The sequence below is a fragment of the Pogoniulus pusillus genome, chromosome 43, assembly GCF_015220805.1.
Source record: "Pogoniulus pusillus isolate bPogPus1 chromosome 43, bPogPus1.pri, whole genome shotgun sequence".
NCBI classification, from domain to species: Eukaryota; Metazoa; Chordata; class Aves; order Piciformes; family Lybiidae; genus Pogoniulus; species Pogoniulus pusillus.
Window position 1 is genome coordinate 177,272 of NC_087306.1, and position 129,318 is coordinate 306,589.

Below are 129,318 nucleotides of genomic sequence, written 5' to 3' on the forward strand. Positions count from 1 at the left end.
CTCTGCACTGGTGTCACTGGGAGCCCTGCACTGGTGTCACTGGGAGCTGGAAGCTCTGCACTGGTGTCACTGGAGCCCTGCACTGGTGTCACTGGGAGCCTTGCACTGCTGCCACTGGGAGCCCTGCACTGGTGTCACTGGGAGCCTTGCACTGCTGCCACTGGGAGCTGGGAGCCCTGCACTGGTGTCACTGGGAGCCCTGCACTGCTGCCACTGGGAGCCCTGCACTGGTGTCACTGGGAGCCTTGCACTGCTGCCACTGGGAGCTGGAAGCTCTGCACTGGTGTCACTGGGAGCCCTGCACTGGTGTCACTGGGGGCCCTGCACTGGTGTCACTGGGAGCCCTGCACTGCTGCTGCTGGGAGCCCTGCACTGCTGCCACTGGGGGCCCTGCACTGGTGTCACTGGGAGCCCTGCACTGGTGTCACTGGGAGCCCTGCACTGGTGCCACTGGGAGCGCAGGAGGATGCTGGAGGTGGCCTGGAGGAGGGACCAGGGCTGCTGAATCCTTCCCAGCCCCTCCCCAGTCGGGAACTGGTTTACAGTCGCAGCCTAACTGGGCTGGCACACAACAGGGCTGAGCCCCTCTGCTGCTGCCGCCGAGGGGAAGGCAAATAAAGGTGCCGGGAGGTGGCAATCATCGAATCAATCACCCAGGTTGGAAGGTCGCTGCCAGGGGCTGGAGCAGCCTTGGACCGGGGGGCAGCAAATCCGAGCCTGTGCAACCCTCCCCCCGGCTCCAGCTTCCTCCTTTCGGCGCCGCAGCAAAGCTCAGCTCAGCTCTTCCTGCGCAAGTGGCTGCAAAGCAACCACCCCCCCCCGGGGCAGGGACGAGGCCAGGGGAGGGCAAAGTTGCTCTGCCCCTGGGGGGGCCTCGAAATGCTCTGAAACGCTCCGAGCTGCGCGGCCGGGGGCAGGGTGGAGCCTGCTGCTGCCTGCGCGGCTCTGGGGGGGGGCGAAGGAAGCTTCGCAGCTCCTCCAGCGCCAGCAGGGACAGCCCCGAGCAGAGCAGGCTGCTCACAGCCCCCCCCAGCCAACCTGCGCAGGGCTCTGCACCTGGGCCACAGCAGCCCCAGGCAGTGGCACAGGCTGGGCACAGAGTGGCTGAGAGGCACCTGGGGGTGCTGGGTGGCAGCTGCAGAGGAGGCAGCAGTGTGCCCAGGTGGGCAGCAGAGGCAGGGGCAGCCTGGGCTGGCTGAGGAGCAGTGTGGGCAGCAGGAGCAGGGAGGTTCTTGTGCCCCTGTGCTGGCACTGCTCAGGCCAGCCCTGGAGTGCTGTGCCCAGCTCTGGGCTCCTGCATTGCAGAGAGCTGCTGAGGGGCTGGCAGGTGCCCAGAGCAGGGCAGCAAGGCTGGGGAGGGGGCACAGCCCTGTGAGGAGAGGCTGAGGGAGCTGGGAAGGTGCAGCCTGGCACAGAGGAGGGTGCCAGGGCAGAGCTGATTGCTGCCTGCAGCTGCCTGCAGGGAGGTTGTGCCCAGCTGGGGTTGGGCTCTGCTGCCAGGCCCCCAGGGCCAGAAGCAGGGCACAGAGGCTGAAGCTGTGACAGGGCAGGCTGAGGCTGGGTGTGAGGAGGAAGCTGTTGGCAGAGAGAGTGATTGGCACTGGCATGGGCTGCCCAGGGAGGTGGTGCAGTGCCCATGGCTGAAGCCAAGGCTGGCTGGGGGCACTGAGTGCCATGGTCTGGTTGGTTGGGCAGGGCTGGTGGGGGAGAGGTTGGCATGGGTGAGCCTGGAGCTCTCTGCCAACCTGCCTGGCTCTGGGATTCTGTGATCCCCTCCTGCCCTCTGCCCACACTGCTCTGGCTGCTGCCAGCTCACAGCTGCAGGAGGCCACTGCTGGCTCCGGGGAGCTGCTCAGCACCCAGCGCCCCCCCAGGGCTCTCCCTCCAGGGCTGCTCTCAGCCCCCAGCCTCGGGGGGGAGATCTCCACCACATCCTCCTCCCGACGCTCTCCCCACGGAGGACCTGGGGCGCTGTGGCCGTGGGGGCTGCTCCTGCTGGCAGCTCAAGCTGGCAGCCCTGGGGGTGCTCTGCTGGCACCTCCCCGAGCCTGGTGACACAGCCCGGGGTGAGCGAAGCGCTCAGCACCCAGGGGCCGCAGGCGCTGCGCAGGCGTCGCCTCCTTCCTGCCGCCGCCGCCTCCAGCGCTGCCCCCGGGACCTCCTCTGCCTGCCCCGCGGCTCGATGGACGCCGCCCGCTGCCTGCTGCTCACCTTCCTCCTCCTCCCCGGCGCAGGTGAGCTCAAGGGCATCGTTTCGCCTCCCTGCTGGAAGCCACCAGGCGCCTTGGGGGGAGGTTTGCTTCAGGGACTGGCAGCAGAGCGGGCACAGGGGGTGAGGTTTGTGCCACCCCCACCAGCAGGGTCCGGTGCTGGCCTCTGCTGTGGTCCCTCTCTGCCAGCAGCGAAGGTGCCAGGCCTCAGCTTCACCCCAGCTGTGCCCAGCTGCTGCCAGATGTTCGCCAGCTTGCCCTGCTCCGTGCCCCTCGTGTGGCCCCTGGGAGCCTTCCCCACTCCTCTGCCCTCTTCCTCCTCCTCCTCCTCGGGAGCCTTCCAGGGGTGGTTTGGATCCAGAGGCACTTCCCTGCCCCTCCCCACAGCCTCCAGGAGGCTTCTGGCCTCGGGGTCCTCATCTCCTGCGCCTGCAGAGCTTCAGCTGCCCTCGGTGCCTCTATCTCCCCCAGCAGCTCCTTCCTGCCCTGTGTGCCCGGAGATGTCTCCTCCTGCGGTCCCCAGAGTGTCCCCACGGGGGTCAGAAGAGGGGGGGCAGAAATGCAGGGCCCAGGGGAGGGGGAGGAAGCCTCGGGGAGGGGGAGGAAGCCTCGGGGAGGGGGAGGAAGCCTCGGGGAGGAGTGAAGAAGCCCTGGGGAGAGGTGAGTGAGCCCCAGGAAGAGTTTTGCAAGCCCCAGGGAGAGGTGAGGGAGCCCCAGGGAGAGGTGAGTAAGCCCCAGGGAGAGATGAGTGAGCCCCAGGGAGGAATGAGTGAGCCCCAGGGAGAGGTGAGGGAGCCCCAGGGAGAAGTGAGTAGCTCCAGGGAGAGGTGAGTGAGCCCCAGGGAGAGATGAGTGAGCCCCAGGGAGGAATGAGTGAGCCCCAGGGAGAGGTGAGGGAGCCCCAGGGAGAGGTGAGTGAGCCCCAGGGAGAGGTGAGGGAGCCCCAAGGAGAGGACAGCCTCGGTCTGGCTGCTTGGCTGAGCCAGGGCAGGTTCCTCTCCCTCCCCCAGCCCCGGTGGGCAGCTCTGGCTCCTGCAGGGGAGAGGCAGAGCAGGAGGAACCTTCCTCTCGCTGCCGGGGAGAGGAGAGGCAGCTGCAGGGCTGGCAGAGGCCACTCCAGGCAGCCCTGGCCTGGTGGAGACCTCTCTGAGCCTTGGCAAGCTCCTCCTCGAGCTCTGGCAGCTCAAAGGCCAGGCCCTGGCACCCCTCAGCACCCAGGCAGCAGTGTGGGCACTCGCCCCCTAGCTGCAGGGCCACCTGAGGCTGCTCCTTTCCTGAGGGCTGGCCTGGAAGTGCCCCAGGGGAGGTCCAGCTTGGCCACCAGGAACTATTTCTGCCCTGCCAGAGTGGCCAGGGACTGGCACAGGCTGCCCCAGGAAGGTGGTGGAGTGCCCACCCCTGGCGGCGCTCAAGCGCTCTGTGCCCACGGTGCCCAGGGTGGGGTTGGGTTGCTGCTTGGCATGGGTGACCCTGGAGGTCTTCTCCAACCCAAAGACCTTCCCCACTCTGCTTCTGCCCTCAGCAGGCAGCGGGGCTGGGGCAGAGCTGGTCAGGGCCGTGGGCAGCTCTGCCACCTTCCAGCTGCAGGGCCTGGGCGAGGGCACAGCAGCAGCTTGGAGCTTCCACAACGAGATCATTGCCACAGTGAGGATTGGCAGCCCCCCCGAGGTCTCCTTCTATGATGAAGGCTTCAAACCACGCTTGGACTTCTCCCAGGATGGCAGCACCATGACCATTGCCAACCTGGGGCTGGGGGACACTGGCAACTACACTGCCAAGGCCTTGGGGCTCAAAGCCACCTTCAGCCTCCATGTCTACAGTAAGGGCCCCGTGGAGGCTCTCCTAGAGCCTCAGAGCCCCAGAAGGCATCAGGCTGGGGGTTGGCATCAGGCTGGGGGTTGGTTTGGTGGCCCTGGGGGTGTTGGGGCTGCTGCTTGGAGTGGGTGAGCTCAGAGGGCTTCTGCTACCCAACTCAGCCCATCCTGACCCAACCCAACCCAGCCCATCCCGACCCATTCCCATCCTAACCCATCCCAGCCCAACCCAGCCCATCCTGACCCAACCCAACCCAGCCCATCCCGACCCATTCCCATCCTAACCCAGCCCAGCTCAACTCAACCTATCCCAGCCCAACCCAGCCCATCCTGATCCAGCTCAACCCAGCCCATCCCAACTCATCCCATACTAACCCAACCCATTCCCATTCCAGCTCAACTCAACCCATCCCAACCCAGCCCATCCTGGCTCATTCCAACCCATCCTGACCCAACTCATCCCAGCCCAACCCATCCCATCCCATCCCATCCCATCCCATCCCATCCCATCCCATCCCAGTTCAACTTAACCTATACCAGCCCAGCCCAACCCATTCTAACCAAACCCATCCCAGCTCAACTCAAAGGGTTTGGGGTTCTCTGGCAGCCCCCAAGGGTTTGGGGTTCTCTGGCAGCTCCCAGGGTTTGGGGCTCTCCTGGCAGCCCCCTGGCAGTTGGGGCTCTCCTGGCAGCCCCCTGGCAGTTGGGGCTCTCCTGGCAGCCTCCCACCGCTTCCTGCAGGCGAGCTGGAGGTGCCAACGGTGACCTGCGTGGCACAGAACTGCTCTGCCAGCAGCTGCCTCTACCTCCTGCACTGCAGCACCTCCACCCCGGGCTCTGGCAGCGTCTGGTACAGCTGGAGCCTGGGGGGGGCGCTGTGGAGCGAAGGTGCCACAGTGCCAGTGCAGGAGCCCCCCCCGGAGCCTCTCCTCTGCACAGCACAGAACGCAGTCAGCAACCGCAGCCTGGCAGTGCCCTCGCCCACTGCCCTCTGTGCAGGTACCACCCTGGCAGGAGGCCTGCAAGCCGTGGCCAGGCTCTGGCACCTGTGCTCTGGCGCTGGCATGAGGCAGATGGTGGCCTCCAGGAGGTGCCCACTGGACCTTGTGCTCTCCCCAGGCAGCGTCCCCAGCGGGCGGAGCAGGCTGGTGGCAGCAGTGGCAGCCAGCGGTGCCCTCCTGCTCCTGGCACTGCTGCTCTTGGCAGTCTACTGCAGTGCTAAAGGTGAGCTGCAGACCCCCCCCAACCCCTGGTGACCATCCCTGAAGCCTTGGCCAGCAGGAGGTGGCACCACAGAGGAGAGGGCACAGCCAGCTCCGTGCCCAGGGCACTGAGGATGCTGCCCAGGGGTTTGCCACCCCTGATGGAAGCTTCCTCCTGCTGCCCTCCCAGGCTGGAAGTTCTTCCACCCCTCTGCAGCTCAGCTCAGGGACACAGGTAGGGCTCTGGGGCTCCCTCAGGCACTTCCAACCCTCCCTCCCCTCATTCCCAGTGGGAAAGGCCTGGTGGCATTCAGGAGGGAGCTGAGCCACCACCATGGCTTGGCACCAGAGCATGTGCCAGCTGCTGGCACCCCAACACCTCCCCACATCCCGACCCTGCGTGGCTGGGGGGGGAGCAGAAGAGGAGAAGAACCTCAGGGCAGGGGACAGAGGTTGCAGCTCTGCTCCTCTGCTGGGACTGCTCCTGCCAGGAGCTGCCCCAGAGAGGGGCCTGGGGGAGAGGGCAGAGCTGGGAGGGGACAACTGGGAGGGGGAGGGGAGGGCAGAAGAGGAGAAGGTGACAGGCACTGAGCACCCAGGAGGGAAGGTGACAGGCACTGAGCACCCAGGGAGGGGAGGTGACAGGCACTGAGCACCCAGGAGGGGAGGTGACAGGCACTGAGCACCCAGGAGGGAAGGTGACAGGCACTGAGCACCCAGGGAGGGGAGGTGACAGGCACTGAGCACCCAGGAGGGGAGGTGACAACCACTGAGCACCCAGGGAGGGAAGGTGACAGGCACTGAGCACCCAGGAGGGGAGGTGACAGGCACTGAGCACCCAGGAGGGGAGGTGACAACCACTGAGCACCCAGGGAGGGAAGGTGACAGGCACTGAGCACCCAGGGAGGGAGGTGACAGGCACTGAGCACCCAGGAGGGAAGGTGACAGGCACTGAGCACCCAGGAGGGGAGGTGACAGGCACTGAGCACCCAGGAGGGAAGGTGACAGGCACTGAGCACCCAGGAGGGGAGGTGACAACCACTGAGCACCCAGGAGGGAAGGTGACAGGCACTGAGCACCCAGGAGGGGAGGTGACAGGCACTGAGCACCCAGGGAGGGAAGGTGACAGGCACTGAGCACCCAGGGAGGGGAGGTGACAGCCACTGAGCACCCAGGAGGGAAGGTGACAGGCACTGAGCACCCAGGAGGGAAGGTGACAGGCACTGAGCACCCAGGGAGAGAAGGTGACAGGCACTGAGCACCCAGGGAGTGCCCTCCTGCCCTCTGCCCACACTGCTCTGGCTGCTGCCAGCTCAGAGCTGCCCCTGGGCTGCAGGAGGCCACTGCTGGCTCCGGGGAGCTGCTCAGCACCCAGCGCCCCCCCAGGCTCTTCCTCCAGGGCTGCTCTTGGCCCCCTCTGCCCCCAGCCTGGTGGATCCAGCAGGGCCCCTGGGCAGCCTCGGTGACCTTTGCTCTCCTGGCAGGTGCAGAGGTAGAGTATGCCACAGTCTATGCCCAGGTTGGACCTTTCCAGGTGAGCCCAAGCAGCCTCTGGCACTGCCAACTGAGCTGTGCAGCTGAGGGGGGACCCTGCCCTGCGTGGGGATGCCCTGGAGGGCAGGAGGAGGAAGGGCAGCAGCTGGGCAAGCCCTGCCTGTGCCTGCTGTGCTCCTCCTGGGGAGCTGAACGGGGACATGCCAGGGCTGGGGCTGGCCCAAGAGCCACCTGCCTGCAGCTCCTGGTGCCCCAGCAGGGTCTCTGTGCCCAGCCTGGCTGCAGCCAGGCTCTGAGGTGCCTCTGCCAGCTCTGAGCCTTCCCCAAGCCTCTCCCCCCAGCTCCTCCTGCAGAGCCTCTCTTGTCCCCAGCAGAAAGAGCCACAGAAGCCAAGCCCTGAGCTGGAGAGCTCCAGGAGCATCTACTCAACCGTCCAGGCTCTGGCCCAGGTGGGTGATACCCACGGGAGGGTCTCCAGTGCCAAGCAAGGAGCTGGGCAGGACCCCAGGGTGAGAGAGGGAAGCCCTGGAGCAGGGGGCATGGACAGAGAGGTCTCCCCTGGGCTCTGGGGGGGGGGTCCAGAGCCTTCAGCCCAGCTCGTGGTGCCCTCCTCTCTTGCCAGGGAAGGACTCGACCCCCACCAAAGCTTTTGTCCCTTTGCCCTTGCAGCCAGACGAGGGGAAGATGGGCACCAGCATGCCCAGGTGCCAGCAGCAGGAGGACAAATCTCTCTACGCCATGGTTGGCCAAGCAGAGCCCCTGGCACAGCCCCTGGCACAGCCCCAGCACAGCTCCACTGCCACCATGAGCCTGCTCTGAGGGCACACAAGGACCCTCCTTGCCCAGCTCCACTCCCTCCCACCACCCTCAGCGGGCACCAACCTTCACCAGGAGGCTCACCTGGCACATCTCTGCCCCCTCTGCCAGCTGGAGAGGGAGACTCACCTGGCACAGCTCTGCCCCCTCTGCCAGCTGGGGAGGGAGACTCACCTGGCACAGCTCTGCCCCCTCTGCCAGCTGGGGAGGGAGACTCACCTGGCACAGCTCTGCCCCACGTGGAGGACCTTGGTGCCAGCTGTGGCTGCAAGGCTGGGGGTGGCTGTGCCCGGGGCTGGCCCCAGGGCAGCTCAGGTGCCGGAGCCTGAGCAGCAGGGGGGCAGGGCCTGAGGAACACTCCTGAGCTCTCTGGACTGGACTCGGAGCTGTCGTTCTTGGGGGGTTCTGTCTCGGCACAGCCTTTGGCTGCTCGAGCAGCAGGGAGCCAAAGCCAGGCCCTGGGTGCTGCAGTGAGGGTGATGGAGCTTGGTTGGGTGGTGGAGCTCAGCTGGGTGAGGGAGCTCAGCTGGGTGAAGGAGCTCAGCTGGGTGAAGGAGCTCAGCTGGGTGATGGAGCTCAGCTGGGTGATGGAGCTCAGCTGGGTGAGGGAGCTCAGCTGGGTGAAGGAGCTCAGCTGGGTGAGGGAGCTCAGCTGGGTGAGGGAGCTCAGCTGGGTGAGGGAGCTCAGCTGGGTGATGGAGCTCAGCTGGATGAAGGAGCTCAGCTGGGTGATGGAGCTCAGCTGGGTGATGGAGCTCAGCTGGGTGAGGGAGGAGGAGGAGGAGGGGGAAGGGTTGGAGTGAAGGTGCAAGACTCTGATGCCCTCCTGGGAGGGGCTGGGGGCTGCTTCCCACCTCTGGGGCTGAAAGGAGGAAGAGGAGGAGGAGGAAGAAGAAGTCAGGGAAGGAGATTTGCCTCAGAGGGCACCGCTGGGCACCACCTCCTGCTGCAGGCACTGCTGGGCACCACCTCCTGCTGTGGGCACTGCCTGGGCACCACCTCCTGCTGTGGGCACTGCCTGGGCACCACTGCCTGCTGAGGGCACTGCTGGGCACCACCTCCTGCTGCAGGCACTGCCTGGGCACCACCTCCTGCTGTGAGCACTGCCTGGGCACCACCTCTTGCTGCACCCACGCTGGGGCAGCCCCAGCCCTTGGCATGGTGGAGCTGGTTGGCACGGGAGAGCTCTCTGGGCTCAGCCAGGCCAAGCTGCCACCCACCGAGCCCTGCCCCATGGTGCCATGTCCAGAGGGTTCTCGACCACCTCCAGGGCAGGAGACTGCAGCACCTCCCTGGGCAGCCTGTGCCAGTCCCTTCCCAAGCCCAGAAATGCCACCCAGGGGTGGTTGCTGCCCACTCACCACCCCCCGGGTGCCAGCTGGGGCTCCCCAGAGGCCGTTGGTGAGGCGGAAAGAGGAAGGAAACCACTGCAAGAGGTGGGTGTGGGGGGGGGGGGAGGCTCTGGGGGCAGAGGATGGAGCCAGGAGGAGCTGGCACAGGCTGGGTCTGCGTCGCTGTGCTCTGCTCTGGCGCTGGTGAGTGGCGCTGGGGACTGGGGGCTGCCTCCTACCTCTGGCGCTGGGAGGAGGAGGAGGAGGAGGAGAAAGTGTTGGGGGGAAGGTGCAGGACTCTGATGGCTTCGGGGGGGGCTTTGAGGAAGGGCAGGATTGGGGGGGGGGTGTCCTGGGGGGGTGGCTGGGAGCTGGAAGGAGGAGGAGGAGGGAGAAGAGGAGGAGAAAGAGGAGGAGGAAGAGGAGGAGGAAGAGGAGGAAGGGCTGGGGGGAAGGTGCAGGACTCTGATGGCTTCTGGGGGGGCTTTGAGGAAGGGTAGGATTGGGGGGGGGGGGGTCCTGGGGGGGTGGCTGGGAGCTGCCTCCTACCTCTGGGGCTGGGAGGAGGAGGAGGAGGAGGAGGAAGGGTTGGGGTGAAGGTGCAGGACTCTGATGCCTTCCTGCCTCGTGGCTTAGCTTGGGTCTGCCTGGGGGGCACTGAGCTCTCCCAGTGCCAGCTGTGCCCTCCCAGTGCCCCCCTCCAGCCCCACACCCTCGGCTGCCAACCAGCCTCGGGTGGCAGAGCAGCTGTGACCACCCAAGCCCCTGGGGACTCTGCTGTGCCACCCTTCCCTGCTGGCATCCCCAGCCAGCTGCCCAAGCTCTCTGCCAGCTCCGTGGAGCTCCTGCCAGCCTGTGCCCGGGCACCAGGGCCAGCAAGGCCCAGCTCAGCCTGCTCCGTGCCCAGCACAGCACCAGCAGCACCTCTTGGCTGGCAGGGGGGCGGTGGTGTCTTGGCATGATGCCACCCCACACCTGCAGCACTGAGGCTGGAGGGCACCTGGGCACTGGGTGCAGGCTGAGCAGGGCACTGGGGGTGGCTCCCAGCCGGGCAGGAGCTGCATGGGGATGAGGCAGGAGGAGGAAACTCCTTGCCAGGAGGGTGCTGAGGCACTGGCACAGGTGCCCAGAGGAGCTGTGGAGGCTCCAGGCCAGGTTGGCTGAGGCCTGCTGGAAGTGTCCCTGCCCATGGCATGGGGGTTGGCACTGGATGGTCCTGAAGGTCCTTTCCAGCCCAGCTCCATCTGTGGCTCCCTGGGAGGGGGCAGCCCCCAGGCTCTGCAACTCCTCGGTGCCAGCTCTGCCCCGGGCAGGGGTTCACAGCTCTCATCCCCCAGCTCTTGCCCTGCATGGGCAGGGCTCAGGCCACCAAAGCACCTCCCAGCACCAGGATGCCCTGGAGGAGCCCCCTGGAGCCCCCAGCACTGCCCCTGGGCACGAGGAGAAGCTGGCAACGTGGCCAACAGCCAGCCCCAGCCCCCCTGGCAGAGGGGACCTCAGCACCAGCCCTGTGCCAACGCCAGCAGATGGCACAGGGAGCACAAGTGGTGAGTCTCAGGGAGGTGCCACCAGCTTTGGAGGGTCTGAGCCCCCTCAGAGGCTCCCTCCAGGTGCCCACCAAGCCCTGCCCAGGCCACCTTGGAGGGCAGCAGCCCCACAGCTCCCCTCTGTGCCCCCCAGGGGTGCCCATCAGGTACTGGTCCCCTGGCATCTTCGTGCTGGTTGCTCTGCTCCTGCTCTTCTTCATGTACAGGAGGACCAAGTGCAGAGGTGAGACCCCCCCCAGGACCCCTCCCCCAGCTTGGCACAGCTGCAGGTGAGGCTGGCAGCAAGGGCTGGCAGCCACCCCCAGCCCACATCCTCCCAGGGCTGGCAGCAGGCACTGTGGGCTGGCACCACGAGGGGGCTGCAGGCTGGGGGAGAGCAAACTCAAGCCTTGGTGCCCACCAGGAGCTGCCCCTGGAGTGCCCTTGGCACAGGGCACCTCCCTGGCTCAGCTCTGCCCCAAGCTCCCTTCTCTGCCCAGCTTTGCCTCTCTCCATGCCAGTTCTGCCCTCTAAGCCCTCAGGAGGGTCCTGCTGGGCTGTTGGAGAAGCTCCTTCAGCCTCACTCTTCTCTCCTCCTCCTCCTCCTCCTCCTGCCCTGACCCTGCAGGTAGCCAGGACGGAGCCACTTTGCCCAGCGACTCTTCAGGTGAGCCATGGCCAGCCCCAAGCCCTGGGCACGCCAAATGCCAGGCAAGGAGCTCCCCAGGGCTGGGCACAACCAGCTGCAGGCTGGCACACAGCACAGCTGCACCAGCCCAGGCTGGCACCCATGGGTGCTGCTCACAGCAGCTTTCAGAGAGCCCCCAAATGCCAGCGTGGAGAGGAGAGAAAGAAGCTCTGGAGGGCATCTCCTGCACCCCCCAACCCCTGCCCCCCAGCAGGGCACCCCTAGCAGCCTGCCCAGGGGGCACAGTGCCCAGGGCAGGGCTGGGCAGCTCTGCACACAAGGAGGCTCCACAGCCTCTCTGGGCAGCCTGCTCCAGGCCTCAGCACCCTCACAGCAAACAACTTCCTCCTCCTGGCACCCACTTTGTGCCCCTTGGCACCACTCAGCAGATGCCAGCCCCAGCCCCTTACCCCCCCCCCCCCCCCCCCCCCCTTGAGCTGTTGCTGGGCACTGCCCAGATGCCCTCTGGGGCTGCTCTCCTGCAGGCTCTCAGCCCAGGCAGGGCTCAGCCTCTGCCCCTGCCAGAGCTGCTCCAGGCCCCTCAGCACCTCCCCAGCCCCCCCTGGGCTCTCTCCAGCACCTCCCAGCCCCTGGCACTGTGGGGGGGATCCCAGCCCTGGCCCCCCCTGGCACTCCAGAGGTGCCCTGCCCAGGGCACACAGGGTGGCAGCAGCACCTAACCCTTGCCCTGCTGCCCCACGCCCCCAGCAGCCCTGTGCCGGGGGGGTCAGGACCCTGCCCCGCCCTCGCTGTGCCTCAGCCCAGGCTTGGTCGCTTTGCAGATCTGGCAGCCCTGAGCCCCCCCCAGCCCCCGGCCCAGGAGAGCTCCATCAGCGCTGCCCCCCAGGTGAGCCCAGAGCTGCTCCGCAGCCCCCCCAGGGCTCTGTGCCAGCCCCAGCCTGAGCCTCAGCTCCCCCCGCAGCCAGGAGGAGGGAAGGAGGAGGAGGAGGAGAGAGAGGGAGAGAGGAGGAGGAGAGGGAGGAGGAGGATGGAGAAGAGAGAGGAGGAGGAGGAGGATGGAAGAGAGGAAGGAGGAGGAGAGGGAGGAGAGGAGGAGGATGGAAGAGAGGGAGGAGGAGGAGGAAGAAGGGGAGGAGGAGGAGGCTCAGCGCTGTGCTCTCCGCAGGGGGGGAGGAAGGGCTCGGAGGAGCTCCCAGCGCTGGAGCTCACCCAAGGTCCCTCCTGCCAGGCAGCTCCTCCCTGGCCGCAGGTACTTCACCCCCTCCCCCACCCCCGGCCCCGGGGGTGCTGCCAGCTGAGCCCCGACCCCTCCCAGCCCCCCCGGAGCGTTCGGAGCCTCTCAGCAGCCAAACTTTGCCTCTCCTCAGGCTTGAGCCCGACCCAGCCCCAGCGGTGCCAGCTGCGGAGGGCAGCCCCAGCGGTGCCAGCTGCGGAGGGCAGCCCTGGGGGGCAGGCTGGGAGCCCCTCGGGGGCCACAGCTTGGGGACCCCTGGGTGACGTCTTGGGGACTTCTGGGGGGCAGTTCGGGGACCGTTTGGGGACCCTTGGGGGAGGGACAGTTTGGGGACCCCTGGGGGGGGGGGGGAGGGACAGTTTGGGGACCCCTGGTTGGGGGAGGGACAGTTTGGGGACTCCCTGTAGGGGGGGAGGGACAGTTTGGGGGCCCCTGGGGGACAGTTTGGGGACCAAGCTAGGGTCGCACGGAGCGCGAGCGCCAGGCACCCCCCCTGGCACCCTTCCCCTGTGCCCTCTCCGTGCCCAAACGCTGCTGGCAGCCAGGAGCTGCCCGGGCCGAGGGTTGTGCCGTGCCCGCTGGGTGCCAGCTGTGTGCCCGCTGGGTGCCAGCTGTGTGCCCGCTGGGTGCCAGCTGTGTGCCCGCTGGGTGCCAGCTGCGGGGCTGGGGCTGAGCTGAGCCAATAAAGGAGGATTTCAGCCCAAACCTCTCTGCGCTTTCCCTACCCTAAACCCCTCCCAGACCCAAGCCCCTCCCAAACCCAAACCCCTCCCAAACCCCACCCAAACCCCTCCCAAACCCAAGCCCCTCCCAAGCCCCTCCCCCCCCCCCAAAAAACCACAACCAAAAAGGGAGAATTTGTTTTTCAATTCCCAATTTTTAGCCCTCCCAACCCCTCCCTTCCCCTCCCCCACCCTCTCCTTCCCCTCCCCCCTCCCCCAACCCCCAACCTTGAGCCAGCTCCCAGCAGCAATGGGAAAGGGAAGTTTGAGTCCTGCAGGTCGGAAGCTGAAGGCAGTGATGCGGGGGGGGGGAGGGTGCTCAGCCCCCATCCCCCCCCCCCCACCCTCTCCCCAAAGTGGTGATTCAGCTCCAAGCAGAGAGGTCTCACCCCAGGGCTGGAGCCCAGGACCCCCTCCCCAGCAGCCCACTCTTAGTGGTACACACTGGGGGCAAGGGGGAGAGGGGCACAAGGGTGCCAGGGTCAGTGCCCAGGACCCTCTCCCCACCCCCTCATTGTTACTGGTGCATACTGGGGGGGGAGGGGGGCAGAAGGTTGCCCCCCCCTGCACTCAGCTCCTCCTTAGTGCTTAGGATGGAAGAAGCCAAAGTCAAAGCCTGAGCACTGCTGAGCCCCCCCAGCTCCCCTGGGCTGCCCCTGGGATCCCAGCCTGGCTCAGCCACAATTCCCAACCTCAGGACCCTCAGGACCCCTCCTCCTGCCCCCCCACTCCGCGCCCCCTCCCCCAACTCAGCAGGAAGATCCTGAGGGGGGGGGAGGGCAACAAAGAGGACATTTGAGAGGCAATCCAGGAGGGGTTTGTGACCCCCCCAAAGCTTCTGCAGCTGCCAGGGGAGAGCAGCACAGAGCTGCAGCCAGCACTGGCCCCTGCCTGAGACCCTCACTGAGCCCAGCCCCCCCCCAAGGACCCCTCAGTGCATTCCTCACAGCTGGCATCAGGGTCAGGATGGGACCTGAGGGGGCTTGGAGCTGGACCCTGAGGGGGCTTTGGAGCTGGACCCTGAGGGGGCTTTGGAGCTGGACCCTGAGGGGGCTCTGAAACTGGGCTCTGAGAGGGACCCTTTGAAACTGGACCCTGAAGGAGCTCTCAGGCTGGACCCTGAGGGGAATCTCTGGAGCTGGACCCTGAGGAGGAGCTCTGGAGCTGGACCCTGAGTGGGACCTCTGGAGCTGGACCCTGAGGGAGCTCTGGAGCTGGACCCTGAGGGAGCTCTGGAGCTGCTCTGCCTGCAAGCTCCAACCAGTGTGGGGCAACCCCCCCCGGGATATGCTGCTGGGGGCCATGGGTCACAGCCTGGGAGCTGAGGAACCACTGTGGGGCAGGAACCCAACGGAACCCAACCCCTTCTGCTTCCCCTGCACCCCAGCCAGGAGCTGAGGAGGAGGGAAGCTGCCTGCAGCCAGCAGCCACCCCCCGTGCCCAAGGGTGGCACCGTGCCAGGGGTGCTGGGTGCTGGGGGGGAGGTCTTCATAGCAGCCATGGGTCACACAGGGGTTTGGAAACCACTCCCTACCCCCTCCCCCCCCCCCTATCAAATATCTCCAGGGTTAAAGCCCCCAGCCCCAGGCACTGGGCAGCAGTTTAAGGCCAAGGCCTGGCAGGGAGCAGCAGCTCAGGAGGTCGCTGGGACCTGGTGCTGGAAGATGCTGGTGAGGAACATCTGCAGTTAGCCCTTGAGTGGTGGCACCAAAAACGCTGTCCCCTCCCAGGCCCTGCTGCTGGCCCCTGCCAGCTGCCACCGTCTGGGTGGGGAGGGATGCTACAAGGACCTGGGTTTCAGGGTGAGGAGGAGGAGCAGGAGGAGGAAGGGGCTCAAGTCCACCCCCAAAAGGGGCACCAAGCCGAGGCAGAGGGCAGGCGACCACAGGTGGGTGCTGCAGCTGGGGGCAAGGCTGCAGCTTCCCAGTGCCCACCACAGCTCTGCCCTCCAGCTGTGGCCTCGGGCAGGCCGCGAGGGAAGGCTGCAGAGTGGGGGGTGGGGGTGTGTGAGTGAGTCCATCCCACCCCCACGGCCCTGGGCCCCTCTCTCTCTCTCTCTCTCTGGCTCACACTGAGGTCTCCGACTGCAGCCTCATGACGAATTTGTGCGACTTGGGGTCCACGAACTCCTCGGAGAGCTTGAAGAAAGGAATCTTCTTGGTGCTGACCACCAGGCTGAAGTCCTGCCTCTTGAGCACGAAGACCACCCCCTCCTTCAGCCCACTGGTGACAGGCTCCTCGCTCACCAGCGTCCACTGCTTGGCCAACCACCGCTCCTTGTGGTACTGGATGGTGGGGCCGGGCGTCAGGTACCGCTCCAGGAAGGCCTGGAGGAGGAGGAGGAGGAGGAGGAAAAAGGATAGGAGAAGCTCAGACAAGGTTCCCCAGCAGCTCCTTGAGCTGCTCAGCAGGGCCTGACAGGGAGCTGCTGCCCAGACCCCGGGGGTTGGTGCTTGGCTGGGGCTGCATCCCTCAACTCTTCCTCCCTGCCTCAGCTGCATCCCTCCAGTCCTCCTCCCTGCCTCAGCTGCATCCCTCCAGTCCTCCTCCCTGCCTTGTTGCATCCCTCCAGTCCCCCTCCCTGCCTCAGCTGCATCCCTCCAGTCCTCCTCCCTGCCTTGTTGCATCCCTCCAGTCCTCCTCCCTGCCTCAGCTGCATCCCTCCAGTCCTCCTCCCTGCCTCAGCTGCATCCCTCCAGTCCTCCTCCCTGCCTTGTTGCATCCCTCCAGTCCCCCTCCCTGCCTCAGCTGCATCCCTCCAGTCCTCCTCCCTGCCTTGTTGCATCCCTCCAGTCCTCCTCCCTGCCTCAGCTGCATCCCTCCAGTCCTCCTCCCTGCCTTGTTGCATCCCTCCAGTCCTCCTCCCTGCCTCAGCTGCATCCCTCAACTCTTCTTCCTTGCCTCAGCTGCATCCCTCCAGTCCTCCCTGACTCAGCTGTATCCCTCCAGTCCTCCTCCCTGCCTCAGCTGCATCCCTCCAGTCCTTCTCCCTGCCTCAGCTGCATCCCTCAAACCCTCATCCCTGCCTTGGTGGGGAAGAAATCTCCCCCCACGTTCTCAAAGGCGTGGTCCAAGCTCATGGAACCACTCCTGGAGGTGCTCAAGGGCAGGATGGATGAGGCCTTGAGCAGCCTGGGCTAGGGGGAGGTTGAAGGTCATCCAGGTCCAAGCCCTCTGTGGGCAGGGAGAGCTCTGCCCATGGCAGGGGGCCTGGAACTGGGTGACCTTCAAGTTGGGCCTGGATGATCTCTCCAAGGTCCCTTCCAGCCCACTCCATGAGTCCCCCTCTCAACCCACCCACCTTGGGTGTCATGTCGTGGGTGATGCAGAACTCCAGGTGCTGCAGGATGCTCTCCATGGTGTGGTAGGGCTGCTGCTTGGTGGTCCTCAGGTACTTCTGCATGGCCCTGGCCATGGAGGCAAAGATGGCCTGAGCTGCCTCCCGTGGGTCCATGATCTCCCGTGGGTTCTTCTGGTCATCCTCCTGCAGCCTCTTGATGTGGGTGAAGGCTTCTTCCACTGCCACCACCAGCCTGTGGGGGAGGGAAGCGGTGGGAAGGCCAAAGTGCAGGCAAGAAGAGGTCTGGGGGGAGGGGGAGAGGGAGGGGGGAGCCTCCCTCTGCGCTGGCATCACCCAGCTGGGGCAGCAACCTGGCAGCCTCCCTCTGCACTGGCATCACCCATCTGGGCCACCAACCTGGCAGCCTCCCTCTTCCCTTATCTCTGCCCATCTCAGGAGCAGAGCAGCAGAAGCCACTCCTGAAGCTTCCTTCCAACCCAAACCAGTTGGGTCAACGACTTGGCAGCCTCCCTCTGCATTGGCATCACCCAGCTGGGGCAGCAACCTGGCAGCCTCCCTCTCCACTGGCATCACCCAGCTGGGGCAGCAACCTGGCAGCCTCCCTCTCCACTGGCATCACCCAGCTGGGCCACCAACCTGGCAGCCTCCCTCTGCATTGGCATCACCCAGCTGGGGCAGCAACCTGGCAGCCTCCCTCTCCACTGGCATCACCCAGCTGGGGCAGCAACCTGGCAGCCTCCCTCTGCACTGGGATCACCCAGCTGGGGCAGCAACCTGGCAGCCTCCCTCTTCCCTCAGCTCTGCCCATCTCAGGAGCGGAGCAGCAGAAGCCACTCCTGAAGCTCCCTTCCAACCCCAACCACCACCCCCCACCCCTGGGCTGCTCTTGCGCAGGCCCTGGGCAGGCTGGGGCAGCCCGGGGGGGCAGCTGGGGGCAGCCCAGGGGGGCAGCTGGGGGCAGCTGGGGGCAGCTGGGGGCAGCTGGGGGGCCGCTGGGGGCAGCTGGGGGGCAGTACCTGGCGCGGCGCTTGCGCAGGCCCTGGGCAGGCTGGGGCAGCCCGGGGGGGCAGCTGGGGGGCAGCTGTGGGGCAGCTGGGGGCAGCTGGGGGCAGCTGGGCGCAGCTGGGGGGCAGCTGGGGGCAGCTGGGGGCAGCTGGGGGCAGCTGGGGGGCTGCTGGGGGCAGCTGGGGGGCAGTACCTGGCGCGGCGCTTGCGCAGGCCCTGGGCAGGCTGGGGCAGCCCGGGGGGGCAGCTGGGGGCAGCTGGGGGCAGCTGGGGGCAGCTGGGGGGCAGTACCTGGCGCGGCGCTTGCGCAGGCGCCGCTCGTGCTCAGCCTCCTCGTAGTAGAGCTCATTGTGGCTGTTGTCCCTGCGGCGCGCGGCCGCCGCCATCACCGCCCGCGACTGGCTGCTGGAGTTGTTGGTGGAGTTCTCTGCTGGGGCACAAAGGGCTCAGCTCAGGGCCCAGGGGGCTGGCAAAGGAGGCAGGGGCTGGGGTGGGGTGGAGGCACCTTCCGAGCTCAGACAGGCTGAGCTTAGGCTGTCATTGGGTTGTGGAGTGGGGTGGGGTGGGGTGGAGGCACCTCCAAAGAGAGGAAAGGTTGAGCTTAGACTCCCCCTGAGTTATGGAGTGGGGTGGGGTGGAGGCCTCTGCTGAGGTCAGACAGGTTGAGCTTAGACTGTCATTGAGTTACGGAGTGGGGTGGGGTGGGGTGGAGGCACCTTCTGAGGTCAGACAGGTTGAGCTTAGACTGTCATTGAGTTACGGAGTGGGGTGGGGTGGGGTGGAGGCACCTTCTGAGGTCAGACAGGCTGAGGTTAGGCTCTGGGGAGTCACTGAGCTGGAGGCACCTTGCGAGGACAGAAAGGTTGGGTTTAGACTCCCCCTGAGTTATGGAGTGGGTTGGGTTGGAGGCATCTGCTGAGGTCAGAAGGGTTGAGCTTAGACTCCCCCTGAGTTATGGAGTGGGTTGGGTTGGAGGCACCTCCAAAGTTAGGGAAGGTTGAGTTTAGACTCCCACTGAGTTATAGAGAGGGTTGGAGGCACCTTCTGAGGTCAGACAGGTTGAGGTCAGACTCCAATTGAGTTACAGAGTGGGTTAGGCTGGAGGCACCTTCTGAGGTTAGGAAAGGTTGAGCTTAGACTCCCACTGAGTTATGGAGTGGGTTGGAGGCACCTTCCAAGCTCAGACAGGTTGAGGTTAGGCTCTGAGGAGTCACTGAGTTGGAGGCACCTTGCAAGGACAGAAAGGTAGAGCTCAGAGTCCAGTTCAGTTATGGAGAGGGTTGGAGGCACCTCCAAAGTTAGGAAAGGTTGAGTTTAGACTCCCCCTGAGTTATAGAGTGGGTTGGAGACACCTTCCAAACACAGACAGGCTGAGGTTAGGCTTCAGTTGGGTTATGGAAAGGGTTGAGTTGGAGTCACCTTCCAAGCTTGGAAAGGTTGAGGTCAGACTCATTGAGTGTGGAATGAGTTGGGTCAGAGGCACTTCCAAAGTTCAGAAAGGTTGAGCTTAGGCTCCAAAGCCCTTAAGAGTTCTCCTGAAGCCCTCAGAGGTCCTCCTGCAGCCCTTAAAAGTCCTCCTGAAGCCCTCTGCAGCCCCAGAGGAGCAGCTCAGGCTGCCCAGGGCCCAGCTGTGGCAATGCCATTCCAGAGGAGAAAACAGAGGGATGAGGAGGAGGAGGAGGAGGAGGAGGAGGAGGAGGAGGAGGGGGCAGGCTGCTCACCCTCTCCAAGGGAATAGACTTTGAAGCCAGACATCTTCTTGGCCAGGACAGACTTGGGCAGGTTGAGCAGGGCAGGGTTGTAGACAGGGAAGTCCTGGTAGTAGTTCTCCAGGATCCAGACAGCAGCTCGCTGGATGCTGCAGGGAGACACAGCCCGGGGGGGGGGCACGGGGAGGGGGCACAGGGAGGATGTTAGCAGCAGGTCCAGGGCTGGGGACAGGCTGAGGGAGAAGAGGGAAGGGACACAGGGACAGCTGCGGGCAGAGCTCAGCCCATGCAGGGAGAGGGGCAGGAGTGTGGGCACACAGACAGAGTGCCCCCAAATGCCACCTGGGGGAGGTGGGAAGGGAGCTCTGGAGGGCATCTCCTGCACCCCCCAACCCCTGCCCCAGCAGGGCATCCACAGCAGCTTGCCCAGGGGGCACAGTGCCCAGGGCAGGGCCTGGCAGCTCTGCACACAAGGAGGCTCCACAGCCTCTCTGGGCAGCCTGCTCCAGGCCTCAGCACCCTCACACCAAACAACTTCCTCCTCCTGCTCAGCTGGCACCTCCTGGGCTCCACTTTGTGCCCCTTGTGCCTTGCAGACCCTTGGGGCCTTCTTGGCCATGGGGGCACCCTGCTGGCTGCTGGGCACCTTGCTGTGCCCCAGCACTGCCAGCTCCTTCTCTGTGCTGCTGCTCCCCAGCCAGGTCCCCCTCTCCCCTGTCCTGCTGCAGGAGGTTGTCCCTCCCCAGGGGCAGGACCCTCCACTTGCCCTGCTTGGACCTCCTGAGTTTCCCCTCCCCAGCTCCACCCTGCCCACCCAGAACCCCACCTCACCTTCACCACCTTCCTCTCCCCACCTCCCCAGCCTGGCATTGGCACCCCCAGCCCGGGTACCTCAGGTGCCCCATGTTGTAGCAGCGGCTGGCACCATTGTCTGAGCACACCTGGCCTTCACCAGCTCCCTCTCCCCACCTCCCCAGCCCTTTCCCCTTGCCCATCGTGGCTCTGGCGCCCCCAGCTGGTAGCTGAGGTGCCCTACGTTGTAGAAGCAGCTGGCACCATCAGCTGACCCTGCTTGACCTTCACCACCTCCCTTCTCCCCCTGTCCATCTCACCCAGAACTCCACCTGACCTTCACCACCTCCCTCCCCCCCCCCCCCCCCAGACCCCCATCCCAGCCCTGGCCCCCGCAGCGGGTACCTGAGGTGCCCCACGTTGTAGCAGCAGCTGGCACCATTGGCTGAGCACACCTGACCTTCACCAGCTCCCTCTCCCCACCCCCCCAGCCTGGCCCTGGCACCCCCAGCCCATCACTGGCACCCCCGGCTCCCCCAGCGCGGGTACCTGAGGTGCCCCACGTTGTAGCAGTGGCTGGCACCATTGGCTGACTCTGCCTGACCTTCACCAGCTCCCTCTCCCCATGCCCCCAGCCCAGCCCTGGCACCCCCAGCTGGTACCTGAGGTGCCCCACGTTGTAGCAGCGGCTGGCACCATCAGCTGACTCTGCCTGACCTTCACCAGCTCCCTCTCCCCACGCCCCCAGCCCAGCCCTGGCGCCCCCAGCTGGTACCTGAGGTGCCCCACGTTGTAGCAGTGGCTGGCACCATGGGCTGGGCACACCTGACCTTCACCAGCTCCCTCTCCCCACGCCCCCAGCCCTGGCGCCCCCAGCTGGTACCTGAGGTGCCCCACGTTGTAGCAGCAGCTGGCACCATGGGCTGGGCACACCTGACCTTCACCAGCTCCCTCTCCCCACGCCCCCAGCCCAGCCCTGGCGCCCCCAGCTGGTACCTGAGGTGCCCCACGTTGTAGCAGCGGCTGGCGCCGTCGGCCGAGCGCACTGCCTTGAGGGTGAACTGCGGCTGCAGCTGGCGCAGCTCCAGCAGCACCACCGCCAGGTAGTGCACGAACAGGAGGGCGTCCACCAGCGACACGGAGTACTGCACCACGCCCTGGTAGTGCCTGTCCCGCGGGTCCAGGATGCGGACGCCGTAGAAGAGCCAATAGGAGACCACCAGCAGGAAGACCAAAGCCATCAGCAGGGCGCGGAAGACGAAGACCCGCGGGAAGGAGGCCTTGGGGCGGCGGAAGAACAGGGCCCAGCTGCCCAGCAGCAGGATCAGCAGCTTGAAGGCCACCGAGATGAAGAGCCCCTCGCAGGGCGTCCCGCAGGGCTCCAGCTCCTCCCGCCACAGCAGCTGGGGCAGCAGCAGGAAGGCCAGGGGCGTGAGGAAGGCCAGCAGCGCCAGGGCCCCCGCCAGCGAGACGCCCAGGTGCCGCCAGCAGGCCAGCTGGGCGCTGTCCTCCATGTCCTTGGCGATGCGGCTGAGGTCATCGTGCGAGATGCTGTGCTCCGACGTCCCTGTCACCACCGTGGTGGTCTCGCCCCAGTTGTCGTCCTGGGCGGGGGGCAGAGGCAGAGAGGGGTGGTCAGAGGCGGAGAGGCAGAGAGCTGCAAGGGCATAGAGCTGCAGGGCCCAGAGCCACACAGGCGGCGTTGTCCTAGAGACATAGAGCCATAGGGTGCTAGGGGAATAGAGCCATAGGGTGCTAGAGGCACAGAGCCATAGGGTGCTAGAGCCATACAGGCATCATTGTCCTAGAGACATAGAGCCACAGGGTGCTAGAGCCATGCAGGAATCATTGTCCTAGAGACATAGAGCCATAGGGTGCTAGAGGCACAGAGCCATAGGGTGCTAGAGCCATACAGGAATCATTGTCCTAGAGACATAGAGCCATAGGGTGCTAGAGCCATGCAGGAATCATTGTCCTAGAGACATAGAGCCATAGGGTGCTAGAGCCATGCAGGAATCATTGTCCTAGAGACATAGAGCCATAGGGTGCTAGAGGCACAGAGCCATAGGGTGCTAGAGCCATGCAGGAATCATTGTCCTAGAGACATAGAGCCATAGGGTGCTAGGGGAATAGAGCCATAGGGTGCTAGAGGCACAGAGCCATAGGGTGCTAGAGCCATAGGCCCCCAGAGCCATACAGGCATCATTGTCCTAGAGACATAGAGCCATAGGGTGCTAGGGGGATAGAGCCATAGGGTGCTAGAGCCATGCAGGAATCATTGTCCTAGAGACACAGAGCCATAGGGTGCATAAGCCATACAGGCATCATTGTCCTAGAGGCACAGAGCCATAGGGTGCTAGAGACATAGGCCCCCAGAGCCATACAGGCATCATTGTCCTAGAGACACAGAGCCATAGGGTGCTAGAGACATAGGCCCCCAGAGCCACACAGGCATCATTGTCCTAGAGACATAGAGCCATAGGGTGCTAGAGGCATAGGGTCCCAGAGCCATACAGGCATAGTTGTCCTAGAGCCACAGGGTCCTAAGGTCATAGGGGCATAGGTCCTAGAGCCAGAGAGCTCTACAACTGTAGACTCATGGGACTATAGAGCCAGACCCTAGAGCCATAGAGCCAAACAGCAGAGCCCAACCCCAGCTGGCCACAACCTCCTTGCAGGCAGCTGCAGGCAGCAATCAGCTCTGCCCTCAGCCTGCTCTGGGCCAGGCTGCACCCCCCCAGCTCCCTCAGCCTCTCCTCACAGGGCTGTGCCCCCTCCCCAGCCTTGCTGCCCTGCTCTGGGCACCTGCCAGCCCCTCAGCAGCTCTCTGCAATGCAGGAGCCCAGAGCTGGGCACAGCACTCCAGGGGGGGCCTGAGCAGTGCCAGCACAGGGGCACAAGAACCTCCCTGCTCCTGCTGCCCACACTGCTCCTCAGCCAGCCCAGGCTGCCCCTGGCTCTGCTGCTCAGCATGGAGGAGGAGGGAAGGGAGCTCTGGAGGGCATCTCCTGCACCCCCAACCCCTGCCCCAGCAGGGCACCCACAGCAGCTTGCCCAGGGGCACAGAGCCCAGGGCAGGGCCTGGCAGCTCTGCACACAAGGAGGCTCCACAGCCTCTCTGGGCAGCCTGCTCCAGGCCTCAGCACCCTCACACCAAACAACTTCCTCCTCCTGCTCAGCTGGCACCTCCTGGGCTCCACTTTGTGCCCCTTGTGCCTTGCAGACCCTTGGGGCCTTCTTGGCCATGGGGGCACCCTGCTGGCTGCTGGGCACCTTGCTGTGCCCCAGCACTGCCAGCTCCTTCTCTGTGCTGCTGCTCCCCAGCCAGGTCCCCCTCTCCCCTGTCCTGCTGCAGGAGGTTGTCCCTCCCCAGGGGCAGGACCCTCCACTTGCCCTCCGCTTTGTGCCCCTTGCCCCAGTCCTGAGCACCACCGACAAGAGCCTGGCACCTCCACCACACGAGGGCTGGCTCCATGTCTCTCCCATCCCCAGCACCCTGGGGGGAGCTGCTGGAATCTCAGGAACCCTCTCCCCTCCTCCAGCCCAGCCCAGCCCAGCCCAGCTCCAACATCTCCCCCTCCACCAAACCTCCAAGCCTGGCGCGCTGCCTGGCACCATCACCCCCATCCAGACGATGGCAACCTCAGCCTGGGCCGGGCTGGGGACAACAACTTGGCCCAGGAGGCTCCAGGAAGGCCTCGTTGGTGGCTCCTTGCTGTGCTCTGCACCTCTCCAGCCCCGGCAGGAGCAGCTCTGGAGGTGGGAAGCTGCCAGCTCCCAGGCAGAGCTCTCATTAGCAGGGCCAGAAGGGACATGCCCGAGCCCTACACACCCCAGGCAGCCTGGCACTGCCTCCTCCAGCCAGCACCCAGGCAGGCAGCTCCAGGCCTTGGGCACATGGAAAAGGGCAAGTGCTGGGCTTGGGAATGCCCTCTGAGACCATGCAGTCCAGCCAGCAACCCAGCACCACCCTGGGCACCAAACCCTGGGCACCAAACCCTGTCCCCAAGTGCCATGGGCCGCAGGTTGCTGGAAGCACCTCCAGGGTGGGCACTCCACCACCTCCCCCAGGCAGCCTGGGCCAGGCCCTGACCACTCTTGCATGGCAGAAATTGTTCCTCGTGGCCAGCCTGAGCCTCCTCTTGTCCTGTCTCTTGCTCCCGGGCACAAGTGCCCAGCCCCCACCCGGCTGCAGAGCCCCAGGAGGCCTCCCCTCAGCCTCCTCTTCTCCAGCCTCACGGCCCCCAGCCCCCTCAGCTGCTTTCCAGTCCTCTTCTCCAGACCCTTCCTCACCTTCCTTGCCCTTCTCTGGTCACATCTGCCACAGCCAGAGGGGTGTGGGAACAACTCAGCCCCACTGGAGGCCCTCCCAGCTAAGGGGGGAGGGAGGAAGGCACCAACACAGCCCCCATCCTCTGCCTCACCCCCACACAGCCTCCCCCGTCCCTGAGCTCCCAGTGCCCTGTGCTGCCCAACTGGGATCTCCTGCTCCCACCCCTGCAGGCGTGCAAGGGCAGCGTGGATGAGGCCTTGGGCAGACAGTGGGAGGTTGAAGCTCATCCAGTGCCAACTTGAAGATCAGCCAGTGCCAAGCCCCCTGCCATGGGCTGACCAAGGTCTCTTCCATCCTAACCCATTCCATGACCCCATGAACCCCTCCAGCATCTCCAACCCCTTCCACAGCTCAACCTCTGCCCCAGTGCCAAGCTGGCAGAACACCTGCCCCAACCCTGGCAGATGGCACCACTGGCAGGGAAGCCACCAACCTGCTGCAGCCCTCTGGGCAGAGCCCAGGGCAGGGGGGGGGTGGCACTGGCTGCCCCTCAGGGTCCCTCTCAGCCCATTCCATGCACCTCTCACCTCCCTGGCACTTTGGGACCCCCTTCCCTCCCCAGCAGCCAACTAAAGCCAAGCTGGGGAGGGTCCCCGAGGGATGGGAGTGAAGGAGGCTCCAGCAGGACCCCAGCCCGGCCGCGGGTGACCCCAGGCAGGCTGAGCCAGCAGCAGCCCAGCCACAGCTCCCAGGCGGTGCCGGCGCCGGAGGGGGGAGGATGAAAGGAGCCAGGGAGCCGCCGGCGTGGGCGGCTGGCGGCGGAGGGCAGCTGGGGATTGGCAGCCCCGAGGAGTGCCAGCGAGGGGGGTGGGGGCACGGCAGCGCTGGCACCCGGCGTCAGGGGCACGGCAGCACCTTCCCACGCCAAGCGACCCCAGTGGGCAGCCTGGCACCGGGCTGGCTGCCTGGCAGGCAGAGGGATGCGGCACAGGAGCCTCCAAGCCCTCTCTGCCGGTGCCATCCCCGCCGGGAGCCAGGCTGGGAGCTGCTCCACCTTGGCACAGAGGGACTGGAGCCCCCGAGGCTGTTTTCCAGCCCCGTGCCCACCCTGGCTGCTTCCCCCCCAGCCCCGGGGGCACCGCGGCAGGTCCCTTTCATCCGCAGCCGCCGCCTGCCCTCCCTCCCTCCCCGGCGGCGCCGAGCCGCAGCCCGGCCAAGGGCAGCCCAACCTGCTCGACCGGGGCAGGGCAGGCGTGCCCGGAGCCCCCCGCGCCCTGCCCGCCGCCCCCACCCTCAGCGGCGGGGGGCAGAGATGCCAACCCCGTGCCCGCCTCACCCTCTCGTCGCCGCGGGTGGATTCGTTGTCCAGCAGAGGCTCTCCCGGGGCTTGGATGGTCACCGACTTGTCCCCGCGGCTGCCGTCGCGGCTCTTGGAGCGGTGCCGGTCCCGGCGGTCCCTGGCAGGCAGGAGGAAGAGGAGGAGGAGGAGGGAGTGGGCTGGGTGCCCACCTCCACAGACCTGTGCCCGCCGTGCCCACCCGCACCTGCTCAGGGGCTTGGAGTGCTGCCGGGAGTCACAGAACAGGTTGGAAAGGACCTTCGAGCTCCTCCAGTGCCAACCTCCTGCCATGGGCAGGGGCACCTCCCACTGGCCCAGGTGGCTCAAGGCCTCACCCAGCCTGGCATCGAGCACCTGCAGGGAGGAGGCTGAGGAGGGACCTCGAGAGAGGGAGGCGAAGGAGAAGCCCCCACGGAGGGAGGCTGAGGAGGAGCAGAGGATGATGGAGGGGGTTGGGTTGGGAGGGATCTCCAAGTCCATCCAGTGCCAACCTCCTGCCCATGGGCAGGGAGCAGCTCCCAGCAGCCCAGGTGGCTCCAGGCTTCATCCAACCTGCCCTTGGACACCTCCGGGGGTGGGAAAAGAAGATCCCAACACTGGGAACTTGGAAATGGAGGCAGGGAGGGGATGCAGGCAGGGGGCTGGGGGGGATGCAGGCAGCAGGGATGCAGGCAGGGGGTGGGGGGGATGCAGGCAGCAGGGATGCAGGCAGCAGGGATGCAGGCAGGGGGGGGGGGGGGGTTGCAGGCAGCAGGGATGCAGGCAGGGGGCCGGGGGGGGATGCAGGCAGCAGGGATGCAGGCAGGGGGTGGGGGGGATGCAGGCAGCAGGGATGCAGGCAGGGGGCCGGGGGGGGATGCAGGCAGCAGGGATGCAGGCAGGGGGTGGGGGGGCATGCAGGCAGGGGGTGGGGGGGATGCAGGCAGCAGGGATGCAGGCAGGGGGTGGGGGGGCATGCAGGCAGGGGGTGGGGGGGATGCAGGCAGCAGGGATGCAGGCAGCAGGGATGCAGGCAGGGGGCTGGGGGGGGATGCAGGCAGCAGGGATGCAGGCAGGGGGCTGGGGGGGGATGCAGGCAGCAGGGATGCAGGCAGGGGGCCGGGGGGGGATGCAGGCAGCAGGGATGCAGGCAGGGGGGGGGGGGGGATGCAGGCAGCAGGGATGCAGGCAGCACGGATGCAGGCAGGGGGTGGGGGGCATGCAGGCAGGGGGTGGGGGGGATGCAGGCAGCAGGGATGCAGGCAGCAGGGGGCTGGGCGGGTGTGGCACTAGGCCCTGGCAGGGGTCCCCGCGCTGAGGGCAGGGGAGGCTGCAGCGCCGCCTGCAGGCCCCGGCGGGCAGTGCCAGGCTGCCCTCACCTGTGCTTGCGGGAGCCGCGGGAGTGCCCGGACTTGTAGGAGTAGCCTGAGTACTGCGACTCATTGTCCATGGTGTGGCAGTGCCCAGCCCTGCGCCGCTCCTTGCCCCTGCCCGGCCCTGGCACGGCTGCCAGGGCCTCCTTCAGAGGAGGCTTCTTCAGGCCCAAGGGCACCTTCAGGAAGTCGACTGTCACCCGGAGGGACTCTATTTTGATGTCCTGGCAGGGCTCTTCTCAGGAGAAAACAGCTGAGCCACCTGTGGGGGGAGGCAATGCCAGGGCACAGCGTTGGCATCTGGGCAGCAGCCCCCAGGAGCTCCCAGATGCCCTCGGCCACCACCCAGCCCATCCCTGCTGGCAAAGCAGGACAAGGCTTGAGCAGAGGATTTGGGGCAGCTGGGAGCTGGCAGTGCCCACCGTGGTGGGGGGGGGGACAGCAGCACAGCTCTGCTGTTCCATGGGGCTGTGGTGCCCACATCCTGCCCACCAGCAGCTCCTCTTTGCTTGGGGAGGACTTTCAGCTTAGCCCCAGGATGGTGAATTTAATGGGCAAAAGAGTGCCCAGGGTGGGAGAGGGTAAAAAACCCCAATGAGCAGAGCCAGGAGTGAATAATTTGGGTGCAGGCAAAGACCCAGGGCCCAGCTGGCATCTGCCTGGGCACGTTCTCCACCATGGAGATCTTCACACCCAAGGGAGAGGATCTCAGCAGCTCCCAGCTCCTCCAGCTCCTCTCTCCTGGCACCAACCCGAGATGGGCAGAGCTGAGGGAAGAGGGAGGCTGACAAGTTGCTGACCCAGCTGGGTGATGCCAATCCTTGGAGCCACCATAGGTGATTGGCATCACCCAGCTGGGTCAGCCCAGGAGCATGCAGGAAGTGGCTGGGAGCAGGTCTGGGGCCCCCAGGTTGTTACCAGCCAAGCCCAAGTGCCAGGATTGTCACTCCCAAGAGCCTGCTGAGGGGGGCTGGGGGTGCTGCTGGCATGGGCAAGGGAGGTCCCAGCTGGGCAGCAGAAGGCACTGAGCTTGAGGGCTGCTGGGGGTCATCCCCGGGGGGTTTGGGCACCTCCAAGCTGCCTGCAGCTCAGGGCTGGGGTTGGAGCTGGTTTGTGATGCCAGCAGGGATGGGACCTGGAGCCACCAGGTGCTGCCAGCTCCAGGCTGGGCAATGCTGGAGCCCTTCAGAGGGGTCCTTGCAGACCCAAGGGTGGGGGCTGGGGGCGGGGGAGGGCTTGCTGCAGGCATCAGACATCACCCAGAGCCCTGCAGCCCCTTCCCAGCAGCTGACAGTGGGGTGGGGGCGGGCTGCAGCCTGGTACAACCACGCTGGGTGCCCAGGGAGATGCCATCTGGACCAAAGCAACCCCAAAAACATCCTCTGGCTTCTTCTGCCAGGCCTGAAACCGGGGGGGGGGGGGGGAGGTGGGGGGGGAGCTGAGCTGGGGCCGAGGAGGAGAAAAGGAGTGAGGAGGGGGTGGGGGGGTGGGGGGTGGCCTTTTGTCCCAGCTGCTGGATGCTCCCACATGGATCACTATGGAAACAGAAGCCCCCCCCCCAGCCGCCCCCCCCCCCCCCCACGCTGGTTGTCTAGGAGATGGCACCGGGGCCAGGAGCTCGTCCCAGCAGCCCCAGCGAGGGATGGGGGAAGGGGGCTGGGAAAGAAAGGACCCCCCTGTGCGTGTGTGTCTGTGCCCCCCCCCCGGCCAGCCCCCTCCTTCCTGCGGGGCTTTGTCTGGGCGCTGGGATCAGGTTTCCAGCAGAACAATGCCCGCGGCCAGCAGCGGCTGCTGCCCAGCCTGGGCCACCGACACCCCCGAGGCTGAGGCTGGCAGCCAAGAGGGACTCACCAGCTGGGCACCGCGGGAGCGTGGGGCGAGGTGGGCACAGGTGGTGGCTGCTGTCCCCCGTCCCGGCGCTCACCGAGGCGCTTGGGGCATCCTGAGCCATCCAGGTGGTGCCAGCTGCTGGCTGCTGCTGCTGCTGGGAGGTGCCCTCACGGGGTGGGTGGCCAGGCTGGGGGTCCACGCTGGAGCTGGGGGAGGGGAGAGAAGGAAGAGAGGAGGAAGTGAGGAGCTGGGAATGCCCTCGGGCACTGCCAGCCGAAGTTGTCATTCACCCTGCAGGGCATCAGCCCCAGGAGAGCTCCTTGCAGGGCCTTGCCTCCTGGTGCCCACCCACGAGGGGTGGTGGGCGAGGGGAGGAAGAGGCTTTGCACCAGGGGCACCCCAGGCTCGGCTCCAGCCGGGGAGGCTCTTCCCATCCTGCTCCTACCAAGCAGCCCTCCCGGTGGTGGAGGTCTGTGGCACACAACCCCCCCCCAGCTGCCCACCTCTGCCAGCTGCCTTTGGCCACCAAGCAGCCACCCTGCAGCTCCTCCCATGCCAGGGCAGCAGCGGTGCCAGCAGCAGATCTCGGGGGCAAGAAAGGGCTCTGGGTTTAAGGCAGCAGGGTGGGGAGAGCAGGCAGGCAGCAGCGGGCAGGGAGGTGGAGAAGCTGCAAAGGGAAGCCTGGAAAAGAGATCCCCCAGGAGCAGCTTCAGCTTCACCTTCCCAAGCCCAGCCGGGAGCAGGCAGGGGCTGGGAGCAGGCAGGCAGGGGCTGGGAGCAGGCAGGGGCCGGGAGCAGGCAGGCAGGGGCCGGGAGCAGGCAGGGGCCGGGAGCAGGCAGGCAGGGGCCGGGAGCAGGCAGGCAGGGGCCGGGAGCAGGCAGGGAGGGGCCGGGAGCAGGCAGGGAGGGGCTGGGAGCAGGCAGGCAGGGAGGGGCTGGGAGCAGGCAGGGGCTGGGAGCAGGCAGGGGCTGGGAGCAGGCAGGCAGGGAGGGGCTGGGAGCAGGCAGGCAGGGGCCGGGAGCAGGGAGGGGCTGGGAGCAGGCAGGGGCTGGGAGCAGGCAGGGGCTGGGAGCAGGCAGGCAGGGGCTGGGAGCAGGCAGGCAGGGAGGGGCTGGGAGCAGGCAGGCAGGGGCCGGCAGCAGGCAGGGGCTGGGAGCAGGCAGGGGCTGGGAGCAGGCAGGCAGGGGCTGGGAGCAGGCAGGCAGGCAGGGGCTGGGAGCAGGCAGGGGCCGGGAGCAGGCAGGGGCCGGGAGCAGGCAGGCAGGGGCCGGGAGCAGGCAGGCAGGGGCCGGGAGCAGGCAGGCAGGGGCCGGGAGCAGGCAGGGAGGGGCCGGGAGCAGGCAGGGAGGGGCTGGGAGCAGGCAGGCAGGGAGGGGCTGGGAGCAGGCAGGGGCTGGGAGCAGGCAGGGGCTGGGAGCAGGCAGGCAGGGAGGGGCTGGGAGCAGGCAGGCAGGGGCCGGGAGCAGGGAGGGGCTGGGAGCAGGCAGGGGCTGGGAGCAGGCAGGGGCTGGGAGCAGGCAGGCAGGGGCTGGGAGCAGGCAGGCAGGGAGGGGCTGGGAGCAGGCAGGCAGGGGCCGGCAGCAGGCAGGGGCTGGGAGCAGGCAGGCAGGGGCTGGGAGCAGGCAGGCAGGAAGGGGCTGGGAGCAGGCAGGCAGGGGCTGGGAGCAGGCAGGGGCTGGGAGCAGGCAGGCAGGGGCTGGGAGCAGGCAGGCAGGGGCTGGGAGCAGGCAGGCAGGCAGGGGCTGGGAGCAGGCAGGGGCTGGGAGCAGGCAGGGGCTGGGAGCAGGCAGGCAGGGGCCGGCAGCAGGCAGGGGCTGGGAGCAGGCAGGCAGGCAGGGGCTGGGAGCAGGCAGGCAGGCAGGGGCTGGGAGCAGGCAGGCAGGCAGGGGCTGGGAGCAGGCAGGGGCTGGGAGCAGGCAGGCAGGGGCTGGGAGCAGGCAGGCAGGGGCTGGGAGCAGGCAGGCAGGCAGGGGCTGGGAGCAGGCAGGCAGGGGCTGGGAGCAGGCAGGGGCTGGGAGCAGGCAGGCAGGGGCTGGGAGCAGGCAGGCAGGGGCTGGGAGCAGGCAGGGGCTGGGAGCAGGCAGGGGCTGGGAGCAGGCAGGGGCTGGGAGCAGGCAGCCGCCGCCAGCCGCATGCAAAGGAGCAGGAAAGGCTCCGGCGGTAGCAGGGAGGGTGAGTAAGAGCAGAGCAAACTGCCCCCGGGGCAGCAGCAGAGGATTTGCCACCTCAAGTCCAGACTGGAAGGGCTCTGGAGCTGCTGCGGGAGCACAGCAGAGGGCTTCAAAGCAGCTGGAGCTGGAGCTGGAGCTTTGGGGCGCTCAGGGAACCGCAGAGACAAAGCAGCTTTGGCATTCAAATGCCCAGGAGAAGGCATCCAAGAGGGCTGAGATGAGAGAGAGCTTCCTGGCTCCAAGCAGGCTCCAGGTCCCATGGGGAGGTTCTCTCCTCCCAGCCCCAGCCAAGGAGGCTCAGTCCCAACCAAGGAGGCTCAGCCCCACCCAAGGAGGCTCAGCACCAGCAGGGCAGGAGGCTCAGCACCAGCCAAGGAGGCTCAGCCCCAGCAGGGCAGGAGGCTCAGCCCCAACCAAGGAGGCTCAGCCCCAGACAAGGAGGCTCAGCACCAGCCAAGGAGGCTCAGCCCCAGCCAAGGAGGCTCAGCCCCAACCAAGGAGGCTCAGCACCAGCCAAGGAGGCTCAGCACCAGCCAAGGAGGCTCAGCCCTGACCTGTGCTGCTGTCCCCTGGCCCAGGCAGCACCAAAACCTCTGTGCTGGGGAGAGCTCAGCTCTGAGCCAAGGGCAGAGGCCTCAAGCACTGAGCCACCTGCAGGAGGTTGGCACTGAGGCATCTGCATCCCAGCCAGGGTCCAAGTGCCCCCACGGCAGGGCTTGGGAACTGGCACCGTGGGGCTGGGCCAGCTCTGGGAGGGGGTTGTGACCCCACCAGTGGCTTCCCACCACGAGGGGAAGCATCAGCATGGGCACATCTGGGCAGCTGTTCCCCTCCTGGGAGCAACAGCATCCAGGCAAGTGGGAGACTGAGTCGTGGGGCAGGCCAGGGGGGGCCTCGGGGTCCAGGACCCCCTCTGTGTGGCTCAGAGTTGGTGTCAGAGCCACCTGGGCTGGAGGAGACCTTCAGGGTCAGGCAGGCCAAGGCTGGGGCTCAGCCATGGCCCTCAGCACACAGCTCCAGGGGTGGGCACCTCCCTGGGCAGCCTGTGCCAGCCTTGCAGAACCCTTCCAGGGGAGAAGTTTCTTCTCATGCCCAACCTGAACCTGCCCTGGGACAACCTGAGGCCATCTGCCCTTGCCCTGCTCCTTGGCACCAGAGCCCAACCCCCACCTGGCTGCAGCCTCCTCTCAGGCAGCTGCAGAGCCCCAGGAGGTCTCCCCTCAGCCTCACCACCCTCAGCTGCTCCTCTCCCAGACCCCTGCCCACCTTCCCTGCCCTTCCCTGTGCCCTCTCCACCCCTCAACATCCTCCTGGCACTAAAGAGCCCAACCCTGACCCCAAGCTTCCAGCTGTGCCCTCCCCAGTGCCCAGCCCAGGGGTACAATCCCTGCCCTGCTCCTGCTGACCCAAGCCAGGCTGCTGGTGCCCTTCTTGGCCAGCTGGGCACAGCCTGGCTCATCCCTAACCACTGGCACCAACCCTCCCCCCCCTCCCCAGAGACCCCTTCCCACACTGCCCATTCTCCTCACCCCATCCCCCCAGTGAGCCCGGGAAGGAGAAGCTGGCAGCAGGGCACCGCCCATGCCAGGGCACTGCCCATGCCAGGGCACAGCAGCACCAGGCTGGGGGGGGATGCCCACGGTGGGGACCCAGCTTGGGAACCGGAGGCAGCTCCCGGCGCATTCTCTTGCTTGGCCTCACCACCCCCACGCCTTGTTGGCTCCACACAATAGCTGCGTCCCTGCCCAGCCACCACCACGCTCCCCTGCTGCCCCCCCGCCCCCCCAGACAGCAGGAGGTGGCAAGGGGGGGGTTGGGCACAAGCACACAGAGGGGCCCGGAGCTGTGCCTCACATCCATGCCCAGCGGAGGTGGCCAGCAGCAGGAGCTGGGTGCCAGTGGGGGGGCACCGAGGGTGCTGCTCGGGGGGGGGGGGGTGGGGAGACCCCCAGGGGGCAGCTGGGGGGGGTCGAAGCAGATTCTTCACTTCCAGCTCTGCTCAGGCACCAAGCAAGCAGCTGGGGGCAGAGCTGGAGGCAATCTGCTGCCCTCCCCCCCCCCTCCCACCTCATCCCCCCCCCAGGTTGGATCCAACAAGCTCCCAGCAGCTGCCTCAAGCCTGGAGGGGTTCAAGGGCAGAGTGGATGAGGCCTTGGGCTGCCAGGGCTGGTGGGAGCTTGAAGCTCGTCCAGTGCCAACCTGAAGATCACCCAGTGCCAGGCCCAGGCTTTGCCCATGGCAGGGAGCTTGGCACTGGCTGATCTCCAAGGTCCCTTCCAACCCAACCCACTCCATCAACCCCTCAAGCACCTCCAACCCCTTCCACAGCTCAACCTTCCCCCTCCCCACCCACCCAGTGCCAAGCTGCCCCCAACCCTGGCAGATGGCACCGCTGGCAGGGAAGCCACCAACCTGCAGCCCCTCTTTGGGTCGTTGGCAACCTCCAGGCAGCTCCAGAGGGAGCAGGGAAAAGCCTCCAGGGGAAGCTTGGATGCAAAAGGTCCTGCCCCGGGGGGGTCTCATCCTGCCCTCCCTCAGCCTCAGGAGGTTTCAGATCCCTTCCAAGCTGCCAGCTCCAATTAGGATCACCCCAAGGACTGTGCCAGTGCCCACCCCAAGGACTGTGCCAATGCCCACAGGAGGCTCCAGGCCCCTTTGACCCCACTCAGCTTCCTCCAGTGGGGATGTCCTACTGTGGGGCCATGGCATAAACCTCCCCCCCCCCCCCCCCCCCATCCAGCATTCCCATCCCACGGAGGGTCCAAGGGACCTCGTTGGGATCTACAACCCCAAAAAGATCCCAAAGGATTCCTCTCCCCCCCCCCCCCAGCAGGGATGTGGACGAGGAGGGGCCTGGATTTGCCATGCAGACCTGGGGGCACCAAAGGCTCAGGGTGCCCAGCACCCACCCCTGTGCCCTCACAGCCTCACCCCCTCCAGCCTGAGCCTCTGGGAGGCAAGAGGCAGCTTCACCTTCACCTGTGCCACCCCTGCTGCTGGGTGCCCACCCCCAGTGCCCAGCACATCCCCAGTGCCACAGCTGCTGCCCAAACCACAGCTCCCTGTGCCCACTGCCTCCTGCTTGGTGGCATCTCCAGGTGGGATGCTGGCATGAAGTGCCAAAGCTGCTGCCAGCCTGGGGCACAGGGTGGCTCTCTGGTGCCCACCAGCAGGCAGCAGTGGCACAGGGTCCACACCCCTGGCCTGGGCTGCTGCTCCTCGATGGTCACTTCTCAGCCCAGGGCACAACACAGCAGCAGCTCTGCTCCAGCTGCCCCAGGCTCAGACCCTGCTCGGTGCCACCAGCACTGCCCACGTCCTGGGCAGGGAATGGAATGCAGCTGAGGTGCCCACCTCCCCCCCCCCCCGCCTGGAGGTGGGACCCTCTTTGAGTCCTGCAAGGGGCAAGGTGCCCACCTTCAGCCACCCATTGTGGTGCCAAGGGGGGGCGGGGGCAGGCTCATGGCACATCACAGAATGGTTTTGATGGGAAAAGACCTCCAGGAGCAAACCCAACCTGGATGCAACTGCACCGAGGCTGGTCCTGAGCCATGGCACTCAGCACCACACCTGCACGGCTCTGAGACCCCTCCTGGGATGGGCACTCAGCCTCCCCTCCTGGGATGGGCACTCAGCCACCCATCCTGGGATGGGCACTCAGCCACCCCTCCAGGGATGGGCACTCAGACACCCCTCCTGGGATGGGCACTCAGACACCCCCCCAGGGATGGGCACTCAGACACCCCCCCAGGGATGGGCACTCAGCCACCCCCCAGGGATGGGCACTCAGCCACCCATCCTGGGATGGGCACTCAGCCACCCCTCCTGGGATGGGCACTCAGCCACCCCTCCTGGGCAGCCTGGGCCAGGCCTGGGAACTCTTTCAGCTCCTTCTGCTGCCCAACCTGAGCCTGCCCTGGGGCAGTTAAACACCTCTGGAGGGCACAAAGCCCTGCGGTGGGATCCAGCTTTGGAGGCTGGTGCCATGATGCCCACCCAGCTGGGCACTCACAGCCTGCCAGGGGAGGGCAGGGAGTGCCTGGTCCGATCCCAGGCCCCTTCCCAAGCATCCCAACTGGACAATAAACCCACAAAGCCTCTGCCAGCCTTGGAGCTGCTTCGGGGGCAGGGGCTGCACCCCCCCTGCCCCCCAACCCATGCCAGCCTCACTGTGTGCCAGCTGGGGAAAACAAGAACCCACACCTGGGCCCTGGAGCCGGCTGAAGGGACCCCAGGGGCAGCACTGCGGTGCCCTCCCCCCCCAAGCCCTGTGCTCACCCTTGGGCTTGTGCCTTCGGGATGCCCATGGGGGGTCCACGACCTTCAACCACCCCCCCCGGGTACCAGCAGCAGTGGTAAGGGCATGAGGCCGAGGTGCCCCCCATGGGGGGCTGGCATCTGCCTCAGGATGCCCCCCCCGGGGCCCGGCGCTGTGCCCAGCACCATCCCGAGCTGCTGGGGTCAAGCAAGAGCTGTCCCCAGGGGCTGCTGGAGAGGAGCTCCGATTGGGTTCTCCTCCCCCCCCCCACTGCTATTAGAGCAAAGCCCTGGGGGGGGACTCCAGCCCCAGCGCCCTCCCCCCCCCCAGGGCATCCAACCTCTCGCCCCAGACGGAGCAGCAGGGACCAGGGCTGGGAACTCCCTCTCTGCCTCCAGGCTCTGTGCCAGGCTTGGGACCAAGATAAACCGGATCAGAATCCGGATGGGTCTCTTCCCACCCCCCCTCTTCCCACCCTCCCCCCCCCCCAAAACATAACGCAGGTGCTGGAGGGGTTGGGCTGGGGGTGAAGGTGATGCAGGTCCCGGAGCAGCAACTCTGCACCTCCCTCACCCTGCAGAGCAAGCACCCAGCCCTGTGCCAGTGGGCACCCGGGGGGTGTCCTGCCCTACAGCTGTGTCTGTGTCCCCCCCATAGGTGCCCACCCCGCGGGGCACAGGCGGGGAGGAGCCCCTTGCAGCCCCCCCCCCCCGCAGAGCTGGGCACAAAGAGCAGTGAGGCCAATGGGGGGTGATGGGGGGGGGGGGGGGGGTTGCTGCCTGCAGCCTAACCGGTACCAACCCCCCCCCAGCAGCGCACCCACCGCGGACCGCCGAAGCCATCAGGGGGCTCGGGGGGGGGCACACTCCTGACCCCCACCCCCCCCGGCGGGGAACACCATTCCCTAAGGCACCATCCACAGACCCCATCCCTGGCTTGCACTTCCCCCAACCCCCCCCCAGGACGGACAATCAGCGCCCCCCCCGCAGCCCCCCCCAGCACCGCTGCCCTGCGCCCCCCGGGGCCGCCGCCTGGCTGCGGGCCCAGGCCAGTCCCCGGCTCCGGCAGGCCCTTCCCGCGGGCAGCCCCCCCAGGACCACCCCCGCCCCCCCCCCAGCGGCTGTGCCCCCACTCACCATGGCAGCCACACCTTTGTCCGTCTGCTGCCGGCCGTATCCCGCCCCCCCCCCCACCCTCCCCCCGAGAGCTTTCCCTTCCCCGGCACCAAAACCCCAGGACCGCGGCGGCGGCGGCGGCGGAGGGGGAGGAGGAGGAGGAGGAGAAGGAGGAGGAGGAGGAGGAGGAAGAGGCGGAGGAAATCCTGAATCCCAGCGGAGCAGCTTCCCCCCCCCCCCCCCGCTCCCCACCTCCAGCCCCGCCGGTGCCGACCCCCGCCCAGCCCAGCCCAGGCTCTCCGCGGCCGCTTCGCCCCCACCCCCTGCCCATTGTCTGCGCTCGGCGCTGCGGGGCCATTGTCTGGGCACCGAGGGGGGGGCACAGGCACAGGGACCCCTGCCCCGGCTGCCCTCCCTGCGAGCGCCGAGGGGTTCCCGGGAGGGGGAGGGGGTCTGAGTTTGGGGTCTTGCGGAGATCCTGGCCCCAGGGGGAGTCTTACCTGGGGGGGGGGGACACGACACTGGCCTGGGGGTGTCCTGATCCCGGGGGAAATCCTGACTCCTGGGGGGGGTCGCTTGGACTCAGAGGGGTCCTCCCCGGGGGTGTCCAGTCCAGAGGGATTCTGTCCCGGGGGGGCTTGGCTTGGGGTGTCCTGACGCAGGGCAGGGGGAGATCCGCACCCGGGGCGGGGGGGGGGACGGACGGGGGAAGGGTCTCGACTCAGAAGGCTCCCACCCGAGTGTGCCCCACCCCAGCGCGAGCTCATCAGGGTGGGGGTCATGCCCCAAGAGGGTCCCGTCCGGGGGTGTCCTGCCCTAGGAGGGTCCAAGATGGGGCTGGGGGGGGGTACCACCTTAAGAGGTCCTCTCAACCCGGTCGGGTCCTGCCCGGTCGGGTCCTGCCCCAGGGAGGGTCTCACCCGGTGAGGTGTCCTGTCCCGGGGGTGTCGTGCCCCAGGAGGGTCCCCGGGAGGGGGTCCTGTGTCCCCCCCCCCATCCTTGACCTGCAGCCAGGACCATTGGGATAAGGATGGTGGTGACGATGGGGGGGGAGTGGCCCCCAACCTCTGGGGGCTGGCTCGGGTTGGGGGCAGAGTTAGGCCCCCCCCCCCCAAAAGTGCCCCCCTGCACGTGCGTGTCAGCATGGCCAGGCTGGGGTCGGCGCCTCCAAGAACGAGCCTTGGGCCTGGCCCATTGCGGGGGGGGGACGCTCGGCGCTGTGGGGCCGCAGCGGGACACGCAGTGGGGCCCACGGGACGGAGCCTGCGCTCCCGCGGCCTCCCCGCGCTCCGCGGAGAAGGGCTGCTGCAGGAGTGGGGGGGGGACACACGCACCCAGCCCCCCTACCTGCCCTCCGGGGTAGAGGAACCCCCCTGCAGAGCCAGACCCTCCTGGGGGCGCCCCAAAATGTCACCCCGCGGAAGGAGGGGCGGGGGGGACACGGGCAGCGGTGTGGGTGTGGGGGGGTTCATGGGCGGCTGGAGGGGGGGTCACGGGAGGTGGCTGGAGGGGGTACGGGCGGAGGCGGGGGGGGGTCTTAACTCTGCCCCCAACCCGAGCCAGCCCCCAGCGGTTGGGCCCCCCCCCCCCCATCGTCACCACCATCCTTATCCCAATGGCCCTGGCTGCAGGTCAAGGATGGGGGGGGGGGGGACACAGGACCCGGGGGGCGTCACGGGAGGTGGCTGGAGGGGGCACAGGCGGAGTGCTGGGGGGGCGGGGGGGGGAGGTGGGTGCATCCCCTGCGCGGAACGGCAGGGCCGGGGCCGGGGTCGAGGCCGCTTCATGAATGAGCGGGGCTGGGAACCTGCCCCTCGCCCGCCGGCCAATGGCGTGCGGAGCTCTGCCGCCGGCGCATCCTATTGGCTGGATTTAAATTGAGTCAGTGGGGGGCGGGGCGGGGGCGGAGCCAGGGGCGGGGCCAGCGGCGAGGGACAGGAGGGCAGCGGAGGGCGGCGGAGGGCGGCAGGGCCGGGGGCGGCTGCGTGGGTCCCGCTGAGCCACCCTGCGGGGACAGTCCCGACCGGAGAAGGCTCTCAGAGCCCCCACACAGCCTACCCTGGGCCGGTGCCAGCCGGGGGCAGCTCTCACCTCTCTGGGCAGCCTGGGCCAGGCTCTGCCCACCCTCAGCGCCACCAATTTCTCCTTCTCTCCACTCCCAACCTCCCTCTGGCACTTCCAAACCCTCCCTCCTGCTCCTGCCACCGCAAGTCCTGCTCGAAGCTCTGTCCTCAGCTCTCTGCCCAGCTCTGGAAGCTCTCCAGAAGCTCTCCCTGGAACTTTCTCCTCTCCAGGCTGTGCCCCCCCAACCCTCCCAGCCTGGCATCCCAGCAGAGCCCTTCCCCTCTGCTCTGCCCCTTGCTGCCAGCTGCCCTGAGCTGTCCTCTTGCTCCTGCTCCAGCTCCGGGAGTGATTAATGGGCTCTGGGAGCTCCTTTCTGGCCAGCTGCGGCTGCCGGAGCCATCTGGGGAGGACCTCATTGTTCCACCTCCTGATTTATGGGGGACAGTCCCCTCCCTCCTCACCCTGCTCTGGGACAAGAGCTCCCTGGCCCGGCTCTGCAAGGTGCCCACCCAGCTCCTGGGGACACTCGTGGGACACCTGGCATCAGCAGGGCACAGGCTGCTGGCTGCTTCCATCCTTCTCCTGGAGACGAAGCGACCCCCCCCCGCCCCCCCCGCCCCAGCTCTACCTCACCTTGTGCCGGGAGATGACCTTCTGCAGAGGCTCAGGGTGCCAGGGCTGTGCTGGGAGTGCGCAGGGCCCCGAGCTGGGCACCCAGCAGATGGCACTGCCGCCTCGCACAGGCGAGATGGGGACACAGCTGCTGCCCGCCAGGACCTGGGCACACGCAGCCAGCCCGGCCCCGGGCAGGGGCTGAGACAAGGGGGGGGGGGGGCGGGAGGGGGCACCTCCTTCTCCGACTGCTCCTTTTCTGGGTAGGAAAGGACACGGGGGGGGCAGAGGGGGGGAGGGGGGCAGCAGCTGTGCCCAGCGAAGTGCCTGCCCACAGAAATGCCACCCAGCAGAGGCAGCTGAGCGGCTCCCGGCTTTGATCTGCACCTTCAGGGCAGCCCTCAAGTGGCCCCAGGGGGAGGTCCGGGTTGGCCACGAGGGACAATTGCTGCCCTTTGGGGGCTGCCCAGGCCTGGCCCAGGCGGCCCCAGGGCAGAGTCCCCATCCCCGGAGTGGTCTCCACGCCCTGGAGCTGCGGTGCTGAGTGCCATGGTTCAGCCTGGGCAGACTTTGGGATCCTTGGAGGCTCCTTGGAGGCTTTTCCAGCCCAAACCTTCCTGCGGTTCTCTGAGAAGCCAAAGGGATGAGACTGAAGGAGGCTCAGGGCAGGGCTCTACACCTGGGCCACAGCAGCCCCAGGCAGTGGCACAGGCTGGGCACAGAGTGGCTGAGAGCAGGCAGGCAGAGAGGGCCCTGGGGGTGCTGGGTGGCAGCTGCAGAGGAGGCAGCAGTGTGCCCAGGTGGGCAGCAGAGCCAGGGGCAGCCTGGGCTGGCTGAGGAGCAGTGTGGGCAGCAGGAGCAGGGAGGTTCTTGTGCCCCTGTGCTGGCACTGCTCAGGCCAGCCCTGGAGTGCTGTGCCCAGCTCTGGGCTCCTGCATTGCAGAGAGCTGCTGAGGGGCTGGCAGGTGCCCAGAGCAGGGCAGCAAGGCTGGGGAGGGGGCACAGCCCTGTGAGGAGAGGCTGAGGGAGCTGGGGGGGTGCAGCCTGGCCCAGAGCAGGCTGAGGGCAGAGCTGATTGCTGCCTGCAGCTGCCTGCAGGGAGGTTGTGCCCAGCTGGGATTGGGCTCTGCTGCCAGGCCCCCAGGGCCAGAAGAAGGGCACAGAGGCTGAAGCTGTGCCAGGGCAGGGTCAGGCTGGGTGTGAGGAGGAAGCTGTTGGCAGAGAGAGTGACTGGCACTGGCATGGGCTGCCCAGGGAGGTGGTGCAGTGCCCATGGCTGAAGCCAAGGCTGGCTGGGGGGCACTGAGTGCCATGGTCTGGTTGGTTGGGCAGGGCTGGGGAGTGAGAGGTTGGCATGGGTGAGCCTGGAGCTCTCTGCCAACCTGCCTGGCTCTGGGATTCCAAACCCCAGAGCTGGGACAAGAAGGTGGCCGCGGGCAGGGTCTCCTGGCTCCTTCCCCTGCTCCCTCCCCCCGCGGTTTGTTGTTCGCCTCCCGAGCTCTGCACCGAGCCGAGGCCAATCGATTAGGAGGCGAAATTTGGAGGCAGTCGGCGAGCAGCTGCCGCCTGCCCCCCGGGGCCGCCGCTCCGAGCAGACAAAGGCGATGGAGCTGCAAACGCGGAGTGTGCCCCCCCGCCCCTCGGAGCTTGGGGTGGGCTCAGGAAAGAGGGCAGAGGGCCGGGGGGGTGCAGGGGGGACATGGAGAAAGTTGTTCTGCCTGATGAACCCCACGAGTGCAGGGAAGGGTCTGGGCACAGGGAAGGGAGTGGGCACAGAGAGGGAGTGGGCACAGGGAGGGAGTGGGCACAGGGGAGGGAGTGGGCACAAGGGAGGGAGTGGGCACAGAGAAGGGAGTGGGCACAGGGAAGGGAGTGGGCACAGGGAGGGAGTGGGCACAGGGAGGGAGTGGGCACAGGGGAGGGAGTGGGCACAGAGAGGGAGTGGGCACAGGGAGGGAGTGGGCACAGGGGAGGGAGTGGGCACAGAGAAGGGAGTGGGCACAGGGGAGGGAGTGGGCACAAGGGAGGGAGTGGGCACAGAGAAGGGAGTGGGCACAGGGAAGGGAGTGGGCACAGGGGAGGGAGTGGGCACAGGGAAGGGAGTGGGCACAGGGGAGAGAGTGGGCGCAGGGAAGGGAGTGGGTGCAGGAAGGGAGTGGGTGCAGGAAGGGAGTGGGCACAAGTTAGGGAGTGGGCACAGGTGAGGGAGTGGGCACAGGTTGGGGAGTGGGCACAGGTTGGGGAGTGGGCACAGCTGGGTAGAAATGAAGCAGCGAGGCAGGGCTGGGCTGGGCACGGTGCCCTCCAGAGCTCTCTGTTGCTGGCAGCTTAGTTCCTGCCCCCTGCCCACCCTCCCCAGCCCCTCAGGAGCTCCCCAAGCAGAAATCCTCCCCAGCCTGGATGGCAAAGCCTGAGCCAGGCAGGGGGGCACAGGCAGGGCTGGGTGGGTGGCTGTAGGTTGATCTGTTGGTTGGTTAGTTGGCTGACTTGTAGGTTGGTTGGTGGGTTGGTTAGTTGGCTTGTAGGTTGGTAGGGTGGGTGGTGGTTGGTTGGCTGGTTGGTTGGTTGGTTGGGTGGTTGGCTGGTTGGCTGGTTGGTTGGCTGGCTGGTTGGTTGGCTGGCTGGTTGGTTGTTTGGTTGGTTGAGTGGCTTGTAGATTGGTAAGGTGGGCAGGTTGGTTGGTGAATTGGCTGGTTGGTTGACTGATTGGTTGACTGGTGGGATGGCAGGTTGGTTGGTTGGTTGGTTGGTTGGTTGGTTGGCTGATCAGTGGATTGGTGGGTTGGTTGGTTGGTTGATTGGCTTGTAGGTAGGCTGGTTTGTGGGTTGATTGGTTAGCTGGTTTGTTGGTTGGGTTGATGGTTGGTTGTCTGGTTGGTCAATTGCTTGGTTACTTGGTTTGTAGGTTTAGTTGGTTAGCTGGCTTGGTTTAGTTAGTTGGTTAGCTGGTTTGTGGGTTGGTTGTTTTCTTGGTTGGTTAATTGGTTAGCTGATTGTTTTGTTGGTTGGTTGGTTAGTTGGTTAGATGCTTGGTTAGATGGCTAGCAGCTTGGATAGTTGGTTAGCTGCTTGGTTGATTGGTTAGCTGATTGATTTGTTGATCAGCTGGTTTGTTGATTGGTTAGTTGGTCAGCTGGTTGGTTTGTTGATTGGTTGGTTTGTTGATTGGTTAGTTGGTCAGCTGCTTGGTTGGTTGGTTAGCTGGTCAGCTGGTTGGTTGGTTGGTTAGCTGGTCAGCTGCTTGGTTGGTTGGTTGGCTGGTCAGCTGCTTGGTTGGTTGGTTAGCTGGTCAGCTGCTTGGTTGGTTGGTTAGCTGGTCAGCTGCTTGGTTGGTTGGTGGTTGTTTTTCTCCCACCCTACTCCTCCTCCTGTTTCTTCTCCTCTCCTTTCCCTTTCCCAAAAGTGCACAACAAAGCAAATAAATAAACCATTTCTCAATAAATTAATTCAATAAATATCCTCATGGCACAGGTGGGGCTGGGGCGGGGCCGGGGCGGAGCCGGGGCGGGGCTGGGGCGGGGCTGAGGCTGGAGTTGAAGCTGGGGCTGGGGTGGAGGGGAGGAGCTGCTGAGCCAAAAGGGGAGGGGGGGTGGGGACATTGCCCTGCCCTGCCCTGCCCCTGCCCTGGCTCTGCCCTGGCTGGGGGGTGCCAGAGGTAGCAATCATCCTCCCTGCTCCGGTGGGGAGGGGGCAATGAGGTATGGAGCAAGGCTTGGCGGGGGGGTGGTGGTGGCAGGGGGGGGTTGTTGGTCGTAGGAGGGGAGGTGGCAGGGGAGGTGGTGGTGGCAGAGGTGTGAGGTGGGATGGAGCCAGGAGGTCTGCAAGGACCCAAGAAGACCCAGCTGGGGGGGTGCAGGGCTTGGGCACCCTGGCACAGGCAGCAGGCACCCCTCAGGAAGGCAAAATGTGGAGGGTGGCAGCTGGGGGGGCAGAGTGGGGAGCCCTGCTCTGGGGCTGGGGTCTGCTGGTGCCTGCAGGACATGGCACTGAGCCTCTCACCACCTCTGCTCCACCTCTGCCACACCAAGGTCCAGCCCCCACCCCCCCCCCCCAGCAGCAGCCCTGTGAGGCTCAGTGAGCCCCAAACTGATCCCCATGGAACAGGCTTGAGGCTCTGCTCCCCACCCTCAGTGTGGGGCTCTGAGCACAGCCAGTGGGTGCTGCACTGCCCACACGAGCACCCCCCCCGGGCCCTGGCACCCCCCCCGGGCCCTGGCACTGCCAGTGCAAAGTGAACAAAGAGCACACAGCAAACAAGCACAACCTTCACCCCTGCAATGAGCTGCACCCCAGGCTCAGCCTGCCCTGCAGGGCTCTGCGTCTCCACCCTGCTCCCCTCCCTCCCCCAGAGCGCTGATCCGTGCCTGGGGGGGGGACAGGGAGAGCCTCAGGTGCTGGAAGCTGGGCCAAGAGGCCATGTCTGCTGCCCACCCCCCCCCCCCCCGCCCCCTCTGCCCTGCCAGCTGCAGGTAAAGTGCAGTTTGCCCCAGTGGAAGCTGTGCTGTGGGAGGTGAAGCTGCACCAGTGCCATGCTGCTGTAAAGTGGGGGGGGCTCATGGCACCTTGGGGCAAAGCCTCTTGGCAGATGAGCCCCCACCACCCCCCCCCCCCCCCAGCACCAGCTGGGCTGGACAGGAGGGGCATGGGGCGGGGGTGAGCACCAGGGTGTGCCCCAGTGCCCTGATCGTGACCCCACTCAGGCCTTTGTCAGCGAGGGGAGGAAGAGGAAGAGTGGGGAGGGCTGCGTGGAGAGCGCTGGTGGCCAGGGGAGGTGTCTGTGGGTGCTTCACACTTGTGCACTAGTGCAAAGGGGGGGGAGCAGCAAAAGCTGGGGTGCAGGGGCATGGGCAGGGGGGTGCTGAGCTTTGGGGAGACCCCAATGTGCAATGGAGGGGCTTGGAGAGCCCCCAGGGACTGCTCCAGGCCTGGCAGGGGCAGCAGCAGGCAGGCAGCAGCAGCAGCATCCCCCTGCCCCATCCCCCAGCTGGCACCCACGGGAAACGTGGCCAGGTGCCACCAGGCCTGCCCCACACTTGGGCTGTGTAAAGCTGTGGCAGCCCCCCCAGGATGCTCTCAGCCCCCCCAGGATGCTCTCAGCCCCCAGGATGCTCTCAGCCCCCTCAGGAGCTGCTCCCAGCCCCCAGGAGCTGCTCCCAGCCCCCAGGATGCTCCCAGCCCCCAGGCTGCTCCCGGGCTGTGGTCCCCATGCGGTGCCCAGCACAATGCCAGGGGCAGAACAGCAGCAAAGAGACAAAATGCCCAGACTGGCCGCGCTGGGGGTCGGGGGGGGACACACGGACACACAGAGCTGAGGGCAGGAGGCTCAAAGGGACAGACAGACAGACAGACAAGCCCCGGGGCTGCTTGGTTCTGCAGTGCTGCTCAGGTCCCTTCTCCTGGGGCTCATCCAAAGGAGGGGCTTGGGCTGAGCGGCTGTGGGTCGGGGAGGGGGTAGGGGGGGGTGGACAGACTGACGGACACGGGGTCGGTGTCAGGAGGATGAGCAGCAGAAGGACAGACAGACGCCAGGAGCACACTTGGCCAGCACAGGCGCCGGGCAGCAGATCCAGCAGGACAGACAGACGGACGCTGGAGCGGCTCCGCAGCTGGGCTCAGGCAGCAGGGGGAGAGACGGACGCAGGCTTGGGGCGGGGGGGGGAGGGAAGAGAGAGTTTAGACAGGGGGTAGAGGAGGCAGCTGGGGGGCTCGGTCCGCTCGGACAGACGGACAGACACAGGCACAGCGTTTTGGGCGCCCGAGGCAGGCTGGAGGGTGGCAGACGGACAGACGGAGCCGAGCTCTTGGCTGCGGCGCCGTCGGGTCGGGGAGGCAGGAGGCAGCTCAGACGTCCAGGACGTGGTTCAGGTAGGAGATGTAGCAGATGGCCAGGCGCAGGATCTCGATCTTGGAGAGCTTCTTGTCCGGGGGCAGGGTGGGCAGCAGCTTGCGCAGCTCGGCGAAGGCCATGTTGAAGGCTTCCACCCGGATCCGCTCCCGCGTGGCGTGGGCTGTCCGGTACTTGGCCGTGGCTCGGCGCCGGCGCCGCCGCTCCTCCCGGCTCAGGTGCTGCAGGTCTTTCTTCCCGGCTTCTCCTGCCTCTGCCACCCGGGACTGGGGGCACAGCCCCGTGCCAGCCGCCTCCTCCGTGCCCCCCGAGCCGCCGCCGCAGTCGCTGAAGACGGATTCGGGCTCGGAGTGAGCCGGGGGCAGGTCGAGCTCGGTCTGCTCCGAGTTGAGCATCATGGTGGGGGAGGACGAGGAGGGGCCCCCGGGCTGGTGCTGCGGAGCTGGGCGCTGCCGGGCGGCTGCGCCCTGGGGAGGTTGAGGCTGCTCCGGCTTAGAGAGAAGGGCCCCGAGTCACGGCAAGCCTCTGGCTGTTCTCCTCCTCTTCCTCCTCATCACACACAGCCTCCCTCTGCCCTGCAGAAGTGGTCGGGCAGGTGGCAGCCTTCACGAGGGGTGGTGAGGAGAGGAGAGGAGGATGCATATAAAGGGAGGGAGGGAGAGAGGGAGAAAGCTCCTCCGGGGCCCGGAGCTCTCCTGCTGCAGCCGTGGCAGGACCCGGGGCTGGGCTGTCAGGTGTCAGAGCCCAGCGCCTCCAGCGTGCTCTGCAAGACAGAAGGGCAGGAGGGCTCAGTGCCAGCCGGCCCCTGGCAGACAGGGCAGATGTCTGGGCAGGCACTGGAAAAGGTTGTCCAGGGAGGTGGCGGAGTCCCCAGCGTGGAGGTGTTCAGGAAACCTGCGGCCGTGGCACCCGCGGACAGGGTTTGGTGCCCGTGGGGGTGCTGGGTTGGGGTCTGGGCTGGGTGGTCCCAGAGAGCTTCTCCTGCCCAAACAGGGCGACAGGACAAGGGGCAATGGTTTGAAGCTGGAGCAGAGCAGAGCCAGGCTGGGCACCAGGAGGAAGTTCTGCACAGTGAGGGTGGGGACAGACTGGCAGAGGCTGCCCAGGGCTGCGGTGGCAGCCCCAAGAGCAGCCTTGGCGTGGCCCTGGGCAGCCTGCTCGAGTTGGAGATGGACAAAGATACCCTTGGGGGGTCCCTTCCACCTCGGCGCAGTCCGCGGTGAATCCCACCCCTGGCGGCCCGGGATGGGGCTCCAGGTCCTGCAGTGCCAGGGAGCCGCGGGGGGGGCCGCAGGGGAAGGTGGCAGTGGTCGCTGCGGGCTCTCTGGGGAGGTGACAGGTGGTGGATGAGCGAAGGGGAGAAGCAGCCTGCAGGGGCCGGGGCAGGGGAGGGGGCGCTAAATGGCTCCGTCTGTCACGGACCCGAGCACCCCCAGCAGATGGGAGCCACCGCAGCTGCCCTGCTGGATGTGTCCAAACAGGCGCCGGCTCCGGGCTCCCCCGGGATGCGGCCGCAGCGCTGCCGCTCCCCTCTCCCGTTCCCCTCTCCCGTTCACCTCTCCTCCCCTTTCCTTTCCTCTTTCCTTTCTTTCTCCTCTCCTCTCCTCTTTTCTCCTTTTTCCTTTCCTTTCCCCATCCCTTTCCCTTTCCCTTTCCCTTTCCCCTATCCTCTCCTTTCCCTTTTCCTCTTATTTTCCTTTTCCCTCTCCCCTATCCACTCCTTTCTCTTTCCTCTTCTCTCCTCTCCTCCTCTTTCCTTTTCCCTTTCCTTTCTTTCCCCTTTCCTCTCCTTTACCTCTTCCCTCTCCTCTCCTCTCCTCTCCTCTCCTCTCCTCTTTTCCCTTTCCCTCTCCTTTATCTTCCTCTCATTTTCCTTTCCTCTTCTTTCCCCTTTCCTTTCCTCTCCTCCTTTTCCCTTTCCCTTTCCTCTTCTCTCCTTTCCTCTTTCCTCTTCTCTCCTTTCCTCTTTCCTCTTCTTTTCCCTTTCTCTTTTCCTCTCCACTCCTTTTCCCTGCCCTCTCTTCTTCACTCCACTCCACTTCCTTCTCCTCCCTCCTGCTGCCTTCCCTACACATCTCCAGGACCCTGCCAGATGCCTCCAGCACCCCAAGAGCAGAGCTGGGCAGAGCAGGTCCTGCTGCAGGAGCTGGGCAGGGGTGGCACAGGGGAAGGGGAACAAACTTGAGGTGGAGAATTGGTGCTGCTGGAAGAGCTGGAGCCAGGCTGGGCAGGCAGCCAGGCAGGGATGTCCAACATGTTCCCTCTCCCAGGGCTGACAAGCTTGTAATGAGCCATGGGATGGAGAAATGGAGCCTGAATCATGGCATCATGGAATGGTTTGGGCTGGAAAAGCTCTCGGAGCCCATCCAGCCCAGCTGCCTGTGTGCTCAGCTCCTCTTGGCTCTCCCCTCTGCTCCGGGGGATGGGGACCTGCACCTGACCTCCTGCTCTGGCTTCAGCACTCTCCTGTCTCCTTCTGACCCTGCTCTGGAGCCCCCAGGCCTGTGCTGCTCTGCTCCTGCTGTCCCAAACTCAGCTGCTGCCTCCTCCCACCCTGCGGCAGGTACTGTCCCTGTGCTGCCCAACGAGACCCTGCCGAGCAGCTCTGCTGCCGCCCGGCCCCAGCGCTCCGGCTCAGGGCAGGGCAGGGGACAAGCGACCACCTCCAGGCACAGGGCAGGGGACAAGCGACCACCTCCAGGCACAGGGCAGGGGACAAGCGACCACCTCCAGGCACAGGGCAGGGGACAAGCGACCACCTCCAGGCACAGGGCAGGGGCAAACCCTCTCCTCCTCAGGCAGATGGGGCTGGAGACCCGGCCCAGGAGCGCCCTGGGGAGCTGGCACTGCTCTGGCACAGTCTGCAGGCTGTGGGACAGGTCCCTGTGGCTGTCTCGGTGTCCCCCAGGGTGACTTTAAGGTGCCTCACAGGCAGGGAGCAGGAGTCCTGCAGAGGGAGGGTCTCGGTGGCAGGAGGGAGCTTGGGCACGGAGGGACGGTTCAGAGCTGGACCCCTGAGCTCCACGGGGCCAGCCTGGTCCTCACGAAGCTTTGCCAGGGTGTGGGTGAGGCATGCCCTGGGCAGCTCCTTCCCACCAGAGGAACCACCTCCTGCCACCTTCCCAGGCTCGGCTGGGGCAAGGACCTCGCTCAGAGCCACACTTGCTCCAGTGCTGCCCTCGGCAGAGCCCCAGCACCCACCCCGTGGTGGGCAGCACCCCAGCTCCTGGCCTCTGCTGCAGCCCCAGCCCAGCTGCTGGAGGCTCCCTGGCCACACGAAGTGCCCTCTGGGCCCTGCTCTAAGCCCCCTGACCGGAGGTTTCTTTCCCCCTTCCCCTCTAGAGGGGACCTGTGCCAGTGCCCAGCCCCCAGGGTCTGTGCCTCTGCCCCAAGCCAGCCCCGCGGCTTTACGTGGGCCACGCTGCCCACCTGCCCTCTCCACCCCCCCAACTCCAGCACCCCCAAACCAGCAGCCAGGAGCTCATCCAGCCCCGGGGCAGCCTCCTTACCCTCAAGCCGATGACCATCCCCAGCTCCCGGCTCTGCTCCTCCAGCGGGATGCGGCTCCAGGTAAATCCAGGGCGGGAGGAGGCTCCTGCCGGATCCTCCCCTGCAGGAGGCAGAAAGTTTCTCGGGTGCTGCTCCGCGGGGTGGACCTGGGGGGCTGGAGGGGGGAGTCGTCAGGGGGAGCCCCAGCAGCTCGGCGGCCAGGACATGCTGCTGCCTCCCGGGCAGGAGTGCGAGAGGGCCACCGGGCTGAGACGGGCACCCCACGGTGGGCATGTGCCCCCCACGCTCTATATATAGAGCCCAAGCTCGCCCGCCGGGCCGACCCCGGCCGCCTCATTGGCCGCTCCGCCGCCCCCCCCTCATCAATATTGAAGCGCAGGCAGGGGGATGCCATTGGCTGCGCGGGAGGTTGGAGCCCCCGGCAGGAGAGGAGGGAGGTGGAGGTTGGATGTGGTCCTGGAGGGTGGATGGAGGTGGTGGGGTGGGAGAGAGGGAGGGAGGAGGAGGGTGGGGGCGCTCCGGGAGAAGGAGACATCTGCTCGGCATGCATATTGCATAAGGCGGAGAGGGGGAGAGGGGCGAGGGAGCGGCACGGAGCCGGCACCGGCTGGGCAGCAGCCGCGGCGGGGGAAAGCAGGACGGGGCCGGAGCCTTCTCCCCGCTCCGCAACGGCTCCCACGCGTGTGCAGCCCCTGCGGCCGTGCCCGTGCGTGGTGAGCCGTGCCCAGCCCCTGCTCACCACACACCTGCGCCCGTCCAGTGCCACCACACGAGAGTGGCCCTGAGAGCTGGGCACTGCCCGCCCTGTGCCACCACACGCAGTGAGCTGGGCACTGCCCGTCCTGTGCCACCACACACCTGCGTCCGTCCAGTGCCACCACGTCAGGGTGGCCCTGCGAGCTGGGCACTGCCCATCCAGTGCCCACCACACACCTGTGTCCCTGCGAGCTGGGCACTGCCCACCCTGTGCCACCACACACCTGTGTCCCTGTGCCCACAGCTGCACAGCTCCTGGCTCTGTGGTGCCCGCGTGGGGTGGGCGAGCACGGGTGGGTGCCTGCACCTCGGAGAGCAGCTCCCAGAGGCTCCCCCAGCAGCCTCCACCCCCTAGGTCCTACCTGGCACACCTGGGGTCAGGCCGGCGGCAGGCAGCGGTGCCCAAGAGCCGCGGGGCTGGCCCTGGGTCGCCGATCTCTGACCGAGCAGGGCACGAAGGTCTCCGCCGCGGCTCAGCTGCTCTCTGCCTCTCCTCTTCCCTCATCCCAGCTCCTCCCGAGGGCAAATCCGCTCCGCTCTGGCTCCGCTCTCCACACGCTCCCTGCTCTGGCATCCCCCCCCCGTGCCCGCGTCCTGCCCGCGGCTCTCTCGCTGCGGTTCCTCTCCTCCGCCCCTGCCCTCTCCGTCCCGGGAGCTTCTTCTCCTCCTCAGCTCCCTTCCCAGGCCCTGGGGGGCAGCTTCGCCCCCTCCCCAGCGCCGGAGGGAAGCCCAGGTGGTGGGCACGGGCACCCGGGTGGGTTCCAGCCCCGGGCACGCAGCTCCAGATGGTCCCGGGGCTGGCGCGGGGCTCAGGTGGCAGCGAGGAGCTGCCTTGGCCATTGCCATGGCACCGACGGCAGCGCCAGAGCGGCCCTGAGCAGCTCCTGGAGGTGGCCGGGGCCAGGCCGGGGGGAGCACCACGGGCAGGAGGCAACGTGGGGGACACGGAGGGGGGACACGGGGGGATAGGACCTGTGCCCACCACGGCTCACAAGCCTGTGCCACACTCCTCACCCGTGTGCCCACATGGCTGTGTGCAGCCTTCACCAGCCTCAGTGCCCACTTCCCCTCCTCCTCCTCCTCCTCCCCGCTGCTGCCCTCCAAGAGCCTGTTTGGGTTTGTTTCTCCTCCAGGCTCTCCCCATCCCTCCTCTGCTCTCGTTCCATGCCCACCCCCAGGGCCAGCCCCAGCTCTTCTCCCTCTGCCAGGATGCCAGCAGGGCCCCCCCAGCTCTCTCTGCAGCTGAGGCTGGGCTGTGCCGGGCACCCTGCCCGGGGAGGGAAGGAGAGGAGTTGGCTGCTGGAGTCTGCCCGCTGGGGATGCCAGGCCTGAGCTGTGCCCATGGCAGCACTGAGGCATCCAGGCAGGATTCAGCTGCTTCCAGCAGGCTGCACCCCCAGGTCCTGGGATCACTGCAAGGTGGAATCCTTCTGCCCGGGAGGGACCTTCCAGACCGTGGAGCCAGACCCTGCCCTGCCAGGGGCACTGCCAGGCCATGGCCCTCAGCACCACAGCTCCAGGGCTTGGAAACCCCTCCAGGGATGGGGACTCTGCCCCTGGGCAGCCTGAGCCAGGCCTGGGCAGCCCTCAAGGGGCAGAAATTGTTCCTCAGGTCCAACTGAAACCTCCTCTGGGGCAAGCTGAGGCCATTTCCTCTGGCCCTGGCCCTTGCCCCTTGGCAGAACTGAAGCTGCAGCCAGAGGTGCCCTGAGAGGGCAGCAGCAGAGCAACAACCTCAAGACCCTTCTCCTGCAACCCCAGCCTGGATTGGCAGCCACTGAGGGGGGGTCAGAGCCTGCAGCCCTGTGGCCCTTGGGCCTTTGGCTGCTCCAGGCAGAACTTCAGAGCCACCTGAAGCTGGGCACAACCCCCACGAGGCCCAGAGCAAGAGAGCCTCCTGCTGTGCCCCCTCTGAGCTGCCCAAGCCCCTGGCTGGCAGCAGCTGCTGCTCCTGCCCGAAACCCAGCAGGCTCCTTCAGCCCAGGAGCCCAGAGCCTGGAGCCTGCAGGAGCTCCTCCCAGCTCCCTGAGCATCCCCTTCAGCAGAGGGCTCAAGAAGAGGGAGGCTGCTTGGGGGGGGGCAGAGCCAACAGCCCTGCCCAAGCTCCTGCTGCCTCCAGCTTGAGCCCTGGGAGGCTCAGCACCCAGGGGGCTCCAGCAGCCACTTCCACCCCAGGGGATGAAGCCCTCCAGGCCTTGCTCACCTTGGCCCACAGAGCCCAGAGGTGATGGAGCTGGGTGGGGGAGGGGGGCACCGAGCTGGGTTTGCTCTGCAGGCCAGGCAGGGGGGGACAGGGAGGTATGAAAAGAGCCTGGAAGAGGCAGCAGTTGGCAGGAGCTGAGGTGACATATTGAGGGAAGCCACTGGGGACCAGCCTGGCCTGGGCTTGTCTGGGAAGAGAGCTTTAACCCCTGCGCTGCTGGGCGGACCTGGAGGAGCTCCTGCCAGGGCTCTTCCCTGCCCCAGCTCACAGAAGGAGCTTCACACCTCCTGCCCATCAGCTGGTACCTCCCTGCCCGTGCTGGGGCTGCTCCCACCCCCCCCGGGAGCCTCTGCTGGGCTCTGCCACGCTCCTGGAGCAGGCAGCTGCACACTGGTGGCAAAGCCACTGCTGGCAGAGCTGCCTCTGGGGCATCCTCTGCAGGCAAAGCCAACAGAGATGCCAGAGCAGCTCCAGCAGCACCTTTGGTGCCATCACACTCTGTCCAGATGTGCCCAGGTGTGCCCGGGGGGGGCGGGCAGCTTGAAGCTCTGTCATGTCCAGGGCACAGCTTTGTCCCTGCAGGCTCTGCCTGCAGCCTGGGCTGGCTGGGGAGGTTCAGGCACTCTGCAGAAGGCCTCAGTGAGCAGCAGCTGGGGGATGCTGCAGCTCCCAGGCTCTGCAGGCACTGAGCAGGGAGTGGAGCTGCTGGGATGGGTGCTGGAGAACACAGAATGGGTTTGGGCTGGAGCTGTGTGGGGCAGCAGCCAGGGTGCAGGGAAGGATCCACCCAGAGGGACCTGGGCAGGCTGCAGAGGTTGGCACAGGCCGAGCTCAGGAGGTGCAACAAGACCAAGGGCAAGGTCCTGCAGCTGGGTGGAGGCAATGCCAAGCACCAATGCAGGCTGGGCAGTGCTCTCCCAGCCAGTGGCAGCAGCTCTGGGCTGGGCTCTCTCCTCTGCTCTCCCTCTCCTGTTCCTTCCTCTCTCTCCCTCTCCTTCTCCTCCTCTCTTCTTCCTCTCCTTCTCCTTTTCCTCCTCCTCCTCCTCCTTTCCTTCTCCTTCTCCTCCCCTTTTCCTTCTCCTCCTCCTCCTCCTCTCCTTCCCCTTCTCTCCTCTTCTCCACCTTCTCCCCTCCTCCTCCCCACCTTCTCCTCTCCTCTTTTCTCTCTCCCCTCCTCTCCTCTCCCTCTCCCTCCCCTCCTCTCCCTCTCCCCTTTGTCCCCCTGGCTCTCCGGTGGGGCGGGGGGCAGCAGACGGCTCCGGTGCCGCAGCCGCAGCCAATCTGTCAGCGCCGCCGCTGACAGCTTTCACCGGGAGCCTCCTTCCCTTTCATCCTGCCCCGCTCCCCTCGCCCCTGCCCGGCCCCCAGCCCCACGCGTGGCTCCCTGGCTTTGTTCCCCCCCCCCCCCGAAGCCAAATAGCGACAGAAGCTGCTGATCATAATATTGCTCTAATCGAGTCTGTCATAATCGGATCCAATCTAATTACCTCCCGATCCCTCTCCTCTCCGGCTCTCTCTATTGCCTGTCCATCTGTCCCCTCTTCCCTTCCAGTCTTTGTGTCCTTCCATCTGTTCTCTGCAGACCCTTTCTGCCGTCCCCGCGCTCCGCGGGCCCCTGCCCCAGCCCTGTCCTCCAGCGGCTGCGCTCTCCACTCCATCTCCCTGAAAGGCCTCTCCATCAATCCGCTCAGCAGCCGCTGCCTGCCTCCTCGGCCCATCTGCTTCGCCCTTCCTGCTGCCTGCGAGCTGCGGAGATGCTGTTTTGTTCCTCTGTCGATCTTGATTAGCCCCCAGGACCCTCCCGCGGAGGCTGCGCTGGCAGCGGGGAGAGATCACCTGGGCCGCGGCGGGAGCAGGTCCTAAGCATCCTCCTCCTCCACCCCTGCCTGGTCCTCCCCCACCCCTGCCTGGTCCTCCCCCACCCCTACCTGGTCCTCCCCCACCCCTGCCTGGTCCTCCCCCACCCCTGCCTGGTCCTACCCTACCCCTGCCTCATCCTCCTCCACCCCTGCCTCGTCCTACTCCACCCCTGCCTCATCCTCCTTTATCCCTGCCTCATCCTCCTCCGCCCCTGCCTCATCCTCCCTCATCCCTGCCTCATCCTCCTCCACCCCTGCCTCGTCCTATCCTCCTCCTGCAGCGCCTGACCTCAGGCCAGGGCTTCAGATGTGGCAGGAGAGCAGCAGCAGCACTGCGCTGAGCTGGGCCAGGCTCGGCCCCAGCATGACTCAGGCTGCTCCTCCAGGTCAGCCTCTCCTCCTTCTCCCTTCTCTCCTCCTTCTCCCTTCTCTCTTCTCTCCTCCTTCTCCCTTCTCTCCTCCTTCTCCCTTCTCTCCTCCTTCTCCCTTCTCTCTTCTCTCCTCCTTCTCCCTTCTCTCCTCCTTCTCCCTTCTCCTCTTCTCCCTTCTTCCTTCTCTCCTCCCTTCTCCCTTTTCCTCTCCTCTCCTTCCTCCTCCTCCTCCCCCTCTCCCTCTCCCTCCCCTCCCCTCCCCAGCTCCTGCCTCTGAATCCTTCCCTGCCCAAACTTCATCTCCTTCACCCCCAGCCTGGGCTCCAGCTCCACTCCAGCTGCTGCTGGAAGGTGCAGGCCAAAGGGCTGCAGATGCTGGCCCCAACTCCTGATTCCTGTCTCCAGCCTTTCCTCCTCTTGTCCTCTTCCTCCTCCTCCTCCACCTCCTCCTCCAACAGCTCTGCCTTTGTTCTGAGGCTTAATTAACTTTGCTGCCTCTTAATATTCCAAAGCCATAAAGTTCCCAGGAGCTGGAGGCTCCCCCAGCAGCCATCTCCTGTCCTGTCCCCTGTCTCAGTGACTGTCACCCCCATATGTCTCACCCCTGCGGGCAGGAGGGCAGCTGCAGAGCCTCCCCTCTGGGCTCAGCCCCAGCCTTCGGCCTCCCGGGAGGCAGCTGAGGGCAGAGGTCAGGGGAGTCAGAGGCATCTCCTTGTTCCCTGCAGGGATCCCTGCAAGGGGAGAGGGAAGGGAGGGAAATTGATGCCTGCCAACGCTGCCTGCGCACCGAGGGGGTGGGGGCAGCCTCGGCGCCACTCAGGTGCCCTGGGGGCTGAGGGAGGGGACAAGCCTGTGCCAGCTGCCCTGCTCTGCCCGAGGAGCTGCCCCCAGCCCTGGCGTGGGGGGAGCTGGAGCTGCTCTGGGGCACTCCAGGAGCTGTCAGTGCCAGAGGTCCATGGAGCCTGCCAGGGCTGGGCTAGGGTTGAAGGAACCTTCAAAGGTCATCCAGGCCAACAGCCAGCAGGGACAGCCCCAACAGAACCCCAAACAGACTGCCCTGGGCTGGTGCCAGCCAGGGGCAGCCTGGGCCAGGCTCTGCCCACCCCCAGCACCGCCAATTTCTCCTCCACTCCCAACCTCCCTCTGGCACTTCCAGACCCTCCCCCTTGCTCCTGCCACCACAGCTCCTGCTCCAGACTCTGTTCCCAGCTCTCTGCCCAGCTCTGGAAGCTCTCCAGAAGCTCTCCCTGAAGCCTTCTCCTCTCCAGGCTGTGCCCTCCCAACCCTCCCAGCCTGGCATCCCAGCAGAGCCCTCCCAGCCCTGCTGTGCCCTCCTCTGGCCCTGCTGCAGCAGGTCCCTGCCTGTGCTGGGGAGGAGAAAGGAGCAGGCACAGAGCTGCAGCTTCACCTTCGGGATCGAGGAGCAGCCCCGAGCAGAGCCCCTGGGAGGAGCTGCCGCAGCCTCAGCAGCCCCAGGAGCCTCCTCTGTGCCCAGCAGCAGCCCCAGGAGCCTCCTCTGTGCCCAGCAGCAGCCCAGGAGCCTCCTCTGTGCCCAGCAGCAGCCCCAGGAGCCTCCTCCGTGCCCAGCAGCAGCCCAGGAGCCTCCTCTGTGCCCAGCAGCAGCCCCAGGAGCCTCCTCTGTGCCCAGCAGCAGCCCAGGAGCCTCCTCTGTGCCCAGCAGCAGCCCCAGGAGCCTCCTCTGTGCCCCCAGCAACGCTTGCTGGAAGTTGCATCACTTCTTGCCCCTGGCAGAGGGCTGCAGAGTTTGCTCCTTGCAGGCTCCTCAGGCTGAGCAGCAGAGGGAGGCTCCAGAGCCCTCACCCCCCCTAAGCAGCACCACACCGAGCTTGGTGCCAAGGGTGCCAAGAGCTCCAAGCTGCCCAGCACTGCAGCAGTGCCAGGAGGAGCAGCTTGGAGCAGAAGTGGTGCAAAGCAACCCCCAAACGCTGCAGCTCTGGAGGAGCTTGGAGCAGCCCAAGCCCAGGAGGCAGCAGCTGGAGCTGGCGGCGCTGCCGGGCTGAGCTTTCGCCTCCTCTGCTGGCGGTGCCAGGGAGCTCTGGTGACCCCCCCTGGGCAGCTGGGGCAGCCTCAGCTCTGCAGCAGGAGCTGCCAGGAGATGTCTGTCAAAGGCAGGCAGCAGCCAGGAGTCTCCAGAGCCTTCCCGGGAATGCTTTCCCAGCTGAGCTGTGTCCTCCTGGAGCAGCTCTGGCAGAGCCCAGCGGAGCTCTGCTGCCTCCCCTCAAAGCCCAGGGGCTGCCAGAGGTCCTCTGCTGCGATGCCACTGCCCAGAGCCAGCAGCAGAAGTTGGTTGGTTCCAGATGTTTTGGCATCCAAACTTTCCCAACGACCCAGGGCTGGGCACAACCAGCTGCAGGCTGGCACCCAGCACAGCTGCACCAGCCCAGGCTGGCACCCCTGGGTGCTGCTCACAGCTTCTCTCCTCTCCCCTCCCCTCCCCTCCCCTCCCCTCCCCTCCCCTCCCCTCCCCTCCCCTCCCCTCCCCTCCCCTCCCCTCTCCTCTCTTCTCTCCTCTCCTCTCCCCTCCCTTCTCCTCTCCCTTTCCCTCTCCTCCCCTCTTCCCCATCCTCTCCCCTCCCCTCTCTTCTCCCCTCCCCTCCCCTCCCCTCCCCTCTCCTCCCCTCCCCTCCCCTCCCCTCCCCTCCCCTCTTCCCCATCCTCTTCCCTCCCCTCCCCTCCCCTCCCCTCCCCTCCCCTCCCCTCCCCTCCCCTCCCCTCCCCTCCCCTCGGGCAGGGCTCTGCTGCCCAGCGCTGATTAGCATTAGCGATGCTCTAATTAGTGCTGCTCAGCGCTGGGGAAGCTCTGCCAGGGGAGTTGCCAACTCCAGGGTCCAGACAGCTGAGGCTGAGCTGCGAGGATGGGCAGGAGGAGCTCAGTCCCCGGGGGGGGATGCAGGAGGGCAGCAAAGCAGCCTGGGGCTGAGGCTGTGGAGCTGCTGGGGGGGAGCTGGAGGCCATGGGGAGGGGGAGATGGAGAAAGGGCTCCGGAGGCAGCGAGCCTGAGCCGGGGGCGGCCTGAGAGCAGCACCCGAGGGGGTGGGCAGAGATTTGGCAGCCAAAGCTGCCCTGGTGCCAGGGGAAGAGCAGAGCCCAGCCCAGGCTACCCTCAGCTCTTTGTCTGAGGGTCAGGAGTGAGACCAAACACCCCCAGGAAGGTCCCAGCCCCCCCCAGCCCCCCCCCCCCAGGTCATGACCTGCAGGGGAGGCTCAGAGCTCCCTGCCGGGGCCAGGCAGGAGCTGAGTCTGCAGCAGAGCAGTGCCTGGCACCGGCCCCGCACGGGCAGCACTCGAGGGGCACCTCTGGAGCCCTGGGGGCACCTCACAACCCTGGGGGGCACCTCAGAGCCTCAAGAGCAGCTCCTCAGCCCCCTTGGGGTTCTCCGTGCCAGGGAAGCAGCTGCAGGCAGGGGCAGAGGCCCCTTGGCACCACTCAGCTGATGCCAGCCCCAGCCCCTTGCCCCCCCCACACCCTTGAGCTGTCGCTGGGCACTGCCCAGATGCCCTCTGGGGCTGCTCTCCTGCAGGCTCTCAGCCCAGGCAGGGCTCAGCCTCTGCCCCTCACAGAGCTGCTCCAGGCCCCTCAGCACCTCCCCAGCCCCCCCCGGGCTCTCTCCAGCACCTCCCAGCCCCTCTGCAGCTGGGGGGAGCCCAGCCCTGGCCCCCCCTGGCACTCCAGAGGTGCCCTCCCCAGGGCACACAGAGGGGCAGCAGCAGCTAACCCTTGCCCTGCTGCATGCCCCCAGCAGGGCCCTGGCTCAGGAGAGCAGAAGCCTCCAGCAGCTGCAGGCACAGGGGGCCGGGGGGGGGCCGGAGGGACTCAGGCTCAGCCTCCCTGAGCTCCCCAAGCACCTCCAGCCCCAGAGGCTCTTCCCTGCCGTGCAGCTGCGGAACAGACTTCGACATCCCGGCCCCAGCACCCCCCCCGAGCAGCTCCATTCCCTCTTCGGGCCCGGGGGGGTCTGGCAGGGAGCAGAGAGGAGTCCAGAGGAGATTTTAATGCCCCAAACCCTTCCCCCGTGCGCAGAGCCCGGACCCGCCCCGGCCGCGCCGCAGCCCCGCACAGCCCCGGGCGAGAGGCAGCCTCCGGCCACGGCCACCGCCCCAGGGCATGCCCTGCCAGCGCTGCCCACCCTGCCCTCCCCCCCAGGGCATGCCCTGCCAGCGCTGCCCACCCTGCCCTCCCCCCCAGGGCATGCCCTGCCAGCGCTGCCCACCCTGCCCTCCGCCCCAGCCCTCCCCTCTGAGCCCATCCCCACCCTGCCCTCTCCCCCATCCTGACCCTGCCCTCCCCTCTGAGCCCTTCCCCACCCTGCCCTCTCCCCCATCCTGACCCTTCCCTCTCCCCCAGCCCATCCCCACCCTGCCCTCTCCTGTCTCTGAGGCAATTCCAGGGCCGAGCTGCCCAGAAGGAGGCAGCAGTGCAGGCAGCAGTGCAGGCAGCAGTGCAGGCAGCAGTGCAGGCAGCAGTGCAGGCAGCAGTGCAGCCCCCACAGCAGCCCCCAAGCCCCTGGGGGGGTCTCAGCAAAAGGCTTTCTGGGAGCAGCCTTCTGCCTCTTGCTGCTGCTGAGGGCTCCAAGTGCCCTGCCCCGGGGCAGAGCCCTGCAGCGAGGGCAGGGCCAGGAGCTGCCAGTGCAGCTCTGCCTCTCTGCCAGGCTGCAAGCCAAGAGGGGCCAGGAGGCCTCCCCAGAGCCCCAGGAGGCCTCCCCAGAGCCCCAGGAGGCCCCTCCAGAGCCCCAAAAGGGCTCCCAAAGCCCAAGAGGCCTCCCCAAGGCCTCTCCAGAGTCCTCAAGAGACCTCCAAAGCTCCAAGAGGCCACTCCAGGTCTCCAACAGGCCTCCCCAGAGCCCCCCAGGAGGCTCCTCAGTAGGCCACAGCCCCAGGGTCCCGTGGGATGCTGAAGAGGATCTCAGCTTTGGCGTTGATGAAGTAGGTGGCCAGGAGGGAGAGGAGCAGGATGGCAACACCCACGACCAAGGTGAGGATCTGGGGAGGGAAGCAGCAGACACTCAGCAAGGCTTGGGGCGAGGAGAACCTGCAGCAGGACAGGGCTGGAGAGGAGGAAGCTCCAGGGGGGGACCTTGGAGCAGCCTTCCAGTGTCTGAAGGGGGCTGCAGGAGAGCATCACCCATTTGGTCATCCAACCAGGGCCTGGAACTGGCTGCTCCTCGAGGGGGAACTGGATGAGGCTCAGGCCCATGGCAGGAGGCTTGGGGTGAACCCCAAGGTCCCTTCCAGCCCAACCCAAGGTGCCCAGGAGCCAGCAGGTCTCAGTCTGAGGCTCTGCAACTCACCTCCAGCTCTCTGCTGGCCACCAGGAAGATCCTGGCCCTGATGTCCTTCCACCTGCTCTCTGTCCAGGTGGAGTACTCAGTGGACCCCCACTGCCTGAGCTCGAAGGCAGGGGACAGAGCCTTGCTCAGGCGCACGGTGGAGCGGACACAGAACGGGAGCCTGGAGCTGGAGTTGGGCTCCAGGGAGCCTTGGACCCAGCTGTAGTCAAAGAGCTGCAGGGCAGAGGAGGAGGAGGAGGAGGAGGAGGAGGAGAGGGGAGGGAGAGCCAAAGGGTCAGCAGCACAGCACCAAGGGGTGGGGGGGGGAGGGGTGGGGGTCACAGCTGGCAGGGGTCAGGGGTGGAAGGGACCCAAGGAGCACATCCAGGCCCAGCCCTGCCAGGGCAGGACCCCCCCAGGCTGGCTCAGGGCACACAGGAGCACATCCAGACAGGGCTGGGAGGGCTCCAGGGAAGGAGACTCCACAACCTCTGGCAGGAGCAGAGGCTGAGCCCTGCCTGGGCTGAGAGCCTGCAGGAGAGCAGCCCCAGAGGGCATCTGGGCAGTGCCCAGCTACAGGGTGTGGGAAGGGGCAAGGGGCTGGCATCTGCTGAGTGGTGCCAAGGGGCACAAAGTGGGTGCCAGGAGGAGGAAGTTGTTTGCTGTGAGGGTGCTGAGGCCTGGAGCAGGCTGCCCAGAGAGGCTGTGGAGCCTCCTTGTGTGCAGAGCTGCCCAGCCCTGCCCTGGGCACTGTGCCCCCTGGGCAAGCTGCTGTGGGTTGGGGGTGCAGGAGATGCCCTCCAGAGCTCCTTTCCCACCTCCCACTCTGGGGTTCTGGTTGGATTTCTGCCTCTGAGCAGTGCAGCAGCAGGACAGGACCTGAGCAGGTCCCTCCCAAGCCCTCCCAGGCTGCCACCCTCAGCAGCTGCCCTCAGGAGCAGAGGAGCTGGCACCAGAGCTCCCTGCCCCAGCACCCACTCACCTCTCTGTCCGTGCTGGGACCCTTCTCAGGGCTCAGGCACTCCTCCTTGGTGAGGTTGACCACAGTGCCTGTGAGGTTGGCCAGGACATACTGCACCAGGTAGGTTGTGTTGACAGGGCTGGAGACAGCCACATAGTGCTGGGGGACACCCCCTGGGGGAGGCAGAGAGGTGAGGCAGGGGCAGGCTGGCACTGCAGAGAGCTGCCAGGGGGCACACAGGGGCACAGCCTTCTGCCTGTGCCTCAGCCTGGGGAGGAGAAGGCTCCAGAGGGCATCTCAGAGCTGTGCCAGAGCCTGCAGGGAGGCTGCAGAGAGCCTTTGCCTGAGGAGGTCTGAGCCAGGCCCAGGGGAATGGTTTGGAGCTGAGGCAGAGCAGCTGAGAGTGGAGCTGGGGAAGCTGCTCAGTGCCAGGGTGGGGAGAGCCTGGCACAGGCTGCCCAGGGAGGCTGTGGCTGCCTCCTGCCTGGGGACAGGGCCTGCAGCAGCCTGGGCTGGTGGAGCTGGCCCTGGGCATGGCAGGCCTGGAGCAGAGCAGCTCTGAGCTCCCTCCCAGCCTGAGCCATCCTCTGCTGTGCTGCAGACCAGCAGGGCTCAGCTGCCCCTTGCTGACCCTGGACTGGCATCTCCAGGGCACCCCTCAGGAAGCAGCTGAGCTCCAAAGCCTCCAGCCCAGCCCCCAGGCAGGACAGCTGAGGGGCAGAGGAGCTGCTGCCCCCTGGGCAGTGCCCTGGCACTGGGCAGCCTGAAGTGGAGCTGCTGGAGAAGTGCTGGGCCAGAGGCAGAGGCTTGGGAGTAGCTCCAGCTCCTGTGCCCTGCTGCAGGGGCTGAGGCTGCTCCCTCTGACCCCCCCCAGGGCTGCTCCCTCTGACCCCCCCCCAGGGCTGCTCCCTCTGACTCCCCCCAGGGCTGCTCCCTCTGACCCCCCCCCAGGGCTGCTCCCTCTGACTCCCCCCAGGGCTGCTCTCTCTGACCCCCCCCAGGGCTGCTGGCACCCCCAGGGCTGCTCCCTCTGACCCCCCCCAGGGCTGCTGGCACCCCCAGGGCTGCTGGCACCCCCAGGGCTGCTGTCTCACCCCCCCCCAGGGCTGCTGTCTCACCCCCCCCCAGGGCAGCTGGCACCCCCCCGGGCCCTGGGACCAGGAGCTGCAGGTGGCAGCACTCTAAGCCCTGCTCCAGCACCACCTGTGCCTGGCAGGGGCACAGAGAGGCCCCCCCAGGGCATGAGCCAGCTCAGGACCCTCTTTGTCTCCCCCAACCCCCCCCTGGCATCCTGGCTCCAAGCTGCTCTGGGCTGGCAAAGGTCAGGTTTGTCCCCAGGCCCCCCCTGGCCCCCCTCACCCAGGATCCCCTGCAGGTCAGCTCTGATGATGGACTGGAACCAGGAATTGTTCATCCTGAGCAGGAAGCCATAGAGCAGCCGAGAGACCTGGGGGGCAGGGGGCACAGGCTGCCAGCAGCCCCAGCAGCACCCCTGGCACCAGGGGGTGCCCACCCAGGGCACAGCAGGGACAGAGGGCAGGGCTGAGGCAGGAAACGCCCTGCAGAGATGGCCCTCAGCTGGGCAGGGAGAGAGAGGGCACAGGGGCAGGGAGAGAGAGGGCACAGGGGCAGGGGAGAGAGAGGGCACAGGGGCAGGGGAGAGAGAGGGCACAGGGGCAGGGGAGAGAGAGGGCACAGGGGCAGGGGAGAGAGAGGGCACAGGGGCAGGGAGAGAGAGGGCACAGGGGCAGGGGAGAGAGAGGGCACAGGGGCAGGGAGAGAGAGGGCACAGGGGCAGGGGAGAGGGAGGGCACAGGGGCAGGGGGGCACAGGGGCAGAGGGCACAGGGGCAGGGGAGAGAGAGGGCACAGGGGCAGGGGGGCACAGGGGCAGAGGGCACAGGGGCAGGGGAGAGAGAGGGCACAGGGGCAGGGAGAGAGAGGGCACAGGGGCAGGGGAGAGGGAGGGCACAGGGGCAGGGGGGCACAGGGGCAGAGGGCACAGGGGCAGGGGAGAGAGAGGGCACAGGGGCAGGGAGAGAGAGGGCACAGGGGCAGGGAGAGAGAGGGCACAGGGGCAGGGGAGAGGGAGGGCACAGGGGCAGGGGGGCACAGGGGCAGAGGGGCACAGGGGCAAGGGGCACAGGGGCACAGTCTCTGGCCCCCAGGGGTGGATTGGGCTTTGCAGAGGCTGTGGAGCTGCAGGGGCAGGGGGGCAGGGCAGGGGGGCAGGGTCTGCCCTCAGCTGCAGTGGGCAAAGGGCAGAGGCAGGCAGGGCCTGCTGCAGGCTGGCAGGGGCAGAGGGAGGCAGGGGGGGGCTGGCAGGGCCGGGGGGGGCTGGCAGGGCCCGGGGGGGGCTGGCAGGGCTCAGCTCCCCCTGCTCTCACCGTCCTGGGGTCTGCCTGGATGGCAGAGCTGCTGTTGGCTCCCCCTGCCAGCTGGTACAGGGCTCTGGCCACCACCGTGGCAACATCTGCCAGGGCCTGCGGGGGGAGAGGCTGCTGGGGGGGGGCAGGATGGGCAGCTCCAGGGTGGGCAGCTCCAGGGTGGGCAGCCCCAGGGTGGGCAGCTCCAGGGGGGGCAGCCCCAGCCCCCCGCAGGCCTGCAGCCAGGCAGCCACCGACCCCCTGAGTGCCTCTGCCACTGCCCAGCCCCCCCAGGGCTGCTCCCTGCCCTCCTTCCCCTCCCCCACCCCTGGGTCCTGCCTCCCCCTGCCCTCCTGCCCCCCCCAGCCCCGGGCCCCCCGCAGCGCCCCCCGCAGGCGAGCAGCAGAACCTTGGCCGTGTCTGTGATGTACTCCAAGGCCTGCTCGGGGCTCAGCCCCTCAGGGTACTGCAGTTGGATGTTCTCTGGGGTGTCAAACCTGCTCTGGTAGTACCTGGGGGGCAGGAGGCAAAGCTGGGGGCAGGCCCTGGCACCGAGCTGCTGCCCAGCCCTGCAGCCCCAGCCCTGGCACCGAGCTGCTGCCCAGCCCTGCAGCCCCCAGCCCTGGCACCGAGCTGCCCCCCAGCCCTGCAGCCCACCCAGCACCCCCCTGGGCACCAAAGCCTGCCCCCAGCTGCCAGGGGCCACAAGGTTCTTGCACACCACCAGGGGTGGGCACTCCACCACCTGCCTGGCACACCTGGCACAGGCCATGGCCACTCCTGCAGGGCAGGAACTGCTCCTCGGGGCCAGGCCATTCCCTCTGCCCCTACACCTGCCCCCCACTGCCCCCTCCTGCCCCCCACTGCCCCCTCCTGCCCCCCACTGCGCTCTCTCCTCCTTCTCCTGCCCCCCACTGCCCTGTCCTCCTTATCCTGTCCCCTCCTGCCCCCCACTGCTCTCTCTCCTCCCTCCCACTGCCCTCTCCTGCCCCTCACCATCCTCTCTCCTCCCTCTCCTGCCCCTCACCATCCTCTCTCCTCCCTCTCCTGCCCCTCACCATCCTCTCTCCTCCCTCTGCTGCCCCTCACCATCCTCTCTCCTCCCTCTCCTGCCCCTCACCATCCTCCCTCCTCCCTCTCCTGCTCCCCCCCATCCCCTCTCCCACACCCCCACTCCAGCTCTGCAGAGCCATCCCCAGGGAGCAGGCAGCAGCAGCAGCAGGGGTCCTGTGGGGTGAGCCAGAAGTGCCTTTTGCAGTGCCCCAGGGGGCAAATTTCAGATCCCAAACCCAAACTGGGTTAGAAAACACAGGAAAAAAAAACCCAAACAAGGCCTGAGAGGCAGAAAAAGTCCAGGCCAGAGCAGCCCAGGGCCGAGCAGGCAGCTCCTGGCAGCACAGCTGAGCCCCAGCCACGCTCAGCTGCCACTGCTCACCTCTGGCTGCCAGCCAGCTGTGGGCAAGGGCTGAGGAGGCCAAACTGCAGCCCTGGGGCTTGGCACAGCCACTCTGCTCTGCTGCTTCAGCCCTCGCAGCTCCCCACAGCTCCTCCCTGCCCCTCACTGCCCCCCACAGCTCCTCACTGCTCCTCACTGCCCCTCACAGCTCCCCACAGCTCCTCACTGCCCCCTACAGCTCCTCACTGCCCCTCACAGCTCCCCACAGCTCCTCACTGCTCCTCACTGCCCCTCGCAGCTCCCCACAGCTCCTCACTGCCCCTCACAGCTCCTCCCTGCCCCTCACAGCTCCCCACAGCTCCTCCCTGCCCCCCACAGCTCCTCCCTGCCCCTCACTGCTCCCCACAGCTCCTCCCTGCCCCCCACAGCTCCTCCCTGCCCCTCACTGCCCCCCACAGCTCCCCACAGCTCCTCACTGCTCCCCACAGCTCCTCCCTGCCCCTCACTGCCCCCCACAGCTCCCCACAGCTCCTCACTGCTCCCCACAGCTCCTCCCTGCCCCCCACAGCTCCTCCCTGCCCCTCACTGCCCCCCACAGCTCCCCACAGCTCCTCCCTGCTCCCCACAGCTCCTCCCTGCCCCTCACTGCCCCCCACAGCTCCCCACAGCTCCTCACTGCTCCCCACAGCTCCTCACTGCTCCCCACAGCTCCTCCCTGCCCCTCACAGCTCCTCCCTGCCCCTCACTGCTCCCCACAGCTCCTCCCTGCCCCTCACTGCTCCTCCCTGCCCCTCACTGCTCCCCACAGCTCCTCACAGCTCTTCCCTGCCCCTCACAGCTCCTCCCCAGCACCCCATAACCTGCCCCCCAGCACCCCCCAGCCTGCCCCCCAGCACCCCACAACCTGCCCTTGGCCAACCTCTTCCAGGCTCTCCTCACCCTCCTCTCCAGCCTCCTCCTCCTCTCCCCACCCCCCCAGCCTGGCACACCCCAAAGCTCCCCCAGGGTCCCCCCCAGCCCTGCTGCAGGCTCCCCGAGGCCTCCATCCTCCTCCTCCTCCTCCCACCTGTTGTGGAAGGAGCTCCTGTGGTCGGCCAGGACCACGCCGGGGATGTGCCGAGCGCGCAGGAAGCGCTGGAAGGAGGAGGGGGGGAGGGGCTGGGAGGGTCCAACCTCCTCCAGGCTGACGTTGAGGCCTTGGCTGCTGCTGCTGAGCACCTCCAGCATGTGCCTGACCTGCAGCAGAGGCACAAAGGAGCTTCCTGCCAGCCCTGCCCGGCAGGCACAGGGCAGGGGCCTGGGGGGGCTCCCTGGGGCTGCCCAGGCCAGCAGCGACTCAGCCCCAGCACAGCCTGGAGCAGCCCCGGGGGGGGCAGGGCCAAGCTGGGGCTCGCAGGGCAGAGGTTCCCCTGCCCCCCTGCCCCCCTGCCCTGCCCTGCCCAGGCCACTCCTGGAGGACTGTGCCCAGCTCTGGGCCCCTCGGGTCAGGAAGGACCTCAGGGAACTGCTCCAGAGAGGCAGGACAGTGATGAAGGCAGAGGAAGCTCTTCCTCAGGGGGAGAGGCTGAGGAGCAGCCTGAGGGCTGCCCTCAGGGGTGCTGAGGCTGGGGCCAAGGGGCACTGGTGCCAAGGGGCACTGGTGCCAAGGGGCACTGGGGCCAGAAGGTTCCACGGGCACAGGAGGAGGAATTTCTGCCCTGGGAGGGTGGCAGGAGCCTGGCACAGGCTGCCCGGGGGGGGCTGCCCGGGGGGGGGCTGCAGAGTCTCCCCCTCTGGAGGTACTGAAGCCCTGCCCAGGAGCTCTGGGAGCCCCCTGCAGCCCCTGCCCCCCTGTGCCCCCTGAGGCATGCACAGCCCTGGGCACCTGCCCCAAGGTCTCCTCTCCCTGCTGAGCCTTTCCTCCTCCTGTCCAGCCTCAGCCTCCCTCCCCCAGCCTGAGCCCACCCCCCCTGCCCCTGCCCCTGCCCCTGCCCAGCACTGCCTGGGCCCAGCCTCAGCAGCTCTCAGGCTGGGGAGCTCCTCCGAGGCCAACCCCACCTGGAGCCCAGCCCCCAGCACCACTGCAGCCCCCCCAGGAGCCTCCAGAGCCCCCCCAAGCCCAGAGGGTGCCCTGGCTGGGGCTGGGGGCTGCAGGCTGCCTGCCCTCACCTGGGCCTCCACGGAGAGGTTCAGCCTGGAGATGGGATCTGTGTGCAGCCAGAGCCTGGAGCCAGTGCTCAGAGCCACCTGCAACAGGCTGAGGGTTAGCCCCCCCGGGGGCCTGAACCCCCCCCAGCTCCTGCTGCCCCTCCCTGGGGGGCCTGAACCCCACCCCAGCTCCTGCTGCCCCTCCCTGGGGGGCCTGAACCCCACCCCAGCTCCTGCTGCCCCTCCCTGGGGGGCCTGAACCCCCCCCAGCTCCTGCTGCCCCTCCCTGGGGGGCCTGAACCCCACCCCAGCTCCTGCTGCCCCTCCCTGGGGGGCCTGAACCCCACCCCAGCTCCTGCTGCCCCTCCCTGGGGGGCCTGAACCCCACCCCAGCTCCTGCTGCCCCTTCCTGGGGGGGCCTGAACCCGACCCCAGCTCCTGCTGCCCCTCCCTGGGGGGCCTGAACCCCACCCCAGCTCCTGCTGCCCCTCCCTGGGGGGCCTGAACCCCATCCCAGCTCCTCCTGCCCCTCCCTGGGGGGCCTGAACCCCACCCCAGGTGCAGTGCTCAGGCCTCTGCCAGGCCCTCTCTGGACTCCCTGTTGCTCTTTGCCCTCTCTGCCCTCCCTGGCTCCTGCCCTCTGGCACCTCCTGCCCCCTGGCACCTCCCCTCCTGGCTCTGCCTCCTGCACTGTCTCAGTCTGCCTGTGCAGAGACTTCTGCCTCTTGTTTCCCTTCCCTGTGGCTCTGCACCTCAAGCACCTTCCATTGGCTGCTAAAGTTCCTCCTTCTCCCTCCCCAGGGGAACCAAAACTCTCCCTGGGGTGTCTGGGGCAGGGGAAGGCCCCAGAGGCTCTGCTGCTCTCTGGCAGGCTCAAAGCAGAGCCAATGCAACCAGCAGCAGGACACAAACCTCACCCTCAGCCCCTGTGCAGCAGGACAGAGCTGCCTGGGGAGCCCCAGGGAGGAAGAGGAGCAGGAGAAGGGCCCCCAGGTGGTGCTGCACCTGACTCAGCTCCAGGAAGCTGTGGATGTTGTCCAGGCCCAGGGGAAACTTCTCCTGCTGCATGTCATAAACCATCCTGGAGCTGCCAATGTAGTCAAAGGTCTCCTGCAGGGGGGAGCCAGGGCTGAGGGAGCTGCAGGGAGCCAGGCTGGGGGGGTACAGCCTGGAGAGGCTCCAGGGAGAGCTTCTGGAGAGCTTCCAGAGCTGAGCAGAGAGCTGGGGACAGTCTGGAGCAGGAGCTGCAGTGGCAGGAGCAGGGGGGAGGGTCTGGAAGTGCCAGAGGGAGGTTGGCAGTGGAGAGAAGACATTGGTGGTGCTGGGGGTGGGCAGAGCCTGGCACAGGCTGCCCAGAGTTGGGAGCTGCCCCTGGCTGGCACCAGCCCAGGGCAGGCTGCTTGGGGCTGTGAGCAGCAGTTGAGAGAGGAGAGGGAGAGGGGAGGGAGAGGGGAGGGAGAGGGGAGGGAGAGGGGAGGGAGAGGGGAGGGAGAGGGGAGGGAGAGGGGAGGGAGAGGGGAGGGAGAGGGGAGGGAGAGGGGAGGGAGAGGGGAGGGAGAGGGGAGGGAGAGGGAAGAGTCTGCAGCAACTCTGAGGTCCCTTCCAGCCCTGCCAGTGCTGGGAGCCTGCAGAGAGCCCTGGGGGGAGGCTCCAGAGGCAGAGCAGGGAGCAGGCTCCCAGCAGGCAGCCCGGGGCTGAGCTGTGCTCCCAGCTGTGCTCCCAGCTGTGCTCCCAGCTGTGCTCCCAGCTGTGCTCCCAGCTGTGCTGCCAGCTGCCCTCACCCCTTGGAAGAAGGTGAACATCACATTCCTGGGCAGCAGCTGAGCGTCAGGGGCCCTGTGCAGGGCCTGGGCAGCAGCCAGGAGGGTGGCGAAGGAGCAGACTGCAGCCTCGGCGCCGGGGGCCACGCTCCAGAAGAAGGAGTGGCTGTCGAGCTGCAGGGGGCACAGGCTGCGGGCAGCAGGCCAGGGACTGCCGCGGGCAGCTCCAGCCCTGCCCCCAGCCCCGGCCCCAGCAGCACCCCCAGGGCCCTGCCAGCCTGCAGGGGAGAAGGCTCCGAGGGCACCTCAGGACTGGGCTGGGGCAGCCTGCAGGGGAGAAGGCTCCAGAGGGCACCTCAGGACTGGGCTGGGGCAGCCTAGGGGGGAGAAGGCTCCAGAGGGCACCTCAGAGCTGTGCCAGAGCCTGCAGGGAGGCTGCAGAGAGCCTTTGCCCGAGGAGGTCTGAGCCAGGCCCAGGGGAATGGTTTGGAGCTGAGGCAGAGCAGCTGAGAGTGGAGCTGGGGAAGTTGCTCAGTGCCAGGGTGGGGAGAGCCTGGCACAGGCTGCCCAGGGAGGCTGTGGCTGCCTCCTGCCTGGGGACAGGGCCTGCAGCAGCCTGGCAGAGCAGCTCTGAGCTCCCTCCCAGCCTATGACTTTAAAGGTCCCTTCCAACCCAACCCAACCCATCCCATCCCATCCCATCCCATCCCAACCCAACCCATCCCAACCCAACCCATCCCAACCCATCCCACCCCACCCCAGGACTCCCTGAGGCCCCAGGGCCAGCCAGACCCAAGGGTTTGGGAGGAAGGGAAACAGCCCAGAGGAGGCTCCCAGCCCCTCCTCCCCCCAGCCCCAGGCTGTGCAGGGCCCCAGGCACTACCCACTCGAGTGGCCACCAGGACGACCTCGTGGGCAGGCTGCACTCTGCCCGAGGCGTTGATGGGCTGCAGAGTGCTCCAGACGTTGTAGTCCAGCAGGGGGTCACAGACGACCTCTGGGGGGCAGAGGCAGCAGCTGGCACTGCTCCTGCCCAGGGTGCCAGCAGGGTGCCCAGCACTGGGCCAGGGCTGTGCTCCCCCCCCCCCAGTGCCAGGGGCTGGGAGGTGCTGGAGAGAGCCCAGGGGGAGCTGGGGAGGTGCTGAGGGGCCTGGAGCAGCTCTGGCAGGGGCAGAGGCTGAGCCCTGCCTGGGCTGAGAGCCTGCAGGAGAGCAGCCCCAGAGGGCATCTGGGCAGTGCCCAGCAACAGCTACAGGTGGGGGTGGGGGGGTAAGGGGCTGGGGCTGGCATCTGCTGAGTGGTGCCAAGGGGCACAAAGTGGGTGCCAGGAGGAGGAAGTTGTTTGCTGTGAGGGTGCTGAGGCCTGGAGCAGGCTGCCCAGAGAGGCTGTGGAGCCTCCTGGTGTGCAGAGCTGCCCAGCCCTGCCCTGGGCACTGTGCCCCCTGGGCAGGCTGCTGGGGGTGCCCTGCTGGGGGGCAGGGGTTGGGGGGTGCAGGAGATGCCCTCCAGAGCTGCCTTCCCTCCCTCCCACTCCATGGTTGGATTTCTGCTTCCCCTCCCCCCCCCAGTCTCCCTTTGCCCACTCCCAGCAGCTCCCTGGCAGAGGGCACCGAGCAGCTGCTGCCTCCCTTCTGCCCTGCCCAAGGCCTCCCCCCGTGCCCATGCCACGAGTGAGCTGGCAGGAGGAAGAAGCAGAGGGGCCCAGGGGGGCAGGGTGCAGGAGCTGAGCCCCAGAGGTCCCTCCCCACCCCGGGGGGGTCTGAGGGGCTCTGACCTGGGTTGATGCTGAAGGAGCTCTGCAGGGAGCTGCGGCGCATGCAGGTGACAGTGCTGCTGACTGCGTGCATGTGGGAGGAGAGCTGCATGGCACACAGGGGGTACTGGGGGGCACTGCCCCCCCGGGGCACGTTGTGCTCCTGGTAGCACTGCAGGCAACAGAGAGCACAGCACAGCTGCAGCTGCCTGCTGCCTGCCTGCTGCCTGCCTGCTGCCTGCTGCCTGCCTGCTGCCTGCCTGCTGCCTGCCTGCTGCCTGCTGCCTGCCTGCTGCCTGCCTGCTGCCTGCCTGCTGCCAGCTGCCTGCCCCCGCGGGCAGCTGCTCCCTCCCTGCCCTGCTGCTTGGGGCAGGGGCAGGACAGGAGCCCTGAGTGGGCAGGGGGGGCCCTGAGGGGGCTGGGGAGGTCCTTCCAGCTCCTCCTGCCCCCCCACCACACTCCTGCCTCTGGGCCTAACTCCTAGCCCCAGCAGCACAGCTCCATGCTCTGGAGCCCCTCCAGGCACTGAGCCTCCACCACCTCCCTGGGCAGCCCATGCCAGTGCCAATCACTCTCTCTGCCAACAGCTTCCTCCTCACACCCAGCCTCAGCCTGCCCTGGCACAGCTTCAGCCTCTGTGCCCTGCTTCTGGCCCTGGGGGCCTGGCAGCAGAGCCCAACCCCAGCTGGGCACAACCTCCCTGCAGGCAGCTGCAGGCAGCAATCAGCTCTGCCCTGGCACCCTCCTCTGGGCCAGGCTGCACCCCCCCAGCTCCCTCAGCCTCTCCTCACAGGGCTGTGCCCCCTCCCCAGCCTTGCTGCCCTGCTCTGGGCACCTGCCAGCCCCTCAGCAGCTCTCTGCAATGCAGGAGCCCAGAGCTGGGCACAGCACTCCAGGGCTGGCCTGAGCAGTGCCAGCACAGGGGCACAAGAACCTCCCTGCTCCTGCTGCCCACACTGCTCCTCAGCCAGCCCAGGCTGCCCCTGCCTCTGCTGCCCACCTGGGCACACTGCTGCCTCCTCTGCAGCTGCCACCCAGCACCCCCAGGGCCCTCTCAGCCACTCTGTGCCCAGCCTGTGCCACTGCCTGGGGCTGCTGTGGTCCAGGTGCAGAGCTCTGCCCTGAGCCTTGTCCAGACTCCTGGCCCTGCACTGTGCCCATCTGTGCAGCCTGCCCAGGTCCCTCTGCAGTGCCCTCCTGCCCTCTAACAGCTCCACACCTGCTGCCAGCGGGGTGGTGCCTGCAGGCTCCCTGCTGCTGGACTCAATCCCCTCCTGCAGAGCACCAAAGGCACCCAACAGGACTCATCCTGCCCCTTGGCAGCAGAGCCCAACCCCAGCTGGCACCAGGAGGTCTCTGCTGCCTCAACCCCAGGGCCTGAGCCTGGCTGAAGGCCACCATGAGCCTGGCAGCCCCCCCCTGGCACCTGCTTGATGACTTTGGTCTCGTTGGCATCCTCCAGCAGGAAGATTGGGAAGTCAAAGTCCTCATAGGACAGCCCCGAGCCCAGGGGGTTCCAGAGGGTCCTGTTGCAGTGAGCAAACTCAGGGCCATAGTCCTGGGAGTAGACTCCTGGGAGAGAGAGCAGCAAATGGGAGGCAGCAGGGCAGGGGGAGGAGGAGGATGGAAGGGGAGGGAGGGAGGAGGATGGAGGAGAGGGAGGAGGATGGAAGGGGAGGGAGGGAGGAGGATGGAGGAGAGGGAGGAGGATGGAAGGGGAGGGAGGGAGGAGGATGCAAGGGGAGGGAGGGAGGAGGAGGATGCAAGGGGAGGGAGGGAGGAGGAGGATGCAAGGGGAGGGAGGGAGGAGGAGGATGCAAGGGGAGGGAGGGAGGAGGAGGATGCAAGGGGAGGGAGGGAGGAGGAGGATGCAAGGGGAGGGAGGGAGGAGGAGGATGCAAGGGGAGGGAGGGAGGAGGAGGATGCAAGGGGAGGGAGGGAGGAGGAAGATGCAAGGGGAGGGAGGGAGGAGGAGAAGGGTGGAAGGTGAAGGAGAAGGATGAGGATGGAAGGGGGGAGGGCAGGAGGGGGAGGCCAAAGCCTGCTGCCCCCCTGCACCTCTGCCCCCAGCACACAGGGCAGAGGTCTCCCTCCCCTGCCCCCAGCAGCTGCTCACCGAAGCCATCGTTGGGGCACTGCAGCCCAGGAGAGAAGCCCTGGGCAGGGCTGGGCCTGGCAGCAGTCACAGCCAGGCCTGAGACTCGGGAGGTGCCCTTCAGCTGCTGCAGCACCCTCCTGGGGGCAAAGGGCAGGGGTGGAGGCTGAGCTGTGCCAGGCAGGGGGCACCTCCCACCTCCCTCTGGGCAGCCTGTGCCAGGCTCTGCCCACCCCCAGCACCACCAATGTCTCCTCCCCACTCCCAGCCTCCCTCTGGCACTTCCAGACCCTGCCCCCTGCTCCTGCCACCTCAGCTCCTGCCCCAAACTCTGTGCCCAGCTCTGGAAGCTCTCCAGAAGCTCTCCCTGGAGCCTCCCCAGGCTGTGCCCCCCCAACCCTCCCAGCCTGGCACCCCAGCAGAGCCCTCCCAGCCCTGCTGTGGCCTGCTCTGGCCCTGCTGCAGCAGCTCCCTGCCTGTGCTGAGCTCTCCAGAGCTGCCCCAGCCCTGCAGGGAGGCCTCAGCAGGGCACAGCCCAGGGGCACAGCCCAGGGGCACAGCTCCCCCTCCCTGCCCCCTGCTGCCCACACAGGGCTGGGGCTGGGCTGGCAGTGCCCAGGCAGAGGCAGCAGCAGGTGAGGGCAGCTCTGGGCTGCAGGCACTGACCTGGTGAAGAGGCTCCCATCCAGCAGCACCATGTAGGGGGGGTCTGGGCCCTCTGCCAGCACCCAGCCCAGGTCCTGCTCCTGCTCCACCACGTGGATCACTCCTGTGTCCCCCCGCAGGGAGGCTGGGGGCAGACTCGTTGGGCCCTGCCCCACAGCCACCCCCCACGGCCAGGGGCACTGCCAGGGCTGGGAGGGAGCTTCAGGAGCACCCAGAGCCAACCCCTGCCCGGGCAGAGACCTCCCTCCAGCCCCAGGGGCTCCAGGCCTCTCCCTCAGCCCAGAGCCAGGCAGGCTGGCAGAGAGCTCCAGGCTCAGCCATGCCAACCTCTGCCCCAGCCCTGCCCAACCACCCAGACCATGGCACTCAGTGCCCCCCAGCCAGCCTTGGCTTCAGCCATGGGCACTGCACCACCTCCCTGGGCAGCCCATGCCAGTGCCAATCACTCTCTGGGCACAGCTCCCCCCTCACAGCCAGCCTGAGCCTGCCCTGGCACAGCTTCAGGCTCTGTGCCCTGCTTCTGGCCCTGGGGGCCTGGCAGCAGAGCCCAACCCCAGCTGGGCACAGCCTGTGCCCAGGGCAGTGCAGGGCATCGAGGTCTGCCCTCAGCCTCCTCCCCTGCTGCCCACAGCTGCCCCCAGGGGTGCCCTGCCCTGCCCCCCCTGCCTCGGGCAGGCACAGCCAGGCTGGGGCAGAGCTGGGGAGGAGAAGGCAAAGCAGCTCCGAGGCTGCTGCAGGACTCAGCCCCCTCGGGGGCAGCTCTGGGTCCCCTCCCCCAGCCCCGGGGGCAGCTCTGGGTCCCCTCCCCCAGCCCCGGGGGCAGCTCTGGGTCCCCTCCCCAGCCCCGGGGGCAGCTCTGGGCCCCTCCCCCAGCCCCAGAGCAGCTCTGGGTCCCCTCCCCAGCCCCGGGGGCAGCTCCGGGCCCCTCCCCAGCCCCAGCCCCGCTCACACTGGCAGCCGATCTGGTGCGTGGCGTTGAGCAGCCGCACGCAGGGCGCAGTCCTGTTCAGGGGGATGTAAATCTTCCTCTGCACGGAGTCGGCCTGGGAGCAGCCTGGGGGGAGGGCAGGGCTCAGGGGGAGGGCAGGGCTCAGGGGGAGGGCAGGGCTCAGGGGGAGGGCAGGGCTCGGGGGGAGAGGGCAGGGCTCGGGGAGAGGGCAGGGCTCGGGGGGAGGGCAAGGCTCGGGGGGAGGGCAGGGCTCGGGGGGGGGAGGGCAGGGCTCAGGGGGGAGGGCAGGGCTCGGGGGGGGAGGGCAGGGCTCGGGGGGGCCCCGGGGGCTGCCCACCCCCTCGGGGGGTCTGGCTCCGGAGCCGCCGCGGCTCAGGGAGCGCCCAAAGGCCTCCAGCCTCGACGGGAACCCTCCGCGGCCCTCCCCGAGGCCCTCCCTGCCCCTGGGCCGCTCCGCGCCGGGACCTGCCCCGCCCTGCCCCGCCCTGCCCCGCCCCAGCCTCACCTGCCGCCAGCAGAGCGAGCAGCAGCTCCGGGAGCAGCCCCCAGCGGCGCCGGGGCCGGGGCCGGCAGCTTCCCCCCGCAGCCTCCCGCCCGGGGCCGCCTCTGGCCGCCGCCGCCATGGCCCTGCCGCTTCCGCTTCCGCTGCCGCTTCCGGCCGCTCTGGCACGGCGGAGGCCTCGTCTCGATGGTTACCGGAAGCGGAAGTGGTCCGGGGCACTTCCGGGGCGCTGACGTGGAGCGGCGGCGGCGGCGGCGGAGGAGATGCTGACCAAGTTCGAGACCAAATCCGCTCGGGTGAAAGGTGCCGGGGCCGGGGCTGGGGCCGGGGCCGGGCGGGGCCGCGCCGGGGGGCTCCGGGGAGCGCGGGGAGGCTGCCCCGGGCGGGGGGCTCCGGCCCCGGGGGCGGTGAGCGAGGGCAGGCCCCGGGGGGCGCTCAGGGCGGCTCCGGGAGGCTGATGAGGGCCAAAGGGAGGAGCTGGGAGCGGGGATGGGTCCTGGGGGTGGGCACTGGGGATGGAGGCTCCAAACGCCCCCGGCGGGGCTGGGGTCGGAGCTGGGGGGCGCCGGGAGGCAGCGGTGGGGACTCGGCCACTGCCCCGCGTGGGGCTCAGCACAGAGCGGAGGGGTCAGGGGCGGGGAGGGACCCGGAGAGCTCCCCCAGCCCTGCCGGGGCAGGACCCCACTCCTGACCCCAGAGCCTGTCCCCCCCAGCCCCAGCCCTCAGCTGCTGATAAGCATCTCTCAGGTCCCCTCCCAGTGCTCTCCACACTCAGCCCCAGAGCCTTCAGCCTCTCCCCACCAGGCCCTTCCCGTCCCCTCCTCACCCTCAGGCTCTCTCCAGCAGTTCCTGTCCCCCTTCACCTGGGGAGCCCCAAGCTGGGGGCAGTTGAGGCCTCCCCAGGGCAGGGTAGAGGAGCTGGGCCCTGGGGGGGGGGGGGAACTGCACTGCTGGGCCCTGGGGGGGGGGAACTGCACTGCTGGGCCCTGGGGGGGGGAACTGCACTGCTGGGCCCTGGGGGGGGGGGGGAACTGCACTGCTGGGCCCTGGGGGGGGGGAACTGCAGTGCTGGGCCCTGGGGGGGGACTGCAGCCCCGGGCCGAGGGGGGAGGCTCAGGCCCTGTGTGCCTGCAGGGCTCAGCTTCCACCCCAAGCGGCCCTGGGTGCTGAGCAGCCTGCACAATGGAGTGATCCAGCTCTGGGACTACCGAATGTGCACCCTGCTGGACAAGTTCGACGAGCACGACGGTGGGGGAGGGGCAGGGGCAGGGGGCTGGGGGGAGGGAGGCTCTGCTGGGGGGAGGGAGGCTCTGCTGGGGGGAGGGAGGCTCTGCTGGGGGGAGGGAGATACTGCTGGGGGGAGGGAGATACTGCTGGGGGGAGGGAGATACTGCTGGGGGGAGGGAGGCTCTGCTGCAGTGCTGCTGAGGCCTCTCTGCCTTCAGAGCTGCTGGGTGGAGGCTCTGTGCATGCCCTGGCAGGGGTTGGTTTGCTCTGCTGTGAAGTGAAGCTGCAGAGAGAAGTCTGGGGCCTGGCTCTGACCCCCGGGTGGGGGCTGGGTGGGAGTGGAGGAGCTCAGAGTCATGAACCACAGCAGGGCCCTGGGGAGCTCAGAGCTCTGCTCCCAGCACCATTGCCTCTGCCCAGCCCAGCCTGGCCTTGAACACCCCCAGGCAGGAGGCAGCCACAGCCTCCCCGGGCAGCCTGTGCCAGGCTCTCCTCACCCTGGCACTGAGCAACTTCCCCAGCTCCTCTGTGCCCTGCAGCCAGCAGCAGCTGTGCCCTGCAGCCCCTCTGTGCCCTGCAGCCAGCAGCAGCTGTGGGCTGTGCCCTGCAGCTCCTCTGTGCCCTGCAGCCAGCAGCAGCTGTGCCCTGCAGCTCCTCTGTGCCCTGCAGCCAGCAGCAGCTGTGGGCTGTGCCCTGCAGCTCCTCTGTGCCCTGCAGCTCCTCTGTGCCCTGCAGCCAGCAGCAGCTGTGCCCTGCAGCTCCTCTGGCCCTGCCCAACCTGCTCTGGCTCTCGGCAGGTCCTGTCCGTGGCATTGACTTCCACAAGCAGCAGCCTCTGTTCGTGTCTGGGGGAGATGACTACAAGATAAAGGTGAGAGCTGAGCTCTGCCCTGGGGGGCAGCATCCAGGGCAGGGCAGCAGCAGACAGAGGGGGTGGGAAGAGGAGCAAGAGGCTGGGGGGAGGGGGGAAGTGTCTGGGACTGGAGTTCTGCTCTGCCAGGGGTTGGAGCTGAGCTCAGGGAGCTGGAGCCTTGCAGCAGCTCCTGTGGGCAAAAGGTCCTCAGACGCTGGGCAGAGGCTCGAGGGGGAGCTGCAGCTGAGAGGCTGTGCCCCAAAGGCTCTAGCAGGTGGTGGTGCCCAGCCCAGAACCCCAGCAGGGCACCCCCAGCAGCCTGCCCAGGGGGCACAGTGCCCAGGGCAGGGCTGGGCAGCTCTGCACACAAGGAGGCTCCACAGCCTCTCTGGGCAGCCTGCTCCAGGCCTCAGCACCCTCACAGCAAACAACTTCCTCCTCCTGGCACCCACTTTGTGCCCCTTGGCACCACTCAGCAGATGCCAGCCCCAGCCCCTTGCCCCCCTCCACACACCCTGTAGCTGTTGCTGGGCACTGCCCAGATGCCCTCTGGGGCTGCTCTCCTGCAGGCTCTCAGCCCAGGCAGGGCTCAGCCTCTGCCCCTGCCAGAGCTGCTCCAGGCCCCTCAGCACCTTCCCCCCCCATGGCCTTCTCTCTGCCCTGCAGGTCTGGAACTACAAACTGCGTCGCTGCCTCTTCACCCTGCTGGGCCACCTGGACTACATCCGCACCACCTTCTTCCACCACGTGAGCCCCGCCCCTGCCCCTCCCCCCCGCCCCCCCCTGCCCCTCCCTGTGCCCCTCCCCCCCGCCCCCCCCGCCCCTCCCTGTGCCCCTCCCCCCGCCCCCCCCTGCCCCTCCCTGTGCCCCTCCCCCCGCCCCCCCCCTGCTCCTCCCTGTGCCACTCCCCCTGCCCCTCCCCTGGGTGGGTATCTGTGCCCCGGGCCCTGTGCTGCCGCTGCTGCTCCCAAGGTGCTGCAGCCTTCAGAGGCAGAGTTTCAGCCTCCAGGGCCTCGGGGGGGGCATTGGTGGGCAGAGGGGGCAGTGCCCGGTGGGGAGGGAGTGTCTGGAGGGGGAGGGGACTGAGGCCCCCTCGGGAATGCTTTGTCTCCCCAGGAGTATCCCTGGATCCTGAGTGCCTCTGATGACCAAACCATCCGGGTCTGGAACTGGCAGTCCAGGACTTGTGTTTGGTAAACAGAGCAGAGGTCTGGGGGGGGCTGGGGGCACAGCACAGGCAGGGACCTGCTGCAGCAGGGCCAGAGCAGGCCACAGCAGGGCTGGAAGGGCTCTGCTGGGATGCCAGGCTGGGAGGGTTGGGAGGGCACAGCCTGGGGTGGAGAAGGCTCCAGAGAGAGCTTCTGGAGAGCTTCCGGAGCTGGGCACAGAGTCTGGAGCAGGAGCTGAGGTGGCAGGAGCAGGGAGCAGGGTCTGGAAGTGCCAGAGGGAGGTTGGGAGTGATGAGGAGGAGACATTGGCGGTGCTGAGGGTGGGCAGAGCCTGGCACAGGCTGCTCAGAGAGGTGGGAGGCTGGCACCAGCCCCGGGCAGACTGTGTGGGGCTGTGAGCAGCTGCTCTGCTCGGGGCTGTCCCTGCAGGGAGCTGCTTTGAAAGTCTCTTCCCCCCAGACCCACTCTTGGGTCCCAGCAGTCCTGAGGAGCAGCATTTGGCAACCTTCTGCTCTTCAGCCTCCTCCCCAGGCTGGGCTGGGAGCTGCTGCTGGGCAGGGCTGGGAGCTGCTGCTGGGCAGGGCTGGGAGCTGCTGCTGGGCAGGGCTGGGAGCTGCTGCTGGGCAGGGCTGGGAGCTGCGGCTGGGCAGGGCTGGGAGCTGCTGCTGGGCAGGGCTGGGAGCTGCTGCTGGGCAGGGCTGGGAGCTGCTGCTGGGCAGGGCTGGGAGCTGCTGCTGGGCAGGGCTGGGAGCTGCTGCTGGGCAGGGCTGGGAGCTGCTGCTGGGCAGGCCTGGGAGCTGCTGCTGGGCAGGCCTGGGAGCTGCTCCTGGCTCTGCCCTTCAGAGGCTGCCTTCTGCCCTTGCCCCTGCAGTGTGCTGACAGGACACAACCACTATGTGATGTGTGCCCAGTTCCACCCCTCCGAGGACCTGGTGGTGTCTGCCAGCCTGGACCAGACTGTTCGTGTCTGGGACATCTCTGGTGAGCTGCCCGCGGGCAGGGGGTGCCCAGGGGCAGAGCTCTGCTCACAGCTGCAGTGGCAGGAAGCAGGGGGGGAGGGGAGGGGGAAAGGGAGGGGGGGGAAGGGAAAGGGGGAGGGAGGAAATGGAAAGGGAATGGGTGGGGAAGGAAAGGAAGGGAAGGGAGGTTGTGGTGTGAGAGCTTGGCTGGAGCAGCCTCAGGTGGAGCACTCAGAGCTCTCTGTTGCTGGGCAGCTGCCCCTCGGTGCCCATCAGCCTGTAGGATGTTGGAGGCCACAAAGGATGATCTCAGTGCTGTGAGGACAGGCTGAGAGCTGAGGTCCTTCAGCCTGGAGCAGAGGAGGCTGAGGGGAGCCCTTCTGGCTCTCTGCAGCTCCCTGAGAGGAGGCTGGAGCCGGGTGGGGGCTGGGCTCTGCCCCCTGGGGTCAGGAGATGGCCTCAGGTTGCCCCAGGGTTGGGTGAAGTTGGCCATGAGGAACAGTTCCTGCTCCCTGGGGGCTGCCCAGGCCCGGCCCAGGCTCCCCCAGTGGTGCAGTCCCCATCCCTGGAGGGCTCTGCAGGGCCTGGAGCTGTGGTGCTGAGGGCCATGGCTCGGTGGTGCCCCTGGCAGTGCCCTGCAGCATCTCCCAGCCCATTCCATGGCAGTGGGAAGCAGGTTGGGTTCCTGGGGTGCTGCTAACCACAGAGAGGCCTCCGGAGCCCCTGAGCTGCAGCTCTCTGCCCCCTGCAGCAGGGCTGGGCTGTGCTGCCCACGTTCAGCTGTGTCACCAGCAGGGGCCTGGGGACGGGGGGGGGCTGCTGATTTAAAAGCTGTGCCCTCTTTGTTAGTGCCAGCCTGGGGAGCTGAGCAGCTCTGCTGCCAGCAGAGCTCTGCTGCTGCCTCCCTCCCCCCCCAGCCTCCCTCAGCACAGCTCCAGCTGCCAAATTGGCTTGGAGATGGCACAGGCCTGGGTTGGGCTTCCCTCCCCCTCCCCCTCCCCCTCCCCCTGCCTGCTGTGCCGGGGGGGCTGGAGCTGAGCTGAGCTATTGACTCAGCTGGGGGCTGAGGCTGCTGAGGGCTGCTCTCTGTCCCCTAACTTCTGCCCCCCAGCTGGGCCTGCTCTGCCTGCAGCAGCCCCAGGGCTGGGCCAGGGCCTGGGCTCTGCCTGCTGGGCCCTGCTGATGACTCCAGGCCGAGCAGCTCAGGCTGAGGCTGCCGCAGGGATGTGAGCAGGGCAGCGGTGCCAGGCGGGGGGGGGGCTGCCTGCAGCTCCAGGAGGGAGAGCCAAGAGAAAGAGAAGTTGGAGCTGCTGAGGCTGGGGAGAGCCTGGCCCAGGCTGCCCAGACAGGCTGGGAGGTGCCCTCTGGCTGGCACCAGCCCAGGGCAGGTTGTGTGGTAGCTGTGAGCAGCCTGCTCTGGTCGGGGCTGGCCCTGCTGGCTGCAGGGGGGGCTGGGCTGGGAGCTTTGACGGTGCCTGGAGCCCAACCCAGGCCCAGGAACCCAACCCAGGCCCAGGAGCCAGTCCCTGGGTCCAACCCAGGCCCGGGCAGGGGAAGGGGGAGGGGGAGGAGATTTCTCCCTAAGCTCCCAGCCCCCAGGCTGCAGCTGGCTGGGAGCTGAGGGCAGTGCCTGGGCACTCCGGGGGGGCTCTCCTCACCCTCTTCTCCTGCTGCTCTCCCCCCAAGGCCTGAGGAAGAAGAATCTGTCCCCTGGCGCCGTGGAGTCAGACGTGAGGGGGATCACAGGCGTGGACCTGTTCGGCACCACGGACGCGGTGGTGAAGCATGTGCTGGAGGTGGGGGCAGCCTGTGGGGGGCAGGGGGGGCAGCAGAGGTGAAGCATGTGCTGGAGGTGGGGGCAGCCTGAGGGGGGCAGGGGGGGGCAGCAGAGGTGAAGCATGTGCTGGAGGTGGGGGCAGCCTGCGGGGGGGGCAGCAGAGGGGAAGCATGTGCTGGAGGTGGGGGCAGCCTGCAGGGGGGCAGCAGAGGTGAAGCATGTGCTGGAGGTGGGGGCAGCCTGCGGGGGGGGCAGCAGAGGTGAAGCATGTGCTGGGGGTGGGGGCAGCCTGCGGGGGGGGCAGCAGAGGTGAAGCATGTGCTGGGGGTGGGGGCAGCCTGCGGGGGGGGCAGCAGAGGTGAAGCATGTGCTGGGGGTGGGGGCAGCCTGCGGGGGGGGGCAGCAGAGGTGAAGCATGTGCTGGAGGTGGGGGCACCCTGTGGGGGGCAGGGGGGGCAGCAGAGGTGAAGCATGTGCTGGAGGTGGGGGCAGCCTGTGGGGGGCAGGGGGGGCAGCAGAGGTGAAGCATGTGCTGGAGGTGGGGGCAGCCTGCGGGGGGGGCAGCAGAGGGGAAGCATGTGCTGGAGGTGGGGGCAGCCTGCAGGGGGGCAGCAGAGGTGAAGCATGTGCTGGAGGTGGGGGCAGCCTGCGGGGGGGGCAGCAGAGGTGAAGCATGTGCTGGGGGTGGGGGCAGCCTGCGGGGGGGGCAGCAGAGGTGAAGCATGTGCTGGGGGTGGGGGCAGCCTGCGGGGGGGGCAGCAGAGGTGAAGCATGTGCTGGGGGTGGGGGCAGCCTGCGGGGGGGGGCAGCAGAGGTGAAGCATGTGCTGGAGGTGGGGGCACCCTGTGGGGGGCAGGGGGGGCAGCAGAGGTGAAGCATGTGCTGGAGGTGGGGGCAGCCTGCGGGGGGGCAGCAGAGGTGAAGCATGTGCTGGGGGTGGGGGCAGCCTCTGCAGCCTATGGGGGGGCAGGGGGGGGAGCTCACAGCTCCACTTGCAGCCAGTGAGCACAGCCCTGGGGTCCTGCCCTGCCCTGCCCCAGCCCTGCCAGGGCACTGCCACCCTGTGGCCCTCAGCACACCCCCAGGGCGTGGGAACTCCTCCAGGGTGGGGCCTCCACCACTGCCCCAGGGCAGCCTGGGCCGGGCCAGGGCTGCAGAGCTCTGGAGGGGCAGAAATGGTTCCTTGTGGCCAACCTGAGCCTGCCCTGGGGCAGCCTGAGGCCATTTCCTCCTTCTGCCTCCTGGTGCCAGGGAGCAGAGCTCAGCCCCAGCTGGCTGCAGCCTCCTCTCAGGGCGCTCAGAGGGCAGTGAGGTCTCAGCCTCCTCCTCCTCTCCAGGCTGCACACCTCCAGCTCCTCAGCTGCTCCTCCCTGGCAGCCTGTGCCAGGAGCTGTGCTGCACCTGGGGGCGTTTGTGCCCCAGCAGCCTGCGCTGCTCTCCCTCCAGCCCAGCCCCTCCCACCCTTCCCTGCTGTGTCCTCTGCTGCTTCCCCTCGGGCCCTGAGCTCTGTGCCTGCCCCCAGGGCCACGACAGGGGCGTGAACTGGGCTGCCTTCCACCCCACCATGCCCCTCATCGTCTCGGGCGCCGACGACCGGCAGGTGAAGATCTGGAGGATGAACGGTGAGGGGAGGCTGAGAGGGGAGGCTGAGAGGGGAGGCTCGGCCTGGGGCAGCTGGGCAGGGGTCCCTGGCAGGGAGGGGGCTGCTGACAGAGGCTCTCTCCCACTGCTGGGCAGAGTCCAAGGCCTGGGAGGTCGACACCTGCCGAGGTCACTACAACAACGTCTCCTGCGCCGTCTTCCACCCGCGCCAGGAGCTCATCCTCAGCAACTCCGAGGACAAAAGCATCAGAGTCTGGGACATGTCCAAGCGGTGAGGGCATGGCCAGCAGCTGGCACTGCTGAGGGGCACCTCGGGGAGGGCTGTGGGAGGAGCTGGGCACAGGAGGGGCTGGGCATGGGGGAGGCTGGGCACGGGGGGAGGAGGGCACGGGGGGAGGAGGGCACGGGAGGAGCAGGGCACGGGAGGAGCAGGGCACGGGAGGAGCAGGGCATGGGGCAGGAGCAGGGCATGGGGCAGGAGTTGCCACTGTGCTCCTGCTGCCCCTCAGCACCGGGGTGCAGACCTTCCGGCGCGACCATGACCGCTTCTGGGTGCTCTCAGCTCACCCCAACCTCAACCTCTTCGCCGCAGGTAACGGCAGAGCCACCCTCAGCCTCCCTCAGCCTCCCTGCAGCCTCCTCAGGCCTTTGCCCCTCCCTGACACTGGGGAGCAGAGCCCAACCCCCCCCAGTGCCAGCCTCCTCTGGGGGAGCTGTGCAGAGCCAGAAGGGCTCCCCTCAGCCTCCTCTTCTCCAGGCTGAACACCCTCAGGACCTAGACAGCCTCCCCTCAGCCTCCTCCAGCCTCCCCACCCCCCACCTCCCCCAGCTGCTCCTCCCCAGCCCTGCCCCCACTTCCCTCGCCCTTCCCTGGCCCCGCTCCAGCCTCTCCTCGGCGCCAGGTGCCCAAACTCCAGCAATTGAGGTGCTGAGCCCAGGGGCCACAGAGATGCCTGCCCTGGGCCGGTGCTGGCAGCCGTGGTGAGGCTGTGCTGCTGCCCTCAGGGCACGACGGGGGCATGATCGTGTTCAAGCTGGAGCGGGAGCGGCCTGCCCACGCCGTGCACGGCAACCTGCTCTACTACGTCAAGGATCGCTTCCTGCGGCAGCTCGACTTCAGCAGCTCCAAGGACGTGGCTGTCATGCAGCTGCGGAGGTGAGCAGGGCCAGCCCAGCCCGGCCTGCCCCGAGGGCACCCCCAGCTGCAGCCCAGCCTGCCCCGAGGGCACCCCCAGCTGCAGCCCGGCCTGCCCCGAGGGCACCCCCAGCTGCAGCCCAGGCTGCTCCAAGGGCACCCCCAGCTCAGGCTGCTCCGAGGGCACCCCCAGCTGCAGCCCACCTTGCCCCGAGGGCACCCCCAGCTGCAGCTCAGGCTGCTCCGAGGGCACCTCCAGCTCAGCCTGCCCCGAGGGCACCCCCAGCTCAGGCTGCTCCGAGGCAGTCTCCAGCTGGGCAGGGGCCGCTCAGGAGGGCCTGAGGGCAGCCTCAGCTCCGGCAGGGCTCAGCCTGTGGGCTCCTGCTGGGCCTTACCCTCCCCTCCCTGTGCTGCAGTGGCTCCAAGTTCCCTGTGTTCAGCATGTCCTACAACCCCGCCGAGAACGCAGTCCTGCTCTGCACTGTGAGTGCCCCCCCTTGGAGTGCCCCCTGTGCCCCACCCCCCCCTGGAGTGCCCCCTCTGCTCCTCCTCCAAGTGCCCTCTGCCAACCTCTCCCCTGAGTGCCCTCTGCCACCCTCCCCCCGCCCTGTAGTGCCCCCTGTGCCCCCCCTCCGAGTGCCCCCTGCTGCTGCCTCTCTGCTGCGCAGCTGCTGGGGGCTGTGGGCACAGCCCTGGCACGGCCTCTGTGTGCCCTGCAGCGAGCCAGCAGCCTGGAGAACAGCACCTACGACCTGTACAGCATCCCCCGGGACACCGACGCCCAGAGCCCCGACGGTGAGCCCGGCTGGCACGGGGCTGGCATGAGGCTGGCATGGGGCTGGCTGCCAGGGCCTGCACAGGCAGCTCAGGCAGCACCTGGGCCAGCAGGGACAGCTCCAGCTGGGCCAGGCTGGGCTTGGTCCATCTCTAACTGGACCGGGTTGGGTTTGGTCCCATTTAGTCCATCTCCACCTGGACCAGGTTGGGTTTGGTCCCATTTAGTCCATCTGTAACTGGACCAGGTTGGTTTTGGTTCCATTTAGTCTATCTCCAGCTGGACCAGGCTGGTTTCAGTCCCATTTCCTCCATCCCTAAGCACCCTCTGGAGAGTTCCAAGCTCTCAACACACCCAAACAGCCTCTACAGCTCCCCCTGCCCCTGGTGGGTGTCTGTAGCTCCCCTGCCCCCTCCCCCAGCTCCCTCTCTCTGCTGCTCCAAAGCCTTTCATCGCTCTCAGCCTCTCCTTGGCCTCTCTCCCCTGTTGTGCCCTGCAGCACCCAGCCCTTGGCAGCTCTGCCTCCTGCCTCCCTCGCCCTGCTCTGGGCTGCAGATGAATCTTTGCAGTCAAACTTTTACTGCCCCCAATCTATATTTCATAATCCTCTTATGAGGAGGTTTTTCCTCCCCCCTCCTGCCCTCAGCAGGCAGCTGTCAGCAGAGATGGATTTGCACCAGAGCTGAGTTCTGTGCTTGGTGCTTTGGGCTTTTTCCCCCTCTCTGTGCTGAGCTGTGGCTGTAAAAGTGGCACAGCCCTGGGCTGGCAGCAGCCAAATTCCACCTCACTTTTGGTGCAATTTACAGAGGGGGAAGCTTGATTTAGGGCAGTGGGAAAGGAACCAAACCCTCATCATCGTCATCATCGCCCTCATAACTCTTCTCTCCTCAACTCTCCATCCCATTTGGGATCTCAGACTCCAGCTGCTTCCTCCTGCCTCTGTCAGCAGGGCTGGAAAGGGTTTGCAATGAGGGGGGAGGTGGGGGAGGGGGGACTGGAAGCAGCTCGCTGGGGGCTGAGGGAGGGTTTCTGTGCTGAGCATGGCCCAGAGCAGGTGGGTCTGGGGGCAGAGGAAGAGGAGAGGGCTCTGGAGGGCTTGGTGCAGGTTGGATGTGGCTGAACCTGGTGCAGATGCTTTGGTTTGAGCCCTTCAGAGCTGCTTTATGAGATCCTGGGGTGGATGGATTGGGTTGGAAGGGAGCTGAGAGCTCATCTGCTCCCAGCCCCTGCCCTGGCAGGGACACCTCAGCTACACTCATCCAGCCTGGCCCTGAGCAGCCCCAGGCAGGAGGCAGCCACAGCCTCCTCGGGCAGCCTGTGCCAGGCTCTCCCCACCCTCCCTGTGGGCAATTTCTCCCTCATCCCCAGTCTCAATCTGCCCTCCTCAGGCTTCAGCTCATTCCCTCTGCTGCAAAAGTCCCTTCCTGGCTCTTGCAGCCCCCTTCAGGTACTGGGAGGAGATCCAAAAGCAGAAAGGAGAGTCCAGGGGGACCCCAGAGCTGCCTGCCAGTGCCTGAAGGGGTCCTGCAGGAAGAGGCTTTGCTGAGGGTGTCTGAGCCAGGCAGGGAGAATGGTTTGGAGCTGAGGCAGAGCAGGGCTGGGCTGGAGCTGAGGAAGGAGCTGTGCAGTGGGAGGGTGGGGAGAGCCTGGAGGCAGAGAGGCTGTGGCTGCCTCCTGCCTGGAGCTGCTCAAGGCCAGGCTGGATGAAGCCTTCAGGCACCTTGGGCTGGTGAGAGGAGACCCTGCCCAGGGCAGGGGCTGGCAGCAGCTGAGCTCTGAGCTCCCAGAGCCCTCCCTGGTGGTTCCCAGGACGCGGAGGGCAGGGGGGGAGGGAGCGAGGCCTGGGCACAGCCCCGCGGGTGCAGAGGGCTGGCAGGCAGCAGCTGCAGCAGCCCAGGGGGGCTCAGGCGCCAGAGGCTGGCAGAGGAGGGAGCTCTGTGCCTGCTCTGTGCCCCCAGCCCCCGAGGGGAAGCGATCCTCAGGCCTCACTGCCGTCTGGGTGGCTCGGAACCGCTTCGCTGTGCTGGACAGGATGCACTCGGTGAGGGCAGGGCTGGGGGGGAGGGAGGCTGCTGGGGGGGGAGGGAGGCTGCTGGGGGGGAGGGAGGCTGCTGGGGGCTGCTGGGGGGGGGAGGGAGGCTGCTGGGGGCAGCTGGGGGGGGAGGGAGGCTGCTGGGGGCAGCTGAGGGGGGAGGGAGGCTGCTGGGGGCAGCTGAGGGGGGAGGGAGGCTGCTGGGGGGGGAGGGAGGCTGCTGGGGGCTGCTGGGGGGGGGAGGGAGGCTGCTGGGGGCAGCTGGGGGGGAGGTTGCTGCTGCCCCTGGGAGCAGCAGCTCTGGAGAGGAGGATCTGGCAGTGCTGGTGGAGAGCAGCAGCAGGCAGCAAGGTGCCCCCAGGGTCGAGATGGCTCCTGTGGGCTGCTGGGGGCACACAACAGGGCAAGGGAGGTTCTGCTGCCCTTCTGCTCTGCCCTGGGGAGGGTATCTCTGGAGGGCTGGGGCCAGGGTTGGGCTCCCCCCCAGTTGCAGAGGGACTGAGAGCTGCTGGAGAGGAGACAGCAAAGCTCAGGGACACCTCCTCCCACCAGCCCAGCCTGGCCTTGAACACCCCTAGGCAGGAGGCAGCCACAGCCTCCCTGGGCAGCCTGTGCCAGGCTCTCCCCACCCTGGCACTGAGCAACTTCCCCAGCTCCACTCTCAGCTGCTCTGCCTCAGCTCCAAACCATTCCCCTGGGCCTGGCTCAGACCTCCTCAGGCAAAGGCTCTCTGCAGCCTCCCTGCAGGCTCTGGCACAGCTCTGAGGTGCCCTTGGAGCCTTCTCCCCTGCAGGCTGCCCCAGCCCAGCCCTGAGGTGCCCTCTGGAGCCTTCTCCCCTGCAGGCTGCCCCAGCCCAGCCCTGAGGTGCCCTCTGGAGCCTTCTCCCCTGCAGGCTGCCCCAGCCCAGCCCTGAGGTGCCCTCGGAGCCTTCTCCCCTGCAGGCTGCCCCAGCCCAGCCCTGAGGTGCCCTCTGGAGCCTTCTCCCCTGCAGGCTGCCCAGCCCCAGCCCTGAGGTGCCCTCTGGAGCCTTCTCCCCTGCAGGCTGCCCCAGCCCAGCCCTGAGGTGCCCTCTGGAGCCTTCTCCCCTGCAGGCTGCCCAGCCCCAGCTCCCTCAGCCTGTGCTCACCCGGAGCTGCTGCTCACAGAGTTGAGCCCTGCAGAGCTGAGCCCAGAGCTGCCCTTGGACCCTCTCCCAGCTGCCCTCTGCTGCCTTTGCCCCCCTGGCAGATCCTGATCAAGAACCTGAAGAATGAGATCACCAAGAAGGTTCAGGTGCCCAACTGCGATGAGATCTTCTACGCCGGCACCGGCAGCCTGCTGCTGAGGGACTCCGACTCCATCACCCTCTTCGACGTGCAGCAGAAGAGGTGAGGCCTGCTGGGGGCTGCTCCGTGCCCCCCGGGGGTGGGGGATGGGGAGGAGCTGATGAATGCTCTCCTGAGCCCCGGCCTCAGCTGCTGGCTGCCCCGGGAGGGATGCAAAGCAGGGCCAGGAGTGAGCAGAGCCAAGGTGGCAGCTCTGCCCCGGGCTCCCTGCCAGCTGCCAGGGGGAGGTGGCTGCCATGGCCTGCCAGAGCCTGGCACTGCCAGGGCTGGGTGCTGTAAAGCAGCAGAGGGTGGCTCAGGGGGGAAGGGAGCTCAGAGCTCATCTGCTCCCATCCCCTCCCCACCGTGGGCAGGGACCCCTCTGGGCTAAGGCTCAGCTGCTCAAGGCCTCATCCAGCCTGGCCTGGAACAGCCCCGGGGAGGAGGCAGCTACAGCCTCCCTGGGCAGCCTCCCTAGGCAGCCTCCCTGGGCAGCCTCAGCCTCCCTGGGCAGCCTCCCTGGGCAGCCGCAGCCTCCCTGGGCAGCCTCCCTGGGCAGCCTCAGCCTCCCTGGGCAGCCTCCTGCAGGCTCTGCTCACCCTCAGAGCTCTGCCTCCTGCTCTGGTGGCTGCAGGCCCCTGGCTCTGGGGGGGTTGGGTGGCTCGGGGGGGGGTGGGTGGCTCAGGGGTGGGTGGCTCGGGGGGGTGGGGGTGGTGCCAGGCCCTGAGCTGGCTGTGCAGGGGCAGCTCTCAGGTCTCTGCTGTTCTCCTGCAGGACCTTGGCCTCGGTGAAGATCTCCAAGGTGAAATATGTGATCTGGTCTGCAGACATGGCCCACGTGGCCCTGCTGGCCAAGCACGGTGAGAGCTGGGGACCCCCCCCGGGGGCACACGGAGGGGAGGGGGCAGCTGCAGCCCCTCGGGGTGGGCTCTGTGCCAGCTGCCAGAGGCTCGCTGTGGCCCTCAGGGGGCTGCAGCTGGTGGCTGGCAGCAGGCAGAGCAGGCAGGGGCTGCCCAGGCCTGACTGCTGCTGCCTCTGCCCCGCAGCCATCATGATCTGCAACAGGAAGCTGGAGTCGCTGTGCAGCATCCACGAGAACATCCGAGTCAAGAGTGGGGCCTGGGACGAGAGTGGAGTCTTCATCTACACCACCAGCAACCACATCAAATACGCCGTGGGCACGGGGTGAGCCTGCAGCGCCACCTGCAGGCCTGCCCCAGCAGCGCCCCCCAGCAGCCTGCCCAGGGGGCACAGTGCCCAGGGCAGGGCTGGGCAGCTCTGCACACAAGGAGGCTCCACAGCCTCTCTGGGCAGCCTGCTCCAGGCCTCAGCACCCTCACACCAAACAACTTCCTCCTCCTGGCACCCACTTTGTGCCCCTTGGCACCACTCAGCAGATGCCAGCCCCAGCCCCTTGCCCCCCTCCACACACCCTGTAGCTGTTGCTGGGCACTGCCCAGATGCCCTCTGGGGCTGCTCTCCTGCAGGCTCTCAGCCCAGGCAGGGCTCAGCCTCTGCCCCTGCCAGAGCTGCTCCAGGCCCCTCAGCACCTCCCCAGCCCCCCCTGGGCTCTCTCCAGCACCTCCCAGCCCCTGGCACTGGGGGGGAGCCCAGCCCTGGCCCCCTCTGGCCCTCCAGAGGTGCCCTGCCCAGGGCCCAGCAGAGTGGCAGCAGCACCTAACCCTTGCCCTGCTGCCCACACTCTGCCCCATGCCCCCAGCAGACCTTTGGGGCCTTCTTGCCCGTGCGGGCACCTGGCTGGGCACTGCCCAGCAGTGCCAGGCCCTGCCCTGTGGAGCTGCTGCCCAGCAGGCCCACGCACAGGAGCTGCTGGGGGTTGTCCCTCCCCGGGGGCAGGACTCTCCCTGGGGGCAGGACTCTCTCCTCACCCTGCCCAGAGCCCAGCAGCTTCCTCTGCCCCCTGGCTGCTGCCCCTGCCCCTGGCTGCTGCCCCTGCCCCTGGCTGCTGCCCCTGCCCCTGGCTGCTGCCCCTGCCCCTGGGCTGCCCTCGCTGCCTGCCCTGCCCCCCCCGGGGCTGAGCTTTGCACTTCTGCGGCTGGGGGCCGGGGGGGTGCTGTGGGCAGTGCCAGCCGTGCCCACTGCCCTGCCCTGGCGCAGGGACCATGGCATCATCCGCACCCTGGACCTGCCCATCTACGTGACGCGGGTGAGGGGCACCAACGTCTACTGCCTGGACCGGGAGTGCAGGCCGCGGGTGCTGGGCATCGACCCCACCGAGTTCCGCTTCAAGCTGGCACTCAGCCACAGGAAGTACGACGAGGTCAGCACGGGACGGACCCCCCGGGCCCCCCCCCCAGTGCCCTGAGACCCCCCCGGGCCCCCCCGCTGCCCTGAGACCACCCCAGGCCCCCCCGCTGCCCTTCTGCCCCCCTGAGCCCCCCCTCAGTGCCCTTCTGCCCCCCTGAGCCCCCCCTCAGTGCCCTTCTGCCCCCCTGAGCTCCCCTGAGCCCCCCCCCGCTGCCCTGAGACCCCCTGAGCCTCCCCTCAGTGCCCTTCTGCCCCCCTGAGCCCCCCCCCAGTGCCCTTCTGCCCCCCTGAGCCCCCCTGAGCCCCCCCCCGCTGCCCTGAGACCCCCTGAGCCTCCCCTCAGTGCCCTTCTGCCCCCCTGAGCCCCCCCCAGTGCCCTTCTGCCCCCCTGAGCCCCCCTGAGCCCCCCCCCGCTGCCCTGAGACCCCCTGAGCCTCCCCTCAGTGCCCTTCTGCCCCCCTGAGCCCCCCCCCAGTGCCCTTCTGCCCCCCTGAGCCCCCCTGTGCCCCCCCCCGCTGCCCTGAGACCCCCTGAGCCTCCCCTCAGTGCCCTTCTGCCCCCCTGAGCCCCCCCCCAGTGCCCTTCTGCCCCCCTGAGCCCCCCCCCCGGTGCCCTTCTGCCCCCCTGAGCCCCCCCCCGCTGCCCTGAGACCCCCCTGAGCCCTTCAGCCCCCCTGAGCCCCCCCTCGGTGCCCTTCAGCCCCCCTTCAGCCCCCCCGGTGCCCTGAGACCCCCCTGAGCCCCCCCCCGGTGCCCTTCTGCCCCCCTGAGCCTCCCCTTGGTGCCCTTCAGCCCCCCTGTGCCCCCCCGAGCCTCCTCTGAGCCCCCCCTCAGCTCCCCTGAGCCTCCTTTGGCCTCCTCAAGTCTCTCTTACCCTCCCTGAGCCCTCTTTGCTCCCCTGACCCCCCCCCCCGGCCCCTTCCTCCCTGCCCCTGCAGGCAAATCCTGGGCAGAGGCTCAGGGCCCTGAGGCTGCCTCTGAGAGGAGATTTGGTCAATGCTTGTCAGTGGCTGGGGGGGGACAGGAGCAGGGACAGGCTGGGGGGGTCGGGGGGGGACAGGAGCAGGGGCAGGCTGGGGGGGACAGGAGCAGGGGCAGGAGCAGGCTCTGCTCAGAGGCTCTCAGAGCTCAGGGGTTGGAAGGGACCCAGAGGGATCTGTGAGTGACCTCTCGGGGGCTGCAGGGGACTGGGGAGGGGCACTGGAGGCTGCCAGGCAGGGGCAGGCCTGGGGGGCAGGGGGCAGAGCTGGGGATGAGGAAGGTCAGCCTGGAGGGGAGGAAGGAGCTGTGCAGCAGGAGGGTGCTGAGCCTGGCAGGGGCTGCCCAGGGCCGTGGTGGGCTGTGGGCAGCCTGCCCCGGGGTGAGCTGTGCCTGCCGGGGCCGGGGCTGGCACTGGCTGCTCCTGGTGGCCCCTGGGCCCGGGGGCTGTGCTGAGGCTGTGCCTGGCAGGTGCTGCACATGGTGAGGAATGCCAAGCTCGTGGGGCAGTCCATCATTGCCTACCTGCAGCGCAAGGGGTACCCCGAGGTGGCTCTGCACTTCGTCAAGGACGAGAAGACTCGGTTCAGCCTGGCGCTGGAGTGCGGCAACATCGAGGTGAGGGCAGCCAGGGGCAGCTGTGCCCGCGACAGCCAGGGGCAGCTCCCACCCCTGGGCAGCCTGGGACAGGCTCTGCCCACCCCCAGCACCGCCAGTGTCTCCTCCTCTCCACTCCCAACCTCCCCCTGGCACTTCCAGACCCTCCCCCCTGCTCCTGCCACCGCAGCTCCTGCTCCAAACTCTGTGCCCAGCTCTAGAAGCTCTCCCTGGAGCCTTCTCCTCTCCAGGCTGTGCCCCCCCAACCCTCCCAGCCTGGCACCCCAGCAGAGCCCTCCCAGCCCTGCTGTGGCCTCCTCTGGCCCTGCTCCAGCAGGTCCCTGCCTGTGCTCTGCTCTCCGGAGCTGCCCCAGCCCTGCTGTGGGGCAGAAGCTGTGACCCAGCAGGTCTGGAGGTGTTTGTGACCTCCAAAGGGAAGGAGATTTGGCTGGGGGTGGCACAACTTCCTCCTCACACCCAGCCTCAGCCTGCCCTGGCACAGCTTCAGCCTCTGTCCCCTTCTTCTGGCCCTGGGGGCCTGGCAGCAGAGCCCAACCCCAGCTGAGCACAACCTCCCTGCAGGCAGCTGCAGGCAGCAATCAGCTCTGCCCTCAGCCTGCTCTGGGCCAGGATGCACCCCCCCAGCTCCCTCACAGGGCTGTGCCCCCTCCCCAGCCTTGCTGCCCTGCTCTGGGCACCTTCCAGCCCCTCAGCAGCTCTCTGCAATGCAGGAGCCCAGAGCTGGGCACAGCACTCCAGGGCTGGCCTGAGCAATGCCAGCACAGGGGCACAGGAACCTCCCTGCTCCTGCTGCCCACACTGCTCCTCAGCCAGCCCAGGCTGCCCCTGCCTCTGCTGCCCACCTGGGCACTGCTGCCTCCTCTGCAGCTGCCACCCAGCACCCCCAGGGCCCTCTCTGCCACTCTGTGCCCAGCCTGTGCCACTGCCTGGGGCTGCTGTGGCCCAGGTGCAGAGCTCAGCCCTTGGCCTGCTCTCGGTCGCAGCTGGCCCCGAGCGCAGCCTGCAGGGCAAACCCCTCCAGGCCTTCCTCCCGGGCTGGGCTCTCTCTGGCAGATTGCTCTGGAGGCAGCCAAGGCTCTGGATGACAAAAGCTGCTGGGAGAAGCTGGGGGAAGTGGCTCTGCTGCAGGGCAACCACCAGATCGTGGAGATGTGCTACCAGCGCACCAAGAACTTCGACAGGCTCTCCTTCCTCTACCTCATCACAGGCAACCTGGAGAAGCTGCGCAAGATGATGAAGATTGGTGAGTGCCAGGCTGGTGCCAGCACAGCCTCGCAGGGGCACAGAGCTGCCTGGCCTGGAGCAGCTCCTCAGCACCAGCAGGTCCAGGCTCTGAGCAGAGGCTGAGCGAGTCTGGGGCTGTGCAGTCTGGAGGTGCTCTGCTGCCCTCCCCCCAGCCCCTCCCCAGCCCTCCTGCAGCCCCCTCCAGACCCTGCCAGGCCACTCCAAGGGCTCCTGGGAGCCTTCTCTGCAGGCTGCAGAGCCTCAACTCTCTCAGCCTGTGCTCAGAGCAGAGCTGCTGCAGCCCTCTCAGCTCTTGGTGGCCTCCTCTGGGCTGGCTCCAACACTTCCATGTCCTGCTTGTGCTGGGGGCTGCAGAGCTGTGCAGAGTCCAACCTAAGCCTCCCCAGCCTGAAGCACAGCCTGGGGGTGACTGCAGCAGCCCCTGGGCAGCTCAGGCCTGTCCCTGACCACTCTGCCTGAAAAGCTTCTTCCCAGCCTCAGCCTGAGGCCATTTCCCCTTCTTCTGTCTCCAGTTCCCTGTGAGCAGAGCCCAGCAGCAGCCTCTCCACAACCTCCCTTCAGGTGGCTGCTGACAGCAATGAGCTCTGCCCTCAGCCTCCTCTTCCCCACCCTGCCCTTCCCCAGCTCAGTCTCTCCTCAGCAGATTTCCTCTCCAGGCCCTTCCCCAGCTCTGTTGCCCTCCTCTGGACCTCCACAGCTCTCCTGGATTGTGCTGCCCCAAGCTGAGCCCAGCAGTGGGGCTGTGGCCTCCCCAGAGCAGAGCCACCTGAGTGCCAGTGCCAGAGGGCAGCACCCTGGGGGCAGGGGAGGAAGCAGCAGGCCGTGGGGGGTGACTTCTGCTCCTCTTCCTCAGCGGAGATCCGGAAGGACATGAGTGGGCACTACCAGAACGCTCTGTACCTGGGGGACGTGGCAGAGAGAGTGAGGATCCTGAGGAACTGTGGCCAGAGTGAGTCAGGGACCCGTGGGGTGCTCTGGGCAGCCTCCAGAGACCAACCAGTGCCAGCCTGTGCCACGGGCAGGGGCAGCTCCCACCAGCCCAGGCTGCTCGTGGGGTGGGGTGGGTTGGGAGGGACCTTCCAGGAGCTGCCAGATCCAAGCCCCCTGCCATGGGCTTTGGGTGGTCTGAAAGTTGGAACTTGGATGAGCTTCAACCCTGCACCAGCCCAGGCTGCTCCAGGCCTCCTCCAGCCTGCTCTGGGCCCTGCCTGGGGCAGCTGTGAGGAGTTCTCCTTCTCCAGGCCGGTGCAGAACCTTCCCTGGTGTCGTTGCAGAGTCCTTGGCCTACCTGACAGCTGCCACCCATGGGCTGGATGAGGAAGCTGAGAGCCTGAAGGAGACCTTTGATCCTGAGAAGGAGGCGGTGAGGAAGCTGCCCAGAGCCTTCCTCCTGCTCTGGAGGGCCTGGGGAGATGCCAGTGGGTGCCAATGGGGCAGTGCCAGCAGAGCCACCCCAAGCACTGCCTGCCTCAGGGTCTCAGCAGAGTGGAGGTGGGAAGGGAGCTCTGGAGGGCATCTCCTGCACCCCCACCCTGCCCCAGCAGGGCACCACCAGCAGCTTGCCCAGGGGGCACAGTGCCCAGGGCAGGGCTGGGCAGCTCTGCACACCAGGAGGCTCCACAGCCTCTCTGGGCAGCCTGCTCCAGGCCTCAGCACCCTCACAGCAAACAACTTCCTCCTCCTGGCACCCACTTTGTGCCCCTTGGCACCACTCAGCAGATGCCAGCCCCAGGCTCTTGCCCCCTACCCTTGAGCTGTTGCTGGGCACTGCCCAGATGGGAAGCTCCAGGGCTGGGATTTGCCTTGGAGGCCTTTAGCTGCTCCCTGCTCTCTGCTCAGGTCCCAGCCATTGACCACAGTGCCAAGCTGCTGCAGCCTCCTGCCCCTGTCATGCCCCTGGACACCAACTGGCCCCTGCTGACTGTCTCCAAGGGCTTCTTCGAGGGCACCATTGCTGGCAAAGGTTTGTGCCTGCAGCTGGGCAGTGTTGCCCCCAGGGCTCCTCAGCTCCTCTGCTGGCCTCAGTCCTGTTGTGTGCCACTGGCAGGGGCTGGCATCCAGCTGGGCACATAGGGAGAGGGGTCAGGTTCTTCTCCCAGAGGGACAGAGAAGGAAACAGGCTCAGGTTGCCCCAGGGGAGCAGTTCTGCCCCTCGAAGGTTGGCAAGGCCTGGCAGAGCTTGCCCAGGGCAGTGGTGGAGCCCCCACCCTGGAGGGGCTGTCAGAGCCTCGGGGCTGTGGTGCTGAGGACCAAGGTTTGGTGCTGCCCTGGCAGGGCTGGGCTGAGGCTTGGGCTCAGTGGTGCTCAGGAGCTCCATGCCAGGCAGTGAAGGCTTCTGCCCCTCTGCAGGCAAGGGAGGTGCCCTGGCAGCTGACATCGACATGGACACGGTGGGCACCGAGGGCTGGGGAGAGGATGCAGAGCTGCAGCTGGACGAAGGTTGGTGGAGCTCAGAGCTGCTCCTGCAGGAGCTCAGCCCTGCCTGGCAGAGCCCTGACAGCTCCCCCCCTGCCCCCTCCCTGCCCCCTCCCTGCCCCCCCCTGCCCTCTCCCTGCAGATGGCTTCGTGGATGCTGGAGAAGGCTTCGGAGAGGAAGGCCTGGCCAAGGGGCAGGAGGAAGGAGGGGGATGGGAGGTGGAGGAAGATTTGGATCTGCCTCCTGAGCTGGTAGGAGGCTCCCCGAGGGGCCCAGCAGGAGCTGGTGGGAGGGCAGCGACAGCTCCTGGTCCGGGGGGGCGTAGGGCAATGTCCTGGGGGGCTTCAGAGGCTTGGTCAGCACAGCTCTGGGCCCAGCTGGCTGCTGGAGGCCTCCCCCCCCAGCACTGCTCTCTGCCCCCAGGACGCTGCTGCTGGCCCTGCAGGAGCAGCAGAGGAAGGATTCTTTGTGCCACCCACCAAGGGCACCAGCCCGGCCCAGGTAGTGCCACGGCCCTGGGCTGTCTGCTCAGGGGGGTTCTCCTGGGGGGGTTCTCCTGGGGGGGTTCTCCTGGGGGGGTCTGGGGGAGTTCTTCCTGGAGGATTCTTCCTGGGGGGGGTCTTTGTGTGTGAGATTTCTTCTGGGGGGTTCTTCCTGGGGGGGGTTCTTGTGGTGGGGCCTGGCCTGTGAGCACAGCAGCTGGGCAGGGGGGGGTGGTGAGGGCAGAGGTGGCAGCAGCTGCACAGTTCTCCTCCTTCCTCCTCCCTAGGTGTGGTGCAACAACTCTCAGCTTCCTGTCGACCACATCCTGGCAGGCTCCTTTGAGACAGCTATGAGGGTAGGAGCCCCCTGCAGTACCCTGCATGCCCCCTGCATGCCCTCTGCATGCCCCCTGCAGCCCCCTGCATGCCCCCTGCAGCCCCCTGCATGCCCCCTGCAGCCCCCTGCATGCCCCCTGCATGCCCCCTGCAGTACCCTGCAGCCCCCTGTATGCCCCTTGCAGCCCCCTGTATGCCCCTTGCAGCCCCCTGTATGCCCCTTGCAGCCCCCTGTATGCCCCCTGCAGTACCCTGCATGCCCTCTGCATGCCCCCTGCAGCCCCCAGGCCCCCTCTATCCACCTCAGCCTCTGTGCCCTCCCCTTGAGCCGCTGCTTCCTCTGGCTGTGCCCCCGGAGCTGCTGGCACCCGGGTGCCACCTGGGTGGCCCCTGCCCGCGGCTCAGGGCCCTGTGTGTGCTGCAGCTGCTGCACGACCAGGTGGGAGTGACCAACTTCGGCCCCTACAAGCAGCTGTTCCTGCAGACCTACGCCCGCGGCCGCACCACCTACGCGGCGCTGCCCTCCCTGCCCGCCCTCTACGGCTACCCTCACCGCAACTGGTAAGCAGCTGCCAGGGCCCTGCCCTGCTGCCTGCCCCCCGCCCCCCACGCTCACACAGCCCCCCTGGAGGGGTGGGAAGGGAGCTCTGGAGAGCATCTCCTGCGACCCCAACCCTGCTGCCCAGCAGGGCACCCCCAGCAGCCTGCCCAGGGGGCACAGTGCCCAGGGCAGGGCTGGGCAGCTCTGCACACAAGGAGGCTCCACAGCCTCTCTGGGCAGCCTGCTCCAGGCCTCAGCACCCTCACAGCAAACAACTTCCTCCTCCTGGCACCCACTTTGTGCCCCTTGGCACCACTCAGCAGATGCCAGCCCCAGTCCTTTGCCCTCCTCACCCTTGAGCTGTTGCTGGGCACTGCCCAGATGCCCTCTGGGGCTGCTCTCCTGCAGGCTCTCAGAGATGTCTCTGGCACCTTCCTGCCTGCTGGCTGGGCACCAGGAATGTTCCATGCTCCTTGCCCTGCTGCCTGCCCTGGGCCCAGAGCTCCTCCATGTTTTGGGGTGCCCTGAGCCAGGGTGCAGCAGCTCAGGTGCTGCCCTCCAGCAGCCCTGGCAGAGCTGCCCTGAGGCAGCTGAAGCCCCAGCGAGGTCTCTGCAGCAGAAGCAGTGTAGAGAGCTGAGCCAGGTCGGCAGCTGTGCTGCTGCAGAGCGAGCTGGGCACCCTGGGTGGCAGGAGGATGGCAGCCCAGATGCCCTCTGTGCCAAGCCAGGGGCAGAGGAGCCCAGCAGGGGCCTGGGTGGGCCTCGCTGGGAGGCTTGGGGCAAGCTGCGGTCCCCCTGCGCCCGTCCTGCAGGGCCCCGCGGTGCTGTGTGCCCCCAGCCCCCCTCTGGTGCCCGCAGGAAGGACGGGGGTGGCCTGAAGAGTGCCCTCCCTGCCGTGGGGCTGAAGCTGAACGACCTGATCCAGCGCCTGCAGCTCTGCTACCAGCTGACCACGGCCGGCAAGTTCGAGGAGGCGGTGGAGAAGTTCCGCTGCATCCTGCTCAGCGTCCCCCTGCTGGTGGTGGACAACAAGCAGGAGATCGCCGAGGTGAGGGCAGCCCCCGGGGGCTGCTGCTGCCTCCCTCCCTGCCGGGGGGCAGGCTGAGGGCCTGAGCCTTGTCCCCCCCCAGGCCCAGCAGCTGATCGCCATCTGCCGCGAGTACATCGTGGGGCTCTCCATGGAGATCGAGAGGAAGAAGCTGCCCAAGGACACCCTGGAGCAGCAGAAGAGGATCTGTGAGGTACAGGAGAGGCTTTGGCCCCGGGAGGGAGGGGAGGGAGCAGCAACCTTTGGGTTGAGGAAGGGATTGGGAGTGCTGAGTGCTGCCTGGAGCAGAGGAGGCTGAGGAGAGGCCTCCTGGCAGGGCACAGCAGCCTGGGGCGGGCAGGGGCTGGGCTCTGCTGCCAGGAGCAGGGGCAATGGCCTCAGGTGGCCTCAGGGAGCCTCAGCTTGGCCATGAGCAGCAACTTCTGCCCCCTGAGGCTTGCCCAGGCCTGGCCCAGGCTGCCCAGGGCAGTGCTGCAGCCCCTGGGTCTGTGGCACTGAGGGCCATGGCCTGGCAGTGCCCTGGCAGTGCTGGGTGAAGCTTTGCCCTCGGTGGGCTCAGAAGATCTCTTCCAGGCCAAAGGGTCCTCTGCTGCTGTCGCTGCCTCCCTCGGAGCTGCCGCAGCAGAGTGCCCCCCCGGGGGGGCTCCTGGCGCAGGCTGAGCCTGGGCAGCCTCCCGGCGTGGCACTGACGGTGCCCTGCTGTCCCCTGTCCCCTGGCACAGATGGCAGCCTACTTCACCCACTCCAACCTGCAGCCCGTCCACATGATCCTGGTGCTCCGCACTGCCCTCAACCTCTTCTTCAAGCTCAAGAACTTCAAGACCGCTGCCAGCTTCGCCCGGCGCCTGCTGGAGCTGGGCCCCAAGCCCGAGGTGGCTCAGCAGGTGTGGCCCCGGACGGGGCGGGGCAGGGCAGGGCGGGGCCCGGGGCGGAGCCGCTGGGTGGGACCCTCCCGGGGCCGCTCCTGAGCTGCTCCTGCCCTGCAGACCCGCAAGATCCTCGCTGCCTGCGAGAAGAACCCCAGCGACAGCCACCAGCTGAGCTACGACATGCACAACCCCTTCGACATCTGCGCCGCCTCCTTCCGCCCGCTCTACCGCGGCAGGGCCCTGGAGAAGTGTCCCCTGAGCGGCGCCTGCTACAGCCCCGAGTTCCGCGGGCAGCTCTGCCGAGTCACCACCGTGAGAGGCTGCCCCCGCCCGCACAGCCCCCCCGCGGCTCCCTCTGCCCTGCACAGCCCTCCCGCGGCTCCCCCTGCCCTGCACAGCCCCCCCGCGGCTCCCCCTGCCCCGCACAGCCCCCCCGCGGCTCCCCCTGCCCCGCACAGCCCCCCCGCGGCTCCCCCTGCCCCGCACAGCCCCCCCGCGGCTCCCCCTGCCCCGCACAGCCCCCCCGCGGCTCCCCCTGCCCCGCACAGCCCTCCCGGCGCTCCCCCTGCCCTGCACAGCCCTCCCGGGGCTCCCCCTGCCCCGCACAGCCCCCCCGCGGCTCCCCCTGCCCTGCACAGCCCTCCCAGGGCTCCCCCTGCCCCGCACAGCCCTCCCGCGGCTCCCCCTGCCCTGCACAGCCCCCCCGCGGCTCCCCCTGCCCTGCACAGCCCTCCCGGGGCTCCCCCTGCCCTGCCCCGCACAGCCCTCCCGGGGCTCCCCCTGCCCTGCCCTGCACAGCCCTCCCGCGGCTCCCCCTGCCCTGCACAGCCCTCCCGGGGCTCCCCCTGCCCCGCACAGCCCCCCCGCGGCTCCCCCTGCCCCGCACAGCCCTCCCGGGGCTCCCTCCCTGCCCTGCACAGCCCTCCCGCGGCTCCCCCTGCCCTGCACAGCCCTCCCAGGGCTCCCCCTGCCCCGCACAGCCCTCCCGGGGCTCCCCCTGCCCTGCCCTGCACAGCCCTCCCGGGGCTCCCCCTGCCCTGCCCTGCACAGCCCTCCCGGGGCTCCCCCTGCCCTGCCCTGCACAGCCCTCCCGGGGCTCCCCCTGCCCTGCCCTGCACAGCCCTCCCGGGGCTCCCCCTGCCCTGCACAGCCCCCCCACGGCTGCCCCTGCCCTGCACAGCCCTCCCGGGGCTGCCCCTGCCCCGCACAGCCCTCCCACAGCTGCCCCCCCCGGCCCTGCACACCCCTTCCCCCGGGCTCAGCTCTAACCCTGTGCCAAGTTCGGTGCCAGGGGAGCTGGACCACTGAGTGCAGCCTGCAGCCCTGAGGCCTGGGCAGGGCTGGGCTGGGCACTTGGGCTCCTGAACCTCCTCTTCTTGCTCCCCCAGGTGACAGAGATCGGCAAAGACGTCCTGGGGCTGCGGATCAGTCCCCTGCAGTTCCGCTAGGAGCTGCCTCGGCCGGGCAGGGACCTCCCCCAGCTGCCCAGCAGGGTGGGAACCTTCAGCCCCCAGCCCCCTGCTGCCTGTCCTGCCCAGGCTGTGTCCTGCCCAGGCTGAGTCCTGCCTGGGCCCTGTCCTCTTTGCCCTTCCCCACCCAGGCAGTTGTCAGTTGTGCTGCTCCCTCCCAGCCCCATGGAATAGCCTCCCCCAGGCCCTGTTGTTGTCTCTCCTGCCCTTGCCCCAAGTTGTTTCTCCTGCCAAGCTCTGCAGAAGCTGATGGGGGGCAGCAGCTGCCCCTGAGAGCCTTCAGCTTTGGGCTCCTGCAGGAAGGGCTCCAGGCCCTGCTGACCCCCCCGGGAGTGTGGCCCTGGCTGCTGCTGGGCCCTGCCTGGGCTCTGCCTGCCCAAGTGTCAAGGGCACAGCTCAGGCTCCTGCTGCTGTTGTGTTGTGTCCTCCAGGCAAGCAGCTTCTGAATAAAGGCCTCTGAGCTCCCTTGGGCCTTGCTGAGTCAGCAGAGCTTCCTCTTCTCACCTCCCCCCTCCCTCTTTGGCACCCTGAAGCCCCCAGGGGTGGGAGAGCTTTGAGGGCTGCCCAGGCAGCAGAGGCTGGGAGCCTGCAGCCATTCGTCCTGCCCCTGCTCGTGGCTGCTGCTGCCCCTGCTCACCTGCCCCTGCCTCTGCCTCCTGCACTTGGACCCTTTGGCCTTGTCCCACTTTGCCCCCGTGGGGGTCCAGAGGCTGAGGAGCCTGCAGAGGCTGCAGGGGTGAGGACAGAGAGGTCAGTGGAGGAGCAGAGGGCAAGGAGCAGCAGGTCCTGGGGCTGGCTCCCTGCTGCTGCAACCCAAACTGCTGCTGGGGCTGGAACCCTTCTTTATTTGACCATAAAAAGGGGGGGGGGAGGGGAAGTGCCCAGCCCAGGGGCACTGCTGCCAGCTGCTGCCAGGGGTGCTTGGAGGGGGCAGAGGAGCCCCAGCAGGCAGGCTTACTGGGTAGGGCTCCTGACCACCAGGGTGTTGTGGCAGGCCACAGCAATGCCCCCGATGAGGTTGAGGAACTCCTGGAAGTCCAACTGCCCATCGCTGTTCAGGTCCAGCTTCTTCATCATCCTGTCCACCACTGCTGGGTCCTTCTGGTTCTGCAGGGAGCCAAAGAGGTCAGGGGCAAAGAGGCTCTGCCCTGGGTGGAGGTTGCCTCACTGCTCCACCAGGGTGAGACCCACCCCAGCAGTGCCAGGGCAGTTTGGGAGCCCTCAGCACAGGCAGGGACCTGCTGGAGCAGGGCTGGGAGGGCTCTGCTGGGATGCCAGGCTGGGAGGATTGGGGGGGCACAGCCTGGAGAGGAGAAGGCTCCAGGGAGAGCTTCTGGAGAGCTTCCAGAGCTGGGCAGAGAGCTGGGGACAGAGTTTGGGGCAGGAGCTGTGGGGGCAGGAGCAGGGGGGAGGGTCTGGAAGTGCCAGAGGGAGGTTGGGAGTAGAGAGGAGGAGAAATTGGTGGTGCTGAGCGTGGGCAGAGCCTGGCACAGGCTGCCCAGAGAGGTGGGAGGTTGGCACCAGCCCCGGCAGGCTGTGTGGGGCTGTGAGCAGCTGCTCTGCTCGGGGCTGTCCCTGGGTGAGCTGCATGACTCTGGGGGGGCTGAGCCCATCGCAGCCCCCAGCCCAGGCTGCTGGCAGGGGGCACAGCCTCGAACCGCTGTCCCGAGGCTGAAGAGGGCAGGATGGGAGGCAGCTCTGGGGCTGGAGTTGGCTCACCTTGGTGAAAGCAGCCAGCTCCGAGTTCATGAAGGCCAAGAACTCCCTCTTGGACAGGGTGCAGCTGTCCCCCTCCCGCCCTGCGTAGCGCTGGAACACGGCCAGGAGGGACTCGATGCAGCGCTCGGTCTCGGTGGGCTGCAGGGGCAAGGGCAGGTCCCAGGGAGCTCTGCAGGCAGCTCTGGGGCTTGCAAGAGACCCTGGCCCTGGCTGACAGCTTTGGCCCTGGTTGCCCACCCTGGCCCTGGCTGGAGAGAGCCTGGCCCTGGCTGCAGCCCCTGCCCCTGCTCAGCCTGACAGTTGCTGGAGGAGGGTTGGGCTCTGGGGGCCTCCTGCCCTGGGACTCTCCTCTGCCCAACCTGTCGAGCTGCATTTTTCTCTGCCCCGAGTCTCTCCCCTGCCTTGGCAGAGCAGGGCTGGGTGCAGGCAGAGCAGGGCTGGGTGCAGGCAGGGACCCAAGAGGGCTGAGGAGTGGCTGATGGAAAATGCCCTGAGGAGATGTCAGCTCCCGTGGAGGAGTCTCCTGGGTTGTGCTGCAACCGCAGCAACCTGCTGCTTTGTTCCCTGCTTTCCTGGCAGGGGAAGTCCTTTCCCTCCCCCTCTTCCCTCCCCCTTTTCCCTCCTCCTCTTCCCTCCCCTTGCCCTGCCTGGACCGAGCAGAAACTCTGAGTCAGGAGAGAAAAATGCAGCTTTGGCTCCTCACAGCCAACTGGGCTGGCCCAGGGGGGAGGGAGCTGGGGGTGGCTGGGGGGCTCCTGCGGGACAGGGTTTAGTGGCCACGGTGGTCTCGGGTGGCCGCCTGGAGCCGATGATCTCAGAGGTCTTTCCCAACCCCTCCCCTTCGACGCTTCCTTCCCCTCCCCGCAGCTGGGAGGGCTCTGCCCCTCCCTGCCCAACCTCAGCATCCTGGGCCCTGCTGGCCACATCCTGCCCTGCCCGAGGCTCGCTGCAGCCTGCTTAGGTGGGAGAGGAGCTGAGCTGCTGCTGGTGCCGGGGGGGGCTCCTTGGCACCCCCTGCCCTGGTGCCGGGGAGGGTGGAATGGGCGAGGGCAGAGCTGCAGCCCTGAGCTGGGCTGGGGCTGGAAGGATGGAGGAGAGCAGAAATGGCACCCCCTGGTCCCCTGCTCCTGCAGGGAGCCTGTGCCCTCCTCTGGAGCTCTGCCCCCTCTGCCCGTGCCCAGGCCCCCTCCCCAGTGCAGCTTTAGCCCAGCCCTGAGCACCAGCTCCACTGCCTGTGCCACAGGGCAGCTCGGCAGCAGCTCTTGGGACAGAAGCTCCTCTGCCACTGCCCTCCTGCCCTCTCCCTGCCTCTTCTTGTTCCCCTCTCCCTGCCCCTCCTTCTCCCCTCTCCCTATCCCTCATTTTCCCCTCTCCCTGCCCCCTTCTTAGAATTACAGAACCATAGAATCAGTCAGGGCTGGAGGTGACCTCGAGGATCAGCCAGTTCCGTGGGCAGGGACACCCTACCCTAGAGCAGGCTGCCCAGAGCCTCACCCAGCCTGGCCTGAAACACCTCCGGGCATGGAGCCTCAACCACCTCCCAGGGCAACCCATTCCAGCCTCTCACCACTCTCCTGCTCAGCAACTTCCTCCTCACGGCCAGACTGAATCTCCTCACCTCCAGCTTTGCTCCATCCCCCCCGGTCCTGTCACTCCCTACTGTTCTCCTTCCCCTCTCCCTGCCTCCCTTCTTCTCCCCTCCACCTGCCCCCTCCTTTCTCCCCTCTCCCTGCCCCCTCCTTTCTTCTTTGTCCTTCCTTTCTCCCCTCTCTCTGTCCCTCCTTTCTCTCCTCTCCCCTCTCCCTCCTTTCTGCCCTCTCCCTGCCCCTTCTCCCCTCTCCTGCCCAGGCTGCAGCTCACTCACCATGGCTGGGTGCTGAGCGGGGCTGTGTCCCGGGCAGGGCCTGGCAGCGATGTGGCAGGGCAGGAGCTGGGCTGGTTGTGAGCCTCGCCGCAAAGCCACCGCCCTCGGAGCCAGCGCCCAGCCCTGACTCAGCCCCGGGGCTGCCCTGGGCCGGGCCAGCTCTAACGGCAGCTCAGGACCTGCCTGAGGTTCCCCAGCTCCGGGCAGCAGCTTCCTCGCCCCTCCTCTTCCAGCCTCTGCTCCCTTTCCCCTCCCTGGCTTCTCTGCTTGGCTGTTGGCAGTTTTGTTTTCTTCTCCTCCTGGGCTCTTCTCTTCCTTTGTGCCTCCATTTCTGCCGTAGCCTGGAGCAGAGGAGCCTGAGGGGAGACCTCCTGGCTCCCTGCAGCTCCCTCAGAGGAGGCTGGAGCCGGGTGGGGGTCGGGCTTGGGCTCGCCTCCCAGGGACCTCGCAAGAGGAAATCCCAGGGGAGGAGGAAGAGGGGGAGGAGGAGGAGGAGGAGGAAGAGGAGGAGGAGGAGGAGGAGGGGGTGGCCGCAGTGAGGAGTTGCAGGAGCATTCTTGCTGCTCCGTCTGTGTTTGCAGGCGAGGCTTTGGCTCTGGCTGCAGACAGCTCCATCTGTGCTGCCATATGTTTGTCACCGAGACCTGCCACTGCCACCCGCAGCGAGGGCACAGCGCTGAGAGCATCTCCCCTGCCCCGGGCGGAGCTTTCCAGTCCCCTCCGGCACCAGCACACAGAGAGGGGGCTGGGGGTGGCCGTGGCCTGGCTGGGGGAGGGAGGAGCCCTCGGGAGCTGTCCCCTGGGGCTGTGCTGGTCCTGAGAGGCTCCGGTGCCTGCTGGTCTGGCCCCGCCGGCAGCCGCCAGGCTCCGGTTGCCTTTCAGCGCAGGGCGCAGATGGTGCCAGAGTTGTCCTCTGCTGCCTTCTCGCAGCGCTGCAGCTCCATCTGCTGCCGAGGGAGCTCCGAGGGCCAGCGAAGGGAGCCGGAGCTGCATCTCTGCTCCCACGCACAGCACCGCAGCGCAGCCAGGCTGGCAGAGCCCCCCGGGAGCACCAAGCCCAACCTCTGACCCTGCTCTGCAGGATTCACCTCAGACCATAGGGAGGAACCTTAAAGCTCCTCCAGCTCCAGCCCCTGCCAGGGGCAGGGACACCTCCCCCCGCCCAGCTTGCTCAGGGCCTCATCCAGCCTGGCCCTGAGCACCTCCGGGGAGGGGGCAGCCAAATCTCCCTGGGCAACCTGTGCCAGGTTCTCTCCACCCTCGCCCTCATCTCCAGTCTCAGTCTGCTCTCCTCAGGCTTCATCTCTTCAGCCCCACCCCGCCAGTGGCAGCCCCCCCAGGGGCTGCGTGGGGATGAAGCAGGGCAGCAGTGGTGCAGGCAGCAGTGGTGCAGGCAGCAGTGGTGCAGGCAGCAGTGGTGCAGGCAGCAGGGATTTATTCTGATTCTTTCATGCAATACATCAGAAGAAGAGAGAGAAACGCAGAGCACCCCCCCCGCGGCCCCCCCCCCCCCCCACTTCCACCCACCCCCCAGCGCCCTGCAGGGACCTCGGCAAGACTCAAAGCCTCTGTGGGGTCTGCTCAGCTGTGAGGGGAGCTGGAAGGTGTCAGCCTGAGCTCTGCAGCTGCAAAGTGAAGCCTTTGGCTTTGCCGTTGGTTGGTTCCCCCCCCGGCCTTGAGGATTTTCAGCCCCCAGAAGGAGCAGGATGGAGCTGCAGGGTGGAGCTTTGAGTTCCTTTTGGTCTCAGAGCCGAGGAGCTGTGGGGGTGGTGAGCCGCAGGGGGGGGGATGAGAGGGACATCAAGGACAGAGCGACCCAAGGAAGAATCCAATTAGAGCTGCGAGGGGACTAAATACTGCGTGAAGGTGGCTGAGGCGTGGAGCAGGGAGGCAGAGCTGCAGACCCCGAGGCAGAGCCTCTCTGCCCACCTGGCTGCTGAGGATTTGGCACCCGGAGAACCCCGAACCCACTCGACATCGTCTCCCGGCATCGCATTGACCCTTTCCGTGCCGCGGCGACATCCTAAGGTGAAAGCAGAGAGCAGAGGTGATCCCAAGGTGGCATCCGAGGTGAAAGCAGAGCAGAAGTGATCCTCGAAGAGGCTCGGGGAAGCTCGGCCAGCTCCGGGGCCAGCTCAAGAAGCTTTGGCTGCGTCCTTGGCGGGGCGGCTCGGTGCCTCCTGCGGGAGCGGAGCGCCGGAGGGGCTCTGCTTGGTGCCCGGACGGGGCTGCTCCTGCCGCTCGACATCGCTCCCCGCCCGGGGGCTGCCGCTGCCGCTCTCCTGCCGTGCCTGGCTGCTTCTCTCGGCCAGAGGCAGCTCCGCACCCTCTCGGCCGCGGCTGGCCCCGTCCCTCCGCGCCGGCTGAGCTCGGCTCTCGTCGGCAGCTCTCCGGCCCTGCCCTCCGGCTTCCCGGGGCTCTGCAGCCCGGGGCGGAGGTGGGCAGCCCTTGGCCTCCCTATCCTCACGATCCTGGCAGCTGGATTCAGGCTCCCGCAGGCCCCTGGCAGCCTTTGATCCATCTCCCTGAGGCTGCTGCTGATTCTCCTCCGCGCTGGGCGCCTCGGGGCGCTGACTCTCTCTCCGCTCCTCCTTGGCCTTTGCCCGGCAAGGGGCACCCTTGGCAGCGCCCACCTCGGCAGCAGAAGCCCGGGGAGCCGCTTCCTTCACTCCTCTTTCTGTCCTTTCCTGCGGCTCCTGGAGATCCTCTGGGTTTTCCTGAGGGCTGGGAGCTGGGAGGTCCTCTGGCCGCAGGGCTCTGGGCTCTGGGGGGTTGTTGGCATCGCGGGAGGCTGCTGGTGGCTTGGCTGACACTTGGCACTTCTTGACGCAGAGAGGCTGCTCCGGGCCGTGGGGCTGGTGGCAGAAGATCTCATAGGTGGTGGCTTCAGGATCATTCACGTTCTGGATCACATGGACCAGGTAGGCAATGGTCTGAGGGTCGCAGGGCTGGGGCAGGACCTTCACCTCCGGCTGCACGCCAGGCTCGGCTGGGATGTAGCAGACCCTCAGGCCAGTGACTGGTGCCGGCTGCCCTGGCAGGGACAGGTCCCCGGTGTCCACATCCACGGTTTGGTAGAGGCTCCTCTCAAGTCTTCGTCTTTCATCCTCACAGCTGCTGTCGGCCTCAGGAGCTTCCTCCTCACTCGGCAGCCTGAGGCTCCTCTGTCTCCCTTCTGCTGAGGGCTCAGCGGCAGTGACCTCGGAGCCTTCACGCCGTGAATCAGCTACCTGACGGCGGAGGATAAGGTCAACCTCCTGCTCCTCCTCTATTACCTGGAGCCTGCTGCTCTCTCGGGACTCCTTCTGGCTGGTCCTGGCTCCTTGCTCTTCTCTTCCACTCCTCTCTCCTCTTTGGCTCTCATAGATCTCCAGCTCCCGTTCCCGATCAGTTCTCCTGTCCCGCACAGGCTCTGCCCTCTCTCGTTGCCTTCTGATCCTCCTCTCATCTTCCAGATCCCCACGGGCACTGCTCTGGTCCCTCCCTTCAACGACCTCCGTCCGTGGCTCCAGCTCCCGAGACTCTCGATGGATCCTCAGCTCAGCTTCTGCCTCTGCCCTCTCAGCCTCTCGACTCCTCTCGTACCTCCCTGTCTCTCGTTGTCTCCTTTCTCCATCTCTGCTCTCTCTCAGGCTGCTTCTGGCTCCTTGTTCTTCCCTTGTTCTTATCTCTCTGTTCCGGCGTTCATCAACCTCCAGGTCCAGCTCCCGGTCCTGATCGATTCTCCTCTCCCGCACAGGCTCTGCCCTCTCTCGTTGTCCTCTGATCCTCCTCTCATCTTCCAGATCCCCACGGGCACTGTCCCTGCTCCTTCTTTCCAGGACCTCCGTCCGTGGCTCCTGCTCCCGAGACTCTCGATAGATCCTCAGCTCAGCTTCTGCCTCTGCCCTCTCAGCCTCTCGACTCCTCTCGTACCTCTCTGTCTCACGTTGCCTTCTCTCTCCGTCTCTGCTCTCTCTGCTGTCTCGCTGCTCTTCCCTTATTCTTCTCCCTCTGCTCCGGAGTTCATCAGTCTCCAGGTCCAGCTCCCGTTCCCGATCGATTCTCCTCTCTCGCACAGGCTCTGCCCTCTCTCGTTGCCTTCTGATCCTCCTCTCATCTTCCAGATCTCCGCGGACATTGTCCCGGTCCCTCCCTTCAACAACCTCCGTTCGTGGCTCCAGCTCCCGAGACTCTCGATAGATCCTCAGCTCAGCTTCTGCCTCTCCCCTCTCAGCCTCTCGACTCCTTTCATAGCTCTCTGTCTCACGTTGCCTTCTCTCTCCGTCTCTGCTCTCTCTCAGGCTGCTTCTGGCTCCTCGTTCTTCTCTTTCTCTTCTCTCTCTGCTCTGGTGTTCATCAGCCTCCAGGTCCAGCTCCCGCTCCCGATCAGTTCTCCTCTCCCGCACAGGCTCTGCCCTCTCTCGTTGCCTTCTGATCCTCCTCTCATCTTCCAGATCCCCACGGGCACTGCTCTGGTCCCTCCCTTCAACAATCCTCGTCCGTGGCTCCAAATCCCGAGACTCTCGATAGATCCTCAGCTCAGCTTCTGCCTCTGCCCTCTCAGCCTCTCGACTCCTCTCGTACCTCTCTGTCTCACGTTGCCTTCTCTCTCCATCTCTGCTCTCTCTCAGGCTGCTTCTGGCTCCTTGCTCTTCTCTTTCTCTTCTCTCTCTGCTCTGGTGTTCATCAACCTCCAGGTCCAGCTCCCGCTCCCGATCAGTTCTCCTCTCCCGCACAGGCTCTGCCCTCTCTCGTTGCCTTCTGATCCTCCTCTCATCTTCCAGATCCCCACGGGCACTGCTCTGGTCCCTCCCTTCAACAATCCTCGTCCGTGGCTCCAGCTCCCGAGACTCTCGATAGATCCTCAGCTCAGCTTCTGCCTCTGCCCTCTCTGCCTCTCGACTCCTCTCGTACCTCCCTGTCTCTCGTTGTCTCCTTTCTCCATCTCTGCTCTCTCTCAGGCTGCTTCTGGCTCCTTGTTCTTCCCTTGTTCTTCTCTCTCTGTTCCGGCGTTCATCAACCTCCAGGTCCAGCTCCCGGTCCTGATCGATTCTCCTCTCCCGCACAGGCTCTGCCCTCTCTCGTTGTCCTCTGATCCTCCTCTCATCTTCCAGATCCCCACGGGCACTGTCCCTGCTCCTTCTTTCCAAGACCTCCGTCCGTGGCTCCTGCTCCCGAGACTCTCGATGGATCCTCAGCTCAGCTTCTGCCTCTGCCCTCTCAGCTTCTCGACTCCTCTCGTACCTCCCTGTCTCACGTTGCCTTCTCTCTCCATCTCTGCTCTCTCTGCTGTCTCGCTGCTCTTCCCTTATTCTTCTCCCTCTGCTCCGGAGTTCATCAGTCTCCAGGTCCAGCTCCCGTTCCCGATCGATTCTCCTCTCTCGCACAGGCTCTGCCCTCTCTCGTTGCCCTCTGATCCTCCTCTCATCTTCCAGATCTCCGCGGACATTGTCCCGGTCCCTCCCTTCAACAACCTCCGTTCGTGGCTCCAGCTCCCGAGACTCTCGATGGATCCTCAGCTCAGCTTCTGCCTCTGCCCTCTCAGCCTCTCGACTCCTCTCGTACCTCCCTGTCTCTCGTTGTCTCCTTTCTCCATCTCTGCTCTCTCTCAGGCTGCTTCTGGCTCCTCGTTCTTCTCTTTCTCTTCTCTCTCTGCTCTGGTGTTCATCAACCTCCAGGTCCAGCTCCCGTTCCCGATCAATTCTCCTATCCCGCACAGGCTCTGCCCTCTCTCGTTGCCCTCTGATCCTCCTCTCATCTTCCAGATCCCCACGGGCACTGCTCTGGTCCCTCCCTTCAACAATCCTCGTCCGTGGCTCCAGCTCCCGAGACTCTCGATAGATCCTCAGCTCAGCTTCTGCCTCTGCCCTCTCTGCCTCTCGACTCCTCTCGTACCTCCTTGTCTCACGTTGTCTCCTTTCTCCATCTCTGCTCTCTCTCAGGCTGCTTCTGGCTCCTTGTTCTTCCCTTGTTCTTCTCTCTCTGTTCCGGCGTTCATCAACCTCCAGGTCCAGCTCCCGGTCCTGATCGATTCTCCTCTCCCGCACAGGCTTTGCCCTCTCTCGTTGCCCTCTGATCCTCCTCTCATCTTCCAGATCCCCACGGGCACTGTCCCTGCTCCTTTCCAGGACCTCCGTCCGTGGCTCCAGCTCCCGAGACTCTCGATAGATCCTCAGCTCAGCTTCTGCCTCTGCCCTCTCAGCTTCTCGACTCCTCTCGTACCTCCCTGTCTCTCGTTGTCTCCTTTCTCCATCTCTGCTCTCTCTCAGGCTGCTTCTGGCTCCTCGTTCTTCTCTTTCTCTTCTCTCTCTGCTCTGGTGTTCATCAACCTCCAGGTCCAGCTCCCGTTCCCGATCAATTCTCCTGTCCCGCACAGGCTCTGCCCTCTCTCGTTGCCCTCTGATCCTCCTCTCATCTTCCAGATCCCCACGGGCACTGTCCCTGCTTCTTCTTTCCAAGACCTCCGTCCGTGGCTCCTGCTCCCGAGACTCTCGATGGATCCTCAGCTCAGCTTCTGCCTCTGCCCTCTCAGCCTCTCGACTCCTCTCGTACCTCCCTGTCTCACGTTGCCTTCTCTCTCCATCTCTGCTCTCTCTGCTGTCTCGCTGCTCTTCCCTTATTCTTCTCCCTCTGCTCCGGAGTTCATCAGTCTCCAGGTCCAGCTCCCGTTCCCGATCGATTCTCCTCTCTCGCACAGGCTCTGCCCTCTCTCGTTGCCCTCTGATCCTCCTCTCATCTTCCAGATCTCCGCGGACATTGTCCCGGTCCCTCCCTTCAACAACCTCCGTTCGTGGCTCCAGCTCCCGAGACTCTCGATAGATCCTCAGCTCAGCTTCTGCCTCTGCCCTCTCAGCCTCTCGACTCCTCTCGTACCTCCTTGTCTCACGTTGCCTTCTCTCTCCATCTCTGCTCTCTCTCAGGCTGCTTCTGCCTCCTTGCTCTTCCCTTCTTATTCTCTCTCTGTTCCGGCGTTCATCAACCTCCAGGTCCAGCTCCCGGTCCTGATCGATTCTCCTCTCTCGCACAGGCTCTGCCCTCTCTCGTTGTCCTCTGATCCTCCTCTCATCTTCCAGATCCCCACGGGCACTGTCCCTGCTCCTTCTTTCCAGGACCTCCGTCCGTGGCTCCAGCTCCCGAGACTCTCGATAGATCCCCAGCTCAGCTTCTGCCTCTGCCCTCTCAGCCTCTCGACTCCTTTCATAGCTCTCTGTCTCACGTTGCCTTCTCTCTCCGTCTCTGCTCTCTCTCAGGCTGCTTCTGGCTCCTCGTTCTTCTCTTTCTCTTCTCTCTCTGCTCTGGTGTTCATCAGCCTCCAGGTCCAGCTCCCGTTCCCGATCGATTCTCCTCTCCCGCACAGGCTCTGCCCTCTCTCGTTGCCCTCTGATCCTCCTCTCATCTTCCAGATCCCCACGGGCACTGCTCTGGTCCCTCCCTTCAACAATCTCCGTCCGTGGCTCCAGCTCCCGAGACTCTCGATGGATCCTCAGCTCAGCTTCTGCCTCTGCCCTCTCTGCCTCTCGACTCCTCTCGTACCTCTCTGTCTCACGTTGCCTTCTCTCTCCATCTCTGCTCTCTCTGCTGTCTCGCTGCTCTTCCCTTATTCTTCTCCCTCTGCTCCGGCGTTCATCAGTCTCCAGGTCCCGCTCCCGTTCCCGATCGATTCTCCTCTGTCGCACAGGCTCTGCCCTCTCTCGTTGCCCTCTGATCCTCCTCTCATCTTCCAGATCTCCGCGGACATTGTCCCGGTCCCTCCCTTCAACAACCTCCGTCCGTGACTCCAAATCCCGAGACTCTCGATAGATCCTCAGCTCAGCTTCTGCCTCTGCCCTCTCAGCCTCTCGACTCCTCTCGTACCTCCCTGTCTCTCGTTGTCTCCTTTCTCCATCTCTGCTCTCTCTCAGGCTGCTTCTGGCTCCTTGTTCTTCCCTTGTTCTTCTCTCTCTGCTCTGGCGTTCGTAGACCTCCAGGTCCAGCTCCCGTTCCCGATCGATTCTCCTCTCCCTCCTCATTCCAACATCTTCTTCTTCCCCTTCCTGATCCTCACGAGTTTCTCTCTCGCTTTCCTCATACCCAACCTCCTGTTGCTGGACCTCCTCCTGCTCCTGCACCTCTCTTTGTGGCTCACAGCTCTGCCGGCAGCTGCGGTCAAGCTCCAGCGGCTCCTGCAGCTGTGCCTGGTGTGGGCGCCTCCGGGCCAGGCTCTCCTGTGGCTGGGGGCTGCTGCCTTCAGCTGCTCTTTGTCCCGGCTCACGTAGCAGGTAGCAGCTTCTGTCCTCTCTGCGTGGCTGATTGAGCCTCCTTCTGTCTGCTTCCCCTGGCCACTGCCTGCTCTGATGCTGTGCTGGCCACGCTGGCTCCTGTGGCCCAAGGCCACTCCGCTGGTCCAGTGGCTGAGGCTCGCAGCTCCTCACGTCCTCCAGCTGCCCTGGACGAGGCCTCTCTTGATGTTGCCTCTCTTCTGCCTGCTCTCTGCAGCTGCTGTGCCCCCTGAGCTCTCCTTCCCCCCTGGCTGGCTCTGGTGGCCGACGTCTTCTCTGCTCCCCTGGCTCCTGGCTTCGCTGCTCTCGGAGCCGAGGGTTTGGCTCCCCCATCTCGGTGCTTCCTCTGCTGTCGTCTCTGCCTTGCTGGCTGCGTTGCTGCTGCTGGCCCCTCCTTGCCTGGAGCCGTTCAAGCTCGCTGAGCCTGGCGTCTGCTCGCAGCTCAGGCTCGCCCCTGGGATGGTTTCTCTCATGGCTTCCTTCTTCTTCCCCCTGGGGCTGCCGCCGGCTCCCTCTGCTCTTGGTCTCAGCTCCCGGGGGGGTCTTGCTGGTGGTCGCCAGCTTGGTTCTTTGCAGCAGGGTTGAGCCCCTGGGCAGGTAGCAGTAGCAGGCCCTGGCTGCCTTGAACACCAGGAGCAGGTACTCGGTGAAATCGATTTCCCCATCCCCATCCCACTCCAGGAACTGCAGGATCTTCTCAATGGTCTGAGGGTCGTGAGGCTTCTGCAGGGAGGAGACAGGGAAAGGAGGAGGAGAGGTCACCACCCCCCTGCTCCTCCCCAGGAGATGCAGTTCCTGCTCAGGTGGAACTTCCTGGGGTCCGGTTTGTGCCCCTTGCCCCTTGGCCTGGCCCTGAGCCCCTGAGCAGATGCCAGCCCCAGGCTCTTGTCCCCCTACACATTTAACTCTTGCTGAGCATTGAGCAGATGCCCTCTGGGGCTGCTCCTCTGCAGGCTCTAAGCCTCAGGGCTCTCAGCCTTTGCTTCCCCAGAGCTGCTCAGCACCTTCCCAGCCCCTGCTGGACTCTCTCCAGTAGCTCCCAGTCCCTCTGCAACTTCCTCCCCATCCCAGTCCCCTAAGGATCTCTCCCCAGTCCTGGAGGAGGAGTTGTGGTCCCTCTGCTCCAGCCTTGGCCCCGAGCCCTGGCAGCAGCACTCACAGCTATGACATCTGCAAACTCCTCCTCGATGAGCTCCTTCATCTTCCTCCTGCTGAGGCTGGAGCAGCTTCCACCTTCCCTTGCATGCCTGTAGAAGACACTGATGATGGTGGCAATGCTGTCCAAGAAGGCAGGCATCGTGCTGCAGACTGAAGCAAACCTGCAGGAGAAGGAGGTGAGCTCAGGGTGGGAGATTTGCCTCAGCAGGGGGACCTGGGGGCAGCAGGAGCCATGTGGTGTGCTGGCTCCTAGGCCACAGGCAGCTCTGCTGCCCCCGTGGCTGAGAAGGGCATGGAGCTGTTGGAGTGGGTGCAGAGGAGGCTGCCCAGAGGCTGGAGAACCTCCCCTGTGGGGGCAGGCTGGGGAGCTGGGGGTGTTCAGGCTGGAGAGGAGAAGGCTCCAGGGAGACCCCGAAGCAGCCATCCAGTACCTGGAGGGGCTCCAGGAGAGCTGGGGAGGGAGTTTGGACAAGGGCTGGGAGTGGCAGGACGAGGGGCAATGGCTTTGGGCTGGAGAGGGGAGACTGAGAGTGGAGAGGAGGAAGAAACCCTTCAGGGTGAGGGTGGGGGGAGACTGGCACAGGCTGCCCAGGGAGGTTGTGGCTGCCCCCACCCCGGAGATGCCCAAGGCCAGGCTGGATGAGGCCTTGAGCAAGCTGTGCTGGTGGGAGGTGCCCATGGCAGGGGAGTTGCAACTGGATGAGCTTTAAGGTCCCTTCCAACCCAACCCAACCCATCCCAACCCATCCCAACCCAACCCAGTCTCCTCAGCCATGGGAAGGCTCTCCTGCCCCATGGGGTTTTGGTGGCATGGGGAGTGTCCTGCAGCCTGCTGCTGACGTCCATGAGCCAGGCTGGGCTGGGGATGGCAGCGTGCCCGCGGCCACGGCTGGCAGGGAGCAGCTGCTGACTCAGGAGGTGCCCCAGGAAGTCCTCCTCAAGGGGCTCTGCCAGCTGCTGGCATGCCCAGGACCCACGCTGCTGCCTCAGGTGGGCACTGAGATGCACCAAGGTCTAGGAGGTGGGGCAGAGGATGTCTCAGAGCCCTGGCATGGCCTGAGACGAGAGCAGGCTGGGCCAGAGAGAGGTGGAGTGGTCAGGGGGGGTAAAACAAGCTCAGGGCTGCTGCTGCTGTGACCAGGGAGAGAGCAAAAGAGCTGCTGGAGCTGTGCTGCAGCACCAGTTCATGGAGTCAGAACCTCAGGATGGTTTGGGCTGGAAAGGACCTTAAAGGTCATCTAATGCCAGGGACAGCCCCGAGCAGAGCTCACAGCCCCACACAACCTGCCCTGGGCTGGTGCCAGCCAGGGGCCAGCTCCCACCTCTGGGCAGCCTGGGACAGGCTCTGCCCACCCTCAGCACCACTAATTTCTCCTCCTCTCCACTCCCAACCTCCCTCTGGCACTTCCAGACATCCTCTCTGGTGCTGCCACCACAGCTCCTGCTCCAGACTCTGCCCTCAGCTTCCTTCTCAGCACTGGAAGCTCTCTGGGAGCTCTCCCTGGAGCCTTCTCCTCTCCAGGCTGAACATTCCCAACCCTCCCAGCCTGGCATCCCAGCAGAGCCCTTCCAGCCCTGCTGTGGCCTCTTCTGGCCCCGCTCCAGCAGGTCCCTGCCTGTGCTCTGCTCTCCAGAGCTGTCCTCAGCACCCAGCAAAGAGCTCTGGGCTGGGTCCCAGCTGCTCCCTGCCCCTCACCGGGAGCTGCTCGGCAGAGGGAAGGCTTCTGCTGGAGCTCTGCACCTGGAAACCTCAAAAGCCACCTCCTTGTTTCCTTCCTGCTCAGAGGATCCCCAAGCCTGCTATCAGGGCTGGGATCTTGGGGTGCAGCTGGGGAAGCTGTGCCCAGGCTGCCTCGGTAACGTGCGCCCAGGCACGGACCCAGCTGCAGCTGCAGAGCAGCACATCTGGCCAGCTGTGCCCGAGGGGCCCTGGGCTCTGCTGCTGGGGCAGGAGGCAAAATGTTCCCCCAGCCTCTTGGTTCTGGCTGGCAGCTGCCTGCAGGCCAAAGGGAAGGACAAATCCTGTCTCCAGCTGCTGGAGAGAAGCTTCCTCCACACACAGAGCCCTGCCCTGGGCTGGCTTGGAGGAACCTCTTAGGGTCACCCACTCCAGCCCCCTGCAGCCAGCAGGGACAGCCCCAGCCAGAGCAGCTGCTCACAGCCCCACACAGCCTGCCCTGGGCTGGTGCCAGCCAGGGGCAAGCTCCCACCTCTCTGGGCAGCCTGTGCCAGGCTCTGCCCACCCTCAGCACCACCAATTTCTCCTCCTCTCCACTCCCAACCTCCCTCTGGCACTTCCAGACCCTGCCCCCTGCTCCTGCCACCACAGCTCCTGCCCCAAACTCTGTCCCCAGCTCTCTGCCCAGCACTGGAAGCTCTCCAGAAGCTCTCCCTGGAGCCTTCTCTTCTCCAGGCTGAACATCTCCAACTCTGCCTCAGCTCCAAACCATTCCCCTGGGCCTGGCTCAGACCCCCTCACGCAAAGTCTCTCTGCAGCCTTCCTGTAGGACCCTTTCAGGCAGTGCAGGCAGCTCCCAGGCCCCCCTGGAGCCTTCTCTTCTCCCTGCTGCCCGACCCCAGCTCCCCCAGGCTGTGCTGGGCAGAGAGCTGAGAGCTGAGCAGGAACTCACCCAGGGGCTGGCAGTGGAGTTCCTGTGGAGCCGTGAGGGCTGCTGGCAGCTCCTGGCTGCTTTTATAGGGTCCTTGCTGCAGCTGCCCAGGGGAGCCACCCTCTGTGGACGTGGTCCTGATTCATCCCTGGCCAAGCCCAGCTGCACCTTCACGTCCCCAAACGAGTTATTTCACTTATCATCCCCTTCCCTATCATTTTAACCCCGAAATAGCTGCTGCCATGTGGCAATCCAGGCCCTGCTGCCTGCCACCTCGCCCAGCAAAGTCCTTTTACAGGCTGCTGGCAGCTCAGACTCCTTCCCTTTGTCTGGGGGAGCTCCCCAGGGCACTCTGCAGGCAAGGAGCCCCCGATGGGAGGGTGCCAGGGGTGCCCCTGCCCAGGGCTGCCCCCGTGGCTGTCCCTCTGCAGGCAGCAGGGAGCTGAGGGGATGGGCACAGCTGGTTGGGAGAGGTCACTGCCAGCAGCTGAAGCACAGCCAAGGTCTGCCTCAGCCTTCCTGCTGGCACCTCCACCCCAGAGGTGGCTTCTCTGTTTCCTCCTCCTGTGCCATGGAGCTGCTGGGGTTGGAAGAGCTCTCTGAGGCCACCCAGCCCCAGCAAGGCCACCAGGGCCACCCAAACACCTCCCCAGCTGTGCTGCCCACAGGAGGCTTCAGCTCCTCCAGGGATGGGACTCCACCACCTCCCTGGGCAGCCTGCAGCTGCTCCAGCACCTCCCCCGGGGGGGCAGTGGGCTTTGGGTCCAGGCTCTGCTCCCTGAAGGGCAGAAGAAGATCTAAGAGCTGTGGAAATGCAGCAGACAGACCCTCAAATCCTCCAGGCCTTGCCCTGTGCCTCGTCACAGGATGGCAGAGGTGGGCAGGGACCTCTGGAGCTCATCTGCTCCAAAGCCTCCTGCCAGAGCAGGGCTGCCCAGAGCAGGTCCCTGCAGAGAGTTCTACTGCTGGTGGCTTCAGGACCGCTCTTGGATTTGTCCCACCCCTGGCAGGAGGTTTGGGAGTGAAGAAGGCTGCAGCCAGCTGAGGTTCTGTGCAAGGAGAAGCCTCCTGATCACCAAGGCACAGCTGGGAGGGCCCAACCCAAACCCTGCTCCCCCTGGAGGTCTTCCAGCAGTGGCTCCCATCTCAGCTTTGCTCGGGCTTGAAGCCCACACTGCTGGTGCTGGCTGGAGGCTTGGGCTGGGTGACCTTAGAGGTCTCTTCCAGGCAAGGAAACTCCATGGGTCCATGAACCCAGAACAGGAACCTCTCTGCTGGGAGGTTGATCCTCCTGGGATCCTGCTCTGGTTGTGCTGCAAATCCCCTTTTAAGTTCAGCCTTTGAGAGGAAATTTGTCAGGCACCAACCAGTTCCTCTCCTGAGGGATTCATGGAGTGGGTTGGGTTGGAAGAGACCTTCAAGAGCCAGATCCAAGTCCCCTGCCATGGGCAGGGACACCTCCAGCTGGCCCAGGGGGCTCAAGGCACTCATGGGATGAGTTGGCTTGGAAGGGACCTTGAAGATCAGCCAGTTCCAAGCCCCCTGCCATGGGCTCCTCCTCCTCTTCCTCCCACCAGCCCAGGGGGCTCATAGAATGAATTGGGTTGGAAGAGACCTTGAAGATCATCCACCCAGTTCCAAGCTGTTGGCTTTGCCCATGCCAGAGGGCTTGGCACTGGATGATCTTGGAGTTGGCACTGGATGATCTTGGAGTTGGCACTGGATGATCTTGGAGTTGGCACTGGATGATCTTCAACCTCCCACCAGCCCTGGTTGCTCAAGGCCTCACCCAACCTGCCCTTGAACACCTCCAGGGAGGTGGCATCCACAACCTCCCTGGGCAACCTCTTCCAGTGCCTCCCCACCCTCCCTCTAAAGAAGCTCTTCCTCATCCTCAGGCCCAGTCTGCCCTCCTCTACCTCATCCTTCCCCCAGCAAGCAAGGGCAGACCCCAGCCCTGCCACCTGCCCGTGGCCGGGGCCATGCCCGGCGTGAGGGAGCTGTGGCAGGCAGCTCTGTGGGGCATGGCCTTGGCAGCCAGCCCCGGGGTGAGTGGCTCCTCTGGCAGCTCAGCTCATCCTGGGTGTAGGAGCCTCAATTAATTAGTGCTGGTAACACCTTGGGGACACTCAGAGAGGCTCAGACCGAGGCCTCCTCGCCCTACCACACTTCATTTTTGCAGGCTGTAAATGGCAGTGGAGCAGATTCCAGCCCAGCCAGGGGCTAATGACAGCCTTGGGCAGCTGTAATTTTGGGGTGATTAGCAAAATTAGAGTCTTATGGTGTGGCTTTGGTGGCCTCTAGCAGGCAGCTAATCCCCCACCCCCACCCCGTCAGGGCTGGGGCCCCAGCGGGATGCAGCCACCAAAGAGAGCTTGGGGCAGGGATGCAGGAAGAGGGAAGGCATCAATCAGCCAGGCCCAGAGTGCTGGAGCTGGGCAGGGAGCTCGGGAGGGCATCTCCTGCCCCCCCCCCCCCTGCTCAGGCAGAGCTTTGCCCAGAAGATTTTTGCTTCTCAGCTCTGGGTTAAGATCTGAAATCTCCAAATGCCTCAACCCCAGCACAGGGATCTTGGGAGGGAGCTCTGGAGGGCATCTCCTGCACCCCCCAACCCCTGCCCCAGCAGGGCACCCCCAGCAGCCTGCCCAGGGGGCACAGTGCCCAGGGCAGGGCTGGGCAGCTCTGCACACAAGGAGGCTCCACAGCCTCTCTGGGCAGCCTGCTCCAGGCCTCAGCACCCTCACGGCAAACAGAGTTCTCCTCCTGCTCAGCTGGCACCTCCTGGGCTCCACTTTGTGCCCCTTGCCCCTCGGCCTGGCCCTGGGCACCACTCAGCAGAGTCTGGCCCCAGGCTCTTGTCCCTCACCCTTGAGCTCTTCTGGGCACTGCCCAGAGCTCTCTGGGGCTGCTCTCCTGCAGGCTCTCCTCAGCCTTTGCTCCTCTCAGAGCTGCTCCAGGTCCCCCCAGCACCTTCCCAGCGCCAGGAGGTCTCCCTGTCTGCAGAGCTCCCAACCCCCCCTGGCCACTGTGCCCTGGGCACGCTGCTGCGGGTGCCCTGCTGGAGCAGGGTGGAGGTGCAGGAGATGATCTCCAGAGCTCCCCTCCGAGCTGCCCATGCAGGGAGTGAGGCACTTAGGGAGAGCTCTGCCTGGGACCTGCCTTAGGAACAGAAGTGAGCTCCTGGGAGAGCAGAGAACGGCTCAGGGGGGCAGGAGCTGAGAGGTGCCCCCAGATGGAGCTTCTGGGGCAGTGTCTGGGGAGGATTGGTTTGGGGTTTCTTTTGACTGACAGGTGATGAAATCTCCTCCTTGGCTGTCCAGGGCCAGGGTGATGATGTGGGGCAGGAGGAATTTGCCAGCAGCAGGGCAGCTCTGTGGCCTCGCAGCCTTGACGTTGGCACTGAGGACTTTCCACCTGAGTCACTTCGGTGATGGACATCTGGGGGCAGCTCTGGAACGTTCTCTGCTCTGATTCAGCACTCAGCAGGTGCTGAGGTTCTGGGGTGTCCCCAGAGCAGTGACCTTGCCCTCCCCTGCCAGGGCTCTGCGTGCTGCTGGTCAGCAGCCCCTGGGTGTGCTGCCAGCTGCTGGTGTGGTTGATGTGGGTAGGCAGTGGAGGGCCATGGGGTGGAACCCAGGCTGGGCATCACCCACCCTGGTGGTCCAGCACATCTGAGCCCCCTCATGAACCCCTCTGGCCTCACCCCTCCAAGTCATCCACATTCCTCTGGGACGGTGCCTGGATCCTGAAGGTTCTTCAGCGTGAGGGTGGTGGGAGCCTGGAACAGGTTGCCCAGAGAGGTTCTGGATGCCACCTGGAGGTGTTCAAGGCCAGGCTGGGTGAGGCTCTGAGCAGCCCATGGCAGGCGCTGCCATGCTATGGGATGCTGCCAAGTGCCCGAGGCCCTGGGACCCTGAACTGAGGGTGAGAAGGGCTCTGCTTGCCCATGGCCTGGATGGCAGCTTGCAGTGCTGGGCCCTGAGGACCTGAGACCCTCCTGAGACTCTGCAGCCATCCCTGCAGCCAGCTGCATGGGCACTGAGGTCCTCTGCCCTCCTTGGGCCAGGCTGCCTGCTTGCCTGGGGCAGAGCAGCAGGACAGCAGGACATGAGGACAGCCCTGGAGCAGGACAGCAGAACACCCTTGGGGCAGCCAGCAGAGTGTGCCCAGGTGGGCAGCAGAGCCAAGGGCAGCCTGGGCTGGCTGAGGAGCAGTGTGGGCAGCAGGAGCAGGGAGGTTCTTGTGCCCCTGTGCTGGCACTGCTCAGGCCAGCCCTGGAGTGCTGTGCCCAGCTCTGGGCTCCTGCATTGCAGAGAGCTGCTGAGGGGCTGGCAGGTGCCCAGAGCAGGGCAGCAAGGCTGGGGAGGGGGCACAGCCCTGAGGGAGCTGGGGGGGTGCATCCTGGCCCAGAAGAGGGTGCCAGGGCAGAGCTGATTGCTGCCTGCAGCTGCCTGCAGGGAGGTTGTGGCCATCTGGGGTTGGGCTCTGCTGCCAGGCCCCCAGGGCCAGAAGCAGGGCACAGAGGCTGAAGCTGTGCCAGGGCAGGCTGAGGCTGGGTGTGAGGAGGAAGCTGTTGGCAGAGAGAGTGATTGGCACTGGCATGGGCTGCCCAGGGAGGTGGTGCAGTGCCCATGGCTGAAGCCAAGGCTGGCTGGGGGGCACTGAGTGCTATGGTCTGGTTGGCATGGCAGGCCTGGGGGGGGAGAGGTTGGCATGGCTGGGCCTGGAGCTCTCTGCCAGCCTGTTTGGCTCTGGGATTCTGGGACACCAGGACACCCCTGGGACACAGCACCAGGACATCAGAGCTGCTGCTTTGCTTCAGGTTTATTGCTTTGCTGACACAGGCAGAGAGCAGGAGGGGCTGGGGGCATGCAGAGCTCAGCACCAGCCAGGGCCTGGTAAAGCAATGGGACAAGACTTGGGGGGGAGAAAAGCAAAACCCAGAGTGGGCCTGGGCAGAAGGTACCAGAAGCCTCTCTTGGCTCCTTCCAGGCTTCACTGCTGGGGTGGCCACTGGCACAGAGGCTGCAGCTGCTGCTGCTCCAGCACAGGCTGCCTCTGGTGCTGAGCATCTCTTTGGTGCTGAGCATCTCTTTGGTGCTGAGCATCTCTTTGGTGCTGAGCTGGACGAGGTGGAGCCTCTGCCTCGCTGTGCCCCTGCTCCAGGAGCCTGGGTTCAGGGAGCTGGTTTAAAGCTGGCTTGGGGCATGGCCCCCAGGGCTTGGCAGCCTGGTGGGGGCTGGAGCCCTGCTGCTGGGGCTGGCCAAGGGCTGGGTCCTGCCAAGGGCCCCTGCAGGCCTGGGGCTTGTGGTTTGGGTCTCCCTCCTGTGTCTCGGGGGGGACATTCAGGTCCTGCTCTGCTGCCTCTGCCTCGGGGCTCTCAGGGCGCTCTGAAGCCTCTCCTGGTGCCTCCTGGGCCTCAGAGCTTTTGAGCTCCTGCTTGGGTGTCTCAGCCTCTTCAGGCTCACCTCTGCCCTGCTCTGGGGCTGCAGTGTCCAGCACTGCACCTACCTCTGGATGCCCTTCTGGTGCCTCATTCCCATCATCCTGGTACATGTCCTGGTCCTGCTCTGCTGTCCCAGCCCCCTGGGTCTGGTGGCTCTCTGGGTCCTGCTCTGCTGTCTCTGGGCCCTGTGTCTCAGTGTCCTGGAGCTGCTTTCTCACCCCCTGCTCCGGGACCTGCAGGCTGTGAGGGGACCTCTCCACCGTGTGCAGCCCCAGCAGCTGCTCCCCCCCTGCCCGCTCTTGCCCTGTTGGCTCTTGGGCATCTTCCAGTGCCTGCTGCTGCTGCTGCTGTGGCTTGTAGCAGGCCTTGGCCACTTGGAACACGAGGCTGAGAACCTCTCTGAAGTCAACTCTGCTGCTGCTGTCATCCCCCAGGAAGCAGAGCACCTTGGTGACAGTGGTGGGGTCCTGGGGGCTCTGTGGAGATGGAGCTGTTAGCAAAGCCCCTCCCGGGCATCGGTGCCACCTCCCCAGGGGCACTCAAGCAACCTCAGGGCAGGAATCCAACCCCCACAGTCCCAACCCCTCCTGCCTCTCGTTGTTCCCCACCCCAAGCTCAGCAGGTTGGTGGCACTGGGAGGGTGGAGAACCTCTCAAGGCAGCTGTGCCTTGCTCTGGTGTCTTCTGCACCTGCTCAGGAGCTTTGCCCACCCAGAACTGCTCCCAGTGCCAGCTGCAAGCAGACCCAGGGTGGGCAGCAGCTACAGGGGCCAGGACCTCACCTGCATTGCATCCTCAAACTCCTGCTCCATGAGCTGCCTCAGCTGCTCCCTGCTGAGGGGGCTGCAGCTGCCCTCGGCCCTGCCGCGGCGGTGGAAGGCAGTGATGATGCTGCTGATGCTCTCCCGGGGCTGGGACATCTCCCTGCAGGACAGAGGCAGTGCAGGCACAGACAAAGAGGACCTTTGGGGGGGGGCTGGGGGGGGGGGGGTGTCAGAGGATTCGCTCTTAAGCAGCTCGAGTGGACAGGTGGAGAGAGCTGGAGAAGGGCAGAGGTGAACCGGAGCAGCCTGAGGGAAGGGAAAGGGAGAGCAAGAAGGATGCCAGGGGAGAGGGAAGCTGCAGGCTGGAGCTCAGCGGTGGTCGGTGTGAGGCTCAGCAGGTGAGGGACAGCAATGCTGGGGACAGTGGGAGAGGAGAGGAACAAAAACCACCTCCGGGCAGAGGTTGTCTCCTCCAGGGAGTTTTGCCGTTCCAGATCTTGTCCTCTTTCACTTTCCCTGCGGGGGAGCTCAGCAGGAGCAGCTCCAGGCACATCCTCACGGCCAGGAGCTGCTGCTGGCTGTGCCGGCAGCCAGGTCCGGCAGGCTGAGGGCTCTGCAGGCTTACCTGGGCGAGGAGCAGGAGCAGGGAGCCTGAGCGGCGCCGTCTGGAGCGGCTCAGCCCTCGGCCGGCTTTATAGAGCGCTGAGGATCGCAGCCTGCAGCTTCCACGGGAGGCTCCCCCGCGGCAGGGCGGCCTGGGGCAGCTCCCCCCTAATTACTCTGCCGTGCCCCTGCCTTCAGCTGCCTCCTCCTCGTCCCCTTCAGCTCCGTGGCTGCCTCCGCCCCACCCGCGGACGCCCTGCTGAGGAATCTGGCAGGAAAAGCTCTGCCGAAGCCCTGAACTGTCCTTGCGGGCACTGCCTGAGCACCGCCCCGGGCTCGGCAGGGGCGTCCCGGGGGGAGCAGGTCCCGGAGACCTCCCAGCAGCGCTGGAGGAGAGAGCGAAGGCAGGAGGGAGGCTGTGGCCAGCTGGGGTTGGGCTCTGCTGCCAGGCAGCCAGGGACAGAACGAGGGGACACAGCCTGAAGCTGTGCCAGGGCAGGCTCAGGCTGGCTGTGAGGAGGGAGCTGTGCCCAGAGAGAGTGATTGGCACTGGCATGGGCTGCCCAGGGAGGTGGTGCAGTGCCCATGGCTGGGGGTGCTGAAGCCAAGGCTGGCTGGGGGGCACTGAGTGCCATGGTCTGGTTGGTTGGGCAGGGCTGGGGGAGAGGTTGGCATGGGTGAGCCTGGAGCTCTCTGCGAACCTGCCTGGCTCTGGGGTTATGAGAAGTGAGGATCGTGGGAGGCTGCTCCCAGAGGCTCCCTCTCCTGGAGCCCGAGCGGCAGGAGGACAGAAACCTTTTCCACGAGTGCCACCAAGTGGCACCGGCGCTGGGCAGGAGGTGGCCCAGGACCAGCCAGCGGCTGGTGGAGCCCCAGGCAGAGCCACGGAGGGCTACGATCCTCAGCTCTCTGTGAAGCTGGCCGAGAGCTGAGCTGCTCCAGGCGGTGCTGCTCAGGCTCACTGCTCCTGCTCCTCACCCAGGTGAGCCTGGAGAGACCTCAGCCTGCCAGGAGGAGGACCTGAGGCACAGAGCAAAGCAGGGACTTGAGCTGCCCTGGGCAGTGCCCTTTTGCTTCCACCTCTGGAATGGTTTGGGTTGGAAAAGACCTTTCAGGTCTTCGAGTTCAACCATTCTCGAAGCCTGGGAGGCCTCTGGAGCTCAGCCACGGCCTCAGCACCACAGCTCTGCAGCTCTGAGACCCCTGCAGGCACTCAGCCACCTCCCTGGGCAGCCTGGGCCAGGCTTGCAGAGCCCTCCCAGGGCAGAAGTTTCTTCTGCTGTCCAACCTCGACCTCCCCTGGGGCAACCTGCGGCCATTTCCTCTTGTCCTGTCCTTTGGTCCTTGGCAGCAGAGCCCAACCCCACCTGGCTCCAGCCTCCTCTCAGGGAGCTGTAGAGCCCCTGGAGGTCTCCCCTCAGCCTCCTCTTCTCCAGGCTGAACGCCCTCAGCTCCCTCACCTCCAGCCTCCACTCAGGGAGCTGCAGAGAGTGCAGGAACCTTCTGGTGGGGGTTGGAGAGGGAATTCTGTGGGGCTGGGCTGGATGGGGCTTGCCCTGGGACCTGCAGGTTCCACCCGCGGCTGTTCCCTTCCCACCCTCCTTCCTTTGCCTTTTCCACCCTTTGCTTCCCTCCTTCCTGCCGCCGGCTCGGACCTGAGGGCTCCTTGCCCCGAGGCTGAGGCTCACCGCAGCAAGGCTGAGGCTTTCCTCCCTTTCCCTGCCTCATTCCCCAGAGGAAGCAGAATTCCTGAGCCTCCCATGGCCGGAGCCCGCTGCGGGTGGGGACTTCCCTCAGCTCATCTCTGCCACTCTCAGCAGCGAAGCAAAATGCTCCTGCTGCCCTGTGCTGCCCTGGCACTGCTGCCCTGGCACTGCTGCTGCTGCTGCCACCTCCCTGCCTGCTGATTCCCGGTGGCAGAGCTGCAGCTGTGCTCTGGTTCCTTACGGGAGGAGGTGGCAGAGCTGCCGGGAGGCGGTGGCAGAGCTGCCGGGAGGCGGTGGCAGAGCTGCCGGGAGGAGGTGGCAGAGCTGCAGCTGTGCTCTAATTCCTGGGTTTTCTGATGGTAATGAGCAGCTTTAAGGCATTTCTCCAGGGATAATTGGATTCTGAGGCTCCCCCTGAGCGCTGCTTTCAGACCCCGAAGGCTCCTCCCGGCCCTGGAATAAGCCCATTATGAAAATCAGGAATTAATCTCGAGGCTGGGACAAGGTTTTGGGGATTTTATCCTCTTTTTTTTCTCCCCTCCGAGGGTATTTTTGGCTGCTTCTGAGGCAGTTCTGTGCCGATGTTAACCAGTACAGAGTCCTGCAGCCGGTTGGGTCGGATGGGATCTCAAAGCTCATCCAGTTCCACCCCCCCCCACCCCCCCCCCACCCCTGCCGTGGGCACCTCCCATCGGCTCAGGTTGCTCAAGGCTCACCCAGCCTGGCCTTGGACAGCTCCCGGGAGGGGGCAGCCACAACCTCTCTCCAGGCTCTGCCCACCCTCACTCTCACGGATTTCTCCCTCCTCTCCCCTCTCAGTCTCCCCTCTCCCAGCCCAAAGCCACTGTCCCTCGTCCTGCCACTCCCAGCCCTTGTCCAAAGTCCCTCCCCAGCTCTCCTGGAGCCCCTCCAGGCACTGGAAAGCTGCTCTGAGGTCTCCCTCAGCCAGAGAGGGAGGCAGCAGCAGCGTCTTGCTCCTGCAGCACCGCAGCTGGCTGCTGAGACGGCTCAGTTGTGGTCTCCGAGCTTGCTCTGCTCTAAAACTGAGGCACTGATGGAGACCTGAGTCAGCTCTGGCGGCCGCGGTGGAGGGGAGCCAAAGGCTGTCCTCGCTTCGCCCTCTCCCCTTGGTGCTGGGGACAGCTCTGGCGCCTTTGCCCCTTAGCTTCTCGGCTGCTCAGCACCGCAGCAGGAGGAGCTCTGAACCCCTCACCGGCTCCTCCTTGGAGGCAGCTCTGCAGCCGTGGGCAGTGGTCTGTAAGCCTCAGCTTCGATGTCTCCTCCAGCTGGGGTCAAAAGCTGCTTCCTGCTGTCCTGACCAGCAGCTCTGACCGGCAGGGAGCTCCGGCGGCGGCAGGGGACGGCAGGCGGAGAGGAAGCAGCTAAGAAGCGCCCGGGGGTGGCTGTGCTGCAACCCCAGGAGTGTCGTCTGGAGCAGAGGGTGGGTGAGGGCAGGGAGGACTTCTTGGGAAACATGACCTGATGGAAACCTCCCCAGAGGCATCCTGGCAGCGTGGGGGAATCTACCTGGGCACAGTGCCACTGGGGAGGGACGAGGAGTTGCTGTGCTGGGCTGGCAGCCAGGGGCTGGAGCTGGTGCTCTGAGGCAAGATGCAGCTCGCCTGGCAGGGATGTGTGCTTGGCAGGGGCAGGGCAGCACTCAACGAGGTGAAGAGGATCACAGAGTCTAGGGGTGGGAAGGGACCTCTGGAGATCATCTCCCACCCTTCCTGCTCCAGCAGGGCACCCACAGGAGCTTGTCCAGGAGCACAGTGCCCACGCAGCCTGGGTGGGAAGCTCTCCAGCCAAGGAGACTCCACAACCTCTCTGGGCAGCCTGCTCCAGGCCTCCAGCACCCTCACCCCAAAGAATTGGAGGCATTAGAGGCTCGACAAGCCAAAGGCAAAGCCCTGCCTGGGCTCCAGGCAGAAGTGGACAGCAAAGAGGTGGCAGATGATGAAATTGGGACTCGACTCTCTGGGTGCAACTCATCCCCGCACTGCACTTTGCCACCACTGCTGCAGTCAAAGAGAGGCAATAAAAGTCAAAGCTGTAATTAACAGAGGATTGAAAACCTTTTGTTTTAATTAAACAGGGAGAAATTTCCTCTCTCATTGCCCTGCTCTGAGAAGCCAGGAGAGAGACCTGCCCGAGGAGGCACTTCAGGGCATGGTTGGGTGGCCACAGTGGTCATAAGCCGATGGTTGGATTCGATCTTGGAGGTCTTTTCCAGCCCCAAACCATTCCCTGCTCCCAAGAGTCTGCAGGGGAACATCTCCTGGGCCCTGGGCCTGCTGCTGCCACTCTCATTTCTTGCCCCTCAGCCAGTTCTGGCACCTGGAAAGGCACCGCTCCACCAGCGCGGCCGTGCGGGTGCCCAGGCAGGGAGAGGCTGCTGGGGATGGGCTCTTGGTGGGGTCCTCGCTGCAGCTGGGGTCTGCAGGTCCTGTGCACAGCCTGGGGCTGCCCTGGGCTGGGCTCACCTGCAGGGTGCTCTGGGCTGGCAGTGGCCCTGGGGGGTCGGCAGTGCTCTGGGACCTGCACAGCTCCATGCAAACCACACCTGGGGACGTGCAGAGATCCATGCACGGAACTGAGCTCTGCCCAGGGCAAGGATCCCCAAGGACCACAGCCTCGGCACAACAAAGCTCCCCCGTGCAGGGATCGAGCCGCTGGAGGGGGCAGGGCTCCGGAGCTGCGGTTGGGAGCTGCAGGGAGATGCTCTCGGCGCAGGTCTCAGCTGCCTCGGGCGCGGCTGTGGGCTGCAGGGGGAAGGTCTCCACGCATGGCCCAGCTGTGCCCGGCAGGCAGAGGTCCTCCATCGAGACCAGGTGCTGGAGAGGGAAGGTCTCCGCGCAGGTCCCAGGGGTCCCCAGGGTGCAGGGATCCACTGCTGAGGCCGAGAGCTTCACGGTGATGTTCTCCACGCAGGGCCCCGCTGTGGCGCCAGGCTGCTGGCCAGGGAAGGTGTCCACGCAGGGCAGAGCTGTCTGCAGGGTGCAGAGCTCCTCTGGCGAGGCCGTGGGCTGCAGTGGGAAGCTGCTGCCCCCCTTGCTCTGGGGGGGGTCGCAGGGGCTGGCCGCGGGGCAGACGCAGGCAGCCAGACCCGGGGCGGCAGAAGAGCCGCAGGCAGCTGCCTGCCGAGGGCAGCGACAGTCCCCGGGGATGGGGACAGCAGGAGGTGGGCAGGTGGGGACGGGCTGGGGACAGTCAGCCAGGCAGGAGGCTGCACCTCGGGAGCCCTGCTCAGGACAGGGCTGCGCAGCTCCATCCAGCTCCGCCCCGGCGCTGGCTGCTGGGCGGGCGCTGGGGCAGGCAGCGTGGGGCAGGCAGGGCAGCGGGCACCGGGAGGACATCTTCTGCTCTGCAGGCAAGCCTGGGGGAGCAAAGAGAGGCCTGAGGGGTCTGGTGGCTACCAGCCCACAGCAGCCACTCACTTCACTGTCTCCTGGCTGGTGAATTCAGCAGGGTCGGCTCTGGTGGTGCCAGAGTTTGGTCAGGAGAGAAGGAACAGAGAGGGAAGTTGCTGCTTTGGGCTGGTTGGGTTGGGGGTTTCCCCCTCCCAGTTTCTGCAACCACTCCTGAAGAAGGGGGTTGGATCCTTCCCTTTTCCCCCAGATCCACCCAAATTCAGCTCTTCCAACTCCAACTCTGGTTCCAGCCAAAGAGCTTCACCCCAGCAGCACTTTGCAGACAGCCACAGCTCTGCTCTCCTCTTGCAGCAGGTTTGGCAGGTCTGAGTTAACCTCCTCTCCCTCTCTCTTTTTCCTCCTGGATGTTTCCTTCTTGCCCTGAAACACTCTTGGAGGACAATCCCCAGCTGAGGGCAGCTGCAGCTGTTGCTGCCCTACCTTCACCAGGGCTCCCAGCAGCAGCAGCAGGCAGGTGGGAGGCAGAGGAGGTTGTTCAGCAGCTCTTACCTGGGGCCTTGGTGTGATGCTGCAGTGGCTTCAGCACTCAGGTGACAGCGATGTGCACAGCAGCCTTGGCTCCTTCAGCAAGGGGAGGTCTAATCCCTCTCAGTCCAGTGCTGGGGCATCAGGAAGGGTTTGCAGAGGGAGGCACAGCAAAGGAAGAGTCAGAGAATGGCTTGGGAGGGACCTTCAAGGTCTTCCAGTTCCAACCCCCCTGCCACAGGCAGGGACACCTCCTGCTGGCTCAGCTGCTCAAAGCCTCACCTTAAACACCTCCACGGATGAGGAATCCACAGCTGCTCTGGGCAGCCTGTTCAGTGTCTCAGCACCCTCAGAGTGCAGAGGATGATTGAGAACTCCTCCAGCCCTCACCAGCCAGGAGCTGGAGGAGCCAACAAACAACACGGGCTCAGGTCTGAGCAGTCCCAAAGGTGCTGAGATCTGAAGAGACCCAAAGAGGCTTAGATCTGAACAGTCCCAGAGGGGCTTAAATCTGACCAATCCCAAAGATTCTCAGATCCAAGCAGCCCCAAAGATGCTGAGGTCCAAACAGTCCCAGAGATGTTTAGCTCTGACCAATCCCAAAGGTTCTTAGATCCAGACAGCCCCAAAGGTGCTGAGGTCCAAACAGTCCCAGCCAGGCACCATCCCAGCGCTACTCACCCAGCTCAGTCCCGGCAAATGAAGCCACGGAGGAGAGGCAGCAATGCAAGCCTGGGACAGTGCAGAGCCTGGCCTCAGCAGTGGGGTGCCCCAGGCACAGAAACAAGCCACCCTGGTGCTCACCAGGACCTGCTCCACCTCTGCTCCCTGGTGAAGAATTTGCCTTAATTATTCCCACCGGGAACCGGCAATTTCCGCGCCGCGGCGTCACCTGCGGCCGTGCAGGTGGCTCCTGGCTTCACGTGGCCCTGAGTGGGGATGACAGCAGGGAGGAATGTGGGAAATGAGTGGACTCTTGGCTTGGCCCTGGAATAGGTCCCCCAGTCATGGGTCAGTTGTGCCGTGATGGTCAAACATCCTCCGGCCCAGCGCATCGCGAGGGCCATTAGAGGCGGGAGGGGGATGTGGGATCTGCGCAGCTCCTCTGTCCTCAGCCCTGGGTGACCTCCTTCTGCCGCTGCCAGCAGCCCTCTTCAGCCCTGCTGCTGCTGGCAGGAGTGTCCTGACCTGCTCCTGGAAACTCTGCTGGCAGCAGCAGCCTCCTGCTGCTTTGCTTCTTTCTCCTCAACTCCATCTCAGAGCACATCAGCTCCACCACCATGACCGCAGGGACAGAGCAGTGGGGTGGGAAGGGAGTTTCAGAGACCCAACCCAGCCCTCTGCCAGGGCAGGGCACCCAGGGCAGGGCACCCAGGAACACATCCAGGTAGGGTGGGAAGCTCTCCAGAGAAGGAGACTCCACAACCTCTCCGGGCAGCCTGCTCCAGATCTCTGCCACCCTCACGTTGAGGTGGAGCCTCCTGGGTTCCAGCTTGTGAGCTTTGCTCCTCATCCTGTCACTGGGCACCACCACCAAGAGCCTGGGCACTGATCAGGTCCCCTCTCAGCCTTCTCCTCCCCAGCCAGGCCCAGGTCTTTCAGTGTTCCTTCATGGGAGAGATGCTCAGGTCTCTTCATCACCCTCACAGCTCTCCTGTGTGACTTCATCCTCGTGCAGAGCAGATGGGTGGCAGCAGCAGTGACCACCACCCGCTCCCCTTCAACCCCAAGTGGTTGACCAAGGCCACCTGAGTGGCACTGAGGGGGAACTCAGCTCTCTGTGGTCAGCAGGAGGTGGCAGCCCAAGAGGTCACATCCCAGAGGTGTCTCTTTTGGCTTAACCAAAGGCCACCAGGCTGGACCCAGCAGATGTCCACTGCAGGGGCAGCAGAGCAAGCAGGCAGCACAGACCTCATCTTCTCTCCCTGTGCAAACCATTCTGGCTCCATCCTGGTGTCACCAAGTGACTGAAGGCCACTTTGGAGGGAGCAGAGGAGAAGCTTTGAGGCTTTGATGTCCCCCAGGCTGGTAGGCTCTGCCTTCCTCCTGCTGCTGAGGCAGCTCCACTCAAGGACATCTCCACTTGGCCCACAGCTGGGGCAGGGGAGAAGTGGCTCCTCCACGCAGAGTCACTGCTGGAGTCTCACCCTTGGCTTGGCCTCCTGTGCAAAGTGCAGGCAGCAATGGGTCGCTGCCATGGACACTGTGGGCATGGCACCAAGCACAGATGGTTCCTGCCCCTGCAGCAGAGCTGGGCCACGACAGGAGGAGTCCTGGAAGGATCCTCAATGGCACTGAGGATCTGGGCAGGCTGCGGAGCCTTCTCCTGACTGCCACAGTTGTGGAGTGGCTTAGGCTGGGAGGGACCTCAGGGACCACCTGCTGCATACTGCCCTTGGCTGGGGAGCAGGGAGGCTGTGAAGCTGCCTGTCAGAGTGGGCAGCTGCCAGGGTGCCCTCTGCAGCCTGCACCAGCAGCTAGAGGGGGCTGGGTCAGTGCTCCCCTCTGCCTGCCACGTAAGAGACCACACCTGGGGGGTAGAGGCCACACCACGGGGGTGGTGAGAGCCTGGCACAGGTTGCCAGGGAGGTGGTGGAAGCCTAATCCCTGGAGGTGTTCAAGGGCAGGCTGGATGAGGCTGTGGGCAGCCTGAGCTGGTGTGAGGGAAGGGTGGGAAGGGACCACTGCACCATCTTTGTGGTCCCTTCCAGCCCTGACTGGTTCTATGGACACCAAGCCCAGTTTGGAGCCCACGGCACGAGACAGTCCCCAGCAAGCTGGAGTGAGGCCAGTGGAGACCACCAGGGCAGTCCAAGGGCCCTGAGATGGTTGGTAGAAAGAGGCTGAAGGATCTGCTCCTTCTGGAGAGGAAAAGACTTTGAGGAGCTCCTGAGGCCTCTTCCAGCTATCAAAAGCTCTTCGTGGTGAGGCTCAGCTCAGAGGTGCCCAGAGAGAGGCTGAGAGGCAGCAGCTGCAAGGGCATGG

The 129,318-nt window shown here is 66.4% G+C and overlaps 9 protein-coding genes across 14 annotated transcripts; 3 read left to right on the forward strand and 6 right to left on the reverse strand.

The window, feature by feature from the left end:
* The first annotated feature begins 2,151 nt into the window (after positions 1-2,151).
* On the forward strand, positions 2,152-7,985 carry SLAMF6 (SLAM family member 6). 2 transcript variants are annotated; one of them, XM_064175825.1, is made up of 8 exons: positions 2,152-2,234; positions 3,736-4,029; positions 4,766-5,023; positions 5,144-5,248; positions 5,417-5,461; positions 6,711-6,760; positions 7,092-7,169; positions 7,390-7,985. In XM_064175825.1, the coding sequence occupies exons 1-8, from the start codon at positions 2,183-2,185 to the stop codon at positions 7,537-7,539; spliced, it is 1,032 nt and encodes a 343-aa protein (XP_064031895.1). In that variant the 5' UTR covers positions 2,152-2,182; the 3' UTR covers positions 7,540-7,985. The 2 variants fall into 2 exon arrangements, with proteins under 2 accessions (XP_064031895.1, XP_064031894.1); XM_064175824.1 differs by having other exon boundaries at positions 2,158-2,234; positions 3,733-4,029; positions 7,095-7,169.
* A 1,024-nt stretch (positions 7,986-9,009) lies between these two features.
* On the forward strand, positions 9,010-12,565 carry LOC135192588 (mucin-1-like). Of its 2 annotated transcripts, XR_010309013.1 has the most exons (7): positions 9,010-9,071; positions 10,205-10,414; positions 10,548-10,637; positions 11,022-11,060; positions 11,864-11,928; positions 12,208-12,291; positions 12,410-12,565. XR_010309013.1 is itself a non-coding variant. In XM_064175839.1 (6 exons), the coding sequence occupies exons 1-6, from the start codon at positions 10,078-10,080 to the stop codon at positions 12,413-12,415; spliced, it is 621 nt and encodes a 206-aa protein (XP_064031909.1). In that variant the 5' UTR covers positions 10,005-10,077; the 3' UTR covers positions 12,416-12,565. The 2 variants fall into 2 exon arrangements, 1 of the variants encoding a protein (XP_064031909.1); XM_064175839.1 differs by lacking the exon at positions 9,010-9,071 and having other exon boundaries at positions 10,005-10,414.
* A 653-nt stretch (positions 12,566-13,218) lies between these two features.
* On the reverse strand, positions 13,219-36,219 carry VANGL2 (VANGL planar cell polarity protein 2). Of its 3 annotated transcripts, none has more exons than XM_064175819.1 (9): positions 36,166-36,219; positions 28,694-28,805; positions 26,776-27,031; positions 25,415-25,535; positions 20,802-21,409; positions 19,026-19,162; positions 17,596-17,734; positions 16,300-16,531; positions 13,219-15,325 (listed from the first exon to the last, which is right to left on the reverse strand). In XM_064175819.1, exons 3-9 carry the CDS (start codon positions 26,844-26,846, stop codon positions 15,065-15,067), a joined length of 1,569 nt encoding a protein of 522 aa, XP_064031889.1. In that variant the 5' UTR covers positions 26,847-27,031; positions 28,694-28,805; positions 36,166-36,219; the 3' UTR covers positions 13,219-15,064. The 3 variants fall into 3 exon arrangements, with proteins under 3 accessions (XP_064031889.1, XP_064031890.1, XP_064031888.1); XM_064175820.1 differs by having other exon boundaries at positions 17,596-17,731; positions 28,621-28,805; XM_064175818.1 differs by having other exon boundaries at positions 28,621-28,805.
* Positions 36,220-44,661: 8,442 nt separating this feature from the next.
* On the reverse strand, positions 44,662-45,199 carry NHLH1 (nescient helix-loop-helix 1). The gene has a single exon (XM_064175853.1). It carries the CDS (start codon positions 45,061-45,063, stop codon positions 44,662-44,664), a length of 402 nt encoding a protein of 133 aa, XP_064031923.1. The 5' UTR covers positions 45,064-45,199.
* Positions 45,200-58,113: 12,914 nt separating this feature from the next.
* NCSTN (nicastrin) lies at positions 58,114-73,375 on the reverse strand. Of its 2 annotated transcripts, XM_064175815.1 has the most exons (17): positions 73,230-73,375; positions 72,725-72,829; positions 71,776-71,899; positions 71,131-71,249; positions 70,441-70,586; positions 69,036-69,186; positions 68,149-68,258; positions 67,283-67,435; positions 66,507-66,611; positions 65,523-65,600; positions 64,441-64,610; positions 62,388-62,490; positions 62,000-62,095; positions 60,973-61,060; positions 59,635-59,786; positions 58,674-58,886; positions 58,114-58,365 (listed from the first exon to the last, which is right to left on the reverse strand). In XM_064175815.1, the coding sequence occupies exons 1-17, from the start codon at positions 73,345-73,347 to the stop codon at positions 58,243-58,245; spliced, it is 2,154 nt and encodes a 717-aa protein (XP_064031885.1). In that variant the 5' UTR covers positions 73,348-73,375; the 3' UTR covers positions 58,114-58,242. The 2 variants fall into 2 exon arrangements, with proteins under 2 accessions (XP_064031885.1, XP_064031886.1); XM_064175816.1 differs by lacking the exon at positions 67,283-67,435.
* A 59-nt stretch (positions 73,376-73,434) lies between these two features.
* COPA (COPI coat complex subunit alpha) lies at positions 73,435-98,801 on the forward strand. Its single transcript, XM_064175812.1, has 33 exons — positions 73,435-73,529; positions 74,361-74,474; positions 75,251-75,324; positions 75,973-76,053; positions 76,423-76,499; positions 77,347-77,456; positions 79,121-79,230; positions 80,734-80,833; positions 80,949-81,084; positions 81,323-81,405; positions 81,819-81,969; positions 82,365-82,431; positions 82,668-82,743; positions 84,682-84,764; positions 85,984-86,123; positions 86,835-86,920; positions 87,107-87,245; positions 88,179-88,341; positions 89,777-89,923; positions 90,977-91,166; positions 92,022-92,117; positions 92,443-92,531; positions 93,008-93,131; positions 93,518-93,607; positions 93,726-93,835; positions 94,008-94,085; positions 94,354-94,422; positions 94,827-94,963; positions 95,802-95,991; positions 96,074-96,184; positions 96,714-96,875; positions 96,978-97,172; positions 98,249-98,801. Exons 1-33 carry the CDS (start codon positions 73,490-73,492, stop codon positions 98,306-98,308), a joined length of 3,678 nt encoding a protein of 1,225 aa, XP_064031882.1. The 5' UTR covers positions 73,435-73,489; the 3' UTR covers positions 98,309-98,801.
* A 353-nt stretch (positions 98,802-99,154) lies between these two features.
* On the reverse strand, positions 99,155-102,338 carry S100A11 (S100 calcium binding protein A11). Its single transcript, XM_064175868.1, has 3 exons — positions 101,913-102,338; positions 100,049-100,186; positions 99,155-99,436 (listed from the first exon to the last, which is right to left on the reverse strand). The coding sequence occupies exons 1-3, from the start codon at positions 101,913-101,915 to the stop codon at positions 99,284-99,286; spliced, it is 294 nt and encodes a 97-aa protein (XP_064031938.1). The 5' UTR covers positions 101,916-102,338; the 3' UTR covers positions 99,155-99,283.
* Positions 102,339-104,047: 1,709 nt separating this feature from the next.
* On the reverse strand, positions 104,048-111,449 carry LOC135192638 (trichohyalin-like). Its single transcript, XM_064175908.1, has 2 exons — positions 111,312-111,449; positions 104,048-110,875 (listed from the first exon to the last, which is right to left on the reverse strand). Exons 1-2 carry the CDS (start codon positions 111,447-111,449, stop codon positions 104,048-104,050), a joined length of 6,966 nt encoding a protein of 2,321 aa, XP_064031978.1.
* A 7,297-nt stretch (positions 111,450-118,746) lies between these two features.
* On the reverse strand, positions 118,747-120,812 carry LOC135192578 (cornulin-like). Its single transcript, XM_064175821.1, has 3 exons — positions 120,754-120,812; positions 120,147-120,288; positions 118,747-119,841 (listed from the first exon to the last, which is right to left on the reverse strand). The coding sequence occupies exons 2-3, from the start codon at positions 120,282-120,284 to the stop codon at positions 118,915-118,917; spliced, it is 1,065 nt and encodes a 354-aa protein (XP_064031891.1). The 5' UTR covers positions 120,285-120,288; positions 120,754-120,812; the 3' UTR covers positions 118,747-118,914.
* Positions 120,813-129,318: the final 8,506 nt, after the last annotated feature.

Coding starts and splice junctions, on each gene's coding strand:
- SLAMF6 (XM_064175825.1), top strand. CDS start 2,183: ATGGACGCCGCCCGCTGCCTGCTGCTCACCTTCCTCCTCCTCCCCGGC. Junction 5,024..5,143: donor GCCCACTGCCCTCTGTGCAG/GTACCACCCTGG, acceptor TGCTCTCCCCAG/GCAGCGTCCCCAGCGGGCGG. Junction 6,761..7,091: donor CCCAGGTTGGACCTTTCCAG/GTGAGCCCAAGC, acceptor TCTTGTCCCCAG/CAGAAAGAGCCACAGAAGCC.
- LOC135192588 (XM_064175839.1), top strand. CDS start 10,078: ATGGTCCTGAAGGTCCTTTCCAGCCCAGCTCCATCTGTGGCTCCCTGG. Junction 10,638..11,021: donor CAGGAGGACCAAGTGCAGAG/GTGAGACCCCCC, acceptor CTGACCCTGCAG/GTAGCCAGGACGGAGCCACT. Junction 11,061..11,863: donor TTTGCCCAGCGACTCTTCAG/GTGAGCCATGGC, acceptor GTCGCTTTGCAG/ATCTGGCAGCCCTGAGCCCC.
- VANGL2 (XM_064175819.1), bottom strand. CDS start 26,846: ATGGACAATGAGTCGCAGTACTCAGGCTACTCCTACAAGTCCGGGCAC. Junction 19,163..20,801: donor TACAACGTGGGGCACCTCAG/GTACCAGCTGGG, acceptor GTCTCCCTGCAG/CATCCAGCGAGCTGCTGTCT. Junction 16,532..17,595: donor CTGCGCAAGCGCCGCGCCAG/GTACTGCCCCCC, acceptor CCTCCCCCACAG/GCTGGTGGTGGCAGTGGAAG.
- NHLH1 (XM_064175853.1), bottom strand. CDS start 45,063: ATGATGCTCAACTCGGAGCAGACCGAGCTCGACCTGCCCCCGGCTCAC.
- NCSTN (XM_064175815.1), bottom strand. CDS start 73,347: ATGGCGGCGGCGGCCAGAGGCGGCCCCGGGCGGGAGGCTGCGGGGGGA. Junction 69,187..70,440: donor AGACCAAAGTCATCAAGCAG/GTGCCAGGGGGG, acceptor TGTTGCCTGCAG/TGCTACCAGGAGCACAACGT. Junction 65,601..66,506: donor GCTTCCTGGAGCTGAGTCAG/GTGCAGCACCAC, acceptor AGCCTGTTGCAG/GTGGCTCTGAGCACTGGCTC.
- COPA (XM_064175812.1), top strand. CDS start 73,490: ATGCTGACCAAGTTCGAGACCAAATCCGCTCGGGTGAAAG. Junction 81,085..81,322: donor GTCTGGGACATGTCCAAGCG/GTGAGGGCATGG, acceptor GCTGCCCCTCAG/CACCGGGGTGCAGACCTTCC. Junction 87,246..88,178: donor AAATACGCCGTGGGCACGGG/GTGAGCCTGCAG, acceptor GCCCTGGCGCAG/GGACCATGGCATCATCCGCA.
- S100A11 (XM_064175868.1), bottom strand. Junction 99,437..100,048: donor AGCTGGCTGCTTTCACCAAG/GTGAGCCAACTC, acceptor GGCTCCCTGCAG/AACCAGAAGGACCCAGCAGT.
- LOC135192638 (XM_064175908.1), bottom strand. CDS start 111,449: ATGCCTGCCTTCTTGGACAGCATTGCCACCATCATCAGTGTCTTCTAC. Junction 110,876..111,311: donor AGTTTGCAGATGTCATAGCT/GTGAGTGCTGCT, acceptor TCCTCCCTGCAG/AAGCCTCACGACCCTCAGAC.
- LOC135192578 (XM_064175821.1), bottom strand. CDS start 120,284: ATGTCCCAGCCCCGGGAGAGCATCAGCAGCATCATCACTGCCTTCCAC. Junction 119,842..120,146: donor AGTTTGAGGATGCAATGCAG/GTGAGGTCCTGG, acceptor CCATCTCCACAG/AGCCCCCAGGACCCCACCAC.